Source organism: Sylvia atricapilla, chromosome 1, assembly GCF_009819655.1.
Source record: "Sylvia atricapilla isolate bSylAtr1 chromosome 1, bSylAtr1.pri, whole genome shotgun sequence".
In the NCBI taxonomy this organism is placed as follows: domain Eukaryota; kingdom Metazoa; phylum Chordata; class Aves; order Passeriformes; family Sylviidae; genus Sylvia; species Sylvia atricapilla.
In genome coordinates, this window is record NC_089140.1 from 74,304,531 (window position 1) to 74,448,709 (window position 144,179).

A 144,179-nucleotide genomic window follows, 5' to 3' on the forward strand; every position below is an offset into this window, starting at 1 on the left:
CCAGTGAGACACCAACCCTATCCCTCACTGAGTAAGAAGTATAGCTAAAGTCAGTCAAGCTCTACTTAAACATAAAGAAATCGTATAAAAGTGAATTAGGAATGGGGAAGAGTTGCAGAAGACTCCATCGTACCTTCTGGGGTCAGAACCTGTCTTCTCACTTGTAGAAACACCTGTTGGGTAAGAAACATAATCTGTGACCACTGAATGATCATCCCACACCATTTTTTAATGGGTATTAGAGCTTTTCGGAACAGTGCTTTGAATTACAGTATTACTTTAAATACGTTTTTGCAGTCAGGTGCTATCACCAGCAGTCTTTGAACCTAAACCTGTCACAATTTTATTAATTAAGAGGATTATTCTGTACACTACTAATCCAAGTCCTTCAAGAGCACTGACAGTCTCTGGCAGTGGGTAAAGATGTGGAGATGATCTCTCTGTTTGGAGTGTGATCCTGAACAAGTTGATCAAGCCAACCTTTGATGTGATAAATTGCTCAGTGAAGGGTCCCCATAGTGGGACATCGACAGAATGGCTGGGCACAAGGGTCTCAGATTTCCTGGGGCTCTGGTAGACTAATCAAACACTAAGGGTTTGACTAAATCTACTAAATTTTCATGTGACAGAGCAATCAAAGTAAACTTAACCAAAACAATTGTCTTTAGGCTCATAGGCAAAGCTTCACTGACTTGAAATAACTTTAAAGGAAATATTACTTCCTCTCTTTACTCAGTAATTCAGCATTCTGCCAAAATCTCTAGACTATCAAATATCAGTTTACAACATTAAGTCATATCTCAATAGTCTTGACTGAAATGTAGTAGCTTCTGCTCATATTTTTGTTACACATACTGTTCCAAAATTCAAGAGATTATTAATAACAGTCATACTGTCATAGGATGTCTTTAATCAATGAATATAATATAACCCAAAACATGTAAAGCTCTCATGTAATATATCTACTAAGCTCTCTGAGAAAATATACTCTTCCACATTTCATAAAAAAATCACTTGTCAAAGCCCTTTTCACATTCAGATGTAGATAACCTGTAAACCTACCGTAATTCAGATATAAGACCCTCAATAAAGTGATGAAAGTCCCATAGCTATTTCAAGAAGCTACCATCCTTTCTTGCTTTTCCCCTCTTTTCTGCTACAAATAAGCATTTCTATTAACAAATACTTCTATTGAAATGAAACCTTATTATTACAAAGATAGCAAAGTTTAGATGTATTTCTAAATAATTTTTATGAAGATTAGCAATGTAAGTATCAAGAGAACTGAAGTTTTTCTGGTAAATATTTGCACAAGAGTCAGTATCTACCACCACAAGTATTGAATTCTTCACGATTGAATTATATATATTTTATTAGAAAATTCACAACATAAAAGGAAGAGCTAGAATTCTAACCTTGAACACATACATAAAATACATTCATTGAACTCATTTGAACCCCAAATTGATTTTTACTAAACATCACTCAAGGCTAAGTGAATTTTTGTTAAAGAGTTAGTGTGGCATCATCTGTCCCTCTAACAAGGATGTCAAAAATAGCCTCTGGTCTGCTTCCAACTGAGCTCTTATCTTTTGCAGAAACCCATCTGCTGTAACATCAATGAAGATGATTTTTTTCCCCGAGTATTTTTTAAATGCATTCATGTTTATCTCAGGTACTGTAATAGGTATGTGTATTAAATTTAGCTACTACTATACATTTGTAAGTTAACTGTAGACCACAAAAATAATCTTTTTGTTTAAGGTCTATGTAATTAATTTAAAGAAGATTTGTAAACCAAAGCAATTTTAGGTTGTATTTTTTTCCCTTTGATGCCTGAATTCTTTAATAGAGTGACTAGTTTCTCTACTGAAAGTTGTAAGGGTGTAAAAGGATGCTCCTGGAGATGCTGGATCAAATTTAGACCAGCAGTAAAAAAAATACAACTTCATTGGGTATTATGGGCCATTTCATCAAATCTGAAATGATCTGTATCTGTGAAATTTACAGTTTGTTAAGGCAACAAGAAAATCATGCCCCTGTCAGAACCAGAAGCAATGGGCACTGAAACTGAAACACAGGAGAATCCATCCAAACATAGAAGAAAAATTTTAACTGTGAGAGTTTTGAACATGCATAGAGGTTATAAAGAGACGTTATGAGGGTGTTCAAAAGCCATCTGGACACAATCCTGGATAGTTGTCGCTAGATGGCCTTACCTGAACAGCGGTGGGGTTTGAATGAGATTATCTTGATGACTTTCCACTCTCAACCTATTCTGTAAATGAAGACATGATGACCTAAGATGTCCACATAAAGTAGAGAAAAAAAAACAGAAAAAAGTTACAGCATAATTTCAGCTACATTGTTGGGCTCAAAGATCAGCAATGTAGGGATAAAGTTTGCTTTTTTCTGTAGGCTTAATGAGTATTTTTTTTAATGAAATAAATTCAGAATTATCATCTGTAAAATAGCAAGACTTTTTTGTCTCTCTTACTGGCATGTTGATTAATTCATGCACCTGAAGGTATCTGCAGAAGTAGCTAAAAAACCCACTAAATTTATTAACAATAAAATGAACACAAAGTAGTTTTAGTTAAACTGGGAAAGAAGTTAAAATAAGGGAGCTGGAGTGGCAAAAGGGATTATTTTGAAGATTTGATTGCACAGCTGAAAACTTTCTGCATTGCTAATTTGAAACATAAGTACTCCTTATTTGCCATTGTACACACATAATGTATTAAAATAGGTCTGGTAAGAGAAGTGAATTCAGGATGAAGTACATCTAGCCTCAGTGTTGAAAAAATAATGAATCAGGCAGTAGTCCTAGGGAGGAAGCAGTAACCATTTCGCACTCAAGAAAGACCTGACTACCTATTGCCTTTATCTTTGGATAATACAATGTCTACAATACAATACAATTGGATGCCTGATCCATCCTTAGTATCCTTCCTTATACAAGTTAGAGAAGTTCAAAGATCCCACACTGAGTATATTTATCACCCATACTGCATAATGGAGACTGTTGATTTTTTGCCTTATTCTTTAGATTTGTAAAAAATTCAAGCTTAGGTCCAAGTAGTAGATATTTACTAGGAAAATTAAAGGAATAAAAACTCCCTCCTCTCATTATTAAATATATTTTTTCATATCCAAGGGGAAAAAAAGTCTACACAACTTCAACATAGTAATTCTTCAAGGTGTTTCAACATTATAAGTTCAATAGATAAAAGAAACATTTCAGATCAACATTTGTACCTAATCCATGGCAACTGATCATTTGTCATAGAAAATGTAATGCAATTCAATTTAGCTTAGCCTTTCTCTCAATGAGGGAAACTTAAACTAGCATCTGAGGGTATGGGCCTGTGCATTCAGTAAAACAGACCAGAGATGAAAAACAAAGGGGAAGAATGCCATTCTAAAGAAAAAGCAGCATTAAAAGAAAAAATGTTTCTATTGTCCTGGGTTGTAGTTTAGGATGTATTCTATCACCATCTTCAGTTAATGGCCCATCAATGCCTTTTGCATGACTCAGACTCCCTCTGGGAGTTATCTCTCTCTTTAATGGGCCATTAAGGCTCTCTTCCATGACTCATCATCCCATTGTGAGATGCTCCGCCCATGGGGAAGAGCCAAGCATTCTCACCTGGATATAAGCTGGGATTTGGGACAGTAGAAACAGCCTTCACCCACTGGATTCCCAGAGGACTGGAGCTACCAGACCTTTCTACAAGATTTGTGTTTCAGGAAGACCACCTCGTCTGGACTGTTTCCATCACCCTGATCAGGTTGTATTCTGATTCTGTCAGTGGTTTTTCTTTTTGTATTTATTTTATTCTATTTTATTTTCCTTTTCTTCTCATTAAATTTTATTTCTGACTTAGAGCCTCTTACTTGGTTTGTTTTCAAAACCACAACACTCATATTAAGACAAGAAGTACTTGGGGTGGGATACTTCGTTGAGGTGAGGAACAGGTGCATAGGTGAGGCTGAATGCTTGGAAGCAAAGGGAATTTGTGATGCAGCAGGTACCAAGTACTACTTAGGCCATTGCTATCAAGAAAAGAAATGGCAAGCCACTAAACCATAATGTTTGTAAAATGGGGGTGATTACTTTATAATTTGTTGCTATCAAAACAGAAAAAGTTCATCTAAGAATAATCCATTTGCATTTACCTCTGGAAAACTGATATCCTATTCCATCCCTCCCCCAATAACAATCCATTGATTGTTGGAGAGAGCTAGTTAAAAAGGTAAAAGGGAGGTGAATTTTCCTTCATAAATAGTAATAAAATTTTGATCAACTTTCTACATATTTTTCAAAAGTGCACTTACTATTTTGACTTTATGAATTATTACTAAAAAAGAAAATAACTAAAATCCTCTTCTATGTCTTAAATTAAACAACTCAGGAAGTATTCCTAACAAAAAAAGGGTAAGAAATAAGCTAAGTAGAAGAAGCTTGGTTCTCAATATGTTTTAATCCCTGTTGTATTCAATAAAGTAAACTTAATTTTATACTTAATGTAATACAGCAGGACCAGACTGCCAGGGAGAGATGCAGCATCTGAATAATTTGACTTTTTCTTTCTATTGCTCTGTAAATTTTCTAGATACTTACAGCCGCCTATTCTATCCAGTCAAACCTCACACTGAGGAAACACTTGTCTCTACTTCCAGTGCCCAGTCAACTGTTTTACAATGGAAAAAGACAATCTGGAATAATGGATTACTCCAGCTGCATAAGTATTAATGAGCCATTTGCTTTATGTTCATACACTTAGATTTCCTTTTATGACATCAGTAAGGAATGGGTTTTATATCATTGAAATTGCAACCATATACAGGAATGTAGTAAAACTCATGAACTAGGGATAAGGGAATCATAATGATGAATTCGAATACTTCCATGCATGTAAACTCAAAGCTTCCAAACTACACAAAATCCCTACAGAGCACTCCTATAATATTTATAATAACTCAAGAGATTGAAAAGTAAAAGGTTTTACCTCCCCAGTTTCTGGGAACTATGTAACACAGTTACATAGCAGAAAAAAAGCAGAAAATACATAAACCATATAAACAAACTTACAAGTGATGAGGTTTATACTGTTAGAAGGAATACATAACCTATTGGCAACTCTAGTAGCTGCTGGTTTTGGTTACTGACCATCTTTATTGCTACAGGAAGACAGCACAAAACTTCTGTAGTAACAATGAAAAAAGTGTCATAAAACATGGACTTACAGACTTACATCTAGTAAGATTATGGAGAGATATTTTGTGAAGAAGATCATGGTGCTTTTCTAGTAATATACTGTGGAGAATATCTGTATTGTGGTGGGTATGAATAGTAAATAAAAATCATAAAAACAATGAAATGTGAGAATTTTTCTCATACTTGAAGCTGTGCTTTATTTGCCCAGAGCAACAAAGCTTTCCAAACATGGTTATAGAAAGTAGAATTGTGATTTTATATCGTTTTTGCTCAAAATTTAACAGCATAGTTTCCATTTCTTTAATATAAATTCTATTAAGGATAACTCATTTACTGCATTGACCATACCACCCTTTTTCTCAGGAACCATCAAATATTCAGAATGCATAACTGTAAAGACCTACTATCATGCAATTGTATGCACACATTGGGGTAGTGTAATGTGTTCAGTATCTTTAATTATTTTTTTTAAGATTAAAAAGAATATTCTAAAATATATTGCAAATACTGAGATTCTTGTGCACATTTTTCAAAAAGGTAACAGTCTTTTGTCATCTTTCTTGTCTTGTAGAAAGTACTTAAACAAGTAATTATGAAAACAGCATTTTCTGACATTGACATTAGAGCTATTTAGTACTTTCAAATGGAACATCTGTAACAATTGGAATTATTAAATGACTACAAGAGAAAATTAATCATTGACACCACATAGTGCTTCTTCTGACTTATTTTTGTTAAAGGTATTTTATCCTTAAAAAAAAAAAGTCAACGATGTATTTTCACAAGGTAGTCCAAATATTAGCAGTTGCAATCACTATATTTCCCTAAATGTTGCAATAACCTATCTCATGAATTAGAACTACCTCAGCTTTCTTAAAATAAGCTAGCCAGTGTTTCTGCTCCTGCGTGTTTAGTTTCTGTCTTAATAAAATGTCTTTTTTTCAACTCTTTAAACAACTATCAACATATTCAATTGCTGATGTTGAAGTTGCCTAAATATTTTTCTCATCTAGATAATAGGATTATTCAAGTGATTTGTTGCTGTTATTGATCAAGGTTAAGTTTTTGTTTTCTTTTTTGTTTTAATACCAGGTTAGCCTATAAAAAAGAATTCCTAAATTCTTATTTTTTTCTATTCCTCACATCGCACTTGTCTTTATTTATAAAGCTGCCTGCAATATCTCCCACTTTAAAAACTTGCCATTCATTGGATAATGACAAACCATGAAACTTAACATAAGAATAATAGCATTCTTAATGGTTCTATTTATTGCCTCTGTGGTTTGGTTTTCACAGGAAATACACTCACTTCTCTATAAAAAAATATGAAAAACAGAACTGGACTCCTCATTGTGCCCTAATGACTTCTGAATCCAACTGGTTGTTGAAGCTAAAAGCAGGATATTGCAAAGCTTTAATTACAAATGGGGAATCTCAGCATTTTTTCTTACATTGCCAGAGGTATGAATTTGTCTGTTCCTGTAGAAGGAGTAAGGTACAAGTAAGGTACAACTCTTTCACTGTGCTGTAATTCCTTCCTTCATATTTTATCTCTCCTGAGTTGTGTTTTGTGTGGAATGTTTAGCACAGATCGACTACTGACTAGGCTATCAGAATTATTAATAAGAAACATACCACTACTACTACTACTACTACATTAAGAGTAATTAATAAGTAATTAAGTACTACATAGTAGTAATTAATAAGTCAATATAAATAGATGCAGTCAAGACTGCACCCTACCATGACAAATCATCTGAACATTGACTATTAATGTTAGAACAGTTAATAGATTTGCATGTAGGGTACTCAATTCTTTAACACATCTGGGGTTTTTTGTTTTGTTTTTAAGCAGTTTTCTTCTCAATCTTCGTGTTCAATAATTTCAAAGCAACTCTTTGAATCTAGCCTGTATAGGTGCTCAGAAGTTGGCATTCTAAGAATTTATCCTCTTAAGTAGATGTCAGCTATTTAATATATTCAGATCTCACATTTCTGATATCTCCATTGATTGAATATATTTTTTTCATAATATTGCATATTCTTTGCCATTTACAAAACAGATGGCAAATTAAGTAATGCTTTCTTCTTTCTTGATGTCTCCTCTTAAAAATCAAATTCAAAGTGGAACTACCTTCTTACTTTTAAATAGGAGTGTAGTCTTATCTTCAAAAAAGTTTTGAAGGGGAAATTAATTTGCAAATTGCAATCTGTTGCTTATAATATATTTTCTGTTTCCCCATGTCTTCGTTCTATCACTAGATTGCAGTGTAATTGAGTGACAAAATAAAGGCACTTCTAGGGAAAAAAAAATAGAGCCTTCTAGGTTAGAACAACTATTGAACTCTCAGCAAGGAGGACAGTAAATAGTCTAGTTATTTGCTATCTCATCCTGAAAATTATCTATCTTCATATTAGTTTTCTTGGAGGTTTTTCTGTTCTCTAAGCCTTAAACACAGAAACATCGATGGAGCCATCTGTCAAGTTGAAGTCTCTCATAAGTACAAAGATGATTGTGAGACTTCTGCCAGCCTACTGTAGACTTCATGATCTGCCTGTTGTTCTGAGTTAGGTGGTCTGGACAGGAAGGACACCCATCCTGCTGACATTTTCCTTGATCTTTACCCCCAGTCACTCAACTTTGTCATCACTATCTTTGATTCCAATACGATCAAAACCCTCCCTAACATACAGGATCATCCCACCACCTCTGCTGCTTCACCTATCTCTTCCAAGGAGCTTCTAATCATTCGTTGCAGCACTCCAGTTGTGAGAGCCATGCACCACATTTCTGTGTTTGCAACTTCTATGCCAGTTTCCTGATGAACCCTGGCTTTACCATGTTTGTTGCCCATGCTGTATGCATTGGTGTAAATGCACATCAGCTAGGCTGCCAATTTCAGCTGCAAACTGGCATGACATCTCTCAGGTCTTCTCCAGTGGACCCGACTGTATTCCCACCCCCCTTCAAACCTAATTTAAAGTCCTCTCAATCAGCCCTGCCCTCTGTTGGAGGCAGATGCATCTGTTTTCAGCTGGCGCTGGTGCTGTGTAAACTCCACCATGATAAAAAAAGCAAATTTGCACTTGTAGCACTATCATCTAAGCCATAAAATAATCAACCCAGTTAACCTGTTCCTTTTAATATTCAACCCTGGTACTGAAGGGATTGAGGAGAACACAAATTACGCATGGACTGCTTTGACCAAATGTCCCAGTGACCTGAAGTCTGATGAGCGTCAGTTCGTTTTACGAATGACTTGTTTTGTACATACATTTCATTTACATTCTAAACAGTGGAAGTTAGTTAAATGCACATTTAAATGCTATTTTATACTGAAATTTGCTTATATGGAAGTAGCACTGTGGCACATTAAGTGAAAACTTCCTAGAAATAGGGGCACAGGAAGATGGATATAAATGTTTGGAGGACTATTGTCAGCTGCTGGCTCAGAAAAGAGGATGCCTGGGATGAATTAACAGACCTTCCAATAGCCACTGATGTTTTTAACTGCAACTCCTTTAAAACATTCTTTCTTTAGCAGGAAGAGAACCAAAAATTGACAAGGCCTCCAGTGAGGTATAGCACTGTTAGATTACTAGTTAAATTACTGTTAAACACCTTTAGCTATACAAAATGGTACCAGAAAGCCCATTAATCAAAACATTCTGGCTGAGCTTTGTCTTTACAAACAAATCCTTTTACATAACAGTATTTGTGATTGTTGATAGTTGCATCTCTAGCTTTGAACACAAGCTGCTCAGTCATCAATAAATTAGACTTTAAAGCCCCTTTTCATGTAGTCTTTAGATGTAACTTCCTAAGTGTCCTTGTCAAAGGAGACAGAATATTTTTTGCAAGGACAAAAAAATATGTAAATTAAAGCATCTTGGATGATTCTCTGGATGTCACTGGGGCTGCATTTTTTTAATGCATTTTTCATTCCATTTCAAGCTAAGTGTTGAATAACATTTCTTTGTAAAAATGCTTAGTTTAATTTTGAATCCATTATTTTCTATTTGGTCAGCACTGTCTACCTTTCTGGGATTTAACATAAAGGCAGCTGAAAAAATAATAGAACCTTTTTCTGAGTCCCTGAAATTGTAACACTGCTGAGCAAAGTGGGACAGTGATTCAATTAGCATTCTTTTATCTAATACAAGTCAAGTAAAGGACAAACCAAAACTGTAAACATGAGTATTGCTAATTGGAAAAAGTTATTTGTTGACAACATAAAGATATTCATTAAAGCCTGTGCATAACGTAAGCCACAATTCAAAAATCTGTTAACATTCTTCGAACTACTCACCATGAGATTTAGTATGAAACTGTACGGAATGAAATACAAGTAAAAAAAAAAATCAAAATATCATAAACTCAGAAGCTGCAATGCTCTAAAGACAAATTTTGAAAGGGCAGTGCTATCCTACTATTTTATAAAAAAATGAAATACTAGTAGACTGCCAAACCCCATAATTGTCATCTCTGTAGAGGTTCAATAAAAACACTTTGTTCTGTTGCAAACACAACTTCCTGTCAAAATCATTTTTAGTGGAAAACTGTCACCCCTTTTTACTTCCAGCTTGTACATGCTTTCCCTGCTGAAGGCACAGACGTATAGACACTGCAATTCTAAACATTGAAAGGATGATGTAAAGGAGTTTTCACTTTCTAAAGGAAATAGAGGGTGGTATCTGGAAGATTAGCAACCATAGAATCTGAAATCATAGAACTGTATAATCATAGAATATCATGAGTTTAAAAGGACCCACAAGGATCATCAAAGTTCAGCCTGGCCTGGCACAGGAAAATTCAAAGAATCACACCATGTACCTGAGAAACATTGACAAAAGAGCTTCTTGAAGTCTGTCAGCCTGGTTCTGTGCCCACTTCCCTGAGGAGCCTATTCCAGTATCCAACCAGCCTCTGGGTGAAGAACATTTTCATGATAACCAACTTACATATTTCCTGACTCGGCTTCATGCTATTACCTTGGGTCCTGTGACCAGCCACCACAAAGAAAAGATCAGTGCTGGTGCCTCCACTTCCCCTCATGAGGAAACTCCAGACTGCAGTGAGGTCTCCCCTCAGTCTCCTCCCGGCTGAACAGACCAAGTGACCTCAGGCATCCTCCTTATGGATTCTCTTCAAGGCCCTTTGCATTCTTTTGCCCTTTGCACTCTTTCAGACACTCTCTAATAGTTTAATGTTTTTCTTTTATTGTGGCATCCAAACCTGGAGCATCTAAACCTCATCCCAGCACTGAAGGTGAAGCCTCCCCAGAGCAGAGCAGAACAATCCTCTCCCTTGCCCAGCTGGCCATGCTGGGCCTGATGCCCCCCAGAACAGGGTTGGCCCTCCTGGCTGCCAGGGCACTGCTGACTTGTGCTCAACTTGCCACTGACCAATACCCCTAGATCTCTTTCTGCAGGTTTGCTTGCCAGCATCTTGTTTCCCAGTCTGTACATAAATCCAAGGTTGGATGTAAATACAAATTGTACAGGAGGTACAAACATGAAGAATTGAATTGTTTGACTCTCTAGACCGTGACTATTTTCCTGTCTTTAAATTGTATTATTTCAAAAATACTGCTAGTATGTCTCAGTTTTGTGAGATACCATTGTCCTAAGCTTCTCCAGAGAACAACCTATGTTGCCCTATCTGAAAGGTAACCTCCTGCTTTATTATTAAATGTGACTTTACCATTCATATTTATTTAATAGTAAAAAGACATTAAGTTAGAGGAACAGCCTCTATTGTCTATCTTGGAATGCCTACTAAAACTTTTTTGTTTTATTAATGGATTTTAAGTGTCAATATTTCATTTAGAATTGTCAGTGTTTGCAAAAAAAAAAAAAGTCATTATGTGTATTATGGATAAATAATAACATGGAATATGAAAGATAGCTGTATTTTTAAGTGAGATGTATTTTATTAAAAAAAAATAACAGTATGTTGTACATTATGTTACCGGCATAATGTTTTGTCTTCAGTTCTCTGGTTGATTTGTGGCTTAACAATAAATGTAAATTATTGTCTAACAGGTTTCCTACACCAAAAATATTGAGACATTTAACAATAGAATTAGTGTGGGGAAAATATTTTTCAGTTCTGATTATTTATAATGTTATAAAGTTTAGTTGGGTATAATTACTACTAGTATTTATCCACATGTATTTAGTATTTAGCCATGAGATGGTATGGATGATAATAATGACTGCAAGTTTTCACCATGTAAAACTTCTTATATTTTAATTTTAACATTTTGATAAATTAGGTTGGAGTAGACCAATCAAAAATTTATTCCCATTTTGCTCATATTACTTTAGTTTTTTAATAGGACAATTGAGTATCAAATTAACAATAATTTTCTGCCTGAATTTTGGCTTAATACTGTTTCCCACTAAGTTTTAGGTCTCATGTTTTCATGTGTAACAATATTTTTACCAAATCCAGAGCACTGAGCAGTACACATCCCACTGAAAGCAAGCAGTCAATTGGTAACAAAATTGCACAAACCTTGAGATTGAAGAGCACTCACACGACCTAACTACCATCTGATCACCCTGACATCCTAAGAAATAGCTTCAAATTTGCAGATTTTCTGGTTCAGTATTCTATACAGGTTATAAAAAATCACAGATCATGATGTCAGTCATAATTCTAGCTAAGTAGTGTCTTAGACATGATTTTATTTTGGGGTTTTTTTTCTATACTTTTTTCATTGGTGAGTACTAGAGGACTGATTAGTTTAGTGATTCCTCTCTTCAGTCTATTAATAGATTTTATTTCCTTTTTCATGTATCACCATTTGGACTTTCTTCTTTTAAGCTCTATGTATTCCTTTATACATTGTTATATTCTGAATAAGTTGTTACCTACAATTTCAAAGCATCTTTCTAGAAATGAGTACCCAGAACTATATTAAATATTGTGGGATTTCATTAGGCTTTTTTTCATTGCCTCAATTGCTTCAATTTGAAATACTGATACTGTTGCGTTGCCTTTTCCACAGATTAATCAAATTTTTATGTTGCAATTTTGCAGTGATCAATTCACCCATCTAGGCTCTTTTCCAAGCATATAGTCAGTTTTTTTGTTTATTTGTGTGTTTTATTTAGTCTCCAAACACATGGTCATGATTATTTTTTTTTCTGTTTTTACACTGCTTCCCCTTTCTATTCCTCTCTGCAACCTCCCTCCAGAAATTTTTCTGCTTTCAGTAGTACTCATTACCATCTCCTTACTTAACATACAATTCATTGATAGTCATCCATTTTCCTCTGTAAAATTAGAAGTTATTCATAGAATCACAGAATGTGCTGAGTTGGAAAGGACCTGGAAAAATCATCGAAGTCCAAATCCTGGCCCTGCACAGCACCATTCCCAAGAGTCACACCATGTGCCTGAGAGGTCACTTCTTGAGCTCTGCCAGGTTTGGGGTTATGACCACTTCCCTGGGAAGCCTGTCCCAGTGCCCAAACACCCTCTGGAGAGAGAACCTTTTTCTAATATTCAACCTAAACCTCTCTTGACACAAATCCAGACCATTCCCTCAGGTCCTGTCACCAGTCCCAAAGAGATCAATGTCTTCTACTCCCTCATGATGAAACTGTGGACTGCAATGGGGTCTCCCCTCAGTTTCCTCCTCTTTGGGCTGAACAGACCAAGTGATCTCAGTTGTTTTTCATAGAGCATTCTTTCTGTGGCCTAGTGTTTGATTTGTTTGGTTTATGAATATTCTTAAGGGGCCTGCAGTTTTATGTGCCAGTTTCTTTGTGCACAGAGGTAATATAATCATCACAATTTGAGTTCATTAGGACATAGACAGGCACATCCTCAGAGTGAATTAAAGTCCTTGAGCACTTCCCCACCACATTCTTATCTTTCAGATGCTTGTCTTGTTAGGTTACAATATAAAGAGCCGTTTATTGCACTTAGCACTATTTAGGGAGCAGCAGATTAAATGTGAGGCAAAGTTGCACAGGGCTTGAAACTGCATCTGAAGATGGAGCTCCCTGAATGTTTCATTCACATCAAAAATGGAAATTTCCATGTCCATACTTTCATTTCCTTTCTACACTTGGCCTCTGCTCATGCAGAAGGTTTCAGAGTCCTTCACAAAGTCTTATGTATAACATTTGTTTGCTTTTAACACAAAAGTAAATTCTTATTTCCATTCCTACCATCAAAACTCCTCTTTCCGTTTCCTTATCTGGTTGTTTTCTGTCATTATTATTTTTGTCATAAGTGAGTTCTTAACAATTGACAATATGTTTTGCAAATTTTAATTTATTGTAACTTTGGTAATTCCTATTTCACATTTATCTGTTGACTCTAAAGATTAAAGTGTTGGTTTTCTTCATTCCTTAGGGTCTTTATTCAGCTCATGTGGCTTCAGATTAACACAGAAATATCATATAACTGCTCCATTTTTCCTTTGTAAAAGATTCCAACCTGAATGAATATTGCTGTATTTATGAACTCCACAAAATGATAGATGACTATAAAAAAAATTCACACATTACCAGCACTTCAAACATTTATTTGAGAAGTCTCATATATTAAGCGTGCCCCTCCCTGGGAAGTGTTGCTTTGGGAAGACAAGAAACATTATCTATGGATATGCCTCCTTTCTCCCCGTTTCCCTCAGGGTTCATTGCTGAGAAGGACATCATATGTTATGAAATATCATTTTGGTCAATTTGGGCATCTGTCTCAGCTATGTCTCCTCACAACCTCGTGCCCTTCCTCAGTCTTTTTGCTTTAAAAGCAGAGTGGGGAGAGGGCTTTGATGCTGTGCTAGAACTATTCAGTAACAGCCAAAATACGGTGTGTTATCAATGCTGTTTTAAACACACATGGATAACACAGCACCATATGGGCTGCTATGGAGGAAGTGAACTCCATCCAAGACAAACCCAGTACAAAAGTGGAGAATAGCAGTTTTTATTAGGATATAAACTCCTTTCAGGCAAGAAAAGTTTAGAGGAAATATTACCAGTGTATCCTATCAAATAATAAGAAAATAGCTATATGTAATAGCTATATGCATATATTTAGTCCACTACAATATCCCTTAAATTTGTTTATGTTATACAGAAATGATCAATAGTAGACTAGATTTTCAAGACCATCTAAAAACAGTGGCTAATTACAATGGTGTAATGACTTAAGGAATCTTTAGTTTCCTTTAGAAAATGCAACATATGCAATTCTGTAATGAAAAATACAGTGCAATAGCATGTACCACACAGACTCTGCCCAACTTAGTTATTCTTTCTGAGATCTCTTTTCAGCAGCTGCTACAGTACTACACTTTATGGTTTGCCACTGTGAAACTGTGAAGTGGCAAATCAGTGAGATTCTGTGAGATACCATTTCATTGACTAAGTAAACAATTTGGCACTACAAATTTAGCTGGATTATCTGAAAGGCCACATGTTAACCTCATGATGCTGAAACTCAATAAACTTACAGATTTATAGAATGTTGAGTTACACAATTGGAGAACAACTCAATCTTCAATTCTTTTTCCAGTTCCATGGCCTTTTCTGGCCATATTTATTCATCTGAGAGTTTCCATTGGATTGCAGTATTCAATTTCTGAAAATCTGTGTTTTGCCATTTTTTTTTCTATGCCAAAGAATGGTTCTGTAGAACATGACTGAAGAGTAGAAGTAAAGCTCAACAAAACCTCAAGATTTATTGTTAAGTAATGAAAATCAGTCACTTTAAAACCAATATTCAGAAAGATTTACAGCATCAACACAAATGCATGTGTACTCACAAAATGAGCTGCTATAAGAAAAAAAATTAAGAAGAATGCTGTTAATGAAAAGCAAGACCATTACAAAAATTAGGCTGTAAGTTTCTCTCTCCCCCTTTCCTCTCCTGAAACACTCAAGTGGACTTATAAGAGCAACCACAAAAGATCAACCAGAAGTTTTATTAGTCTCTATAGGTCTTTGATGAACATCAAATTTACCAGAAGGCTGCAAGACTTAGCTGAAAACATATGAGATTAATAGTAATTATATCCAATATGCAAAAATATTCTAAGACACACAAAAATTCTTTCTTTTTCCTCAAAGTTATTCTTTTTCCCCTTAAGGATTCTATTTTTTGCTGTTCACTCAAGAGACAAAACAATATGACAATATGATGAAAGATGGATAAATATTTATTCATGTGGTGTGAAAATGCCAATTACAAGCCTAATTTAAACAGTTATCTGAGAGAAAGTGCTACAAAGAAATAACTAAAGTTTGGATTATCCAAAATGGGAAGTGGGAGAAGATAGTCTGAAATAAAAATACCTACATGTGGTATTGCAGAGCCTTGATCTGCACAGAGCTGTTCAGTGTCTTAACTTTTGTACCCTGTAGATTTTGGAAGTATTAATTAGAATACTCAGCAGTTCACCTAATACAACATCTCATGACATTAACTGCTTTTCTTCACAGGAATGCTGTATTCCAGCATTTAGCTGTTCCTGCAAACTGGTTGCATAATTCTTTCTGTTTGATCTCATAGTCATGAATTTAATGTAATTAATCTAATATATTTTAAGATATGTCTTATCATTCTGAAGAATATTATTTCATATTTCTCACAAATTAGTGAGCAGTTGATATTTACTGGTTCTTGTGACAATATTATCTTTCTTCTCTTCTGCTTCTGCAGGGCCTATGCCCTCCATGTACTGATGATCTTAAGAGAGTTCAATAATTTTTCTATCCTTTTCACAAACTTAAAACACATTCACAATTGAAGCTAAAATCTCAGTTGAGGTAACAATAGTAAATGTAGGTATTGTAGATATGTGTTTGCAAGTTGGCAGAACAGCCAGTTAAGAGGAAGTATGCTGGGCTTTTAGAGCAAGGGAAGAAACAATAATGGATTGCTCTCATAATTCATGGCGTTTCACCTCACCTTCCAATGACTTTGATGAAATCCTTTGCCTGCTCTTTTTGTCATTACAGTCTGATGTGATGTGTCCCTGATTTCACCTCTTATTCCATTTAATTGGTTCAGCCCTTGAGAATGTTCCCGTCACTCCTCCTGTCCATCAAGTTAACCCTGCCCTTTATTCCAGATCCCTCTATGTCAATCCTCAGTTGTCCTAACCCCTTGCCCACCACTCAAGGCTTGCCCCCTCCCTTTGTTCCAGAGAATTCTATATTCCTCTGTTCCCAGTTGGTACCTTGACTTTGTACCCTCCCCTTTGTATCTCCCTATTGGCAGTGACCCTTTGTACCATCCCTTGTGTTCCCCACCCACTGTATCACCATTGGTTATTGCATTGTACCACCCCTTGTTCCAGCCCCTGTTTAAAAACCAGTGTACCTCTGTGCCCAGTGCTCTCTCTTTTCCCCTGATCGCTTCAGCTGGAATAAAGCTCTAGCTGGAACCTCATATTGAGAACCTCCCTCTACTCCTCCCAGATCCTTGTTGTTGCCTCCTTTGCCTGGCTTGGGGCTGCACACCCCAGAGTTCTGCAGCAGACGCTGTCTGTGACCCTGCAGTCCCCCACACTCGTCGTAGAGCTTCCACCCCACAGCTACCTGGCTCTGGAAGCCTGAAAGGGAGCCTATGACAACAATCCTTTCATTTTGTGTAAGCTGAAAGAAGATATATTAAGGATATGAATTGACACTCCAAAAGACTCTTTAATAGAAGCAATCTAAATCAAACTTTCTCTAACAATTAACTACATAGACAGGAAATTTCGATGATAGTGGTTCAGCATCATACTTTATCCTTGCTTTCATTGGGAAACATGATAACACTGGTATTTATGTACCAGCATCTTTTGAAAACACCTGCAGGCAAGAGAGCAGGAGGCAGGAAAGGGTTTAATTCTTGCTCATCTGTAGAGAAAAGCTGTTTACTTCACTTGCATTTATGTGAAGTAAAGTTAAAATTAGCATTAGCTCAGGTTAGTCATGGGTAATTATGTTGTACATCTGCCCCCATGAACATTTCTGAACTGTCATTCTCAAAGTTTGCTTGTTCTGGTGCTGGGGTTTTAAATCACAACTTTCCAGAAAATCAGGCAGCATAATTAAAGTAAGATAGTGGCAAGTCTGGCATTTACATTTTATAATTAACAAATGAATTCTTGATTTTCCTCTATAGTGAAAGGCAAAAGTTTGCTCAAATTAATATTTTATTTAAAGCCAATATACCACATCGTTATGAAAATATTGTTAAGATGTCATAGAATCGAGAGGAAATATTATAGTTAAAACTTTCCTTTAGCATAGTACAATTCTGTGCTGTCCTAAAAAAATACTGAATCTCTTTGAAAATTCCATTATTGGATAATTTAATTGTCCTTTATGAGTTCTTTCCAGTGTAATTTATATAGCTTTTTTTCTGATTGCAGCAGGTACATACCTCTGAATAATAATCTCTTAATTATTAAATGGCCTAAAACTTTCTAAACAAAAATAAACAATAAAGATATGACTGCATATAAATTTCTTATGTGCCAACCAAGATTTTTCAAATTTCTGAACATTTGATAACACAAGAGTAAGGAAGAAGAGGGTCAATTTTCTAACCAGGTGAAAAATGAAACTCACCCTCCTGAGTGAATAACAGAACTTGTGCTGCATACAATGAGAAAAGCCCTGAAAGCCTAAAATGAAACTAATGTACTTGGGTTAAATTGATAGTAAGGAAATTGTGTAAATAATTGTGGGAAAAAAATACATTATAAATGTTTAACATTGTAAGATTTTTTTCTCATACAAATTTCTACATGAAAATATTGGAAGTCCATATACACTCTTAATTATCTCTGTATGACAGTGTCTTTCCCTATCTTATACTGTTTTTTTTCTAAAAATTATTATGTAGGGTGAGGTTCCTGTAACATGATTTGAACCTTTGTAGAGAAGTAGAATAAACCCAAAGTTTTATACCAGTTACAATAAACAGCTTGTCTATTACTACACAGGATATATTCCCCTCTCCCCTTCATTTCCATAAACTAGGAGCAGATACAAAAGCCATGCAGAGCCATCAGGGTTACCCCATTCATCCTTTTGACAGTGCATTTGTAAGATGAAATCCTTTAATATTTCTGTTTTGAGGCTGCATTTTCAAATGGCCTGAAGAAGTGATTCACTGCATGAAAAGACAAGTCAAGTTCAATGAGAAAATAACATATTTTGAAAGGAAGAGACAGATAACCAAGTTACTAAAAAAAAAAAAGAGGGCAAGAGTGAGGGCAATTTCCATATATTTGTAATTGATAAACAAAAAAAAAGATACTTTTCTGTATCCTTGTCAAGCTGTGAATGAAGACATTCAGCTCCATAAAGATAAAGGAATTCCAGCAAACTGGTCTCAACTGGAAAAATGCTGTCCTAGTTCATTTAACAAGGAACAGTTGTTTCCAGTACATGTGTACCTAATTTTTTTACCAAAAAACCTTTAAAGGATATCTGGATTAAATAGCTACAGTAACTAAAATCTGAGCAGTAGACTTCTAGAAAAAAATGTATATTCTGATCCTCATAAAGTCCCGTAAATGGTAAGCTCCTTCAATTATAGTCCTCTGTAAGCAGGACTACCTTAAACCTAAAAATATAATGGTTAATATTTTATTAGTTTAAATAATTTCCTTTTATCACTTTTTTAAAATTAAATTATAGTGGGTTGCTATCAATTTCTCCACATACACGGGAATTTTTTTCTTAGTTTTCAGTATTATATAGTTCCTAGATATTTATTCAGAGATTTTATTGTTTAAATATCACTATGTGTTTACCTGAATGTTTGCTTCATTAAGACACAACTCAAGTAAAAAAATTAAGATGTTTTACAAGAAAAAGAAAAATTCCTTTATTTTCAACTATCTTTGCCTGCAAAAATTAATTTGTGAGAACACATTCAATCTTTTGTCATATACAAAAGATTGTAAATATCTATCAGGTCTTCAAATAACAAAAAAATTCACAAACATCAAATGAATATTAGTATTAAAAAAATGACTTTTCCATAAGTTTTTATTTTTTAGGCTAATGTTAGAGTAATTAATGTTTCATTACTACCTTAGGATAGAATAGAGAACAGTGTTTATTCAAAATTTGTTTTGTATTTCTTACAAATTTTTAATGTGATTCCCTATATATTGTTATCCTTTTCATCAAATTGTTTATTTTACACTCTTTCTTAGTTTCAGTTTTAGGTATATTAGCTCAAATAGCACAGTCAGTTTCACAGGTTAGGAGAAACAACATCTATGTATCTTTGAAACATCTATTTTGTCTAATTTTTTTTTCCTATTGTAATTACATTCACAGTATTTATTTTCTGCCCCTGTTGTTTACCAGCAAATAAGAGAAACTGGTTAAATGACTAAGTTTATAAGGAAAAGGATGCTGTTGCCATAGATAAAATTTTATTGACTATGAAAGAGGAATAAAGTAAGAGTAATTAAATTTAAATTTAAGACTCTTTCATTAACATTAATGTTAAATATTATTTGGAATAATAAAAAGTAAATTGAAATGTCACTTGCTCTGTCCTTTTAAATGTCTTATTTATCTTAGCTTTATTCTACCAAAATTTTTGTCAGAAGATGCAAGTTACACACATCTGCATAGCAGTTCACAATACTCTTCCACAAACCCAGGCAAAAAAAACCCTTCTTTTTATTCTCCAGGTATAGAAACAAGTGACTGAAGTTTGAGTTCCAGAAATCTGAAATAGATAATAAATTAACTCCCTCTTAAAAATGAGACAGTAAGGATGATCTCTGTGGCTAACCTACAGAAGAAACAGCTACACAATGTTCATAGTTTCCTTATGCAAATGAGCCCCAAACTAAATAATTGATTTTTTTTCTTTTCAAGACCGTTGAAGCAAACTGAAAATTGTCTGTTTCATAAAACAGCAGCAGCATATGGAGAAAAAAAAAAACACAAAGCAAACCCACAAAAAAAAAAAAATCCCAAACAAGCAAACAAAACCAACAACAATCAAACTGACAGTAAAGGACATGATTCACAGAGTTAACACTGTGCCATTCTGCATGATCATGAAGCTTCAGGAAAAGAAACACTTTTAAAAACAAAAACATTGCATCAGATTATTGTGGCTGCAATATTAACCTAATTGAAGACAGAGTATAACAGATATATGTATCCAATATAACATAAGTAAGAATTAAAACTCATATTTCTAGAAGGTCAAGAAAAATAATGTCCAGGGTTTTTTTCTTACTGAATTGAAAAGGGAAATCATAAAATCATCTGCTCTACTACCTATGCTTCAACACCCAGCACTTCAAGTTGGAAAGTTACAGCGTCTCAAAATTTGTAACATACCCCAACACATCACAGCAACACATCTCAACAACCAGAAGTAAAAATACATGTTTAAAGCATCTATGGAAATATTTCAGGCAAAAAGTTTTCTCCTTTTAGACACCAGATACAAACATTACAGTATTTGTGCACTATGTTAATAGCTATTTCCCTGAATACATACCTGTTGTCAGAAGGCATTGTTTGAACTGGCCTTGTGTGTTTGGTTATATGAAATGACATATGTCTGAAGCCAGAAGGCTGTTCAGTAAGCAATGCCCTGTCATATGATATGACATATGTGCGTGCCCGGGCTATGGAGCCGCCACAGTAATAAGGGCTTTTCTGACTTAACAGATGAGCTCTCTATTTATATGATACCTATAAAAGAACATTTTCTGCTTCCTTAAGTCTGCTTGTAATAGGGAAGCAACAAAAAGCTGAAAGAGTAGAAAGTAAGCTCTTGCTCCTGCCTTCTTCCAAGAAAATGTATGTGATACTTTAACATGTCTGAATTTAATTCAACAACTCTGTAATTATGGTTTCCTAAGAGATGCCATTTATATGGTACTCTGCCATTTTCTGAAGTGATGCAGTTAAGAAGTTAAGTGTCTTGCAGAAACTTCTGGTAATGCAGGAGCTGTGTGAGCTAATCTTATGCAATTCTATCACTCCCATGGAGATACGTATCAGTGCTGTTAAAGTACTGCAGAGAATATTTATTTAGTAAGCAATGACTGAAACAAAAGAGAAGGTTCTGGATTTAGATATGTGTACTTTCTCCCATCTTTTTGAAACAAACTTATCCAAACAAGAGTAATTCTTAACAGTTAACAAAGTAATTTAAAAGTAACAAAATGGTGGGGAAGCACTTACAGTGCCTATTAGGAGCTGCAAACTCCTATAAGCATGTGCAGCTTCCTGCTGTAAAGTACTTAATACACCCATAAACCAATCTTCCTACAAAACAATTTAGCCTTCCTTTTACTAATTAATTATTCTGAAGAGAGTAAAAAAGGCATCAGTTGATATGTTTACTGCTAGAAGGAAAGAGTTAAAAGTGGAAGAACGGTGAAGCAGATAGCAAATTTGCTTAAGTGACTTTGCAGCTGGGAATGCAAAGAATACCAGGGTGGGAAAATACCATATATCATTCCTAGTGTTGTTTATCCTCTGCCTGTTTTGAGAAGTAGAATTCCTGTGTACAGCTATTACACTCTCACAGACATGCTTGATCCTCCTGCTGGGAGAGAAAGAGATCTTGAAAGCACAGCCTTGTGCTAAACTGCATGTGCACAAAGCCCTTTCATTTATTGCAGACCTTCACAGGTATGGGATCTGTATCGGCACAGTTTTGGACACACAGTCTGGAAATACCGCCTTTAACTTCAGGAGGCATCATAGAGGTGACATCAAAGTTCATTATTGTTTGTTGTTTGCCTTTTTTTTTTTTTTAATTAAATATTTTTAAAAAGAATATTGAAATAGATTTTTCAAGACAGTTTTATATATATCAAATCAAATGCATGGGTTGAGTAGTATCAGAACATACTGGAGAAGAACTAAAGGACAATTCACCAGGGAATTGGAAAAGAAGAAATAAAGTGAGTACAAAATTAATGTTGATTGGTTTGGGATTCTTGTTTTCACTTTTCACTATGATTTTTACTATATATATTTTTATGCTCAAACTTAGAATGTACATGTGGCCAAATTTGGGGGAATGAAGTTTCAATAGCTGTGAAACATTTTACTTCAACAAGACATTCAATGTTGAACATGTTAAAATAAGATATTCATTGTCCCATGTATCTTAGAAGTAACCAAGATCTTTTCTAGGACAAATGCGTTGATTTAAAATAAATCAATTCAACAAATTCAACACTTTATATTGTTTCAGTTGATTAATTATCATCATAGTTATAAGTGTTTGTTTCAAGTGCATTTGAATCTATTCAGTTCAGGGTCCAGCTATTGCATGTTTTTTATATCTTTGTAGAGGGCACAGACAACTAGGACTATTCCGGATGGTAAAGCAAGGGCTTATGAGGACCCTACTGATGTCTATAAATACATGATGGAAAAAGAGATGGACTCTTTTCAGTGTACACTATGTACAGTGTACAGAATCATGGATGCAAGGAGTATGAATTGAAAACCATGAAATTCTGTCTGAACAGTAAATACTACTTCATTCCTGTGAGACTCAAACACTGAGAGGTTATGGTGTCTCCATTCTTGGAGACACCCAAAATCTGACTAAATACTGTCTCTGGCAATCTCTCTAACTGACTCTGCTCAGGCAGGAAAATGTTGGACTAGATGATCTCCACAGGTCTCTTTCAACCTAAATGATTCTGTGACTTTATGTAATAGTTTAGGGGAAACATTATTAAAATAATCACGATGACATGGTTTATATGCCCCATAGCAGGAATTTCCTAGTCTCTGATTGTCCAGTGAGATGGTAGAAGAAGAGAAAACGGAGGAAACAGAGAAAGAAAAGATTAAAAAATTGCGGAAAAGTATAAGTTAGGAAGGAACTAGGAATACAAGAGAGGAAAGAAAAAGTCAAGAAGAAATCATGTAGAAACCCCTAGCAAAGACTGGTTTAATTGTATGGTGTGATGCCTAAACAAGAGAAGCAAGATAAGGAATAATATAATAAGGAAATATAAGAATAATTATTGTTATGATTATTAATAAGGAAAAGCAGGTTGGAAACTGAATATTTTGGAAAAGAAAACAGAAACTTTTCAACACATATTCCTTAAGTCCCAGAATAGAATGTTATAGACCCTTACGCTTCTAGCTCCTGCAGAGAGATAAACCTCATTCTTCTTGCTAATGGTGATTTGGTCACAACATGAAGAAAACACAGATGGCACCACATCCTGTCTTTAAAATGAAAGGAGGAAAATAAAGCTGACAGCCATCTTCAGGGATGTCTTCACCTTCCCTCTCTCCACAGATATGCAGACAAGAGAAATAAATAGGGAGGAATAATAAGAGGAATAATAATGGAAACTTATATAATCACCGACATTATAAACATCCTTTTTGAGTACATTCTAATTTTTCAGCACCTCTAATTAACATAGTTTAAGATTGAAAATTTTAAAATAATATAAAAGAATACTAATTTCTGTGGTGTATCGCTGACTGAATTTAGATTAAACCTGAGAGTAAAGTTATACAGCTAACAGACAGTACAGGACCTAGGAGATAGAATCTGTGGGTCCTCATTAAAAGTGAGAGTCTGCCTGTTTTCTTCCGGATATGTTGTGGAAAGAATCATGTATTTTTACCACCACATTTCTAAAGTCTGCTTAGATGGTAGTAAACACCTTTCCTACCTACAGATTTTGAAATTCGTTTGGTTAATGAGGCATAAAGATAATTATTCATACCTGATTTTTCCCTTCCCCTCCTTATTTTATCAGTGAATTTATCATCAAATTTGAGGCAGAACAGATTTATTATGTATGTTATATTATGCTAAGTTCTTATTAAAGCCTTACTGCTGCTTTCATGCAAATGAATAGTTGTAATGTTGTTAATAGATATATTAATCTAACCATGAATTTCAAGGAGCCATAGTACAAGCCTCTTGCTCTCAAAGGTCTACATTACACAATGGCAAGGAAGCTAATATGAATGCCTGAGTCAGTAAATAACTTGTATCTTATTTTTTGAGTCAAATGTGTTTTCCAAGGACATTATATTTATACATAAGCTAAATTTTTAATAGTAGCAAATATCCAAGGTTAGCTACAGATACCTGAATGCCATGACCAAATAAGCCATGAGTATAAATCTGCTGAATACTTTATTTGTAGTATCCTGGTAACTACAAGTTAAATGAAAAATGTAAGGTGTTACATAATGATCAATTCACATTCATATATTCACAGTAGCATTCTTTCCTTTGTTTTTGTCGGGTTGGACTACATCATTAAACAGAGAAACACAGGATATCAGGTTGAAGGCTAAGGTACATACCACAAAGGACAAAGCTCCAGTGTATTGTAAACATCTCAGTAAACAAAACTCTTGATGAAAAATTCTGGAAGCCACAGGCTGCAATATGAAAAAAATCAGATCCAAATAGAGCATATATTTCAACACAGCTTGAATATGTTGTGAATATTTTCTTTAAAATATGCTCGTTTTACTGTTAATGACAATGTTACTAAACAAAAAACAATACAAAGAGAAAAAATAAACAAAAATCCCCAATCCCTTTCACATTAATTTTTAGGAAATATTTCAAAACTTGACTGTTCTAAAATGGCTTTGCCAATATTTCTTTCACATTTTTCTGATTTCTTAATGGCAAAATGAAGCCATATAATATATTAATTTGAAAAAAGTCAAAACCCATAATTTGTTGTTCATCAAACAATCCTACTCTGATATATTCACATATGTCATAGCTGAATGTCAGAAGATGACTTTATAGATATATTAATTGGAGGAAACTAATTTCAATAATCCAACAGATATAACACTGAAAGTTATTAGCTAGTGAGAACACAAGTAGAAATGTCTTAAATCATGCCATATTCTATGTTAGATTAGAGTCTTACTTTAAAGGTTACTTCCAAGCTAGAAAATATATAATTGCTCCATCTGCCAACCCTACAGCATTGCAGTACTGTCAAAAGTGCCATATGTGGAAAAGTCAGACTGTTGGTCTGTTTATCTAATAAATATATATTCTATAGAACCTGTGAAATCAAATGGTAACATCTCTCAACAGATTTCAAAATACATTGTGAATGTTTGTTTTTCCTTTTCCCTTTTAAATTAGCGTCGGTGATATAGAATTGTTAGAATGGTCTAATCAACTATATCATTGCATCCTGAAAGACAAGTTGATTTTGCTCCCCACTGTAGATCTGAGTTTTCTGAGGAGATGCACACACTGAGGAAATGTAATTGAAAATTTATATTTTTGAAGCACCATGAAGTTTAGACAGAATTATTTATGCAAATGCCATACCTTTTATTTCTATCTTGTAAATATTTGTCTGTAAAATTTGGAATTTATTAAATTAATATTGGAAACTGGTAATGAAGGCTGCTTGTATGAGAAAGCTGGATTGAAAGGAAATGTTAGCTTTACTTGTTCCTGGACTGAAAGGAAATATTAGCTTTATTTGTTCTTTAGCCACAATAATGAATAAAGGGTCTTTGTTCATCTTTTTATTGTCCCAAATTTATTACCTCATTACCAAATGAGCAACACCAGCTCACACCTTGCGGGGACAAATTTCTCTTTTTGATTCTAGTTTCCACTACTTAAGGAGCTGGGTGGTACCCCACAAAAGGCTGGTTCCCCTATCATCAAAACTTTACACTATTTACATATTTTAGCAAACTAAGGCCTCAACATTCACTGCTCATTTGAGTCTGGACTCCATTTTGAGGAGGTGGTCTGTGAGTCATTGTGAACTCCCACCACCAGAATTACTTTTCCCCCAGTTACTGCTCAGTTCTGCTGACTTCATTCCTGGTGGCTACCATCCAGACTGCCCATTAATCTTGGGACTCTTCTCTTTCCCATAAAACAAAAGGCTAGCCAAACATACAATGATCACAGTTCAGTTTCTTAATCATAACTATCCAGCTAAATCTACTGATTAACAGCTAAAAAAAAAAAAAAAAAAAAAAAAAAAAAAAAGTTTGCAGATTTCAATTCAAATCTTGAGAGTCTTAACATCATTTTTAGTGTAGAGGAGAATAGAAAGGACTAAGTGATTACCATCTGAAAGCATGATATGCTTCTTAGATTTTGCATCCAGCTTTACTGTAAATCAAGTTATTAGAAAAAAGTGGTATTTGCAAAAAAGATTTCTGTTTCCAGTCTTTACTCTGGGGGTGGAAGGAAAGGAAAAAAAAAAAAATTGATAAAGTTTCCAGAACTTCTACTCTAAGTAGGTGCTTTCCTGTGATTACAGTGTCTTTCCTCAAATACAACCATTACAGAAACACGATGTCATTTATTGACAGCATGTAATGCTGCATTATAAGTTATAATTCAATAAAGCTATTCAGTCTACACAAATATTACCTTCCTTTAAAAGAAGGCTTATAACCTAAGGCAGCAAGTTAATACATATTTGCCCTGCTAATATATTTACAAGCCATTTCAACTACTTTGTTCATGCATGAGAGAGTCATCTGAATAATAACTTCTTTTAGAATGACATTATGAAAAATGCTCAGTTAGAATCAAAGCACTTTTAAAAGACATTGAAAATAGAATCAACTCTAAAATTTCACAAGACTGTCTCCAAAGCAGGGAAAAAAGAGGAAAGGAAGGTGATTGTTTAAAGTTTTCTTTCTTTCTTCTGTTAATTCATTCCTTTCAGTCTTCTTTCTATCTTTATGAGGTGGTGTGGATAGCTGTGAATCAAAAGGTTTTACATCAGTATGAATAAAAGCCCACCACTGCCCTGTAGCTCCTAGGCTCCACCCAAAATGGACATCTTCAGTCCATGTTAGTGGCTAATCCACTGGGTCGTCTGAGAAATCAGAGTAAGGACAAGAAAATTTGTGCTTGGTGTTCATTCCAGTGTGTAGTTTTTCTGGTGAACACCTATTGCATTGGTATTGCACTTACTAAGAGACTTCAAATAAGAATGCACATCTGACTATTACGTGGTGCTAAATCAAAAGATGGATGAAATAACGGAGCGATACTTCCTTGATTTGTTTACCATTCTTTGACATCTGTTTTAATAACATTGTTGTGTACCAAGAGAACAAAATCTGCATTACAAACTGACTGAGGATGTATTTGTAAGAAAATATCATGGATTTACATTTCATAATTTTGCATAAATCTATGAAAATGCAGATATGCCTACAAATATAGAGAGGAACAATCTTAATTCTTTGACAGTATAGGGAAAATTTTTCCACTCTCTGGTAATCAGAGAGTATCTTCCTACTTCTGCTTTTTTTTAATGGTTCTGTCCATTTTCCCTGCAGCGCAGACCAACTTTTTCATAAGCATTAAAAATGAGAGTGATTTGTGCTGTATTCTTATGAAGAATAAGTAAGCATTTTCAGAACATTCATAGTGTTGATGACATATCATGGTCTATTTTCTGTTCCAGGCACTATTTACCAAAGTGTAGAAATACCAATTTTCTTATTTTTTCTTCCTCCAGGCCTATTGCTTTCTCTTCCCTGATGATAATCATGATTTGTTGTCAGTCTTGATCTAGAAATTAAAGCTCAATCACATGAAGGGAATCTCCTCCATCCTCTCATCAGTTTTGTTGTCAACTCCATAATTCCTTGCTAGCATAACCAACAGGAATGTGTTTTTCAATGTACTACTAATGTATGTCCCATAGAAAATGTGTTGTTTAGAGCAAAAATTTTATTCTGAAGTCAGAAAAGACAAACAGGAACCTCTGAGTGACGCAGTGTGACTGTAGAAATAGGAAAGAAAACATCAGAAATTCAAACGTTTTGTACAATTCAGATGCAAATACACAGTGAGGTAAACAGAGAGAGTTATAGCACTATGAAGACCGTGATTTCCCTGAAATAATACAGAGATCTTTCAGTTTAAGAAAGCAAAAAAATAAAAGAGAGGCTTAGATGACATAAAAAAGGCGCCTTTTATCACCTTCTCTTAATTTCTACTGGGTCATACATTACAAGCTTCTTTGATTTTTTTATATCTCTAAAATTAAAACATCTAGTGCCTTTTCCCTCTCTGTTGACAGCATTTCATTTCCTTTGGGATGTGACTTTTTCTATTCTCATCTCTCCTGACACCTCTTCCTTCCATCTAGATTTTGATAAATTATCAAAAGGAGAAAAAAATAGAAAATTGCATGGAGGAAAACTTGGGGAATACAATGATAAGACAGCTACTGCTGCTGACTGTAACAAGATGAACATAAGCAAAACATTAAATACTCATAAAATGCAGCAAAAAATTTAACATTTCTCCCTTATGCAAAGAGGAGGCTTACCAAATCAAGATCTGAAACATTTCAGTGGCGGGAACTGGTGCAAACATTTTCCTCCAGAAATACGTTCTGCCTATTTCCTCTTGCACAGCTGGGATGATCCAGACTGCTAGCCAGAATTTACAAATGGTTCATCTGCCTGGCTATGTTCATATCCTTCCTGAGTGCTTCTGTTTTGTTTCTTCAAAACAAAGCTTTTTTACTCTCTGGTCTCATCAGTGTCTCAGCAGCTAAATTTTCTGTGAGTATCAATTTCTTCCTCCTTCTGTTATGTGGACTTTCACAAGAACTTTTGTAAGTTCTTCTAGAGAAGAGAGAAGAAGTTAGAGAACTTTACCAGTTGTGTCCCTGCTACCTTTTTTTGTTAAGTGAATCCTTGAGGACAGAGCAGGGAGATTTTTCATTTGATTCCTTGGTTTACAAGGACAATGTGCAAGAGGAAATAGGCAGAACATATTTCTGTTTTCCCAACCTTCTCACATTTCCCATGAGGACAAAAGAAACAAGACAATCAGGCCCACAGACACTGGGCTGTTTCTGAATTATGAGAGTTGTTTCCCTGTCTATCTGAAAATGTGCAGATCCTCTGTTCCTTTGGTTTGCCGCTTACATAAACTTCCCATGTTATGCAGAAATAAGATCAATAATGGGGTCTTTTTCTTTTCAAAGAAAGAGAAGAAAGAAGCAGCCCTCAGCAGTAGAGCAGAAATCAGATTTAGATTTTTGTAAAAATTTTAGTGATCAAAATAGATCCCTATCATGGAACAAATTTACCACTTCATGCCTCTAAGTATGCCACAGATGTGGTCCTGCACCAGGCACCAGGACACCTTCTCTCCTTGAACCAAATCTCAGATACAACATGTTCTCCTCAGACAGTCCAAAAGAAGTCATGGCAGCGTTAGAAACCATTTATTCTTTGGAGTAGACTGAGGAAGGATAATTCTCATGCTTCCCTTGTCAGCCAAATTTATTTTATTACTGTAGACAGGACCATTAAAATGCCTTTTAACCCATTAAGATAAGACATCAGCATCCAGAAGAACACAAATATTTCCTTTATTGTCTAGTGACTGCAGACTGCATCACAAACTTGCAGGAAAAAGTTGCCATACTAAATGGAACTTTTCAGGTTTTGACTTTCCCTTTATTCTCTTACTAAACACAGAACAATATTTCTTTTATAAATAAAGTAAACCTAAATAACTGAAAGAAGACCTGTTTTCAGAACAAAGATATCCTCTATATTTAGTGTGGCATGAAGAACATTTCTCCTGTTTTCAAGTCAAAATATTTTCCCTAAAAAAATCTTTAAATAAAAATTTACTTTTCAAAAAGTGGTATTAGTTATAGACTAAAGTAAGGATAAAGCAATTTATTGCTAACCAATCAAAATAGAGAAAGTGAGATCAACAGCAGGTAAGCTTAAAATGGCTACTTCAACTTTGTACTTGTGTCCCCAAATTAAATTTGAACTACTTTCCCTCCTCTTCTCTGAAAAAACAATTGTGGCATTTGAGACCTTCTAATGAAGCCTTAATAACGGAAGAACTTGCTAATCTTTCTTCAGAAGTAAATACATAAAAAGAGTTAGTGTAAAATATGTGGTTTACCATATCATCTAGTATTCCCTCCCACCAAGATTTTATTACACAATGTCAAGTCATCTTGAAGCTGAAAACATTCCCAAGTATGGGAATGCTAGAATATGGATTGTCTGCAAAGCAATAATTTAATACCCCTGTGTGTGTCATTATGATAATTCTACAGATATATAATTACACTGTACTTTATTCCATATTATTTTATGTAATTCTTGAAGAGGAAGGACTGTACTTGGTTAATGATCAGATAGTCCCATTCAGCTCCACTCTTGTGTGAAGGAACAGTTACTGCACAGTATTCAACCCCTGTTCTCAACACAGAATTGCTAAGTTTTTATTATTTTTTCTACAAGGACCATCCATATAGCAGAAGTGCATTTAATAAATTAAAATTTTTAACAACCTTGAGTTTTGTGAGTTAGGAAGGTTATATAGACAAGGGACTATATTCATATAGCAAATCTAAGAGATGATGTTCTGGGTTGAGCTGCCTCCTATCCCATATATCCATCCTGTATCTTGGATATGTTGTTATGTCTCGCAGCTGAACCCCGCTCTCTTGGGCGGGAGCCTGCAGTTCCTTCTCTCTTTTTCCTTGCTTGGCTGTTTCAGCTCTTGCTTCAGCTAGCTCGGCTGCTTTTGCCTTCTTCGCTTCGCTTTGCTTCGCTCTGCTCTCCAGGTGCCCCTGCCGCCGTTTTTCTTCCCCCCTCTCCCGGCTGCTTCTGTTTTTTTTTTTTTTTTTTTTTTTTTTTTTGTTTGTTTGTTTGTTTTTGGTTTTTTTTTCCCCTCCTTCCTTTCTCCCCCCTCCCCCCACCCCACCCCCACCCCCACCCCCCCCCCCCCAAGGTTTGAACCGGCTCTGGACCTGACCTGACCTGAGAAGTTGGAGAAGTCCTGGGCCAGACAGAGACGAGTCAGCACCCTCCTCATCACAGTAACCCGTCTTTTCCCACTATTCGGTGTTGGGGAGTGTATTTTTGTCAATAAACCGGTTTTTCCACTTTCCTCCGAGGTATTTTCCTTCCCGAACCCAGGGCTGGGGGGAGGAAGGGGTGGTGGAGGTTTGGTTTAGGGGACTCCTTTTGGAGGTTCTTCCCTAATTTATTCCAAACCAGGACAAAACCTAAATTTCCAGATTGACTTGCATTTTCTAGATTCATCTACTTAAAATGCATTGAATTCTATTGTATTTATCAGTTCCTCCAAAATGAACAGTCAGAAAATTAGTAATAAACAGCTAAAATTTGCCTTTTTTATTACTGAATGTCACAGACTCTTTGAAAGTGGTATAGACAGACATGAAGGTCTTTGGATCAGTAATGAAATATTTAACTGGGAAGTCTTTCTATGCTTGCCACTGTAAGATGCTAAGTTTTCCACCTGAGTTCCTTCCAAATTCTGAAATAAGCAGGAGTTATGAGACTGTGCCACTCAGGATTGCTTTGCTCTCATTTGAACCTTGGAAAAAATTGCTTTCCTGGTATCCTTGGCTGGGAATAGAAGGTTGGGCTGATAGGCAGCTAGAATCTTCTTTACGCCCCAGGACATTTGTTGTTATGGATGGCAAAGTGGCTCCTGAAACATTAGAGTCTATGAATTTATTTAAAACAAAATTTTTGACTGCTTTTTCTGTTGTGTATCTACCATGCTCCAAATATTGCCTGTTAGTAGTCCATACTCAGTAAACTTGCACAGTGAGTTTTCAAATAAAGGAAATTGCAAAGCAAGCAATGTTAAAGTTTAAAAGAATGTTTGAATTTAGGTAAAAGGCCAGTATAAAATCAAGCAAGAGTGAAATGTCCTCTGGCTTGGAATTGACCTTTTATTGATTTTATAATATTTCTTTGAAGGTGGAATAAAAATGAATCTTGACACCAAATTCATATTAAAGTGATTCACATAGAGAAAATGGGACATCAGACTCTCTGAGTTGATGTGATTGGATTACAATACAATTTATTTAAAAGGTAAGCTAAAATTTCTGAATATTTCCTGTAAATTACATCCTACTAGAAAATGTCATTAAATTAAACGTTTGAAGAATTTTTACTTCCAGACTGAACTGAAATATTTTTTTCTCAATTTGGAACTGAACTGAAACAATCGTTATGATGTATATGTTGAAACTTGTCAGTAAACAAAAAAAAATTATTTTTAATTTTTCTAACATATTCAGAATACATATTTAAATAAAACATTATTTGTGCTATTAGGGATTTATTCAATACATGGATCATTTGAAGTTGTTAAGGACTTCAGGACATCAAGAAATAGCACACCTTTCCATGTCTTGTTTTGCTGTCTTTACTTTGCAACATGAATCAACACTTGCAGTCCACACATACTTCAGCATCATGGCTCTGTTGTTAACTGTTCTCTTGATTGGAGCACGGACCTCTTTAGAAAATTAAATTTTGTAGCCATCTGATACCAGCACTAGCTAAATAGTTACACAGCTCAACAATCCAAAAATGAGGGTGCTGTCAGTATTTTTCAGGTTTATATCTCCACAGTAATCTCTCTGTAGCTCCAGTGGTGATCTTCCCATGTGCATATTTATAGGTGCTGTTATATCTTTCTCTATGTTATGTGCAGAATTAGTAGAAGGAGAATAGAAAATATTTCTCATTAATCCCATAACGTCAGCAGCACTGAGGAAATTCTTACTGCCAGAGAAGCACAGCACTGCAGTCTCTTCCCACCTTCTTATCTGCATATGACAGTGCTAGGGTATTTGGATGGAAATTGAAATGACATGCTAGAAATGCAAATAATGTGTAAGCTCTTACATGGCCACAAAAATGTGAGATTAAATCCTTCCACCAGCTGTTCCATACTGTCAGATGACCCTTCCCATTATAAATGTGGTCTTTCTGAAATTTGTTGAAGTGGTGCTGGATGAACCAAATCAACTTCCTCTGTAACAGCTAAAAATATGTTGGTATGGTGCTCTGATTTATACAGACCATTATTCTGATCATTCCTTCTCCTGTAGGAAATACGAAGGCAAAATTGCAAAAAAATCATGCTGTATTTATAACTAAACAGGGTGCATTTTCTCCACTGAAAGTTAAAGGAAAGTTGAGCATTAAAAACAAGCAAAAAAGCAGTGTATTATTTACTTACGAGAGAATGTTTTAAGTAATTGTATTTCAATATATTTTTGCAAAATGTCCACTAGTAAGTTTATGAAGAGAGAGAAAGTCTCTTGAAAAATTACCATTTTTTCCATTCCTGTGATATTTCCCTTTTACTGCTTTAGTGATTGATATGGAAGACTCATAGTCTACAAATTTTTATGCATATGTTGATATGAGAGGAAAAGATAGACTACGACAGACAGATGACATCTTATTACAGGTCCTGAATTGTACAAAATGCAGTCTTAGATCCTAATGTGATCACATGAAATGACCTCCATCTAGTTTCTACTGCTCACCTTTTCCAATATATATTTGAAGAATGGTGCAAGCATATTTAATAATACTCAGACCTTTACCATGCAGCATACTCTTCTCATCTAGGTTGCTTGTATCACTTAATGTACTGGAGGCCCTCTGTAGAAATCATATCCATAAATACACAGGAGTCTGAAGAAAATAATTATTCTGAGAAAACTAATGCAAAAGTGAAAGTCATGAAAATTATTTATTTTTTGCACTGTGAAATGAGAAATACTGGTCTTTCAGAATCTTAGTCTGAAAGTAAAAAAAAAAATCCAATATCTCATCAGATAAAAAAATATATATTCAATATAATACACAAGTGTATAACTTAAGGCAGAAGAAACAGAATGTACAATATCTCTCGATTTGTGCTGAACTATTTAAAAAAAATACATGGCACTACATTGTTTGATTTTTTTGTTGGGTTTTTTTTTGTTTTTTTTTTTTTTTCTTCTGTGTTTCAGGTTTTGTTTGTTTGTTTGTTTGTTTTAATTAATTTAAGTAAGTTCTTGCTTAGGTCATTAGCTGACATTAGTTGTTGCTTGACATTATTTTGCATATTTGTAAAAATTATTTCATAGTTCACTTAACAGGAGAAATTTTAAAATCCATTAAACTGTACTGAGTGTCAGATGAAGACTTTAAAGTGCTTGAAAAGTCCCTTGATTTAGAGATGGGATTTTCAATATTGTAAGTGAATTACAAGCACAAGCTTTCATTAATGTATTTTTAAAATTCTGCATAAGTTTCTGCTCCTTATAAAATATGAAATATTACAATTTTCCAAATTTACAGAACTTACAAAACTTACTGATCCAGAGTAGCTTGCACAAAGTCAGCCACTATCTGTTTCTGAAATGTGGTACATCTTGTTAGAGGCAAAAGACAGATAAACACGTGAGTGAGCCTAAGAATGCATTGTTAATTAAAAAAAAAAAAAAAAAAAAAAAAAAAAAAAAGTAAATCTAATAGACCCAAACTGTTGATTGCTATAAACAAGATTTGCTAATATAACAGTAAAAATGGTATGGCAAGAAATTCTTCACTGTCGTCAACTGTTGCCTTCTTCCTTAGTATTAGTGCTCACCGCTTGGGCATTCCTCTGGGTGTTCAGGTGGACAGTTTCATTTTCCCTTGGGAGAAGATTACAAGTTCTCATCCACTGAGGACTCTGATGCTCGTGAAGAGGGTCCTTTCCTTGTCAGTTTTAGGCCCATTTAAGTTTATTTTTATAGATTTCCTCTGCACAGCCTATATCCTTGTCAGTATCTCACTTCCCTACTGTGCCCTGGGGAGGCAAGAGCCACTCACCTGCAGGCAGCCAAGACAACCAGCAACACCTGGACCTGAATTGGGACGAGTATACCCCCAGAGAATACAAACCTGATCTCCTAAAGTACCCTGGGACTGGAGGCCTTCTCTAAATAGTGTTAAAAATCACATTTACTTGGTTACACATCTAGGACAAAAATGAAATGTCAGATTAACTTGGTCAGTTTCAAAATAAAGAGTGACAAAAGGTTGTGCTTCAGAGGACACAACTTCTGGGAAATATTGTGGATACAAAGAAATTAATGAGGATTCTATAATTGTTTAGCTCTGTGATTCAAATTCTTGAGGATAAAAGCAAACCTCTTAGCCTGGAAATAAAAGGCATCATTTGGAATCAAAGATTCAATGAGCTATAAACCAATGAATACAGGAAAATATCTGTATATTTGTACTCTCTGCTGCTGTTCTTGTACTCTTCACTAATCATCTGCTGCAGACAACATCTGTCAAAAACAAGGCTGTTGCTTTGGAAGAACATGGATCTGATCCTTGTGTTAAATCTAACAATCAAAAATTTAGCATGTTTTGCTATAAAACTGCTATTGTTGTCATAAGTCTCATAAAATATTTGGAAATGCAAACAAAATATGATCCTTATGGGCACTTTTCATGGTCTGGCCATTGCATGTCTGGATATACCGAATTCTGTAAAAGTTAAATGAGTGTCTAGGCTAATATAGAGGTCAAACAACTAATGAGACAAAACCATTGGAATAATATGATGTTTAACAACATGGTCTATAATAAGTTTAATAGAATAGAAGAATTCCGAGAGAAAAGAATTACGCATCCTATTCACCCTAGCTTTCTACATTAAATTTCTATTGACTAATGGAGAAGAACAATCAGCTCCATATACTTTAGCTGATCATGAAAAAATGCAAAAACTTGTCTCAGTTTACACCACTGGAATCAATAATATCACATTGCTGAGAAATCAGTGCAAGTAAGACAAGAGTTGGGACAAATATCTCAATGTTACTCTCAGTTGCCAAAAAGAAGTTTATGTTAGATTAACTCTATTCCCATTACAGAATATGCAGCTTGTGTGCATATTAATTGGCCTATAATATTTCAGATTTATGGGGACTTTCACTTGTCCTGGACTTAAGAGGAAAAGACAAGATAAAAGGATTGTGGTTTAATTAGGTTTCAGTGTATTAATTAATCTGAGAGTTGTCTGGCAATAACTCACACAGTGCTGGTCACGGTTCATTTTCGTTTCTATCTGGTCAAGAGGTTCTCATGAATTGCCTTTGTTCATCTGCCCACCATTTAAGTAATCTCTTCATATGAGGGCCTGTCATCACGAGGCACTTCCAGAGTACTAGCCTTTTACGTGACAGTCCAATAAGATTTGATGCTACTAAATTCCCTAATAATAAAAGCAAAATATATATACTCAGTTCCATGTCCTTTAGTCCAAGGAATATTAAGGCAACAGTTGTGCTATTTTATCACAAAGAGATTTTGCCTTTATCCTGCAATTCATGCACCTTTTGGATTGTCCCCACCCCCCAAACTAATTCCTTCCCATCTTAAAATCTGCTGCAACATTTCAGAGCACCTAAATCTGAGAGAATTATTTCTATTGCCCTTAAATCCTTTTTTCCTACAGCGATTACAAGCATGTTAAGTGGTAAATCCAAAGCAGGGCATGCATGAAATGGATACATACTAAATGAGATACAATTAATATTTGCTATCTTGTATCCAGTGAGAAGTGCACAATTGGTGATGGTGTGCAATCATTTTTCAGCACTTTAACACCAAAAATAGCATTTTCTAACACAGCTGAGACATAACTGCAAGGAGTCCAACAGAAATTCATGGCACAGTTAGGGTTAATAGGGTTAAGAAAAGACATGCAAGACATGAAACTAGCAGGCAGGAAAGACAACTTCTTATGATCCTGGAAAACTAACACAGCTCTGCAGAACAAGCAGAAAGGGTCTATTAGAGTTAGAACAACCCCACAAAAGAAGCAGGAAAGACACCATTATCAGAAAAGTCTTGTTTGGAAGGGCCCTCTGGAGATGATCTGATCCAACTTCCTGCTGAAAGTAGAGCCTTAGATTAGTTTATCTGAGGACCCATCAATCCAAATCTTTCCAATGAGAACCATACCATTACATTTTCTGGGCAACCACTGCCTAACTTTTCCCATAGTGAAGGAGGTTTTTGTGGGGTTTTTTGGTGTTTTTTTGTTTGTTTGTTTGTTTGTTTTGTTTTTTTGTTTTATTTTTTTTTTGTGTGTGTGTGTGTTTTTGTTGTTGTTGTTGTTGTTGTTGGTTTTTTGGGTTTTTTTGTTGTTTTGGGTTTTTTTTCTTATATTCACAGATATGCTCCCTGAAACAACTTGTGAACATATCCTCTTGTCCTGTCACCTCATTTTGGGAAAGCAACACATCTGTCTTCTCTATTTCATTTAAGTACTGAAAGAATATGATAATCCATGCTGTATATACATTTCTTCTTTCTAGGCTGAACAAATCTAATTCCTTTGACCTTCTGGGAAGGATTGGGAAGATTCCCTCCAATTGGTTGGAAGGCATTTAAGATTCTCCAACCCTCCTGTCTTTTTCATGTGGCCCTAAGTGTTTCCTGAACCTCCTCCAATTTTTAATACTTTCTGAATTGGGGGGGACCACAACCATGATATCCCAGCTGTGGACAAAAATTTGCTTTCACTGTCGTAAGAGTGCTTTTATAATATATATTCAACTTGTCAACCAGGATTCCCAGGTCTTTTTCTGCAGCTGCACCACAGCCCTGCCTTTACTGCTGCCTGGGTTTCTTCCATCTTAAACTCCTTGCAGCTCTTGCTGACCTAATCTCTCAGCATGATTAGTCTCTTTGAATGGTGACTCCTCATTCTAATGGATCTATATTATCTCCCCCATTTGCTGACATAAGTGGGGTTTTTTCAACCCTGTCATCCAGATCCTTTTTAAAGACATTAAATGGTATCAAGATTCTATGGAACTTCCTTATATTCCCTCCTGAAAGTCCCTCAAAGATTCAATTGAACCAGAAGAATACTTAAGAATAAGCAACATGAACAAATATTGACTATAAAATTAGAATGTCAGAGGCAGATTAAATCACCCACTTTGTTCCCTAAGGCTTTATATTGGGCCCAGTTCTGCCAAATATTTTTAGCAATGATCAGATTGGGAGTATCAAGGGCACCCTCTGTCAGTTTGCAGATGACACCTACTTGGATGGAAGTGTTGATCTTCTAAAGAATAAGGAAGGTTCTGCAGAGGAATGTGGACAGTTTGGATCAATGGGATGAGATAATTTGTATGATGTTTAACAAAGCCAAGTGCTGAGTTTGCACTTGGATCACAACAACTCCATTCAATGTTACAGGCTTGTGGTAAAGTGTCTTGAAAGCTGCCCAATAGAAAAGGATCTGAAGAGTTGGTCAAAAGCCAGCTGAATATGACCCAGTATGTGCCCAGGCAGACAAGGAGGCCACAGTAATCAGAATTACTATGGCCAGAAGGGCAAGAGCAGTGATTATCCACTTGTCCACAGCACTGGTGAGGTCTCACTACAAATACTGGTGAAAGCTCTGTAACACAAGTCTTATGAGGAGCAGCTGAGGGAGCCAGGAATGTTTAGCCCAAAGAAAAGGAGACTCACGAGAGACATTAACACTTATATGCAACTGCCTGAAAAGGAGGCTGTAGCAAGGCAAGTGTCAGTAACAAGTGTTTGGAGGAAATTGCCTCAAGCTGCAGAAGAGCAGGTTTATATTAGATACTAGGAAAAAAGTCTTCACAGGCAAGGTTGTTAAGCATTGGAACAGGCTGTCCATGAAAGCAGTTTTGTCACCATCCTTGGAGACATTTTAAAGATGTGTAGACATGGGATTTAGGGACATGGTTCAGTGGTGGACTTGACCATGGTTAGACTCAATGATCTTAGACATCTCCTCCAGCTTAAATGTTTCTATGATTCTATGATTTTCTTTTTGGTATGGTGCTGGCACAGCAATGATGGAAAAGAAATAATAGAGATGCAAAAATAGAGGGAGGCATGTTGAGATTCTGACTTCTCTTACTAACAAAATCTCAGTTTTCATCACCTTGGCCTTGGGCGGTGAAGGGCCGCAGCCATCAGTTCTAACTATACTTCCAATGTTTCATGGTATTGTATGTCAGCAAGATTGGGTAAGTTTATAGACATCAATTGTTTTGTAGATGTAGTAATAATGATTGACAATCACTTGATAATGTACACAACCCAGTATGTATTGGTCTTTATTGGTCTTTAACACTTCTGTCACAGCAGTACCTAATTTTCTACCAGATATGCAGATCTATGTATTCAGTTGCACCTGTTATCCCACACAACTGTGCAATGTAGTTATTCTGGGCCTGAGAAACGCAGGCTTCTTTAGCAGAATAATTTCCAAGTAGATCAAGAAGCAGTGCCATTTTTCTGTTTAATGGCAATAGGTACAGAAATGTGATATTCTTTGTATACATTCCTATAGAATGGCAGTAGTATACTGTCCCCGAGGAAATTTTTATGTTACTCCCAGACAATTCACAACCATTCAACATCCTTTTTGTCACAGATTTTGGTCACCAATAAAACCCAAACTTAAATTCATCAAAGCTTGGTCTACCCATTCCCTACAGGAAAGTTCTCTTTAGATCTTCATCTGTTTGGCCTTGTAACACATTGTTTTAACTGTGTTTAGTCAGAAGTGTGTCACCATTTAAGTATGGGTAAAATGCAAACAAGCCTGTATATATGTTCATGTATTCCTTCAGTCCTATTCACGTTCATAACACTGAAGAAAAGACAACCAAAGATACATATTAATCCTAATATGTATAAAATACCTTTAAAAAATTTGAGCAGAAATTTCCCTATATTTTAGGGAAATTCCTTACATCCCCCTTACATTCCCACAAGAATGTGGATGTTAATGTCCCTAGATGCTGCTGTTTGTAATGCTGTTTTAGAGTTGTAAATAATCTGAGTGTGAACAAATAAGATCCTACTTCAACAAGATGTGAATTCAATATTAAATGCTTGCTTGGACTCTTATTTCAGTTTTAATTTCATTTCCCTTCCTTTCTCTGTTTAAAATTGTGAACTAGCAGTACCAGCAGTCTCTGCAGATCACTAAGCTAATTGGTACTTGCTTGATCAGGCAACTATTAACATCTTCCTCAATTTCTCAGACTGTCCTTCTTTCACGATTTTTTAATTTTTAAATATCAGTTCTCATTCAATTATCACAAATTCCTGCATTTCAAGACAAAGGTTCCTCAGCAAAGCTTAATTTACAGTGCATCAGATGTTCTGAGTTAAATATATTGCAACACTAGTCTCAAAGTAGTAAAGCAAACTGCAGCCTATCCATCAACTACTTTGAGAAAGCACAAAGAAGATGTGAAGCAGGTCATAATTATTCCTAAGTGCTATGAGGTGGGAGCATGCATACATGGATGCATGCAGGATTTGAGGAGAAGCTAAAATGCATAGAAAGATCATACTACAATTTATTATTCCAAAACATATACTTTTACCTACTAACTAATCACTGCAAAACTTGAGTTATAGGAGCTTTTCTCCCAGCAGATTGAAGAGAAATTAACATAGAATTTATATAAATTATCTTTCGCCATTCATTTATTCATCACAAGGAGTTAATTCTCTTGTGTCTCAATACACATGCACATGTCTTATGTGTGTGCATGAGTGTGGGCACGTCTGTGCCTTGGTTAACTCTCCAAGCATCACTATCCAAATTTATTCTGTCATAAAAGCAGATACATTGTGCAACCACAGGTTTGTGGCTGAGCCTATCTATGGTAGAGTAGATGGTTAAGCAGTATACATTCCCAAGTTTTGGTTAAGGGAAAGGGAAAAGGCACTCAACTCCTACTCCAAATAAAAGTATTATGACCTGGAAAGCTTAAGGCAAATCTCATTCTCTAAACTGCTTTTTCTTAGCTGTTCATGCTGGCCATCTGTCCCTATACTAGCAGACATGTTCAGTTTCAGCATCAGGGTAAGAAGCTAATGTCATTGCAAAAGGCTCTTGCTGTTTCCAAAAATCTGACTATGCCTTAGAGCTGTATATATATGAGAAAATATCTCATTTCTTTAGAATAACCTCCCCCAAAGGCAGATTCAACTCTCTCTCTTACATATTTTAGTCTAAATCAACCTGCAATATCTGGAACTACCTTGTTGAAAAGCACCATTATTCCACTTTGTTCACTTGCCTTCAGGTTCTTCCAGACATTAATAGATAAATCACTGTGTTCCTAATAAAACTCTTATCCTGTGATCACTCTTTTCTTTTTTGGGCTACAAATGCACTTCTGTTTAAAAGAAAGACTGTTTGTTTCATTTCTGTGGACATTTTGTTTCATTTTTCTTCTCCCAACTTGCGGAATTGTCTTTTTCATAATATTTTGCCACCATTCCATAACTTTCCTCTGTAAAGGCAAAGGTACATTTTGACTACACCTTAAGATAATCACAGGTAAGCTTCTCTACTCTGCTGAACATTTTTCAAGTCTGTGGTTACTTAGCGGATAATTTTTTCCTTCTTTAAAGAGATTTTTCTTTCAAGTGTACACAGAGTTGGTTAAAACTGTAGCAAAGTTTGCCAATTGAAGAAATCAAATTTTAAAAAAGGAAAAAAAAGAAATTAAAAAAGTGTAATGGCATTTCTTTTTTCTCCTGATAAGTCACAGATCCTCCGAGTTGCAAACCATCTTGCAGAGAGTAGTAATGTTTACTGAGGACTAACTTAATCAGTATGATATACATACAACTGACTTGAGAGTGAGAAACTTACCTAAAAAAACAATCCTAAATTGTTTTAACTTCACAACATTTCCAAATGTATGTAAGAATATTCTCCTTTTCTTTCTGTTGTGAGTAGTCCTTTTTTTTAGGTATTGGGTTTTTTTTTTCTTTTTTTGATAAAAGGTATTAAAGAACAAAACCATGAAAATATATTAATAATTTCTATATAACCAAGAAAAAAAAAAAAAAGTGAATATACTCTTTTAGAGTAATGTACACTCTTCTTTTTCTTTAAATCTTACTTTAAAATAACCCAGAAAAGGGGAGGAAAAAAAAAAGGCAAAAACCACTGCCACCACCACCAACAAAACACCTCCACAGTTTTCTGGCAGTAGCCATCATATAAATGCTCTTTTGAGCAAGCAGGAATGGGTCTGCTAAAACTGAGTGGCAAAGCCTATCACATGTCAAGAAAGAAAATAAATTAATTTAGTCCTGAAATCTAATCCTGTAATACAAAATAGTACTACAAGGAAATATTTTGTTTACAGTCACTCACACTCTCTCAGTTGAATTTTATGGTGAATAGAATTAAGAAAAAAAAGCAAAAGGGGCTTATTAATTAAGCAGCCCACTACCCTTTCCTGCTACTTACAAGTTTTATTTATAAGTACTTCAATGATTTTTTTCAATTTTATAATGTGTACAAGACATATTAATTGGATATATTAAAGGAATCAGTGTTTATAAACACCTTCAGAGAGAGCTTTCTCAGTTTTACTGCATGTTGAAATAAGTGATGGGAAAAAAAAGCATCACAGAGAAGATGGAGGAAAAAGCAGAAAAAAAGCAATAATACATATGCCAAAACAAGCAGCGTTCTAATGTAAGAGGAAGCAAAATTGAGTATAAATCTCATTGCATACCAAAAAAGAAAGGAGATGGGAAAACAACAAACCATTACCGGCCTTTTTCCTAATTCACATTTAAGTAGCTTTTCAATTATTTTTAATCCTGCTTTTAATTAGAAATCCCTGCATTCATTGAGATACTATAATTTGCAATTTTTTCATTCTTTGGATGTAAACACATAATCTATATCCAATATGGAACATAAGGATGCCTAGTATGAATTCACATATCTCCAGGCAAATGTAGCATGAAACACCAGATATGGGAGAGGGAGCATAAAAGCTATGACTCCCTTCCAAAACTGAAATTCTAAGTTATGTGATGAGATACACCAGACTGATTTAGATATATCAAAGTCTGCAATGCAGCAGCCCACCTAGAATTTCTGTGTGGGACTTAAATCAGAAAGAAAACTTGCAAGACATCCTTATTCAGGTTTTCCAAAGCCTTAAACCTACTGTGCAGTTTACATGCTTTTCCCCCTGCTAACCACCCAATGAGATATATGCTGCCATCTGCTTCTAATTCGCTTGACATTCCAAATCAGCAAGATGCTTGAACTGACAATATATGTGCTTAAGTCATTCCATTGATTTTAGCATTCATGCTCAAATATAGGCTTGTTTCTAAGTACCTTGTTGAAACAGGACCTGAAAGTGCATTTAAGGAACTCTTAAACACAGTTAGCAGTGAAAGTTATTATTAAATGCATTGGTAAATTGGAAAAGATCAGATTCTTCCTTAGTATCACACTGCAGAGCAAAATAATTCTGTAAGCTTACTTCACCTTCAAAAGGGATGGCTGAAAGAAAATTATGTTAAATAGTAAAAAATTATATACAATTGAATTCACTCAGAGAAGCTGCCCTGTCAGACATGTATTCCTTGAGCAGAATGGGTGTAGTTTTATTGACATTAACTGCTAAAATATTGCCCGCTAATGTAGTTTCATTGCTCATGAAGAATCCAATTTCTATTTATGCCTGATGGAGGTTACAAGAGGTGTGTATTTACTGAAGCCAGTTCAATAACTGAATGCAGAAATGTATATTTACATTTACTCACAGTAATCTATCATTTAGCTGCTTCTACTGCAGCAGAGCCCTCCTGTTGAAATATATTGCTTTTTCTCTATATAATTTTCCTCTGTCTCGCTTCATGTAGACTTTCTATTACATTTCTTTACCAGTCACTGCTACCCCTCTAACTGCTTTTCCTTCCAACAGACTCAGTGTTTAAAACTAAGTAGACTCATTTTGGCCAAGAGATTCTGCTTTTACTCCTCACCTTGTTAAATATGTATAGACAAAAATGGAGAGGAGGAGGGGCTGAGAAGAATCTAACACAATAAATAGCACTATATTTTATTTATAGCTAACACAATAAATAACACTACAGAAAGAACTTCCTGTGATGTTTAGAGCCAGGTTTTTATCAGTGGAACATTATTATATGAGCTCTTCGTTTTCATGGGTCAGGATCCAGCAAGTATCAAATCAGAGTCTCACCAAGCAGGCTTCAATCCTCCCTGGAGTTCTTGACTGCCCACAGAAAGCAGGAGAAAATCAGGGTTATCAGGCTACAGTCACAGAAGAAATCACTTTAATCATATCTTGGGACTTGAGGGGACAAGGGCAAAAAAGGCTTTCCAGAAGAAGAGTAGCCAAACTCTTGCTGCCTTAAGTGCTGACTTAAGTGAAGGATGTTACCAGCTATAAACGTACTATACTCCTTTAATTTCCTACTTTTTTTTTTTTTTTTTTTTTTTTTTTTTTTTTTTTTTAATGATAGTGCACAGCACTATCTTCAAGCCAATTTAAACTATCACAATCATGTATAAGAAGAATTTATATATTTAAGAAAAAAGTATTACATTAACTATTTCAACTAGTCTTCTGATAGTTCTAGAACTTTTTCATATAGAACCTTATATGTGTGTGTGTACATATATATATATAGTTTTCTGTGTGTTGTTCTTTTACTTAAAAAAAAAAAAAAAATTATAGTATTTTAAGCCCATAAAGGTAGGGTATTCTCACAAGCACTGTTATTTCTTATGGCTCAGTCACTTGATATTGTGAAATGAAAAGTCAAAGTGGTCTGAACAGGAAACAAACAGGATAAAGAAATTATATTTATTTCTGAAGCTATAATATAAATGTCTAGAATTCTGCAGCTGAGTACAAGCAGAAATTGCTTTTCACTTTCATTTTATATGTTTGGTCATTTCCTTTGCTGATTCTTATTGTTATGTTAAACTTTTGCCCTTTTTGTTGCCTCTAGCTTCAAGAACAATCAATGAAATTTAAAAAGAACGTACATAGAAGTTAGGTTTTGAGCACAACAAGTGATATTTAACTTGTACTTTTCTTGCACAATGGAACAAGTATTTCTACTTGTGGAGCTAGGCATGTTTACAAGGGGAAAATCCACCTTTGCCTGGGAAGGGAAAGTGTCCAATTACATAATCATATTTCATACAGACTAATTAATTAGGTTAATTAAATTATGATGTGGTCAAAGCAGGCCTGGATTTTTTACTATGTTGTCAGTGACAAAAGAAAGAACTCAGGGAAGTTGAACTCTGTCACATTTTTCTATGACTATTCATTGTTTATTTTCATCCAAAACAGAACTAACTTCCTCCTTTCTCAAACTGGTACAAATTAGGAAAAATTCTACTTAGTGGACATAATTCACATAGAATCACTGAATGTCATGGCTTTCTGGCTGAAATGCTGGGGTTTTTTTTAATATTTCTAATGTAATAGTCCTAAAAAAGGCAATGAAACAGAGTTAATAAATATAAAATGAAAATTAAGATTGTATTTTATTTAAAAGATTTCTGGTTGGTGATTGACATTTTGACCTTTTGAACAATTTTTTTTTTGTAAAATTATCACATAGGTTGCAAATAAATGTGTTTTTCTGACACAAAAGGCCAGCACAGTAATGAATTGTCAGGCTGCTCTTAACATATTCCCATTTGATTTTCCTTTAGCTCTTAAATTAACTAATAGTTTTCTTGTACTATGAGTTTCTAGCGTCGAGTATGTGTTGATTAAAGATCAGCATACGTAGCAGTCGATCACCTGCTTTGTAATTACATCTCTTGGGTTTCTGAGTTGAATGAACAGAGCCTGCTTCTAAATATTGCAAGGGCTTTTTATTCTTCCTCATTGGTATACAACTCTCAAGGACTGAACTGACATCCAGAGACAGATGTGGTTTGTTTCTAGCAACAAAGAGTGGAGGAGTGGTTTTGGCAAGAATCAAACTCTATGGACAGGCAAATAAGCAAATTGGGCTCAACAACATAGCAATTACAGAGATTTACATCTCTGAGAGCAGTGTTATAACATGTCTTACACTTCTAGCAGAGCTGTCTGATGAAAGCTACCAGTTTTGATGGTATTTTTTTTTGTACTAGCTGCATAATTTTGTGAATTCACAAGTCTCCCTCTACACTGAATCTGCTTTTTTCCCCAGTCATCAATGCATCAGCATGCTTTTTTTACTATATCTGCTGTCATGGTTAGTTAGCATAAACTTGTAAGATTTTTATCTTCCTAAAATTTTAATTCTTCTTTAAGTGATTCCCAACTGAATTCTGCATATATTAGAAACAGAGAAGACTGGAATATTTGTGAATAATCTGTGCACTGCATACCAGCTGGTGCTCACTAGCCAAAGTTTTAAAGGGAAGAATAGTCATAACTTGCAATATTAACATACTATTCTTCATTCTTCTTAACATAAACAGCACAGGATTTTCTTCCTCTCAGTGCAGGCTTTAACTTTGGATGTTTTTGTTGCTTAAAGAGAATTCCTGAGTTTATGTTCTTCATGATCTACTATTTGTATGAATGCAAATAATGCAACTAATATCTAAAGCTGTGAGGCTGCATATAGTTCATCCAAAAAATGAATAGATCTACCCAAGTAACTTCGAATTCCATTGTTATAGCCAAAGAAAATTAAAGCAAAATCCACTCTTATCACCACTGGAGGCAAAAAATCCATATAGAAGGCCTAAATCAGTCAGGACACTTTCCTTAACAAACTGTAACTCAGCAGTCAACTCCAGGATCACTTTAAAATAGGAATCAAGAGAAATGTCAGACTCAGAGCATTGAAGGCTTCAAAAATGTCCATCACAATTTGCCAGATTTTGCTCGTGTTCCATGAACTGCTAGCTGAAATCAGCATACCTAGCAGGCAGAGAGCATTGCTATGATTATTCAGGAAATCCTTTTTTTAAATTAGCAGAGACTGAAGTTAAAAAATACATACTCAAATTTTTAGGGAAAAACAAAAATAAAAAAGATATTTAGGTGCAAAATTTGTAACAAAGTTGAAGAGTTTCAATTCACTCAGAAGCATAGCACTGCTTTTGTCATGGTGGAGTGAGGGCCAGCTGCTCCATAAAGGAGGGCAAGCTTGTCTGAATGCTGCTGTGGCCAAGTCTGTTCTACAACTACAGGGACCTCATAAGTTATAATTTAAAAAATACCAGAATTTAACTTGATGCAATTTGCCCTAAACACGAAATCAACACATGAGCAACCAGCAAATATTAATATTTTTCAGAAGGTAGATATATTTTCTCTATTTTCTCTACTGTGACCCTAAAACATAAATGTACCTGAAAGTTACTCAGTATATCTACGTTATGATTAAAAAAATCTAAACAAGGCAAAGAAAAAAAAGACATGAAGCCCACATTGCCACATCTACAAGATATTCAGAGTGATTTTTTTAAATGTTAACTCTCAACTTTAGTATGACTTGCTTATGTTCAAAAACAAATATCTTTCCTTCTTCTGGCACTTACACATAAACTAAAAACATAAAGGTGAAATTCACACATACCTTGAGCCAATTCCTGAAAATGTCTCATAATGCTAAAAATTCCATAAAATGATAATTTCTGAATTTTTCAGTCTTCTTCTTATCAATTGCTATGTACCAAGTATATAACAATGAAAATACATCAAATACCATCAACTTCTGTTTAGCAACAACTAGTGAGGCACTGCATAGGCTTCAGGTGTATCTCCATTAACTTTGCAATTCAATTTTGCAATTTTACTATTCAAGGTTACTTGTGAAGAATCAGCAAAACAAATACAATCGAAAAGTTACTGAAAAGGTGATTTTTTTTTACCCCAACTGATCCTGTCTCCTGTGCAGTTGAGGCACCTCCTTGTCAACTAATGGGAAAGAATGAAATGGTGCTCTAAAGACAGTGGCTGCTTCTTGAAAGTTTTAAAAATGTACTGTTCAAGTATTTTCAGAGCTATTCAAACTGTAGTGTCTCATGTGGCTGTCAGATGAGAGATACAAGTATATGACAATGTGACAAAAACTTAACATCTCCATTAGGTGCAAAAATAAGATTGAAATTATTTGACTAGTAAAGTGCTGAATGAGTCTCTATCTATCAGCTCATGATAATCAGATAGCTGCCAAAGTTTAATATTTGAAAAAAAAGAAAAAAAAACCCTACATAATTTTATTCTTCATGTTGTAATTCCACTGATTTAAAAATGTGTTAGATTATATCCCACGATACTGTGATCTTGTTTGGGGAACTTAAAGTCTGAGAAACTCACTGATTTATATGGAATTCTATCAAACGTGCATGAGCCTGATATTGCCTCACTTACACAAAGGAATATTATTTTTTACAATACAAATAAAATCCTATGGGTAGTAGTAGTTTCTCTATTTACTGGCACATTTGACTGCATCACTAGATTTTATCAGATTAAAAGAGCTATGTTTAGTTCTGAAATTACATTCTTTAATATCTGACATATGTAAGATATCCTTTCAAATTCCAGAAGTGAAAAAACATATTAATTTTTTTCCTTTCAAGGAGTGGATCTTAGTCTAGTAAAGCCAGAAATATACATAAAGCCTAATTTCAAGAAAATAACAGGATTTACGGACAAAAATTAAAAGAAAATATCCTGAGGAGAAAAAATAGCTACTTTATCTAGAATTAAAATTACCTGGGGGAAAATAAAATATTAAATAATACTGTTTTGTAAATACTACATGAAAAAAAAGTCAATAATAAATATTTTTATAATATCAAGATGTCACACCACTTTGTAGTTTTATTCTGATAATTTAATAAACACTGAGAAAAGATTGCAAGAAACTTCCTGAGTTTTTTTAAGCACCATAAAAACTTTCTATATCTTGACTGAGTTACAGTATAAGTAATATAAGTTATCTGAAATAACTCTTATTTTGGATGCAGAACAAAAATTCTCAACATTATAAATTTCTGGACAAAATCAGTTTATCAGAATCCTTGATAAAATGCTTCATTGATCAACATGCTTTATTACCAAGAATCTGCATTTCATTAATAGTTAAAATTTTCCAAACTATGTGCTATAACATCCTTGAGTGTAGAGGGATTATTTTAAACGTAGATTTACTGACTTCAACTGTATTGCAAAGTGTTATTACAAGAAAGTAGGCTGTTTCTCTATATTTTAGAATATACTTTCTCACTCTTTAGGCTTAACTAATTGTGGTGTTTCTCTTCAGTTTACATTTCATCTGGATTTCATATGCAAATTTTGAGTAATTTCCACTATGGTTTATATTGCATATGGTATATATTACATATTTAATTCTATATATTCATTTATTGGATTGTACAATTTCATTTATACATCTGTATGTAATGTTAATTTAAAGCATACATTTAAGCATCAAGATTGATGAGGAAATCTCAACACGTTAAAAGTAACTTTGTGCATAAAAAGTCTTTGGTTTTGTGAACTTCCATGGCCACAGCACATCAGCCATTTCCTTGCCCTTTTGCTATGTCAACCTCAGCCTCAATACAGGTGATACCAGAGGAAGCTCTTATGTACTCCGTTTTCAGAACAGACAAGTAATGCACAGTCAGTGATTATTCTGATTAAAAAATGGAATATGATGAATATCAATAATGAGAATTCAGTTAAGATGATTTAGTGATTCAGGATATTGTCTCCAGAATATTCTCTCATATACTGCCATATTCTGCTATTGTTTGAGAAAAAATCTATTTGAGAGAGAGCTCACTTTTGTTATATCATGGGAATGGAACTAGAAAACTTTTAATTAAAATTTAAACCCCCATGGGTATTGCGGGAAAATCTCATCAAACAGCATGCCAACAGGCAGGACTGAGTGCAGTCTTCATATGATCATTGGTGCTGGAGACAACAAAAGCTTAGTTCCTTCTCTCTAATTGACTAAGCTTTTCATTTTTAATTGATTACCTGGAAACTATTAAAACAAACAAACAAACAAGCAAACAAACAGACAAACCCAAGAAGCAAATTAAAAAATAAAGTGTCTTATGTACCCTGCTATAGTTGACAGTTTCATTTATCAGTTTAAACTGGGGGGACACACCTTCATGTCCGGCTTTCCATCAGTGTTGAAAAGGATATTTTGAACAAGTCTTGATGCTTATTACATGTTTTCTCCGTGTGACTGGAAAGGGAGGAACTTGGCTGCTTCTAAATCTGTTCCATTTAGCTTATTTTACCTCTTCAAACACTTAAAGAATAACTCAGTCCTCAGATGTAATGATGCTTTGATAATATAAGTATCCATGCTGGGTAAACACTAAGAATGTTCACTGTACTAATGAAATCATCAAGCTTCAGTAGTTTCTGCTATATATAAGATGAAAATCTCCTCCTTGAGAAGTAACCTATGCAGAGTGTCCAATTATCTTTTGGCAAAGGTGTATTACCTTTCAAAATTTCATTTCACTGGCAATGCTACATAACCTGCTGCCTGACAGTTTTTGTGAGCTCTATTGTGGAAGCAATTCCCATCTAGATCAGGTCCTAAATTTTACTAAATAGAAAACCATCTTTTTTCCATTGTAGTAAATTGTCAGTGTAAACAGTATTTTGGCAGCAAGTTATCACAGAAATTCAAAATACTTTCTCTGCAATTCACGATTAAATTTAAGGTGACTTGCAAGTAATGTTTCTTAGCTACATAGAAAAAAAAAAGCTACAGATTTTCTCACTCTATGAAATACGGTACACTTGTGGGTTTGCAGATGGCCAATGAGCATTTCTAAATAAATTTAGTATGTCATACCAAGAAAGTTTGAAAACTGGCCACATAAAATTAGGGTTCTGTATTGATATTTTCATCTACAAGACTAAATACATTCTCTTGTATTTAAACTGCTGAGCATGAATTTGAATTTAAGAGAAATCAGTTGTAAGAGCCGAGTACTTTGAAAAAAACAGACTTAAAATACCTTTTCCATTAAGTAGGCACAACATGTAGTGCAGTACAATTAAATATGTATGAATCTAACTTTAAACAAATATACTCTTAAATTTTTGGCTGACATTTTCTAACAAAAATATAGTATTTGCATATTTAACATTATTTAGATTAAAGTAAAAATCAGGAGATAACATTTACATTAAACTCTTTCTCAAATATTATTATTTCTAATGCATCCATATCTTGTATTAGCTGGCAGTTGTATTTTAAAGCTTAGTACAAACATTGACAAACTAACGTCTTGCTATTGATGCACAGGGAAGCAAATCCATCGGGTCTTATATTCTTATGGAAATCATAAGATGAAACTGATGATTCATGGAAAAGAAAATATGTGAAAATCTCAAAAAGATGGGGTATGTATATTTGAGTTTGTGAAAACCATTCCTCTGATTTAGTATTGAATCCCTGACTGAAGATACTGACATACAACATTTGGATCAAGGGTAGATGCTGACTAATTAAATTGTATTTACTGAGGACGACAAGTAATTTCTAAAAATCTTTGCTTAAATGCATATTCATTATCTCCAGAGTATCCTCTTTGTACCTTCTCTACATAAGCTCATGCATATGATGTTTCCAAGATATCTATTGTTTTATGCCTATTTAAATTAAAGTTAGCTTTTCATAAAAAAACAGCTGTGAAATGTGGTCAGATGTATGAGGAGGCACCCTTTTCCAGGCCTGGCCAGTTAAGAGGTAAAGTTCAGCTAAGGACATGAGCTCAGTAGGATATGACACATCCTGAGAGGGTAGCAGAGGATACTGACAACTAACACAAGGGCTAAGGGCATAGCATGAAGAGCAATGCAGAAGTGACAGTGACAGGACAAAGCCCCAGCACTTCTTGGGGGCTGTGCAATTAAGCTGGAGAGGAAGTGCTGCCTAGGATTGCACTATTTGTGAAAAAGCAGAGACAGAGAAGTTAATTTACATTTTTTCTCACTCTGTAATTTGAATCCCACCTTGCAGATGTTTGCTTCCAGTGATCCAAGACAAGTTGCAACAATTTCTGATGCCCTGTGACACACAATAAAAAGCAAGATTTCTAGTTCTCTGGCAGTTTTCTATTGGGTTCCTCTTATCTTTCTTACTAGTGTCTTCCACCACTATGTCTTTCAGACCATGAGACATTGTATAGAAGTTCAAAATCGATGGGATTTCTGGACACCAGACATACTCAGCATTTGTCAGGAATTACACCTTCCTAGCACAACCTCTGTTCTGCAGCTGATTGAAACATTTTCCCTGGAGGAAAAAGGTTAGATTCCTTGAAATGTGGAGGTAATGAAAGTGGATTTTCAGGACATTTTTATCGGGATCCACAAAGAAGAAGCACACACAGGGAGCTCAGGAATAAAACAGTAAATTGGAAGCTGTGATGTGATCAGAAGAAACTGATTCTCTGCAGTGAGGTAAGTTGCACCCGCAGTGGACTGAGGGAAACTTTGCAGCAGGGTGACTGGGGAGTGACTTGGGAGTGTTACAAACTCTGAATTGGAAACTTATCTCATGTACCACAATTAAAGACCTCTCTACTTAGATGCAGGTTCAAATATGATAACTTTCAGTGCAAGAGTAGGATTGAGGGAGAAATTATTTTCCTGAACTCACTCTATACAATTTCATGGGGCCAAATGGGCTACATCAATCAGTACTGAGACGGCAGGTAGGTGTTTTTATCATGTGTGCTTTCCATATTCATTGTAAGGTTATGGAGATGTGGACATTGTCCCTAATGTTTGGAAAACACATATGCTGTAATGTCAAAAAGCCAGGATACTACATGCAATTCAGCCTCCCCTTTGACCCTGAGAAAATCACAGAACAAATCCTCTGGAAGTGTGTTTCTGAGCACAAGGAAGACAACAAGATATCTGGGAACAGTCAACATGGATTTACCAAGGATAAATGATGACCAAAAATACAGTTGCCTTCTGTGATGTTATCTGCGACTGATGATCCTAGTGGTGCTGAAATGGGTTGCATTGTGAAGCAGGGGCAGCAAGCGCCCTCAAGACGTATTCTTTCCTTCACTATGCACCAAGGTGAACTACATTTGTGTTCCTGTAATTTATTTTCCCTTTGATTTCGTTATTGTATTCCATTTCTACTCCACACTAATTTCATCTTTTATCTTGTTTCTAATGCATGTGCTTAAACTTATAAAGCCCTGTATGTGTCAGAATTCATAAATAATGAATCAAAATCAAAAGTCACTCGCCAATTAAATTTTAGTCCAAGAGGTAACAGAAGCTATGAAGTTCCATTTTGCTGCACTGCTACTAACGAAGAAAGAACATCTGTATCATCTGAATCTTTTCACTGAGAAGACTTGAAACTTTGAAGGACAGAGATCTTTATAAGTATTAATTCTCATTTATGTTCATACCACTGCTAATTAAATCCAATTGACCTTAAATGAAACATTTTTTTAATTTTGATTTGTATCATGTTTTAACTGCTCCTCTGTACATATTTATTTTAATTGTAAATAATCTGTTCTTCAGCAGAATATGATGTGATGCTGACAAAAAACACAGTACAGTACAGTAAGTGAAGAGAAAGAATGCCACACAGAACCTAAACATTGTTTAAAAAGTAAATGTGTCCTTTTGGTCAAAACAAAAAAAATCACTCTGGAACAGGGTGTGTATTGCGTGCATGAAAATACATTTTGCCAGCTGGAACATTGAAAATGTTTACAGTATGTTCACAATATGATTTATTGGAGTTTACAGCTCTGGGATGGGTACATTCTCTAAGGTACTAGATTGCCTGGAGCCTACACATTTCTCCATGTTCTTAAATCACTTTCAAACTACTTTTAAAGTGTATTAGCTATACTTGCTAAGCCTCCTTGTTCTATGACAGCTAGAACCACAAGTGCAATCTGTGGAATCTATGTGAACAGATGGATGTTTATTAAAAAAAAAAAAAAATCTTGCCTATGTTAATCCACCACAAAGTAATAACCAATGACTTGTAGATACGACTTCCTTAAACAACACTGATGGGGAGCAACTAAAAAGACCATTTTACAACATTTACATCATTTGCAGCACTTAAATTGTAAGGCATTTTAAAACAGTATTGAAGTAATGGCTACCCAGGAGGGGTGAAAAAGACAGGACTTTGAAACTGGAGTTATTATTCATGTGAAAAAGTGCACTAGTGCAAACAGACATTTATGAAAATAAGCTTTTGAAAAGTTTCTGATAAATGAAATATTATAGTACTCTAGGAGAGTTTCTTCATAGATACATTTGTATATTGCAACTAAATTTTCTTTAGAAATTAAAAACTGTTTTCTTCCATCCTTCAATGAAAATTTTCTTTACTTAGAGGCTCATTTTCATGGCACTTTTTATGCATCACTCTTTTTCAACACTCTCTTAAACTAAAGATACTAGAAAATTAGAAAAACAGAATGTCCCAAAATCCATTCCAAAGATGCATGTGTGGGGGTCATCAGTAGGTCAATAGAACCCTACTCATAAAGCTAACTTTTTTTTTTAATATCGCATTATCACACAAAGTGTTTACTATGTCATATTCATATTTGTTTGTTATGACCTCTACATGCTTTTCAGAATCACTGTCACTCCACACTCAAGCACTGTAATATTACTCTGTGTTTTATTCTCAGCATGCATTATAATAAGGTTCCTTACAGAATGGAACCCATCAGAAACGGACCATTTGCACAGAGTGTTTGCAGGGTAACTGTGCAAATTAGATGGAAACCTCCTTGTCGCAAGTGGCAAATGTCACACGAGATACGGTAAAGAAAGAAGTGCATGGCCCTTCAGATGATTCCAAAAAATATAAAAAAGAATCATATAAGTGTGATTTACTTGTTCTAGCATCCACCAAGCTTCTTCTAGTCCATCCTGGTTTACTATTACACTAATGCAAAATTTTACCTTTTTCCAAATCCTTCTAAGAAAGCAAATTCTCCATATAAGAAGCAGTCATTCATTGAGTTGGTATGACTTGCATTCCATCTTTCAAGATTTATAATTGTAATATTGCTGTACAGAGTAAATGCTATCTAAGTGCATCACTTATCAAATAATCCAGACAGGTTTTTTCTGAGCGTGTTTTCCACATTACGTCTCATTCCACTAACTTTTATGGCACATATAAATCTTCCCAGTGATGGTTTTCATGTTTATTTCCAGATCACGGATTAAAAATATTAAATCACACTAGTCCGGATCCTGTGGAAAATATTTGAAATACACTCATTTGATTATTGCACATTTCAGCTAACATTTGTAGAGATTTGAGAATTGCCCAGGTCTTAATTAATCTAGTAATGACCAATGAGTTATTAGCATTCACAAGAGATATCCTAGTTCCGCTGTAAGAATGTCACATTCTGCTTTTTGCCATAAGTGAAATGTGACCCATTCTTATGCAAATCTATATAAACCTTACTACTATATTCATAGAAACATAGAAAAAAGTGTTTTGGAAGAGACCTTAAAGATCACCTGGTTCCAACCCCCCTGCTGTGAACAGGGACACCTTTCACTAGACCAGGTTGTTCAAACCTTCTCCAATCTGGCCTTGAACACTTCCAGGGATGGGACATTTTCACCTTCTCTGGGCAACCTGTTCCACAGCCTCACCATCCTCCCAGTAAAGGATTTTTCATAACATTTAATCTAAATCTACCGTTTTCTAGTGTGAAGCAATTGCCCCTTGTCCTCTCACTGCATCTTCTTTTAAAATATCCACCTACAACTTTCTTGTAGGGTTCCTTCAGGAACTGGAAGGCTGCTAGAGCATCCTCCTAGACCCTTCTTTTCTTCTGGCGGAACAGTCCCAAATCTCTCAACCCATCTTCACAGGAGAAGTGTCTAGTCCCCTGATCATCCTTGTCACTCCCCTTTGGACTTGTTCCAGCAGGTCTATGCCCTTTTGTTGGGGCCCCCAGAGCAGAATACATCACCTCAGGTGGGGTTTTGTAAGTGCAGAGTAGAGAGGCCATCTCTACTAGATGGATCATCTCCCTAGATGTGTTGGCCCCATGTCTTTTGCTGCAACCCAAGATAGAGTTGGCTTTCTGGGCTGCAAGCCAAAATTGATAGCTCATGTTCAGCTTTTTGTTCACCACAAACCCTATGTCTGTCTCATCTGGGCTGCTCTAAATCTCTGCCCAACCCATATTTGTGTTTGGGATTGCCCTGACCCAGGTGCAGGACCTTAGTTATGGCAATCCCAACCACTTTATGTGTGTTCACAATTTGTAGTAGCGTACACTTAGTAATGCACAACAATGCTGAAACAATGAATAGCAAAAAAAAAAAAAAAATTAGTTTTACACACTATTCATATTTATGTTATTTTTACTCACTACTTTTAAGTTTTTGTACTCTACCTATTATTATTTATACACCACTTTTTATTCTACCACTTTGCCATAAAATCATAGTCTTTTGCTGTGCAAGTAATTTATGTCTATGTCATCCCCCTATCTGAGTTCTTAAAGATTACCAGTACTTTTGTTTCCTCCCCTCCTTCTCAGTTGTCTGAGGAGCTGAAGTACCTTGAAAAACAATTACAAATTGAGATTTAGAGAATTAAATCTTTCATTATTTCTCATTATTTATATTTTCTAGAATAACTGGCAACTCTGATCAAAATAACTGTGTTCTAGGGTATTACATTGAAATACTCTGAGCCAACATAACCAGGCAACTAAAGGATAAAGTGTATTTCTAACAATTTTTAAAAAATTATTCCACTTTTATTTCCTGTCTCCAGTTGTATTTCTTAGAACTGTGACATAATTATGACACACATCTATACATATATTTTTATTAAAAGATCATGTCAAAAATGTCGTGATAACCAATTCAGTATTTAGCATATATGTGGTGCTAAAAAATTTGAATATTTAATTCTTGTTTATAGAAAAAAAAAATCTTGATCTTACAAAAAACCCATGCATTTTATATGACTATAATATATTAGTTCTTATTTGTTTAGTTCTTAAGGCAAGTGATTGTAGCAAAATAGCATTTCAGATTCTAGTAATTCCTATACATATTTACATATTCATCTGTCAGCTACAGTAAGTCAAATAGACTGACATTTTTCTCAAGGAGAGATTTGATGTGAAGTTCAATTTATGACCCTGTACAATACCACGACATCTTCATATATTTCCCACATTCTGTTTTGCCTTCTCCAAAGGCAGTCACCTTTTCTCTGAAGGTAGTACAGCTGTGGGCTGGCATTATAGAGCAGAATGAGAAAGTTGCCTTCATAGACAGGGATAATAAGTGAGTAAGAGTAGTGGTTGTTTACATATTTGTTTTGGATTTTTATATTTCAGTGCCAGGTTTTCATACACCATTTCATTTAGGCATAAAAATCAGATGGAGAAGAAGGGATTTTTGATTACATGATATGCATTATCACTGAAATTCAAGGTACTTCTGTTGAAGAGCATGAACCTGGATTTATTTTTAGGAAATAAGCAAATAATTGATACAGTTGAAGCACACATAGCCAGCTTGCCAACATGATTTTTGAAGTATTTATAGAGTAATGGAATAATAAAATCACCAAGGCTGGAAAAGACTTTTAAGGCCATCAAGTCCAACAATCAACCTAGTACCACCACCATGTTCACCACTGAACTATGTCCTTAAGTCCCATATCCAACTCCAGGGATGGTGATTCAACCACTTCCCTGAGCAGCCTCTTCCAATGCTTGATAGTCCTTGCCACAAAGAAAATTTTTAGCATCCAATATAAATCTCCCCTTGCACAACATGAGACCATTTTCTCTTGTCACTTGTTCCCAGGAGAAGAAACTGACACTGATCTTATAACAGTCTTCTTTCAGGTAGTTCTAGAGAGTGCTAATGTTTGCCCTGAGCCTCCTTTTCTGCATCCAAATGGCCCCAGATCCCTCAGCTGCCTCATATCCGCCTTGCACTCCAGACTCTTCACCAGCTTTGTTACCCCTATCTAGACAGCCTCCAGCACTTTAATGTTTTTCTCGGAGTGAGAGAGCAGCAAGAGGACACAGGATTTGAGGTGTAACCTAACAATAGGTCCTTTAGTTACAGGACAAGGAATAAAAGTTTTAAACTAAAATAGGATTGATTCATACCAAACTAAAGGAAGACTATTTTTTATGAGTGTTGTGCAACATTTGAACAGGTTGTCCTGAGAGGTTGAAGATGCCTCATCCCTAGAAATGTTCAACGTCAGGTTGGAAGGAGCTTTAACAAACTTGATCAATTTGAAGACACTATTTCAGATCAGAGAGGTTGGAACAAGATCTTTAAAGGGTTCTTTCAACACAGATCATACTATGACACTATGATTCTATGATATATGTTTGTTTTGATAGTTAACACTTTTTTATTTAATTCTTTAGCTCTCTTTATAGTTATTTTATTTTATCTTTAAACTAAGAAAAGAAGAAAGTAATTTTATTTGAACAAAGAAATATGCTTATAAATACTATTCCAGGATGGTTTTATAAAATTCTTACATTTTAATCTTTTTGACAACCTCTTAAAATAATCTGGTTATTGGTAGGGTATAATTATATCAGTCTTCCATCAATTTTCACTTACACTGCTGCAGTTCACCAGAATTAAATGGATTATATGTGATCATTAAGAACTGCTAAATTTAATGTCATATTGGGAGGTAAATTACCTTAGTCATATTCTAAACCCTGAGATCTTTAGAAATTGTGCAACTATAAAACTATTCAAAGTATTCAAAGCATTGGTGATGGCTCAGTGTTTTCACCTGTAAATATTACTGGTTCATTTTAATTTGGTTTGCATCTCAAAACTGCCTGTGAACATTTCCAGACTCTTGCTCTTCTAAGTTATTTTAATGCTGTTTTACTAATCCCACTTACCTTCTCTTTTTTTTTTTTTCTTTCTTTTTCCCTTTCCTAGCTGCTTCTGGTGTATTTTGAACTTGATTCAATGAGAAAATTGAAAAGACATGTCATAGGGGAAGATGTTGCAGTCCTTTTCTTCAGTATTTTCAGATAAAATGCACTAATCTCTGTTAGCAAAAATGGTCTTCTCATTGTAGATTTATCATCAGATTTCAGCAAGGAATCGTATTTCTTTATGAAAGAGATGACATTTTCTATTTCTGCTTTACAACAAAAGTGGATCTTTGGCTGGGAAAAACATCTCAGCCTCTCTTGATTTTACACTTTTGTTGGATTAAAATTATCACAGCTATGGTCATGCTTCATGATTTTGCAAGCATAAATTATTATGAATATAAACTTTGTCTTTTTACAGACATTCTGTATACATAAGTACAATTAATTAAAACCTTTTTGTGAATTTTGGTGCAAGTTCCACTAGGTATGTAAAATCCTTTAACCTACATATGGAAATTCAATTAGTTGAAAGAGTGGAAAAAATGTAAAATCAGAAATCTAAAAACAGGCTTAAATTTAAATTCAAAAAAAGATATTGAGAGTAAATACATAATTTTTTTAGGAAGACCTGCCAGCATTTTTTGGGTTAGCTGTGATGGTATGGTGCTTGTCTTGAGGCTTTCACTCTCTTTCCCTGGCTGGCTCTGGCACCGGCATCACAAAAAGGTACAGTCCTGTATTCTGGAATGCAGTTCCAGTCCTATAGGTTCTTGCCTCAGCAGAAGTGTAAACAACGAGAGAAATGAAGGGATGGAACTCCGGTGGGGGGCTTCAAATGGATTTTATTAAATTGTCACAATTCCCTTTCACCCAGGAGTCAGACCGCTGAAGCCGACTGAGCTTGCAGGTTTTTACCTCAAATATGGGGGTGAGGGAGTGGGGAGGATACAACTTGGAATCAATCCAGAATGGGAAGGGAGTGATTCTGTCCATAAATGACAACTTATAGGACAAATCAAGGGACAAAGGGGGAAGGGGGGCTTGGACCCACCAACCATTTGACGTCCTCACCAGAACTTTCTGGAGATCACGGTGAGGCTTCGAAGTGACAGGCAGGACCCAGGTGTCATGTAAACAATGATTGATTAATAACAATGACTGAGGTAAACCATAAAACATGGAGTACATGGAACAAAGCATTATAAAACAAAAGTATGCAGAAACTTGGTAAAGTCCAAAATGCACCACAACAGTTAGCATACTAAAAGCTTCTCTATGTTAGCTGCATTTTATTCTTAGACTTGCACTCTTGTATCACTGAGATTCAGAATCACAGTTTAGCCCAATAGATTGGATGGTAATATTGTATCTCAGTTCTGTGCTGATAGGAAATATTATCCTTTTAGATTCAGCTTAATCATTCTTTTTAAATTACTAAAATAGAAGTATTCTTCCATTAAACTAAGTTGAAGAGAGTGGTATACTAACAGTATATAAAATATTTGAAAAACACTTGTTGGTATCCTGATATTAGAAACAATGAACAACATTGGATTAGTTCTTTACTAGTTGGGTCTTAATGTTAGCAGGGCTTTCAGGCTGTTTTCCAATAGTCTTTCATGAACATACTGAAAAAAATGCCTTTGATGGAGTGTAATGAATTTTCTACTGGATATTAAATAAGTTCAGTGACTTTAATTATTGATTTTAGAGCATATAATTCAATGTAATATGCTTAGAGTTAGTCAGCTAATTGATATTAGCTGGAAATGATGAAATAAATGATGAAATACTGTGTAGACTTACAAAAAAAGAAAAAAAGGTGTGGATTTTATGCTTTTGAAAAAAGAGGAGAAGAATTATTTGCTAATTACAAGCTAAACAGGATGTGAAAGAATGTTTCTAAAGTATTCCTTCATTGACCATATATTTCATTACTTTTAATATAAATGTAACCTGTATTTTAGTTAAAAACCAAATTGAGTGTGTCTTATCCCTTTATGTTTTTTAATAGTGATGGAAAAATTAAAAAGGGCATAGAGGTACTGAAAGAGGGCACAGTAATTGGACAAACTTAGAAAGACTGTTTGGTAGTGGAAGCTTGTATATGCTTCTCGCACAATTGTTTGGTCAGTAGTTTAAAGTTTTTTAGTGTAGCATCCTGCATGAGATCACAGTCAGTGCTATTTGTAAGATCTTATTCCAAAGCTGCAGAGAAAGAGAAGGCACAACATTTTGGGGTAAAAGGGGAGAAAAAAGTATTCAGAAATGGACGTACTTCTTCATTCATCATTCGTAAACCACACTTCGTTTTTATAACAAGTCATGTGCAGGCATAAGAAAGAATCTACAGACTCACAGTGAGGTCAGGTGACTTCAATTTGAATAATATCACCTTGTGAACCCTTGCAGTGATGTTTTTAATAATGCCACTGTCGATTGTAATCCATAAAAGACACTGTGGTCACTTACAGTGGCTATCTGTTTAATATATATTTTGGTTACAATTTATAGCCTTTATACTTCAGTCCCAGGGAGAATTTTTAGTTTGAACAGGTCTGTTTCCCATCAGTACTGTTAATCTTTAAAATTGGAAATGGGTGCCCTTAACAGCTCCCAAAAATCCTTAACAATCTCTTAACAGAGATCTGGAACAGGTCTTTCTTCATCAGGCTCAGCTGTAGTCTAAAATAAAGTTCTTTTAGAACACATTTCTCTCTGGACAAGCCCTCCTGCTGAAAATTTACCTTGCATTCTTTCATATTCACTCAGGATAAAAAGGATTTCTCAAACTTGCCAGTGCTTTTTTTCGATTTTCCAAGCTGTTAGATGGCTTCTCAGGTTGCAAACTTCCTGTAATAGTTAAAATAATATATACAAGGCAAGAGAAATTTAGGCAGATAGAAATTTTTAGCAATGCATACAACAGCAGTTCACCTGGGTAGTTTTAATAAACACATCTCCCCTGATTGCTAGGACACTTTTACAGGATGGAGTAGTAGTACTTTGAAAAAATTACCCAGGTACTATTTAAGAAATTTACAATGTACACAATGTAATTTGAAATATTTTTTTCTCCAACTTTTTGCCATCAGATTTGCTAGTAATCACCATTTCTTTCTGCACACTCTCTGAACTTCAGAAATCATCAACAATCTGTTAGCACAGCAATTAGTGTAAAACCAAAATCAGAGGGTGACAAACAGCTATGCTTGTAGGTGGAATCGTCCCATAGAATTTAGTCTAGCAAAATCTTCTGCAAAGTTTTAGTGTATCTCCACATGGGATTACACTGTCATTTCAGAAAGCTGACTTGGAACATTAGAAGCCAAGTCTGTGACTCATGTTAATATCCCTACATGAGCAGATCATCACTGAACTACTAATGGTATACCTGTCCACAACAATGTCAAAAAATAACATTAGAGATAGAATTTTAGCTTTGTGCTTGATTTTTTTTTTAAGGCTTGCTGAGGTTCAGAAATACTCATACTTTCAATTTTTCTGCATGATTTGGGCTTCTGTGTGTTCATAGACAAAAACTCTAAGGGTCTGACACTTCCTTATGCAGTTACTTCAAAATTGTTTAATGATGCTGAGTGTAACTACTGGCAATAAGGACAGCTTGTTTATTTATTCATAACGGAATTATTCTCATGCTTTGAAATTGGGTATATTGCACTTTTCTGTGATAGCTTACTGTTTACTCTAACAAATGTCTGGTTTGTTTCTGCTATTTTGAAAATGCACTAAAATGTTTTCTGAAATTAATATCTCATTAGAACCTTGGCAGGTAAAAAAGTGAAGTGTTGTTACAGTTCTGTGCTAATAGCATGATGCAAAGTATTGGAATAGGTAAAAAAAAAAAAAATAAAAAAAGGCCAGTTTAAATCACTGGTATTTGGCAGATTTTGAAATGTTCTAATTATCTTGCCCATATGTTTAAATGTTTCTTGGCTTTAGGCCAGAACAAAATACATTGCAGCCAAAATACTGCTAAGTAGAATGAGATTAATATTCTTCAAAGAAAACTTGAGCCGACGACAGTGAAAATTTAAATTCCATCTCAGCCAACTGATAGCCCATCAAAACTATTTAGTGATAGAGTCTGTCTACGTCTGTGTGGAACTGAAGTTGTACATAGAAACAAACATATAAGAGCACAAATCAAAAGGACTGAGTTTTCCTTACTACTTAAGAAATCAATATTGAGACTAGAAAGGTAGCTGTTCCTATGAGGAGTACCCTTATGTAACTAATTATGCAAAAATTTCTGCATAGCTATAGGTAAATCCAAATAGGAAAATACAAGCAATCACTAATTTTATTTTTGTTATATAAAACAAGGAAATCTGCTGTATTTGCAGTATGCATAAGCATAAAGACATATAAATTACCATATGAATATTAAGGAATATTTTAGAAGTAGAATGTTGTTTAACCAAATGTATGAAATTTACTAATTTATGAAATCTAATGTCCTGTATGTGTAAGAAACTTCGTTGCAGTTTTCATGTTCATATTTTCTTTCATATTTGTTCTTTTTTATCACAATGTAAACTGATTTTATTTAAATCCAAGAAGGTTTTTGTAGAAAACAACATAAAGTTTAAGTCAAAAGCAGTGTAGTTTCTATTTGTTTGAAATGGTCCTAACTAGACCTCATGAGGATTGGGATTTTTTTCCATTGTGTTACTTTTGCACTTTTTCCTCCAGCAATGCCCATTACTGCAAGAATGAGATTTTTAATTCAACAAACACTATGTAAAAAGTGAACAGCATAGTGCTACTTTGACCTTTTCAGTGTTCTTTCTTTAATGGCTGCTCATGTACCCTGCTACCACAGCTATTACAACCTCTGAGGATAAAAGAGAAGATGGCCAACAAATCAAAACACATTACATCTAAAAAGATAGAGTATACATGAAGGTTTTATGGTGTATTTATCTTGTAAATGTTCATTTTAAAGAAAATGGAAAATTGAACAAACTCACTAAAAAGGCTGTTCAGGTTTTTCTTGGTTTCTTGCAAATAATGTGAAAATTAAGACATACATTCTTGCTAGGAATGCATTCATTATAATGAAAATATTACCATGATGTATTTGAAGAAGAAATGTGTACAGAGGAGATGCAAAAAATTATACCATGGAGATAACAAAATATAAAAAAAGCCCCCATAAAATGATAAAGGGAATCTCAAAAGCTTGATGCCATGATTGAAATCTGACCTTTTAAGCATGGTCATTCTGTTGACTTGAAAAACAATTAAATTCTATGGTATTTCTGACATTAGTATGCTACTACAGTGTAAGGAGGAATATTTCATTACTATGTATGGCATTTTCACAGTCCTTGAGTTTTTTTGCTTTTTAAAAATTAATTGATTAGTAATAGAAAAAGCATGATCTTAGAGGATGAGTGTCATTTCCTCTTAAGGCAGACATTCAAAATAAATAAGATATTTAATAAGATATTCATAAGATATAACTGTATTTTGAAAGTGCCTGCTTATAGTCATCAACTGAAAAAAATACTTCATATTGTTAGTTTAGATTTAGATTTCAACATCTCTGGCATTAAACTTGGGCCTGAAACCCTAGGTAGGATGAATTTTTTTATTTTTTTTTAATGTCAAAGTTTAGAAAATTATAGCATGAAGGCTCTTAAGATCGTCTGCATTATTTACTTTGTACTAAGATCATGTTTCCTCATGGGAATTTAAACTTCTGTTTGTTAAAAGCATTGACCTGCCTTTAGAACTAGTTTAGAACTACCACCAAAATCCAGGATTTATCTTTTTTCAGGTGTTTCTGACAGCATTACCTGAGTCCTGGGATAATTTCGAAAGAAATATTTAAATTTATAATATAAGGAGCCATAAAAAGATCATACCTGTTCTCCTAAAAACTTCAGTTGGAATCAGGGGTAAAATTGGAGAAATATAATCTTCATGGAAAATATGTATTGTATGCATTAGATGCATATACATGTATTATTGTATCTATCAAAGAACTGAAACATGCTGCAGTTAACAAACAACATTTCCTGAGAAAGAGGCCATTTTTTTAACGGACGAAATAAGAGTTTATTATGAAAGAATGCCATGAAGTTTTTAAAATAAAATAAAAATTTTAAAATTAAAATAAAATACCATATCATCAAGTATGGTATAATACAACACAATGCAATAGGGCTCTCAGATACTGGCGTTTCAGGTTTCAGTTAAATATGAATGTTACTTCCAATTTTTACAATATGATGAAATTTTAAATAAAAAAATAGCATGCTTATTAGACTTCTGAAGAACAATAATTACTTAATAATTGCTGTAGCCTCAAAAAGACATAAGGCTGTCTGATCTAATTACAAAAGATGGAGAAGATAAAATGAAAAAAAAAATAGTAATAAAAAATCAACCAGAATATAAAACTTACATTTGACTTTCACTTTAAAATAAACATACAGGGGAAAAGTACAGCAGAATACAACATTAGAAAAGTACTCTAAAACTATGTTATGCATGAGCTGTTTAGTCTACAGACTAAAGACTGGACTTCTAGACTTTTAATGGAATATAAGGTCAGTTAATGTTTTTATTCATTAGGAAGTAGAAAATCAGCTTTCTTGTTTCTCTCCTTTATCTTAATCTGAATGTAACAAGATCAAAGCTCTCTTAAAAGCTCAGTGCAGATCTGAAAAGAAAGGGAAAAAGAGCCATCTGCCCAAGTCCCTGTTGTTCTTCTGAAATTCATTGCCAATTACTCATATCAGAGGTTCTTTGAGCCAGGCTTCAGACTAGGGTTTGATTTTTGAAACTTACCCCAGTAAAATACTTCATGTCAAAGTCACACACAGATGGTGCAGAAATGCTTTTATATTTCCTTAGTGTAAACCTAGAGGCACAATTGGCCTTAAAGAAAGCCATGGACTTACATTTGGAACTTTCTAGGGCTGAAATTCATTGCCAGCTCCATTTAGTTCTTTAAATCAGGTCCATAATTAAGGTCAAAGTCATGTCAACACAGATTTTCAGGGACCGCCAATTTTTTCCCCCTCTGTGAGCTAGTGGTTACAATACAGATTTCTGCTATTCAGAATTGCTCCATTAGAGGTGGTCATATATATACTGACTTTATGTTTAAGTGGAAGAACTGAAGGCCATTACACTTATTAAAGTGTAATGGAAGAAATAAAGGCTTTATTTCTCTATACTAGTCTCTCACAAAACTTACACCTGTGCTATTTCATTGCCATTTACCAAATATATCCTTGGAATGTGAAGTGACTCTGGGATGAATTATAGAAGTTATTGACAGCCTTCACAAATACATTCAAGAAGTAAATCAGAGGGGCATTATCGTCTTACATATTCTGTGTATTTGGCTTTGTTCTTTACATTTATCCTTTAGATATCTAGACTTGAAATCATGTTTTAGATTGCTCAGGACCACAGAACAGGGTCAGCCCATGTCCAGTGTTCTATGAAGCTAGAGAAATAAACTCCACCTATTACGTTTGATTAAACATTGAAGCTTTGGTATCTACTTTAAAATAATTTAGATAAATATTTTACCTAATAAGCAATTTAAAACATTTTTCAGACAAAATAGTTTTTTGAATACTGAGTGACACCCAAATTTTCAGCATCTGAAACTATGGCTAATATTGTGCCTACTAACTCTAAAAGCTCAGTGAATGTGTTCTAGGTAGTGTGGGAATTGAAAAGGCAGAGAATTTTTACAGCGTTGCTACAAGCTTACATAGTAGAGGTTTGAAACAGAGTTAAATTTTAGGCCTTGAAATATTTGGAGCATAGAAAGTTTTTGAGCTGCAAAATTATAAAATAAACAATTATTGTATGCTGTAAGATGTACATGTAGTGTTTAGTGATTGGCTTAAGTAATTGCTTATAAACTTTTAGCATTTCTTACCAAAACAAGAAATAGAAATCACTACAGGATTTGACTTATGACCTTGGAACAGACCAGATCTTTTGCAGTGTTAGAATTGCTGTAGTTCAAAATAAAAATGCTTAAAGCAAACAGAAAAATTGCCTTAAAAAAGTAATATGTATATTTTAATTAAGGTAGCGAAAGGTTTTAAAATTTGGCAACGTGTCTTTGTGTAGAAAACTTGTAGTGCTATTTTATTAGATGAGAAAAGATGTACTATGGTAAACTATGTAATGCAATGTAGTCAATAATTGACAAAATATATCACAATGGGTTTTTTGATTTTACTGAGAGGGTGAATTGGGGGAACTGAAAAAGCAGAGGACTTTCACAGCGGTGCAATAGGCTTACATAGATAGGAGCTTGAAACAGAGTTGAGTTTTAGGCCTTGAAATATTTGGAGCGGAGAAAGATTTTAGGCTGCAAAAATATAAAACAAGCAACTATTGTATGTAAGGTGTATGTGTAGTGTCTATTGGTTGGCTTAGACGCTTGTAAGCTTACAGCATTAGCCTATTGGCTAAAAAGCTTCTCTTCAAAAGGCCTTGTAACAAAGAGAACTTTGGCTTCTGTTGTTACGGCATGAGTTTATCATCCTTTATGTCTCTGCATTCACTGAGACTGATAATGAAATAAAAAAATCATAGAACACCTCTCAGTTGCCCCATCCCGTTATTGGTGATTAGATCCAACAAGGTTGCAGTGTAGTTAGCCAACATATATTAAAATGACAGCATGAGTTTGCCTGTGATCACTGTAATTGAAATTACTCAGAATGTTTTATTTCTTAGGCTGGATATTAGCCTGCTTTGTCTTTTGCAATTACAATTCAAGAATGAGAAGCTTCAGTAGGACAATAAAAATAAAGGATTTATTTTATTTTATTATATTTTTATGCAGATCTGAAAGGAAATAGTGGAAGCATGGTCTATTTCTTGATGTATGATATGTAAACATGCTAAATAATTTAGAATAGGAAAATAATTGAAATTTTTTTTATTCCTGGAATGGTATGGCAAAAAAAGAACTATACACAGCTTTTTATTTTCCAGCAGGTAAGTGATTATATTTCAGGGTTTTTTTCCGCACACTCAAGGGAAAAATACATAAGTAGAATTCCAGGATATGGTCATGGTTTCTTTAATATGGTTTCTTTGATTGTAACTTTCAATTAGCTTGCCATATATTTATGTATGTTTACAACAGTAAACATAATGTTTATGTTTTTCCACTATTAGATACACTTGGTAACTACTTAATTTTTAATTTGATTTTGGTCACACATAAGTGAGGTTATGAAATGACATCCTGAAAAGCCAGGAAAGGATGGCGTGTTTGATGGTATCTGTCTCCTTTTCTGCATAAAAGAAGGTACGCTATCAAGTAGATTGCAATTCTATTGTCAACACGTAATTTAGAAATTATGCTTTTTATTATTGCTACACCATAAACCTTGTGATGAATCCAGATGAAGTAACTTTCAGAATTCCTTTTAATATGTAGAAGGTAGAGTTTGAAAATTATAGATAAAAGCAAATTTAGACCTCAACATACTAAGAAACCTTTCTTTCTCTTCCTTCCCCATGCCACTTTGCAATGCTCTTTGTTAGCATACTTGATCATAAGGAACAGAAAATATTTTCTCAAAATTGACTGTTAAGCAAAGATGGAAGTATAATGAAGAGGGTATTAGTACACTTATTATTACACATTATTACAGACTGTCTTGGGTGAGTGACTCACTGTCATGTATGCTCTTTATCAACCTGGCAAAAAAAGTCAAGAGATTCTTGAATTCCATGTTTTTAAGTGTCTCTCTTACCCCAGAATGGAAGAAAGATTGACTTTGGAAGGAACCTCTGGAGGCTATCTGCTCCTTTAATATGTCAAAACACTTCTGGTTATAACATTTCAGCAATAATACACATATTAATCCAGGTTTAGGTTCAGCATCAAATGTTGTGTTTTTTCATATAAATTAAGATTATTTTATCTGTAAATCTATGCCTTCAAAGATCTTAGAATTACTTCTGTGTAACACTAGTTAAAATTCTTCAAACTTCTCACTCCTTTGGAAAAAAACCCTTATGCTTCTTATTCATTTCAACTACTAATTTATTAATCCATAATTAAAATGAATAAATTATCAGTAAGAAATAATGAAAAATTATACATTATCCTCAGGATTTTAAAAATAGCTCTGAGACTTTAAATATTCTATATCTCTATGTAATATTATGGAATGGTTTTAAAAGCCTGTCCAGTTCTGTTAAATTGTGTGTATAATTTTTAAAAGAAATTACTCACATTAGTAAATATATTTTTCATAAAGGCCTCTTCAAGTTAAAGCTCAAAGGAGAAAGTATCTGATTCTCCAGAATAATCATAATCTATGTATTTGCTGTTTTACTGGTTGATGGCCAACTCAGGTGTCTGAAAGTTTTTGAAAATTCACCTCCCATTTTTTCTTTTGTTGCAGAATGAAGATTAGCTGCTAACAAAGTTGGGCAGAGAATTTACTTATTATTATTGTTATACTTTATTTTTTATTTATGTCATTATTTCCACCATTAGGGTGTTTTATCCTCAAATATCATATAGTCAATAAAAGGAATATCTCCTTTCATGCAGTAGAAGGAGAAGACAGTTACTTTATTTGATATGATCTGTAGTCCAGCTGTCACTGAGTGAATCATAAATTTTGATCATGTGCATTGTAAGAATTAATATAGACTTGAGTAAAAATGTCTGAAGATCCCACTTCTTTTAAAAGATAAGGTTGAAAGGACTAAATAGCTTCCTGTTAACTTAAAACTGGAAAAGAAGAATAATGTTTATAAAGGTTGTATCATGTACTGGATTAGCAATTATTTGGATAAGGTTTCTAATTCAATACTCCTGGAAAAACAAGATTTTTTTTTCTTGATATATCCAGTTTTTATTTCCCTGAAATGATATATTTGACCTCATAATAAAGATATTTTTAAGAGCTTAATATCCTGCAAAATCCGAGAGTTAATTTAAGATGATATGACATCTTATTTGAAAGCTTATTTTAAAAAAAAAAGTATCTCCAAAATTTGCTTCATTGTAATAATAGGAATAATAATAATAATAATAATTGAGTACCCATCCAAAATAGTAATACATTGTAGGCCTCTTGGTTTAAATGGGATAAATATCAGTTTTGCAGACAATAAAAACCTCATTTATATGGAAAACAGTAAACTAGTTTTGTCCGTCTTTCATTGCTTTTGTCCTCTAGAATGTGACGTAAACAGATCACTGGTTTTCTGTTTTGTGCTAATTGGGTCTGCTGGTTCATCCATACTCTTGGCATGAACAACTGGATTATGGAAGAGGGCTAGCAGTTAGGCTGCTGAAGACTCTCAAATCTATGCCAAAAGTACCACTCCCACTTTTAAACTTCCCAGCATTGCCGTGGCAAGACTGCAAAAATGAAAACTGCTTCTCCACGCAAATGTGATGACACTATCTGCCTGGGAGAAAAAGACTAATATGGTAATAATTCCTGTGGTTTTATCATCGATTGCCTAAATCACCAAACCAGTTTTGGTTTTGAATATTAGTGTAGTTCATTTGCTCTTGAAACGAAGTTGTTTATCAGTACTTCCCATTGGTAGGCAAGAATACAATGCAAGTAAATGGGAAACTACCATCAGGAAAGAATAAAGCTTTTCATATTGAGTACCAACATTTCTTTACCCAAATGCGAGATAAAACAAATGGCTTTGATGGAAGTTACACATCTTAACGGCAGGTATAACTAACTGCTAGCTAAAGCATAACTATAATAAATGTGTAGACAAATTATGTTATTACACAAAGAAGTCTGACATGGGATTTTGAACTGCAAAATAATTTGAAATATTTTTAATTTGCATGCAAAGGTGTCCATTTGGTTTCCTTCAAATGTTTTTTTATAGGTGTAATAAATGGAAAAAAAATCTAATTAAATTCTTTTAGAAAAAGGTTCTATTGATTTGTTTAAAGCTGTTAATAAAAACATAGTAACTGCCACACCTATGTCAGATTCAGAAATGTTAGATTTAATGTATCCTATATTTCTTGTAGGGTTGCAAACGGAGGAACATTATATCTTGATTTCTGATGCCAGCCTGAATTAGTTTATTGATCTGTACTTCAGTTCATTTTAAAACTCTATTTCTGTTTGTTCCCTGGAGGCTCAAACATTTTCATCCAGAACTGAAAAAGTATTAATATTAAAGAATGTTGTGGTCTGTTTTACTACTCCAATATGTATTTGGTATGTCCAACCGAGATCCCATATAAGAGGTAGTGACCTCTATGTGACAAAATATTACTATGACTGTATAATAACAACATTGAATCACTTTCAGTTGGGAAATATGTTTCAGTGATTCAAATTCTGTTTTTAAATTCTTACAGAGTTACTTAGTGTAATTTAGCTTCAACGCTATATAGAATATGATCTGAAGTACATCCTTGATTAATGTTTCTTGAGGACATTATTTCTAAAGATGGTCAAAGTTTTAATGAATTAATTTGACCATCATTATGGGTAATGTGCTGGAAACACATTAATCTAAGTGATATCTTATAGCCTATGCAGAACTAATTCATCTGAATGGGAGTTTCTCAAATTAATACAGGTTCCAATAGGGAAAAGCAATTGATGCCCAGTTTTGAACCAAACAATGAATGCAGTCTCGCATATATTTTTCTGTTAAGGATTTCCGAATTTGGGGGTGGGTTATATACCTCACAGATAAATGTAGTTATGTCCCACAAGTGTGCAGTTGTAAGGAAAAGTATGAGGCTATGAATTTTAATGTATCATAAATTATTCTTTCAATAGGATTGAAAAAAAACCCCTACAGATTACAAAGATAATCATGTTTCTAATTATGTGACAATTTCCAAATCATAAATAATGCTGTATGTGTCATATTCAAACCAGAAAGCAATAACGGGATTTAGAAGTATCTCTTGAATTAATGGTCTAGCACAAAGTTCTGCTTCTGTCCTTTCCAGCAGATTGAGATGTTTCACCCATTAGCTCACTAACAGTATGTTAGATTTCCCAAGCTCACAATCATCAGAGGCTTTCACCTCAGAGGTTTCCAATGATGTAAATGTTGCGATGGACAGAAAAAGGACCTCTCATCAGAAATTTATACATTTTTCTGTATTTGCTTTTTCAATCTTCTGTGATATGTGTTACCAAGCAAATGATGTGCAACTCTCCAAATCACGGAGAACTATAGTTAAGGATACGTAGGAAAATTATTCAGAGCTTCACAAATCCCTCAGATTAGAGTGAAAACGCCTACAGAACACTACTAACTATATACAATGGCAGCTTTTGTCTAAAAAACTGCACAAAATTATGACAGGAACAAAACTCTAATAGGACTTTTTGACATATTTTTGCATGTTTGACAGCATGGGCAATCTGTGACAGCCATTGGAGTGATCATTTTCCAGCTTCTTGTTTTCTCTTGTGCTCCATATGTGGAGAATGAAATGGGAAGTAAAATTTCATTATGCCAAAGGGTGAAAACTTCCTACTTTCAATAATTTTTAACACCAGTAATTTTGCTGACTATATCAGAATCAATTGCCAACTGTTTTTTATTGGAATCATTCTCCTGTATGGAGAATTGGCAGAAGGTTTAAAACCCATTTCTGACAAGCTTGTTAGAGAACCATGGATAAGAAGCCAGACAGGATGATCAAAAAAGAAGAAATTAGAGGAACACCAGATTTGCCAGATACCATGAGCCTTCATGCTTCTGTTGCACTTTCCAATCCTGTGTTTACTACTGTAAAAGCAGTGAGAAGTGCTGCGGCTCTAAACCAGGGATTTAACAATTTTTATGCCCAGACTCTGAGGGCACCTCCAGCTTGACTGTGCTTGCAAAGTCCTCTCATCCTGCCAAAAGCCCAGGACCCACTTTTGGCCCCCTGGAGCTCCCACCTCATCCCACCCGTGGACCAGGACCCCAAGTCACCCTCCAGGGCCTTCAATCTCTGTCTTAGCGATTCAGCACCAGTGTGTATTTCCAGCTCCTCCATGATCTCTAGGTAATGCTTGGAAATTGTGATCCCTCTAAAAATCTGACATGTGAAACTATTGATTTCAGGATAGGTGTGCCCATCTGCCTAGTCCAAATACTTTTCAGCAGAACCTGCACTACCAGATAATTGACTAAATTTTTACCAGCTCAATAAGCAGCTTCTTTGGTGTGATTGCAGACCCTACATTGAATGATAGTGGTTAGAGTTCTTTTCTTTCAGGCTTCCAAAAGTTAAAATCTCTCTGTACAACAATATTGATTATTTTTACTAACTACTTGGCATATGTGTAAATCTCTTAAAAACTCTCTTTACTGCTCTATTGAGTTTGCTTTTAAATTAGCAAAAAGATTTTAATTTTCCATTAAAGTTCACATAATTTTCAAAAGAGTTTAACTTCCAAAATACTTCTTTGCACCGGAAGTTTTACAGCTGATACAAAAGGTTTTTCCTGTTCATATTCACAAAAATTCTTGATTGAAGATCACAGAAGTAAGAATGGTTACAAATTGAATGGATTATTATTATTATTAATAATAATATTGATATTATTTTTAATAATAAAGAAATGGTAATACATGTTTGTCGCAGTGCCTGTGTCACCCGGCTCATCCAGCCCTGGCACCACAATGACACTGGTGGTTCTTGGCTGACCAAAAGCAGGGACGTGGCGAAGGCAGGAGATAAAACGTGGGACTCTTCGGAGACAGGGCTACAGAGTTTATTGGATCACAGGGATCCTCACCCCAGGGCTCTGTGTCAGAAGAGACCCTGAGAATGTGAAGGGAGCAACTTATAAAGGGGGGTGGGTCTCAGGGATGGGGTACAGCGACAAACCAATAACAGAAAAGTAAGGAGTGACTCTTAACATGACATACAGGTGCAACATCAAATCATAACCAAATGGGAGGGGACCCCCTTGGTTCTGCCCAATCAGTCGACACCTCTCTTGGAATCTTCTGGATGCAGGGAGAGGCCGCAGAGTGACTGACAGGACCAGAGGGTTATGTAACTAATGACTGACACTTAATGACTATCTGACAAACAACTTGGGGATGAACCAAGGGAAAGGAACAGGAGGGGGTTACAAAGAACAAACCGTTTTACATTAAACTTTCTGGAAATAACTCATATAACAGAACAAGCAAAGTAAAATCCAAAAGATGCACCACCACACATGCTAACTAAAGGGCAAAATGTTGCTTAAAAATTAATTATCAAGAGTAACAGTGTACCTTTGTAGATAGTTGTGGATAGTGCCCTTGTAGTCTAATGTCAACATCACTGCTTTCATCTTTTTGAAACATACACCCAAATATCATTGACACTACATATAGAATTTACTTCTGCTTCTAAACTGCACATTATTCAGTTAATAACTATTCTCGTTTAGGGCAAACTTTGGGAGGAAAGGGTGTCCTCCAAAGGGTGTCCCTCTAGAAAAGCAAATTCAAGCAGTGCCTCCCCCAACTGGTTCCAGAAAATATTTCCTTGGAGAAAAGTGGAAAAAAACCTGTTTATTTAACAAGCAAAGTATTCACAAGCATAAAAATTGAATCATATTAAACAATAAAACCTCTTCCTGTTCTGAAGAGATCACAAACTGAGAAAGTCCTTGTTGTGGGATGTAGCTCAGCTTGCTCAGTCTCTTATCAATCCCTCCTGCACTGGAATGCAGCATCATGGCCTAGGTGGGCCACAGGTGTGAGCTCCTGGTGTTTTTTCTGGGTTTTTTGGTCCAGAGCAGGGTGATCAGTCCCCAGAAAATGAAAAGCCACAGTCCAGGGAACTTCTCTGCCTCAGCTAGCTAAAAAAAAAAAAAAAAAAAAAAAAAAAAAAAAAAAAAAAAAAAAAAAAAAAAAATCAACCCCAACTAAAAAGCAAAGGAGAGCTCTCTCCCACTGTCTGTCTGTGCTGCAGACAACACAGTCAGCGTGAAGGAATGCAGGGGAGCAAGTGCAGTTTCTGAAGACAAACTGTGCACTTCTTGTCTTCTCCTTCACTCTCAGAGCCAGTCTGAGAGGTTTTGAACTCAATATCCAGCATAAACAGAACAGACAATTGAGGATACAATTTGGGATAAAGTCACCCTAGGGCAATAACTTTGGCAACAACCTGGAGACAACCACAGAGGCTTTGCCTCAACAAAGAAATATTAATTTCAAAAGCAAAGGATGAGGAGGAAGAGAGACAGCTAATTCTGAAGGAATTACAGAATGAAGTACAATTATTGACAGTTTTAATTTTGATATTCTCAAGCACTCTTTCTGGTTCCTGTAATTTTAATAAGGTTCTTCTAAAGAAGAAACTGAGCCTAGAGAAACTTCCTAGAGGGAGACCGACAGGTTGATGGACTGTGTCTCAGGAACATGGAGACTGCAGCACAAACCAACTGCAGGCCACTCTTCAAGTACGACTAAGGGAAATAGTTTTCCCAAGAAATTTGGAGAGGCCACAGTGGAGTTCATCTTCACAATAACACCACTGGAATTTGCTGACATGGAAAACGAAACTTTGGGAACACAATGTGGAGGGATATTTTTTCACAAGCCCTATTATTTCGGATGATCTTATTTTGATCTTTAAATTTAAAAATATCGTTCCATATTCTGATCAAATTAGTACTCTTTTTTTAAGGTGCAGAAAAATTTTATGTGCTCTGGGTGTTTGCTTCCAAGAAGGTCCATGATAATATACTATAATCTCTGGCTGCCAGTATTACATTACAGAATGAAGAGTTACTGTCAAGGTATAAAAAATATGTATTTGTCATGAATAAATGAGACAGAGACAGTACTAAACTTTTAGCACTAAAACTTATGATTTTATTTTTTTTTAATTCTTGATTACAAACAATCTTTGCTCATGGACAGAACCTCACTTCAAAGTAGTTGTCCTCATACGATGAAATGAAACAAAATAAAATAAATTATTTGAAAACCAAAATGTACATAATCCCAGAGTCTTTTGTAAAACAGCTACTCCATAAAACATCTATAAAAATTAGCAGTTTTAAAAAATTTATTTAATAGTCATACAGACTTGTCAGAAAAATTATTAAGTTTCTTATAAAGTGAGACTATGCATTTTCTTTTTCATAAAAATTAAGGAGTATATTAGTTCAAGAAAAATCTGTGCAAGGAGAAGAGTATATAGGCAGTACTACAATATATGTATAATTCAATTATTGAGAACATATGAGAAAGTAAACAGATAAGTTACAAGTAATACTCTTTATATATTAAAATAACTAATTTTCTACTTGGATGACACTAAATTAATTGTTTTGGAATGCATCCTTATCAGTTGTTCATACTCTGGAGCACATACCAACACAAACCATCAGAGAAATATTTTGTGTAATAAAACCTTCAGCAGCTGGATACTACTGTGATTGGAAGAGCATATAAAAATCTGTGTAATAGGCAGTAGAGATGGAGAAAAGAACATGAGCAGGAATCCAATTAAGACAGTTTACAACAACCCAAAATTGCAAGGCTTTTTTTTTATAAAGTAGTTGCAGGAAGAATTCTAAAAAAGGCTACGGGTTATAAACTGATATAATGTGGATTTTGGAATTTAGAATGAGTAATTCTTTTAGCCCATGCATATTAAACTTCCAAAGGAAAAAAAAAAAAAAAAAAAAAAAAAAAAAGCATGTCATCATCATGAAACTCTTAAAAGATTGGGAAATCTCCCAGAGTGAATAGTGGGAATGTTGTCAAATATCATATATAATACTTGGTTTAGTGTCATTAGAAAGCAGAATATTGACTAATACCCAGCTTTTCCCCCTTCAAACCCTTGACCAATGAACCTTAATTAAAATGTTTAGAAATTAAAATTAAACAATAATTAAAATAATCTTTTTTGTGTTGTTTGTTTGTTTGTTTTGGGTTTTTTTGTTTTTGTTTTTGGTTTTTTTTTTAAGGAATGAAAGTACAGTTAAACCTAAGGCTATCTCTGAATTCCATCAATTAAGTCCTTTTGTTCAGTTCATAAAAGGTTTGAACTGCAATTGTCAAATTTGTCAAAAATTTCTGGATGATGCACTAAAACTTCTTAAGCAGAAGATTTTTAGAAAAAAGGATTTTCCTCTGTGTTTGAAATCTCATTAAATTTTATTCTGTCATTTCGTGATGTCAACTTTCCCTGATCACTGATTGCCTAGAAGTCTATATGATCATGCAGATTAAATGTAGGAATCAACATCCCCTGAAATTTTCACATCATAAACTACATCTTTTGATGTCTACAAAAGTTAATTCAGTATCTACCAGTTTATAAGTGATATTATGTTCTTAAAATCATGTGAGAGTCCAATTTTTTTCTCTTTTACAGTAGTATTTTTTTAACTGTACATATGTCAAGAGATACTTAAAATTTAGTCACATTTGATCAGTTTTACTATGTATATGTTTCTACATTTCTATGCAGACTATAATTTTAAATTATAGTTATGTCTTTCTCTTGTGTTTATCTGATACTAATTTCAAGGTTTCCTTTACACACTACTGCTAAATATATTTTCCTCCAAGAGGCTAAATAACCGATGCTCTACAACCTGGCTAAATGTAAACTTATTCTTTCAGTTCAGCATTCATTTTTTATAAAGACTTCCAAGTAATGGAAGTATTTGTTGTCATAAACACAATGAAAGTGAATTACTTGCATATAGACTGCTTCTTCCAGTCCTTCTATCACCAAAATGAAATTTACGTAGGTTCCAGATATTTACTGTTGAGGATAAAATGTCCATTTAGCAGCTTTCAAGCTCTTAGTCCTCAGAGGTGAGAAATACTCATGTGGTGTGCACTGCCCAGTAATCAAACGCTCACCCTGTGCTTGTAAACAGGTAGCAATTATAGCCTGATCTAATTGTCTATAGCCAGATAAAAGGGTTCCTTTTATCCTGAGAATATATATTTGTCAGCAAAGATGCAAAAATCTGAGACTGCAGATGATAGAGAGAGCAAAGGAGTGAGAGTGTGTTTGCACATTCAATAAAGCAGAGATACCCAAAGGTGGATTACTTGCTTGTGGTTTTTGGTTGGGTTTTGGTGGGGTTTTTTGGTTTTGTTTGTTGGTTTGTTTTTTGAGGTTTTGTTTGTTTGTTTGTTTTGGTTTTGGTTTTGGTTTGTTGGTTGTTTTTTTGTTTGTTGGTGCAAGTTTTTGTTCTTGGTTGCTTGGTTGGTTTGGTCTTCGTTTGACTGGTTGGTTTTGGTTGGTTTGGTCTTCGTTTGACTGGTTGGTTTTGGTTGGTTGGTTAGTTGTGGATTTTTTGGTTTTGTTTTTCATGGGTTTTGTTTGTTTGTTGTTCGAGGTTTTGTTTTTGGTGTCTTTTTGTTTGTTTCTGTTTTGTCCTGTTTTGGGGGATTTTGTGATTTACTATTATTATTATTATTATTATTATTATTATTATTATTATTATTATTATTATTAATATCATTATTATTTTATTATTACAGACCAAAGTCAGAGTGCAGTATCATAAGAGCTCCCTTAGATATTTTTATGAGGTTAATTTAGGTAGGGGAAACAATCTGATGCAGAAACTGCATAAAACTTCATTGGCACTAACATACATTGCTTTTCAGCAAGGTTGCACAGTCTGCAATGTAGGTTTTCTCCACAGGTCTTAAGGCAGAGGTGTGGGGTTACAAAATGGATTTAATCTCGTACTATAATATTTAGAACTAAAAAGGAATAATATTGGACCCATATTTTTCTTCTACAGAAAAGTTATGAAAATTTATCTTAAAATCTTTACCTTCTTGACCAGCCTCCATATTACTTGTTCATATGTAAAATGTGCTGGTCCCAGAAGTAAAGACCTGTACTAGCTCAGAAAAACTTCTCAGTTTATGATAATATATTTTAGTTTACTTTCACTCTTTCTAATTTTCAGTTAGAATCATGCATGTTTCTGTTTATTATGTCTTATTGTAATTATTTTCCTTAGCCTATACACTAATTTTAAAAAGGAAATAGGTTTAGACTGATACAATAGTTTGTTACCTTCCATGTTGCATTTAACACTTTTTTTTAATGCTGCTTTTTTACTCCCTATATTTAGAAATTTACTTTAATCGGATGGTCTCATGTGGAAAAATACACCCTAAATTTTTACGGTTCTAATAATAATTGTACAGGTTCACAGCTAATTTCTTGAGTCCTTAAAGAAATAGAGGGTAATTGGAGCAATGCTGGCATTTTAATATTCCCTTATCTGTTTAGGAACTAACTAACAGCTAAAACCTGAAAAAAAAAAAAGTATTTTATATATATATGTGTGTATGTGTGTGTATGTATATATATAATCTGTGAGGCAGCTTGTTCAGTATATTTAGAGTTGTTTAGAAATAATACTATAAAATATATCTTAAAATATAAAGAAAAAATATTCCAATTAAAATAGTTGCCATAAAGTTTAAAAATTGTAAATAGGTCTTATGCTCTTTTCAGTGGTGAATCATTAAAATTTATAATAAATATTCTACTATGCCTTTTTTAATATGTGTTTATAACTGTCACATTTATATTGTTTGACTATTTTAAGTGATAAAATAAATATTAGTATATTTCTAGAGAGGAAGAAATTTGTTTCTATATGTAAGTCTTTATTTACTGTACATAAAACATTGCAGTTCTGGAGACATTAGGAAAAAGGTTTGTGTTCAACAGAGAAAAGTTTATCATAGTTTACAAAATTTTAGAAAGTATAGGCATATTACCTACGGCTAGACAACCTTTTCAATTGTAAATGTTTAGCCTGATTGTATATAGCAAAATTCTGAATGTGATTTCATATGCCTTAGCATCATTTTCATCAAGCAAAAATATAAATACTGCACTCATTGCTATACACACAGAGAAATCTAAGACAATGGCAGCCATTTTTATCTACTCCTAATTCTTCCCACATGCAAAGGTTATTTATTACCTCTCCAGGAGTTTCTAACCACCCTCACTGTGCTGACAGCAGAGCTCAAGTCTTGTATCACTCTTAAAACATTACAGAAATGCATTTTAAAATTGCTTACATCAGCTATTGGATTGTATGAAATTAATTTAGTGCTGCTCATTAATGGCATTTCCCACACCTGTCTCCAGAGATTATCTTTTTAAATTGATTTTATGTGGCAATCTTGTATCATGAAGATTGTGCAGAATCAATCCCTGTTCCAAACAAAAAGGTGTGGTCCCATAGGTTTTACCTTTACCATCCATTTTGTCGAACACAGGATATAAGTAGACAAGAAAAATAAGAAGATTAAAAAAAAAAAAAAAAGGTTCAGAAATTTCTTTCACCAAGGTAAAAAGTTATAGGCTTAAAATTTTTTTTCTTCATTATGTCTATAACAAATTTCATCCTCATAAAGGGGAAAAACTGGTATTAAAATCTTAAACTAATTTGGTTTACAGCTGAGTAACATAATGAACTGCCATGAAGTTAATTCCAAATTACAGCAACACCAAGAATTTGGTGTCTATTTTACCTGTTATTTGTATAATAATTCTAACTTGTGTTTGAATGTGTGAGGCCTGAAGCCAAGAACTTTAGACTATTAGTGAGATTGTCACATTTTCATCTACAGTGGCTCTGTAGTTCAAATCATATTGAAAAGGAAAAAGGAATTCATGTAATACCACTCATATTGTTCAGTAAGACATTTCCATTAGCCAAAGTCATTCTTTGGATAACATTTGAGTCAAAGAAAAAATGATGAGCACTACACAGAACTTAAAAAATCCAACAAAGACATGGAAGGTGCCTTATCCATAATCTATCCACACACTATGAATTGCAGTTTCATGAAATACACTTGCCACAAGAAAGAAAATACTACTATATTTATTTAACACATGAAAATATTTTTGTGGCTTTTGGTCAGAAGAGGATATATTCCCAAGAACTGAACAGATGAGAGTTAGATAGATCAAGAATAACAAGTCAACAGTTGCTGTTTACTCTATTTCTCATTACAAGCTTGCAGTATTCTGGATACTTGGATTTCTTTGTGGTATAGGTATTCATTTCTCCTTTTCCAAATTTTTTTAGTTGCAAAAAGACACAACCTCTTAGTTTGGAAAAACAACATATGTTTGTGTAAAAAAAAGAATAAAAAAATTTGCAGAAAAAAATACAGAGGAATTTAAAAAACACTGCAGAAGAGACTTGGAGAAATATAGGGTGAAAATATGTCACACTTCACAGTACTAAAGTCATAGCTGAAGTCATGGTATTCTAATAGTTTTTCACAAGAAAGCTTTAGTTTAACAGGGTGGGTTTTTGTTTTTTTTTTGTTTTTTTTTTTTAACCCTCCGGGGGTGGACTGAATGGTTTCAGAATACTGTGATGCTTTAAGGGGCTCGTTTAGACACAATGTTAAGAGTGGAAGTGGAAATAGAAAAGAAAAAGAGAAGGAGAAGGAGAAAGTGAAAGAAAAAAGAAAAAGAAAAAGAAAAAGAAAAAGAAAAAGAAAAAGAAAAAGAAAAAGAAAAAGAAAAAGAAAAAGAAAAAGAAAAAGAAAAAGAAAAAGAAAAAGAAAAAGAAAAAGAAAAAGAAAAAGAAAAAGAAAAAGAAAAAATACCCTTTATTGTAGTGATGATGAAAACCTGCATATATCAGCTAGTGCAGAGAAAAGATAATGAATCTCTCTCTAATCCAGAAAGAAAAGAACAGCTTTTTCAATTCATTTCTTCAGAGTTTGAAAGAGACAAAAGCTCAAATACCCTCTTAACAGAGGAAAAAAAAAATCTGCCACTGCTAACCTTGTTTTCCAGCATAATTGAAACATATTAACTGAAATTTTTAACATAGTATAACATCACACTTGTTTATCTCAGACTAAAATGCCAGTAATCCTTTTGCCAACCCTAAAATTCAATATCCTCTAATATATCCTCTAACAAACTGAGAAGTAACTTTTTAACTTGTGTAAATCCTTAATAGATATCAATAAATTATCATATTTCCCTTTGTGTTCTGGAATGGATTAAACTTTTTGAGAAAAACAAACAATAACGTAAAATAGTTGTATATGCCAGCAATATTCACTGTTTAGACATATATATACTATTCATTGTTGAGGTACTGGATAAGACTAGGATGTGTGATTGTCAGGCTTCATGTTTCATGTCTTGCATAAGATTAACAAGACCTCGTTCAGTTTACAGGTGTTGTCCTCCAGGCACCAAGCAGTTTCACAGCAAACTAAGAAGTCTCTTTAGGTAGAGCATCATTATTTAATATGGCAAAGCAGTACACAATTATATTTAGATTTTCTGATAGGTAAATTGAGTTAAACTTAGGAACATGGGTTATACCATATTAGTCAAGATACTGCTAGCATTATTCTTGGAGAGGTTCTTTGTCCCAGTCAATTTTTTTTTATGCCACTGTAGTAGGAGAAAAGGAGTAAAACTAATCTGTAAGACTCCCCTCAGTATGGAAAATTACTAACAAAATAGACCACTGATTCTTATATTTCCACTGTACTCTGCACAGGGAGATCGTCAGGAACCAATTTTAGGTAAGTGTTTTAAAACTTGGGCTCAGGCTAATGTCAGCTGCAGTTCAGCTGGGGAGATGCCAATCAGGTGGGGAGGCATGAGTCAGCTGATACAAATTAATGCATGTCCCAGATTCTGAAGTGCTGCAGCATACAGCTAATGAGCTGTAAAAGGAGGAATGGAGATAAGGGAAGGTAGCCAGGAGCGTTAATTGCAAGCAATTTAAGTCTACCTTTGGAAAGCTGAATGATATCAGCTTTTTGTTTGATTGACTTCCACATGAACAGCTTATAATTGAAAAATGGTCATGTTTCAAATCAACTGTATTCTGACTTCATAATCATTCTCTGATTATTAATGTTGATCTTAAGGGCTGGAATTTAACCACTGGTCTAAAGTTCTAAGTAAAGTAGCTCTGGTTGACCCTACTGTTTGATGTGGGGATCACAGTTGCTTCAATATGACTACAGGAAGAACTAGATATCCACTTTTGTATAGATGTGGTTTTCTTTGATAACATCAATACGAAATTTCTAAGCAACTTTTTCAATATATAAATTTTTTACTAAAATATTTCCGGAGTGTTTTGAAGTTCTATGACACAGAAGCCTAAAAGCCTTGCAACATATATTCTTATACTACTAAAATGAAATAATTTATTATAATGTATGAATATAGGTATTATTCATACAGTTTTTATACCAGTAACTAAAATTTTAATATCACTAGAGTTAGGCATTGCTTATATGAGTACAAAATTAAAATTAGTCTTTGTACATGCAATGCATTATTAAGAAATTAATCCACATTGGCTTAGTAAACATCTAAGAATGGTAGGTATGTGATAAAAACCAGAATGATATAAAAAAACCAAGTAAATTTAACATCATTCTATGCTCCCTTGTGTCAAGTATATATGGAGCATGTGATCTCACAGGAATTCGAAACATCAATTACTAAATAAACACAACAGAAAATAGGTCACAATGTCTTTACTTTTTCCTAAAAGTCACACATTTTCTTCTATATGCAGTTATAAGTACCCTTCATGTTTATTACAATTCCTTGCCATGTGCTATACATTGTACATAATTCTGCTTTATTAAATTCCTGAAGCATGCAATATAATGAACTTAATAGATTTTATGCAAATCATTATATTAAAAAAATAAGAGCAGATGGTCCTCAACACATCAGAATCTTTCTATAGGAGTTTCATATTTTGTTTGAATTAAACAAAATATAAAGTTACCTTTGTGGCATCTAACTTGTTTTAATTTATTCTGATGTGCAGTGTTTTTTATAGGTTTTCTTTCTTTTTATAGCATTAAAGTAAAATATTCGTGCTCATGTTCCTTAGATATTTAGTTGTTTACCATTTCTGAGTTGTACCATCAACCTATACAGATATTTATTTATTCCTACTTTCCCACAAGAAGGAAATATATTGCTATCAATAGAGCACATAATTCATCTCAGAGAATTGCCTAAAGGAAAGAAGGCGAGCATTACACTGGGAATCTTAAACCAGTATCTTTTAAGCTCTGTTGCTCTACAACTCTGTGACATCTTTCCTTTTCCTTTACAACTCATTCATTTTGTGTTCTCACTGACATCAGCCATGTCAGAAAATGAATGTAAGAGCAAATAAATCTAAAAGAATTTATGGAAAAAAAAAAAAAAAAAGGCAAAACACACCACCACCACCAAAAAAGGACTATAAGAAATAAAGAACTAAGAAAAATAAGAACGATGTAATAACTTTGTTGTGTCCTGAGAGATTTAAACAGCATAGCTAATGATGGTCTCTCTCCTGTTGCCATGTAAAATATGGATCTTGTGATTTTCCCCAGTCACTCCAGCTGATGTTCTGAAATCATGTCTGATAGACATCCATGTCTTTGAACTTACACAGTAAATAATTAGCCTTATAAAAACAATGAACAGAATAGTCAAAAAGGCTATAAAAAGTTATTGTCATGAAAAAACCCAACTAAATTTCTCAGCAGTATTTTGAACAAAGATGTTTATTATAGATAAATATATATGTATTATAGATTTTGGAGTCTATGCACTTATACTATCATATACTGCAACATTTATCTTTTCACTTTCTCTAAAAAGCAACTATGCAATTTAGGGAAATAAAACACTGAACTGTATACTCTACTGGAAGTGGTTCAACAGGTGTAAGAGTTATTCCAAACATAGCTAAAATTCAGTAACTTTCACCTCTTTCCCTCTTTTCTTCTTTCTCTCCTTTATTTTTATTTTTTTTAAATTTAATTATTTAAAAGCCTTATCTAAGGATAGGAGCATTCCAAGATATATGATCATATAATAGGTGAGGAGAGGAGAAAGCCTCCAGAAGAAGACCCTGTTATTTGTCTTGCTAACTTATATTTCATTTTCTAGGACAACTGTGACACAACTACTTGAGTGAGTTTTCATGTTTTATTTGGATTTTTTTACTGAAATGATACTATGTATTCAGAAATAAAAGTTTTCTTTTTTCATCCATTGAAGCATAATTCCAGAAAGCTTTTCCAGAAGCTGTATCTCAGTGTTTTGGGTTTTCTGAATCCTGCTAGAAAGTGAGAAAACTCATTACCTAGAGTTAACTAGCACAAGCTACAGAATTTAATTTTACTTGTTTTCAGGAAAAGATAGCAATTAATATAAGGGAATATTTTGTAACAAGTTCTGGGAAATTAGTAACATCAAGAAGTAATCATGCTGAAAATTCTTATGAGGCTGCACCCTGTTTGATCTGCCCATGTCCCAGTAGAGACACTGCAGTCCTATTTCCAGGGTCACAGTTAATAGGAAAATAGATTGCCATCAACACAAAACTAACAATTTTGGTTGTAATAGAATATTAGTGTCCAAAATGGAGAAAAACACATTAAAAATGGTTTTGCTCTTCAGCAGCCAGTTAATTTTACTCTTCAAATTATTCTTCAAAAGAACCTTAAACAAACCATGGGACCTATCTGGATACTGAAAATCCTTATGACTTTTCTGCTCCTAAATTCCAGAAAGTTATCAAATTTCCTCCCAGCCTGGATGCCAGAAGCTGTCTCCTAAGGTGGTAGTAACAATATTTTTTCCATCTATCTGTCCTTCTCATTCATTACAAATGCCAAATTTTCCAGCTTTCCCTTAAAATTGTCTGAGTTCAATAGATGGCACCTTGCTGTAAAACAAATCAAAATGTCCAAAGTGATATAAAATACTTCAGAAAAATATCCTAAGCAATATTTTTATATAGAAGTTCAATGGATAAATGGATACTTTGATGATTTAGAATAAGTCATACTTATAATAAATTAGAATCCCACAAAATTTACACACTGTGAAGAATAAGTAATGACATACATAGAATGATACTGTCAAAACCACGTAATTTTTAATGTCATCAACATGCTTTGAGTTATAACTAAAAAAAATAGTACGGCTCTAAGGTGGGGAGAAGTTTTGCCAAAGCTCATTTAAATAAAATGTTACTTTCATAGAGACTAACAAGAGAAATAGTCTTATTCTGCTTAAATATAGCTGAACACACCTCCTCAAAATTAACCCATACAAAAGATCAGATATGTCAAACATGTTTATTGACTTAAGTGATAGTTAGACATAATCATAGCTGTGGACATTGACTTGATTCCCACATATTTTCTGTACTTATCAGAAAAGGACAAATGCTTTCTAAAAGTGCGCTAGCTAAAATGAGCAAGACCTCAAAAATGAGAAGAACACGATGAAGAGCAATGATGATACCTGAAAAAAAAGTATTGAAAGTGTAGACAAATAAAACACCACCTATCATTTACTTATTAATCTCTAAAGTAACAAAGGAACAAATATTTTCTAAAAGAAAATATTAATGCCATTAACAATATGATTAACAACTTCAGCAAGAGAAGAAATAGTAATATTGTTTGATTTTGAGGTGGTCTATTAAATACAAGTTTGAACAACAAAGCAGGAAACAAAGCAAGACCCTTTACTGAGTTTAAACATTTAACATGTAATATGACAAATATTTTAACTTTTAGGCATGTAACATGACAAAGTAAATATTTCTGCAACAGTTGTACCACATACACCTCAAGAAGGTTAATTTTCTGCAGTACAGAAGTATTCATATTCAGAAGCTAGCATTCTTCACTACTGAAGATGAAACAAAGTGTTTACCTTTCAGACATGTTGATAAACCCTTCTTGACTTCAGCACCGGTAGAGAGAGATAAACTGGGAGTAAGGTAACTGAAGATTCTACCTCAATTTTTTAAATCTACAAAAATTATTTTGTATTTTTTCTTGAGGATCTGGAACACTTTCCTCAAATTTTAGTATTTAGGCAGGAGACAAATTTATTACATTTCCTCATAGATTTGCTGATTTTTGTTATTTTCCTTTTGCTACTGATCAGCATCTATTCTTCTCATGTTTTAATTTTTAAATATATTTTCTTAAGAAAGAAAGGACTTCCTGACCATGGGAAGCAGTGAATGAATTCTTTGTTTTGCTTCATTTTTGTGTGCAGTTTTTCTTTACTGATTAAATGGCCTTTATTTCAACACATGAGTTTTCTCTCTTTTACTTTTCTGATTCTATTCCCTGTCCCAACCAGGGTGAGAGGGGGCAAGTGACTCTACCATGTTTAGTTGCCACCTGGGGTTAAACCTCGACACAACTTCATGCAATGTCTTTTGAAAATTTTCAGGAAAATGTCTATTTCTTAAAAGACAGTCTGAATTTCCCTTAAAATTTTTAAATCTCATCGATAACATTTCATGCAGTCTTTATGCCATCCAACTAATAACACTCCTGTTAAATACAGAGAATTCTTTTTAATTTTTTCCTTGCAGACAAGTGACCTTGAGAAAGAGTCTGGTAAATTCTGGGTATATAAATGAGTATTAAATTCTCCTTCTGTTTTCCAAATTTTAAATTTTTTGTACAAATCCATAGAAATTTGTGTTTTCTTCTCACTTATGACTACAATATGTGTATCCACTTAAGTATTCAAATAAGCAAAGAATACAATATTCTTAAAGTAATGATAGAGACAAAGAGAGGAAATAGACTTATCTTTCATTGGTCTGAAAAAGAAGAAACACAATTGTTCCAGTGCTTAGACTGTCCAAAGGTGTCACAAGAGCTCAGGAAAAAAAACTGAGTCTAATTAGTTCTGCATTCCATTCCTCCAATTTGGCCGAGCTACATTATATGATTTCTTTATCAGCCCGCTCTTGGAATTAGTCATGTATTCCTTGTAATTGTTTTGCATTCTTAGCATATATGTCCTCTGCCTCAATTTCATTTTAATGTATTTTTAAATTATATGCAGCAGTTTGCATGTGCATGTGTTTGTTTAAGAAAATACATACACGAGATGCACATAAAGATGCACAATCCAAATATTTTGTTTTGAACAATATGCATAGTGCTAATTCTGTTTTACAGTTGCAAAGCTTTGAAAGTAATCAAATGTGCCACGGAAATTGCCATGATAGAACAAATTCTTCATTGCTTGGCATGATGGTGACATTCAGTTGTATTCAGCTACCTCATGGCTCTTGTGTTGACCAGCTAAAATTTTTGTAACATTTTAGTTTATTAATTCTTTAAGAACACTAACTTAGAACATTTAAAAGTTACTGATCAAAAACGCCTCAAAAATCAAACAAGCAAAATAAACTAATACCTCTTATGAGTCACAGCCAAAGGTGATAAAGAAGAACAGGGTAGATTTTTATAAAATCTCTTCTCACATAATAATCTCTTATAATAATTTCTTTTACCAAAGCATGGCATTCTAATGATGTGATACGGATTACTGCAACTTATGGATTCTGCCAGAGTTGCAAACAACAAAATTTTGCAGCAGCTCTCCATTCTGTTTCATCCTTCTACAATGAATCTAAACTTGTTCTTTCATTCTGTACATACATGTACCTGCGGCTAGTCTCAACAAAGAGGATATTAGTGGCTCTACCCTGTCAGTCTCCCAGCTTTTGTTTTCTCATCCATTAAAGAAGAGTAAAAGTTACTGCTTAAGTCCTGCTCTACCCTTGAGTACTTTAAAAGTACAATACTCAGTCATTCTGCAGTAGTGGTATGTGCCACCTATCTGCATACTTAAGTTTTAGAGGCTTGCACAAAATAAATGAAGTTACTAAAAAGAAGATCGCTAAAGAGTCTTAACTTTAACTTAACTCTGTTAGGCATACGTGGACTGAAATAGTTCAAAGTTTTGTGATTTAGACAAATGCTTACTGTTTCAGTCGACCATTAAGAATTCAGCAAACAGCACATATAAGTCCTCATCTGCCAAAGTCTTGCTGCAGAAAGGTTTTCTCAAGAATTAATTAGCTGCACACCAATTATGTTACATTGCGAGTGATAATGTTAGACTACAAAGTGTATTTGCAGAAACACATCACACATGCTTCCTGTCCCCATACTTTCTAGTAACACTAACACACATTCATACTAGGGAAAAAAAAAAAAAAAAAAAAAAAAAAAAAAAAAAAAAAAAAAAAAAAAAAGGAAGAAAAATAGAGTAAAAATCCAGTCTATGAAATTTTATAAGGGTTATCTGTAACCAAAAAAATACCCCAAATGCCAGATCATTTATTTCTAAAAAAAAAACCAAAACCAAAAAAACCAGACCACCTTAAATAGTAATGACATTAATAAATTCATCTCTGGTGATGAAATCCTAGGTGTTTGTGAGACAAATGAAAAAGAAAGAGATAATTAACATTAAAAAGAAAAGAGTCAGAAAACAAAAGAGTTGACTTACAATGCAGTTTTTGAAGGCCAAAATAGGTTATCATAAGCAAAGAATAGATTGAAATAAAAATGAAACTAAAACCAGGGAGAAGGGAAAGTAAATAAAATACAATGGCAAAGGAAACCAAAATAACAATGGAATCACTGAAAGAATTCAGTATATGAACAAGATGACATGCAAAAATGGAACAACAGACAATAGCTAACAAAACCATCTAATTATCAGACATGTTATGAGGAAATGTAAAATATGAAAAGATTTCTTCTTGGCAGTTTTTAAACTAAAGCATCTCAATTGTTTGGTTGGTTGATTTTGTTTTGGATTTGGTTTTGTTTCGGCTTTGGTTTTGTTTCTGTTTTTTTGAATCAAGAGTCCAAGACAGTTAAAATCTTTGAAAAGAAACTGCTTTGACTTTAAATGAGCATACCAAAGACAGCAAAAGTTTCCAATTTTCTAAACTGTATTTAATTAAAAAACGAAGAGAAAAACTGCTACAAGTCAGTCTTTTAAACAGACTTCTTCTGGTAAAATATAAAAGAGTTTTGAAAGAGATTTCTGCTCTGCTCACTGGGTCATCACAGAAAAAGAACAGTTCCCATGATTCCCCCTTTCTGCACTCATTATTAGGTCTAAGAAAACAAAACCAACCTAATATATAACCTCATAGTTAGTTCTCCTATAACTTCTAAACTGCAGCTTTTTTGTTGTGATGTTTGTTGATTTCAGCTTCCCCATTCACATCGGGAATCTCAGTTGAGATACTACAGGATCAGGGTACACTGAAATAAATCCAGTAGCACTCAGAGAAGGAGCATGACCTTTATCCCTTCTTCCAGAAGATTGCCTCTGCTCTGTAATGCAGTTTCAAAGACAAGGTGACCAATCACATGTTTTTAAACAGATCAGTCACACAGAAAACACACAAACCGGTAAACCGCAAACAAGTCAGTAAGTCTCCTGTCATACATTTCTACAAACTATGGGAGTTACAGCACAACAAAAAATCATAATAACAGCTTTAGCTTGTCAGGGAGGGACCCACTGTGACTTAAGTAAACTCTACTGAAGGAGAATAAATGCATACAGATAAACACAAGCTCTTTGCTGCCTCGAATTGATAATAAACAGAACTATCTCACTACTTACTGAGACTGGTTCTGTATTTTGGGATTCATCATTCTGCTGCAATAATATGGTGGTAGGCCTATAAATGCCATAATATGCACTCTACTAATAAAACTATCCATAAATTTAGTCTCCATGCAATGACTTGTAAGGTCTGTGCTTTATAAGTAGAAGTCCTTTGACGCTTCTTTTTTTTTTTTTTTCTGGTCTACCAAAGGATTCATACTATCGTAATTATGCATCTAGCATTGTCGCTTTATGATTTACCCTGAAACATTTTCATCCTCACTTTCCTTTTACTTCATAGACTAAAGTGCAATGGTCACTATCAGGAGTAAAAACTCTGTAATTTTTTTTTAAGAAAGATGAGAAGCAATTAACAATCAAACAAAAAAATCAAAAATTATGACCCATAGAAACAGAAGAGTAGGCAAGACTCAACCTTTAAAGCTTATGGGAAGAAATTTTATTTCCTACAGTTGATGACACTTTTCAGAACTTTTGAAGTCTTATAAGATGCTTTACTCAGTGAAAACTGTTAAATTACTGCATAAATAGTACATGTTTTTTGTTGTTTGTTTTTTTTTTTCCAAAGAATAGTCAGAAGCAATTTTCTTTTTCTCTTCATCATAATGAGGTTTATGGATTATTAAGCCTGAATAGGTTTAATTCCTAATGCAAAGATTTTCCCTAGTCATTATAAACAAGTAGCCCTCTAGGACAAAGACAATTGGAATTGCTAGTATCTGTTATGTGCTTTGTATGGAATTTGCAAGACTTCAGGATGAAGGTGCCTTCATCATCTTCCTGTGGTTTTGCTTTACTTGGTTCAGCTGTGACTAATTTTTCTAATTCATCAGACATGTAACATTAATTCGCTTTGATTTTGTTTTTCTTTGTGTGATAGAGTCATTGTTTTATACAGATAGCTCCAACAAGCAGGTAGCCTATAAGAATTCCATGTTTGTGATTAGAAAATAATGATGAAGTGTGGGGAAATGCAGGCCTGTTACAAGAGCAAAGGTTTGGAGAACAGACACACAATGAGGTACAGAGGACAGTACACAAGGGAAGAGAGCAGGCATAGGATCAGCAAACATCTCTTTAACAGTCAATTAAAAAAATGCAGACCCGGATCTAGACAAAACTGGTATTAAGGATAACAAAAATAACTAAGACATTTTATACAATATACATGAAAGAGATTTGGATACAATATGGTCCTGCATACCAAGGAAGAAAGAGAAAGGTGTAAAAGCCTGTAAGAAAATCCAAAAAATGATCCCAAGTACAAAAAGGAAGCAGAAAGCATCAACATGAACATCACATTCCTCCTGGAGAAAGATTCACAAATGCTGACAATCCACCCAACAGCTCTCAGCCACCCACCATCACAACTGGAGTGAGACAACTCATCATTTAGAGCAGTAGGGGAATTAGAGAATAAGACCAGGAAAAAGAGACAGACTAAGGAGTATGCATGTTATAACTTTAACTGCACTACTTTTATTTCTTTTTCTCTGGCAATATTTACTTTAAGCTAAAATTTTTTTGTGTTTATTTATATGTAATGTCTGCTTCCTCTTTGCCTGTTAACAATATTTGCAATATTTTGAATGCAACATTTTCAGCTACGCATTGTGGTTAGGATTCCCCAAAGAAGAGTTCTGTGCATATACTATCCATAATGTTCCAGAAAGTCAGATATAAGTATAGAACCAATGTATTAGTCACCAACATTCATTGCTGCTTCAAAAATACTGCAAATTACAGTGGACATAGAGATTTGCAGATCTCTACTTGGCTGTCTATTGTAAGGGGTTGTCAAGGTATCATGAATATTAAAACTCATGACCTGAGATGCTTTTGAAGCAAAAATAGCTGTTCCAGGAAAGAGAAAACATAGAATTCTGAAAGAATTTAGAGACATTTTGGAAAAAAAAGTGAAGTTTAATTTTTTTTCTGCAAAAGAGATACCAACAAAAGTAAAAGAGATGGTTTAAAAATAAAGATGAGGCTGAAAATACATACTCTGAATTCACACAGACATAAGCCTCAGAGTTTTCTAGTCCTGTGGCACAGCAATATAGAAGGCAAATGAGAAAAGAGATGGAAGCCCAGAAATCTGAGGTTTAGGAGCCAAGACTGGCAGGAACTGCAACTGTCTCTGTCTTATGAGAAGTTCAGCATGAATAATGCATTTTCTCTCTTCTTTCACCTCTCCAAAATCATATCATTTTCTGAATGAAACCTCAAAAACTGGCACTCAAAAACTTTCAGCCAATCCTGTTATATTGAAAGCTGGAATGGTACTTAAGTAATGACGTCTGCCTTCCAGTATTGTGGTGGCTTGGCTGACTGGACAGCAGGTGCCCACCAAAGCCACTCTATCACTCTACAGTCTCAAGCAGACAGGGAACATGATACTATGTGGGTCAAGATAAGGTCAGGGAGAGATCACTCTCGAGTTAATTCATGGGAAAAACAGACTTAATTGGGGAAAATAGTTTAATCTATTACCAGTCAAATAAGAGTAGGATTATGAGAAGTAAAACCACACCTTAAAACACCTGGCCTCTACTCCTCCCTGCTTCACAGGCTTACTTTATTCTCAATTCTCTACCTCCTTCTCCTGCCATCAGCAAAGCATGACAGAGAATGAGCTTGTGGTCACTTCATGACATGCTGTCACTGCTCCTACTTTCTTCTCAGAGAGAGGACTCCTCACACTCTTCCCCTGCTTCTGTGTGTGTTCTCTTCCACAGGGGCAGCTCTCTGTGAACTTCTCCAACATGAGTCCTTCTCACAGGATGCAGATTTTCATGAACTGCTCAAGTCTTCCATGGGGTGAAGACCTTCAGGAACAGATTCACAAGTCCTGCCAGAAAACCTGCTCCAGCGTGGACTCCTCCAGAGACTGCAGGTGGATCTCTGCTCCACCATGGGTTTCAGGGACACAGCTGCTTTACCATGGTCTGCACCATCATGGGCTGCAGGGCTTCCAGCAAACTTTGTTCCAGCACCTGTAGCACATCCTCCCCTCCTTTACTGATCTTGGTGTCTTGCAGGGCTGTTTTCCTCAGTCTCTCATGTATTCTCAGTCCTCTCGTCTCCATTTTTTTTCTGCATAATAATTTTTTTCTCTTCTTTACTGTGTTGCCCCAGAGGTGCTACCACTGTTGCTGATCAGCTTGTCCTTGGCCAGCATGGGTCTGACTTGAAGCCAGCTGGCATCAGCTCCATCAGACATAGGGGAAGCCTCCAGCAGATTATCACAGAAGCCACCTCTGTAGCTCACTGCTACCAAAACCTTGCCATGTAAGCAAAGTACGAAAACTCACTTTCTTTTCACAAATGGAAGTGTTCCCCTGGCTATTAAGGAAGTTTTATTGCTGAAAAGTTGTCTATTATAAGTTTTATCAAATATTCTTTTGCTTCAATCGCCAGATATATTTGAAGGTACACAAAATCTTAGTACCAAAATTGTTTTAACACATCTGTTCTCTAGGAAAATCTCCTTACTTGTGATTGAGAGTATTTGTTAAAGCCTGGAAATATTGTGACTGGTTCTGAGGGATGATATGGGCTTTGACACACTGTGGGATCAAGGGGAATAATAGTGAGGATATAACCTGTTTTGTGAACCATGTGTTCTGCCAACAATAATCAGCAGTCTTCTGAGGTTTGCCCTCAATTAAATATTTCAGCTACTATATATCTACCCCCTTTTTCCCAGATTTTATAGTATACTTATGACCAGACTGTCCCAAAAGAATATGAACAGATTAGCTCTGGGAGAAGACAGGGTTATACCAGCTACAAATGTCATACTAGAGAGTCTAAACTAATTTAAACAAAGCCCAATGACATGGAATAATTGTGGCAGGACATTACACAAAACAAAACATTAACAACATCTTGTTTAGAATAAGATTTTTTTATGAGTCCAGATGAGGACAGCCTAGGAATTCCTCACATTTAATGCAGGAAAATAAGAGGATTTTGCAACTAGCAATATTTTTTATTCTTGATATGGAGGTTAACAATTTTAAATCAAAATAAGAAAAAGGTGAAAGAAAATAATTTACTACTATGGGACTTGAGATTACACCTTGAGCCTCACCTGAACAATTCTAAAGAGAAAGATAGACATTTTCATTGCATATCACATGGCTCTGAAATTTCCGAGGTTCATGCAGTGACTGTCACACCCAGAACACAGAGCTCTTACTTCAGCTGTGCAGTCTCCATGGCACATGCACCACATGCAAGCAGAAAATGTCTTGCACTGGGATGGCCATTGAGGTTTGGTAACCACTGCCACACCATTGCCTGTCGTACACGATATTTCCACGTAGTGAGATATAACTGCACTATAATGAGAGACTCTCATACAGCCAAAACACTATTTTGTTGCAGCATTTAAATGATTTTAAAGCATTATCTGAGTACTTTTATATTTTTAAGAGAGGAAAAGCTTTGGGGAATGCATGCAACCAACACCAGCAGAAGAGGGCAGTTTCTCTCTTCTAACAGATATGGAGTTTTCATCTTGGACTCTTGAGTGCAAGAGAAGGAAAAAGGTCTCCTTTAACCTTTCTTCACATCTCCACAATGGTGGACTCTGGTGGGTTGACCTTGTCTGGACACCAGATGCCCACCAAGCTCCTCTATCCATTCCCTTTCCCAGGTGACAAGGAAGAGAAAACAAGATGGGAAACAACTCCTAGGTTGAGATAGGGCAGTTTGCTAAAGTAGAAACAAAATTTTGAACATGCACAAGCAAAGAATAAAGAGTTATTTTATTTTCTACTTCCCATCAGCAAAAAATTTTCAGTCACTTCTTGGGAAGTAGGGCTTCAAAACATGTAGTGGTTGCTCCAGAAAGGAAACGTGATAAATACTGAATGCTCCCCTTGCCCCTCTTCCTCTTTTCCTTAATTTTATATCTGGGCTAAAATAATTTAGTATGGAATATCCCTTTGGTTATCTTGGATCAGCTGCCCTGGTTGTGTCCTCTCTCAGGGTCTTGCCCCTTGATTGGGGAATGCTGAGAGACAGCGCTGGTGCTGTGCCAGTCCTGCTCAGCAGTACCCAGAACTCTGGTGTGTTATCAGCATCTTTGCAGCATCTTTTCAACATCACAGCACTGTGAGGGAGGCTGTGGGAAAATGAACTCCAGCTCAGCCAATATAATGTCACCCTCTGACCTTCTGACTTTATCAACTTTTGTTAAAAATAGAAAATAAAGACAGAAGAAAGGCAAGGCATGTGACATGAGCATAGACCATACCTTAGACATCACTTGAGGAAAACTGACACAACAAAATGAGAAATGGGTATTTGAATGTTATGCGGAAATATAATAAGGACACTAAAAACATCCGTAGTAAATTCTGATGTGTTTGACTGAGAAAAATATAGGGCAGTAGAAATTGTCATAGATTAAATTGGATAAAAATGCAATACTTTTAAGACCCATGTAGAACTAAACTTTATTACAAATATACTATTCATCAAATGATTAGTCACTACTTTCTATCAGCTAATCAAGCACTTAATAATAAAATATTTGATTAGTTGGTGTCATTACTTTTTTTCCTCACACTATATTTTTTTCCAACATGAAACCAATAATACATGAGTAACAGAATCACAGAATCACAAAATCACAGAGTATTCTGCTCTTAGAAGGTGCTTCAAGTCCAGTTCTTTGTCCAGCAGAGGACAGCCCAAGAATCACACCTGTGTGCCTCACAGCACTGTACAAATGTTTCTTGAACTCTGTCATATTTAATTTTTATACTAGTTTCACATGACACAACTCTGCTAAGAATTAAATTTCTTTATGTGTAACCCAGACTCATCATGATGCCTGTTTGAAATTACCAAACGTCTTTCCTTTATCATCTTTATACTTTTGCCTACCAGTACAGATTCTGCCTTGGTGATGCAGGCAGATCAAGATTGTTATCTGCTTTTTCTCAAAAATCCTAACAGAAAAATAAAAAAATGTATTTATAACCTAGTAGTGAGGCTTCTATACTAAGGTACTTTCCTCAAATTGTATTGCAAAATCTCAACAATTGCATGATTCCTTACACCTATTTTTTGGTCCCCAGTTTTGCAATGTCATCCTCTAGCTACTTATATGTATTTCTTCAGGTGGTTGGTGTTAAACAAATATAATAATTTTTTAGTTGCTGCAGTTATCCCCCCCACCCTCCCAACCCAAATATCAGTTTGCAATTAGTGTGACAGCATCTGTCACAGAGTCATCTGTGAGCTCTCCCTGAGCTTTTTCTTCTGCTTGTTTTCCCTTTTCCTTTCTTTTTACCACCATCTCTGCAGCTCTAAGGGGAGCACTTTGGGAAATGAAAAAGCAGGGATATTGCCAGTGTTCTCTGTGCCATCAGTGGCTTCTCAGACCTGATACCCCTTAAGGAGGGGGTGCAGCCTGGAGTCATACTCCCACCTTGAGCTCCCACCTCTCACCTCTCTGGCAGGTGAGTAGGTCATGGAGCAAATCAGTAGGTGGTTTCTAAAATTGAGGTCATGGGCATATGGGCAATTGGTCTACATAGAGCCACATGAGAAGAGCTCAGCAATCTCCTGGTTAGTTAACAGCGTGTGAAATAATATGCTCTTTCTCCTGTCACCACAAGAAAAGGGGGTCAGGTGCCTTCCTTTGTTGTGCACTGGGAACCTGCACCTCTTTTCTTCCAGACCCTAGGGGTGTTAAGCAGAGCAGGGACCCTGTAGGAGACAAGCCAGCCCTGATGCCCTGACTGACCCCTGATCTGGAGGGTAATCCCACTTGCGACTTGTCTCATCTCTACTAGAGAGCCAGGGCCAGCATCAATCAAGTGTAATTCTGACATGGCAAGTGGAACAGAACCAGCAGATCTCAACAGGCAGATAAAAATGAGTAAATTACGTACTAACAGAGGTGGACGTCTATTTGTATCAAAGGTTGCCTATAGAGGGAGTGGTGAGGAAACACACATACACACCTAACAGTGCTTTACAGCTTGCCCAGCTGTTTTCTGGTTGTAACATTTCAAACCTGCTTTATTATTATACACACAATATGAAGAGATAAAAAAAATGACAGAAAAAAGTGGTTATTTGCATACACTACTAAACAAACAGTAGACGTCTCATGTACTAGACTTGCCTGATATCATGACAAATGCTAACAAATGGAAAAAATTAAAGATTAAAGGAAGGGCTAAGTGTTCCTTTGTAAATTTGCCGTATAAGTTGATAAACTTACACATCCTCCAGCTGAAACATTTAAAACATGGTTGTGTAATTTGACATTCAATCAACAGCTACCTCACAGTAGACTGTATTTCCAAAAGGATCTGAGCTCTGCCTTTTTAATTAAGTTGGCTGAAATAGACGACCAAATGTATTTTGAAAGGAGATTGACTCTCTTTCCCTCACACCAATATATTTGCAATGTGTAAATATATGTAAAAGTACCTATTACCTTAGGCATCTGCTCATCATGCTAAAAAGAGGTGAGGTGAAGTGAATAAATGGTACTGTGGATTATTTCCCTCTAAAATTCACTTAATTTCTATTTAATTTAATTCAAGAGGACAATGCGACAGGCATTCTAACACAAAAATCAAATTCTAAGTTGGTGTTTCTAGCTAAAATATAATATATTTTTAACTTATATATCTGTTTTATTTTGCACACATATAGAATGATTCCTCACAGAGATATTTCATAAATAAGCACTCAACATACAAAAACTTTGATCAAATTTCATATACTTCTGATGGTTTTTTCTATAGAAGAAGTTGCAATAATGACATACGTTGTCATACTGCAGAGGAAGAATAAATATCTCATTATTTTAATTCCAGCGTCATCTAACAAATACTCAGGTTGTATGTAATGACTTCAAATCTTTGCTAAAGAAACTCTGAAGAAAAATTTTCTATCTGACATGTTTTTTACTTGTGAAAACAGTGTTCCAATGACATAATAACAATTAAATATATAATATATATAGTCTACATTTAGAGGGAAAAAAAGAATATACTGTTTGGAGAAAAAATAAATGACCAGAGTAGTTAATTGCCAAAGATTCATGCTGAGTGCATTACGGGGCATTGGATGTTAAAGATTCAACCTGGGATGCCCTGGTCATTTCAACAAAACAAAACCTCCAATCTTTTCAGAGTTTATTATTGTGTTGTTGTTTGGGGTTTTTTTACAATAGACAGTGGGGATGTAATTTCTGATGTTCTGCTAACAGTTGTTTGTATCTCAGATTATTGTAAATAAACTGTCTTCATTTTATAGAATCTCTCACAGCTGCCTTTTTTCAAATTGAAATCTCAGTGGGGCTTTGATTAAAATGAAAAAGAACCAAAACAAAATTTTATTAGGTGATACTCCTCTTAAACCTCTTCATACTTTCTCTGATGATTGTTTGAGTAGTTCTTTCATACTTAGGGGTAAAGATAAATTTGTTAAACGGTGTTGTTGACAAGCAAAAAAAAAAATTTGTATATCTATGTTTAAACTGCAGCAATATATTTTTATCATATGTACTTTTTTGTTTATATTGTATTTTAATTGATTTTATTGTAGCCTTCTTCTTTAATGGTAGGGCAGGGGGGTTGGTTGTTTGAGTGGTTGTTGTTGTTTAGATTGATCTTTTGTTTGTTTGGTTGGTTTTTTTAATAGGACCAGCTATAGAGCAGATATACATCCTGAGTTAAAGCATGTTCCATGTTTCTCTCTAATAGTTATTATACTTGTTATGCACTTCTATACTAAAAGCTATTATACTTTTTATCTCACAGAGAAACATTAATTTAACTCTCTGTATTTTGTATTTGTACATGTAATGTACATTGGTTTGTACATGTGATTTGTATTATGAAATTTGTACATGTGATGATGACCACAGCAGAAAAATCCCATTAAAAATCAGTAAATGGTAATGGTAGTGCCTTCTTAGCAGATTTAATAATTCATATGGTAATGTTAAGAAGCCTCTGGTGTTGATTCAGAAGATTCTTGAGAATAATTATAAGAAGTATTATATACTAATATACAATTATTAGTATATAAATATTATTATATAATAATTTATAAGAATGAAAGTAGGATGTCTGGAATTTAGGTACTGGCCCAGTTTTTCTAAGTAAATTTTGTGTTCTGAGAATATGATTTAACCAGCTGCAGAAGTCTATTGATGATATATGAACTTTGCCCTCATCTTTTTGTCATTTCAGAATATTACAGAATCACAGAAACATAGGATCATAGAATAAAAGATCTGTAGAATCACAGAATAATTTGCACTGGAAGAGCTTTTGAAGATAATCTACCCCAATCCCCTTGCAGGGAGCACAGGTATCTTCCACTGGACCAGGTTGCTTTGAATCCTATCCATCCTGACCTTAGACACTCCCAGGGATATGATATCTACACTTTGGGCAACCTCTTCCAGTGTTTCATCATCCTCACTGTAAAAGATTTCTTCCTTAACTCTAGTCAGAATTTCCTCTCTTTTAGTTTAGAACCATTACTCTGTCTTATCTCAACCAGATCTACTAAAAATCTGTCCCCATCTTTCTTATAAGCTCCCTGTAAATGGGAAGGCTGCATTAAGATCTCCCCATACCCTTCTCTTCAGGCTGAACACTCCAGCTATCTCAGCCTGGCCTCATAGGAAGGTTATTCCATCTCTGATCATTTTTGTGGCTTCTGGACCTGCTCTCCTGTGCTGAGAACTCTGGAGCTGGATGTAACCCTCCAGATGGAGTCTCATGAAAACAGAGGAGCAGAATCCGCTCGCCCTGCTGGCCACAATGCTTTTGATGCAGTCCAGGATAAGAGTGGCTTTCTGGGCTGCAAGAACATATTGCAGGGTCAAGTCCAGCCTCTCATTCACCAGTGATCCCAAAATCTGCTCTCAATCCATTCATTTTGCAGCCTGTATTGATTTGATAATGAGCCTTGTCTCAATTCAGGTACAACATATTGCATTTCACTTTGTTAAACTTCATGAAGTTCCTGTAGGCCCACTCCACAAGCTTGTCCATGTCCTTCAGATTGCATCCTGTCCCTTAGCTTCATCAACTGCACCACTACAGCCTGATATCCAAAAATTTGCTGAGAGTGAACTCAATCCCACTGTCTATGTCATTAATAAAGATATTAAACAGTACTCATCCCACTGGTAACCCCTGAGGGACATCATTTGTCTCTGATCTCCATCTGGATATCCAGCCAGTTCCTCACCCCACACTCCACTTATCAAATCCATACGTCTCCAGCTCAGAGAGAAGGACGTTGTGGGGGATCATATCAAAGGCTTTACAAAACGTTATTCATGAGTTTTTCTTTGTAGTAACCTTGAATTGATTGTCCTTCACATGCTACAATCTATTTCAACCTTCATCCAGAAAGTAAACTAGTGAAATACTAGACAAATATATATGTGCTAAAAATTATGTAGACTCACATTCAAAAGAAAATAATAATGTGTTATTAAGTAGTTGTCTGTCTGGCTATGACAAAATGATCTGTGACTATGACAAAGTCAATCTGACTCTATAACAAACAAGCAGACTAATCCCTTCATATGCTTAGGTTCTATGACACATATATATTATGTATGGACAAAAATTCTTCCTGATAACTATGTACTTCAAATATTTTAATTTTTAGTTTTATTGTGACACACCTTACTTGTAATCACAAATACTCTGTTTAGCATTTTACCTAATTTTTGCTGTCACATTAATCTTAATACTTTCTTCATGTTGACATGCTTTGTAAGAATGATTTGAGTTATATGGTTGTTAGGTCTTTCAGCACCCGATGTTGTAGGAAAAAAACAAAAGTATTGAAATATGTTATTGGTACTTAATTTTAGCATCAATATTATCCCTCAGGTCAGTTGCTCTTCTACTGTGATTTAATCAAATTGTAAGGAAGAACTGCAGAGTCCAGGGATTATTTTTGTTGAATGAACATGTTCAGATACAGTTCTGAAATCAATGAACTGGAAAAGATGTCAGTTCATGCTGGGAACACAACTTAGCTGTATGGTAATAAACACACTGAGAAGGTGTCAGGCAAACAAAGCCATAGCCTGCAGCAGCAAATGACAGTTCTCTGAATTAGTATCCCTGTCCTTGAGCTTAAATTTGGATATGCTTCAAATCTTTCTGATAAAATTCTTGATATTGCACTGCAAAGTTATCAGATTAATGCCTCTCCGGTTTTGCTGGATTAAATGATAAGAAGTGCTATAAAATAAAAATAAGGGAGAAAAAAAGTTCACTCTATTTGGTTTTTTTTCCCTTTGGAAACAAAAATGTTGCAAAAGTTATGGTATTCCATAGAAATGTCAGCGCTGCAATCTGTCTGCAGAAGTCTGCATAATTGGGAGAACCTTCACTAAACACAATGTCGAAGCAGCACCAAGTAAAAGGTCATGTGTTATTATTCACTGTGTAGTGCGAGAGGGAAGAGCAATTAAGAAAGCCAGAGGGAAAGGCAAAAGCATCAGCACTGCTCCTCTAACTCTTCACTAAATTTTAGAAGTGGTAGAGTGGGAGGATACCATATGTATTGGTCCCTATGGCTAACGTCTTTAATTTCTGGATGAGATTATTCAAGGTAAAATCAAGAGTCACAATCTAAACTGTCAGCAAAAGAAACAATGAATTATTGGAAAGAAAAAGAGAATAAGAGAATAATAATAAGTTAGAAACAATCATTCCAATTCCCCCTTCCACACCCTTCCACCAACACCTCATACAAGCCCTAAATATATTATTATTAGGGATAGGAGAAGGCTTTCTTTTAAAACATGAGAGTGCATCTGATCAGATTCACCAGCACTGATGTTTTCTGAATTCCTCGATTAGAGTTATTTTCAGGATTTAAATGCAATTTAAGAAGCTGGGGCATACAGATTAATGGTTTTTGTTTATTCATATGCTCAATTTTACTGCTTTCAGAGCAGGTAATTTTTCATCTTGGGTTAGAGCAAACCATTGCTAAAAACTTTTGTGAATGGTGATGTGACTGGCTGTATAAACTCACTTTATTTTCTCCTTGTTAATGTTTTTTATCCTAGGGTACAAATATGAGAACACCTGAAAGGCAATTTTTTATGATTGTTAAGATGTGGGGCTACAAGATAAATGTAACTCAGAAAGCATACTCATTGGAAAGATTGGTTCAGTTTTCCGAAGTTCACTTAGTTTGGAGTTTCAATAATGTGCTGTAACTGTTTCAGAGGTGCAGGGATATTACATACAAAATCGTGTTTTGGGCAAAAAGGAAACATTATAGACAAAGCCAACGTTGATTCTGCTGGTATAACAGAAATCTTAATAATACAATAAATTAATTATTTTAGCCCAGATTTAATTATTATGGGAAAATAAATCCTACTGTTACAGTCTAATCCTTCTGGTTTTAGTGCTAATACTACAGTTAGACATACATGCAGGTTCTATTATATATCTCTTTCTCAGGTGCTGTGTTCAACATTCCTTTTGGGTTCTTTGTCCTTGGTCCTTGGGTTGACAGTTTCAGTTTTCTTGTGGCTGTTCAGCAACTTACAAGAATCTGAAATACCATACCAGGAGGATTATGATGTTGGTGATTTCTTCTTCCTCACCCGAGGATTCAATTTGGGTTACTGCTGTATATTTTCTAAGGTACTTTTGTAGGTTCCTGTTACATCTGAATTTACTGTACAGAATATGTGTTATATATCTTTCACACATTTTTTTTCCTACCCAAGACTGGTTAGTCTTAGCTTTAGATATCCTTTTATAAACTAATATTTGTTGGGGTTTGGAGCCCTGAGATCTCCAATGGCTTGTCATTAGAAAAAAACCCAAACAAACAAATAAAAACACCTTAGCTTAGAGCTAAGCAAAGTGAAAATAAGCTCCAAAAAGGTCAAGCTGAGACAAAAGAAGCATGACAAGCCTCACTTTTGCAAACTCAGTGCAAAGGCTGTTACTAACAATGTTAATATCATGTGTATCAGTTCACTTTCCACTTCAAATACTCTGAGTGGTCTGTGGGGAGGATATAACAATAACTTTGACATCTCATCATGTGTACTTTCTGGTTTAGAGAAAATTTTATAACAAAACAGTAGATTTTAAAGTAGACTTTGCATGGCTTTTAAACAGGCTGTGCAAAGGATGAAAAGTTCTTATACACTTCTAGTTGTCTGCCAGATTGGTCAGGGATCAGGCATATGTTATGTACAACCAGAAGCAGCACATGAAATCATCAGTTTTCAATTATAATGAAAGAAATTAAAAGAATGACAGCAGCTTTAGATTTTGAATGCATACATATATAATAGATAGGCTAATATATGCAAGAACTTTCTGAGCTCTAGTTAGCCTAAAAGTGTAATTTAAGCCTGTATACCTTTAATGAAAAAATTCCACAGGACACGGATTATTTTTCATAACCTTCAGTGTTAGTCTCTGTAGCTGCAGTTATAGCATATTTGCTTTAATTGTTCATTAATATATTTGTTATGCTGCCGCTAAATTATGCAAATAAAAATAATGAATTCTTACAAGATCATTAGAGATCCTTACCTATAATTGAAATGTGAAAAAAACTTTCCACTATATTTTCATTAATAATATGTGTTGGTGGCAAGACAGTTTAAGTTACAATGGTTTTAGTGTTATTTGCATGTTTTTATTTGTTTCTTTGGGGTTTTGTGGGGTGGTTTCTTTTGTTGTTGTTTTTTGGAGTTTTTTTTTAACTTCTAAATGGTAACATTTTTAAAGTCCTGTTAAAACATTTAATAATAAACTCCAAAATAAATAAAAATAAACTCCAAAATAAACTCCAAAACAACTTTTTGGGTAAGTATATTGCAATAACATTACATTTAGTTTTCTTTTTTTCATTTAACTTCTGAAAATCTTAATGAAATAATGCTAGGAAAAAGAAAATTAATTGCAATGAACAAGAAAGTTCATGTCCTTTTAGTGACTTATCAAGACATATGAAATGCAAGAGTGATAGTTTTTAAAGTTTTCAGTAAACTGGTCTGGTGGTTTAGCATGAATGTGAAAGGTTGGGTTGTTTTTTTTTCCCTAAGGAAGTTCTAGCATGGATTGACAGCTTGGCTGATGAATAAGAGTATTGTATACATCTCTGGAGACTCAGTCTTAAATCATAAATCCCAAGTGTTCCAGCCTTTTTCCTTTTCCGGCTGGCAAGGAGCTAACATCGCCTCGTAAGTCAGACCTTTGGGCTGGGCCCCCCGGGGCCACATCCGGCCAGGCCTCAGGGAGACCCCGACTGTGGGAGAGTGGCCGGGGCCGGCAGTGTCCCCTTTGTCTCCTGGCAGTGTCCCCTCTGTCCCCTGGCTCCTCTGATAGGGAGAGGAGGAAGATTTTGGATCAGCAGTGCCAGCCCAGAGCCAGGGGCCGCAGTGGCCGTGCTCTTGGCTTGGCTGCCAGAGCCTCTGGTGCAAAGGAGAAGAGACTTCTGAGAACTTTTCTCCGGAGCCCCAGGGAGCTGATCCAAGTTTGAGTAGTTTTAGATCTGACCAGGGGTGCAGGAGGGTTGTCTACCAGTGTTCCTGAGCAGCTTCCTCTCCCCCTTCCTCCCCCCGTCACTTGAGGCCTGGAAGCTCCAGAAGTCAGCTGGACAGGAGAAAAAATGACTCTGGGCAAAGACATTAACCCTTTTTTCTCCTCCATGGAAGACAGAGTGATTTGAAATGTAGAGAGACAGTAGTGAGACAAAATCAATAAAAAAACTCAAAAAGACTATTGGAAGATGAGATGGAGGAAGTGGACTTTTCTGACCGGACTTCTCTAGATGTGAAATATGGGGAGATGGACTGTTTTAGAAATATCCTAATGCGGCTTGGGGGAATGCAAGTTCTAGCCAAAGGGTTGTGTGTATTGATATACATAGATTTAATTGAAAATTTTGAATAAAATATGTCCCCAGCTACTGCAAAAGAATAAGGAGGTCTCTATTTCTTTTGAGATGGAGGCAATTTTAGAAATAAAAGAAAAGAATCCCTGTTTTGTACTAGAAAAGCATTCTTAAAATGAACCCCAAACATGTGGAGGCCCATAAACAGCTTGGGAAATTATTATACGAGTGGGACTGCACAGAATCTGCAAAATTCCTGGTGGTTGTAGATTTGTGACATTGAGAACCACCAGACCTTTTCTTGTGGTGTGTTCTCCATAACCCTAGAGAGGCTCCTCTCCCAAGGTGATGTAGAATCGTGTTTAAATGGTGGTAACTAACTGAAAATTATAGTTTTCTCTCTGTGTTGAGTGGGAAAGTGAACAGTTTGGGGGGGAAAGGTGTTTGAATGTCTCATTCCCCCCCCCCCACCCCGTCCCCCTCTTTCTTTAGTGTATGTTAGTAAAATCTATCTATTTTTACCTTTAAGTTGTGCCTGTTTCACCTTTTTCTCCCAAAGTCCTATCTCCCAGTTGGCAAACAAAATTTGGCAAATGTAAAACCACGACAACTGGATCACATTTATTAATATTCCTTACTACTCTTTATAGCAAGTTATTTGTGTGATGAGATAGACTACATACTTCAGTGATTCCTATGTGCTGCAGTACTTTATTATTCATATCCTTCAATGCAATTCATTGGGTTTTGTTTGGGTTTTGGTGTTGTTTTACCCTTCGGTAAGGTGGTATATACTCTTTGGTTATCTAATCTTTAATGTATAAAATACTTTCCAAAGAAATAAAATCCTATATTTAAGCTGTACACTAGCAGAAATGGTAAATATGAAGCTTAAATCAGGACCAATGCATGACAACATGTATCATGCATAGTGAACTACAGAATAATAACTAAATCAGTTATTATATTTGCATTTTAATTGACACTGAATTAATGATTATTTTTGAGTAAAACAGGAGAATAAATTCTCTCTACCACATAGAAATTCAATGCATACATGTCCTTCAATGACACTATATCAAGTGACAGTCACTAAAAGCTATTATTTGTTTAATTATCAGGTTTTAGTCATAAATACTTCTTTAGGAAAAGACAGGCTGGTGCAAAATCTGGTGAACAAACTTCTAAAACCCCAACAGAATTTAATTTAATTAAAAAAACCCAACCAACCAACCAACCAACCAAACAAACAAAACAAACAAAAAAACCTAAAACCACAAACTGCAATTCCCCACAGAAATACAAAACCACTATAATCTTGATAAAGGGCCTATCTGCATTTAACTTTCTGAAAGGCAAAACCTTTCAATAATCTGACATAATATTTTGGTACTAATATTAAATCATCTCCAGTGGGGAAATATTGTTTTCTAGAAAATAATATAATGATATAGTTTTAGTTTTTTTGTCTCTTACTTCAAAATATTGGTAATTCACATTCCAAGCATCTGTAACTTGTGAATAACATTTGAAATAAGTTAAAATTACAGGATCACAGTCAAGAAATGCAAAAGAAACAGAGTTACAATATTTACGTGGTTTAAAGTAAGGAATGAGTATGTCAGGAGTGGTATTATGATAGTGAGTAATGATAGGAGACAAGTGATCATATGGCTGGATTGCACAGATGACCAGATATCATACATACTGATTTAATTATATTTTCTTATTTTACTTGTATAAGAAGATATTTGGATGACTACCAGAAACAATTTGAATATCTACTTGTTGTGCCCTTCACTACTCACAATGAGACTGCAAAAATCTGCCAAAGTCTGTCTGCTTTTCAAGAAGTTCAATGTAAGTTCATGTGCAGCACCGATCATAAACAACAGACAACTTTATGTTCATGTAACTGCTAAATTAGGACCTTTGGGCTTTACTGTAATTTTCCTGTTCCCTTGAATCTTGACAGTGCTGATATTGGATTGGTCCTGGTTTGTAATGCTGTGGATTAATAGCGCATGGCTATGTGTGATTATGAAACCACTATGAATTCACAGCATACTTCATATGGTGTGTTACACTAGCACTACCAATGAACAGAGAGTTATAACTTCATCTCCCTGCTCTTGCTGAAATTGAACGTCCTGTGGGCCTGGTGCATTAAAACAATACAAAAAAATAACCAACTTAAAAGACATCAGATCTATAAGAAATAAATCATCATGTTTCTAATACATAATAAAACATTCTGATAGCTCAGGCAATTTATGTGAGGTTACATTTTGTGTTTCAAGCCGACATGAAGACCCTGAATTTGAAGTTTGGTAATTTTTCTTCCTTTTTCCTCCTTTTCTTCCTTCCAATTGGGATTTTGATGAAGTTCACTATCCAATTTAATTTTCATTAAAAATGTGCCTTTAACAATAAAAATAACTAACCAAATAGAAATGGACTTTCAACATTACTGGAAAAGTGTAGGAAAAGGAATTTTACAAACTCCTTCCATTTGCAATGATTGCTATTTTATCACAAATACACTTACTCTATACCAGTATGTAAATCAGATGGAGAAACTTAATTCTTGCTGTTCCCTTCAGAGAAAAGCAAGAGCTGCAGATTGTCAGGATCATTAAGTGTATAATGAACTCTTCAAACACAAAAGAAGTGAGTCAGATTATTTTAATACATTAGTTAATGATGACTTCATATTAGCAATTGGCAAAAACCTTTCTTTTTTACTATATATAAAAAAGAAACCTTTATATGTTGTATTACATTCATACACACTACTTCCCCTATATGGTGGTATCCTTAAGAAAAAAATACAGATATAAATAATAAATTGTATTTTATGTATAAAATGTCAATTATAAATACAAATCATGTAGTACATAAAGTGTTTGCCACCTGTGTACTCCGCTCAGTGATTTTACCTTTTGACATAAAAACTCCAAGATATCAGTCATTGTCAAAAATGCTGCCAATTTTTCCTGGTTTTATTAGAATTTATTCTTCTCCCCTCACCTCTCTTTTACTTGATCCTCATACTATGTCAGTATTCCAAAATTCATTGAAAGACAAAAGTGATCTTTAGAAAGAAATTGGGAATACTTGTGTTTCTCACATCTTTACAAAGCCAAAATCAGGAGCTTTCTATCACTAGAATACTTTGCTACAGGACATGAAGCATTTGCTGTTATAGATCTGATGTCATAATAAAATCCTCCTCTGAATCCTGTTCAGTTATAATCACAATATAAGAAGAAACTAAGACATCTGTTTCAGATATGATATTAGTGCTATATAAGCCTCCTCACAGCAGTAAGCAATCTGTCTCAGTTAGGTCATTTAGTGAAAAAAATTTTAAATGGCAACAGAACAGGAAAACATTGCTATAAAACATTTCTTTAACATAGGGAGTAGGGGTTTTCATTTACATGTGACTACATTTTATTTGAAATTCTTGTTTTGTTATGCAGGGACAATAATACTGAAGAACATTGTAAATTTTTCTTGTCTGTTTTCTTTCTCAGTTTGGCCTTTTGATTATTTGTTCATTTTTTTGCTTTTTTTTTTCCTTGTGTTTTGTTTTTTTTTCCCTAAAATGAACATTGTACAGCTAAGTAGTGAAGAATGAATCAAGGACCAAAGGAAGATTCTAGGAACTTTATGAGGCTTTTGTTTGTTTTGTTTTTTTTGAGATGCCATATTACATTGAATATTGGATCCATCTATATGAATACTAATGAAAAACTCACTGTCAGGAGGCCTTTTCATTTTGATATTCGAGTTTATACATTATTTACTGGAAACATTTTTTACTTTTTTTGAAGTCAGATATCATGAAAGAAAAAGGAATGAAAAAGGACAGAAAAAGGAAAGATAAATTCAGATTAAGACTACAATTTTATTTTAAAAAATACTTTTTTAAATTGAAAATAATATTATATAAAAGCATATTAACCTTCAAATTGCAAAAGTTCTGTCTCACAGAATGAGGATATCTCAGATGACTCAGTGTCATGTAATTTTTCTTTCTTTTTTTTTCTTTCCTGAGTCACATTAATAGTTCAGTATTTTTTGCACTTTCTCATATAATGAATATTATCAGTAATCTAATTAAATTATAGTAAGAATTTTAACTTGATGAAGAATGCATGTTGTCAAGTCTTTCCTATGGTCCTGTTTCTAAAACCTGTAATTTTACAAAGCTACTATAACTTATACCTGAACAACTGTGTATTTTCTGTGACAACTTTTGGAATTGGGTAACTTTTGGGTGGGGGTGGTAACTTCTTAAAAGTTGCTTACAATTAACAGTAGTAAAAGCTCTGCTGTTAATAATTACTTATGTTGACCTATAAGCATCTTCAATAGACAAAGCTTTGATTCTAAACCAAGAGAAGCAATGCTATTATCTCTAGGGGAAATCACACCCTGAAAGTTCACTGCACCATTTCCTCTTGTTTTTGTATCTACAAACCTGTACAGACAATATTCTCAATTCTAAAAAAGACTTCCAGTCACTATTTTGTAGCACAGATAATAAGTGACTATGTTTGTATGTAAAGCAGAAAAACATGGGATATTCAGAGCAGAACTAAGAATGAACCATAAACATTTAAAATTATGATACTAGAAGAATTGTCAGCAGCAAAGAAAGAAGTCTTGCTAGTGGTACATCATTACCTGGTTTCTGATTAATGACTATCAGTTCTTGTAAAAAGATTCAAAGACAAAATAATGAATCTAAGTAGCAAAAGAAAAAGAAAATACTCATGAATCCTTGAAGTACAGTGCTATAGAAAAGAATCAGAGGTTTTATTAATATAATGGGTATTGTATTATAATATAATCCTTTCACTGCTGTTGTTTTGGGAGTTATCTGCCAATTGTAATAATTTAAACATTAAGTCACTGTGTGCTGTAACCAAGAGGTTTAATGCCCATGAATTTCAGATGGTTTTGCCACCTACTTAGTAAATACAATTCAGGTCTTCCCAAGCAGTAGCCAGCAGAAAGTTAAGCTACAATTCATGGGCTATTTTATGTAAAACACATAAAATTAGAGTTATCTCTAGGGGGAAGCAAGTTTAATAAGTGACTTTTGATTCTTTTTTCAGCATTTTTTTTTGTACACTTCAGCAATACAAATCTTGGCAACTCCATGCCATTCCAAATATAAATTGTTTAAAAAGTAACAATTATTCTTAAAAATACAGTAAGATTAGTTTGACAGTATCATGGTACATGATCTTCTGAGAATTTATGTCCCTTATTATTAATTTTTTTCAAGGACATATATAGAATAAATATATGCAGATGAAAAAAAGCATTCAGAAATTAATAGAATAAGAAAAGCTTCAGAAAATTTCCATGATTTTGCCCGTGGTGGAAATCTTAGGTGTCTAAGTCACTCCTACACTTAAGAACACTCTTTGTACAGTAGGGTACAATAAAAGTTTTGTCTTAAAACAACAACAACAACAACCAAAACCACAAACAAATGAAAACCAAACAAAACCAAACAAAAATTAAACCAAAAATGAACAAAACCCAAACCAGAACAAAAACCAAAACCAAAACTGAACGTATTCAACAAAAAAAAAGGACAAAAGGGGATGTGTATATATTATTTTCCTCTTTAATATTAGATTTTAAATACCTAGTACTTCTGTTTGAGGAAATTAGATTGCCTTAACATTTATTGAGGAAAGAAATAAAAACAAGTGTATTTTCAATATTCTTAGAACAGAGGAGAACATCAGAACAAAGCCCATCTTGAAAAGCAAACAGTTTTAAAAATGAAATTGCCATTCAAGAAGTATCTGGCAGCACTGAGTTCAAATAGTCTTACTGGAAAACATGATTGCTGTGTAATGAAGACAGAAGATAAGGAAGAAAAACTGCACTTACGAACTCTTCATGTTTTTTTAAGTAGAATGAAAGTCTTAGGTAGAGCTGACACCAGTTCTTGTAAATGCAATTACAGAGCCCCTTTAAGAATTGTCTTTGGTCTCACTATGCAGTGTCATAATTCACTTTCTAACTCTCAGAAAAGAATTTTGTCTGATGAAGACAGACAGGACTGGACAGCACTTTTCCTGATATGTGACTAACCCAGATCCTAGCAAGTAGGCATTTTTAATGTAAATCTTCAGAGACTTTAGATCTAACAGACAAGAATAAGGCTTAGGTAAACCTAAGTTTGCCAGTGAGCCACAGATTTTTATTTTTATTTTTTCCAAGCAGAACTAAATGAGGAACTGGAATGGTGCTTGTTTTTTGTACTTTGGTTGGTTGGATTTGGGTTTGTTTGGTTTGGTTTGGCTTTTAATCTCATTATTAGTTTAATAACTGAAAAAGAAAATTTTAGATAGATTTTTGTCCGGAATAAAACATTTTGAGTGGATGTTAACCACTGAGAGGAAAGATGTTAAGTATACGTACATACACATGTACATATTAATTAATTTTTAATTACCCATCAAATTAGATGATTTTGAGGAATGGAGATTTGAATCACTTCATTTTCAGAGAGAAATTACAAGATGTCTGCTTGAGGATCCAAACTATCCAAGCACATAAATATCAGCTGCTTCTTTTTCTCACAATTTTGTTTTGCTAGGAAACAGCTTTCTGAGGTTCTCTGAAAGAGCAGTTACAGGAGATACTTCCAAATCCTTGACAGAGTTACTTGAGCCTCAGAGAAAATCTCCATCAGACAAGTTGATACAGCTTTACACATAGAGTTTTTCTTTTACCTACTTCGAGTGGCTCACTGTTAAACTTAAGGATTTCTAGAGCTGCCATTTAAAAGCACCCACTTCTCCCCAGAGACTGTGCACAACTTTAGGAACTTCACTCACAGGAAACTTACGCTATTAAATTAAAAAAAGAAGCTTATAAACATTTTCTGTTTCTACTTATCTTACATGTATGCATACAAGGGAAATGGATAACTTACTAAGATTTAAAATAGAAGATGCCTATCTTCCCCTCTACAACTCTCTTTTTATATAGCTGCTCTTATAATTTCTGTGATTATTCAATTATTGAAATCAGCTCTGATGCTGTAGTAGGTGTAGGTACAGAAAACTGTTGGGCTCATTTCTTGCTTCTTGTTCATATTCAGATTGAATATTTTTTCTTATCATTTGATAAAGACGGTGTCATGCTACTTGATTTGCAAACAGTATTTCTATTGGTATATTGAGCTTTTTCTTTTAATTGAAGTTAATCACATAAATACCAAGCCATTTGATTGACTTTTGGTTACTACTAAAATAAAGAAAGAATATATTATTTCTTCTGTGATTTCATGCGTACTTTTTTTTTTTTTTTTTTTTTTTTTTTTTTGTCCTCACATATCACTGCTTGATGTGTCAAGTGATTAGAATTAAAGTACCATCAGGGATTAGTGGTTTACTTATACTCACATTAACATTAACATAATCGTTTCCTGTGGGAGCTCAAACAAAAAGAATTATGTTATCTTAAGAAAGAAAAAAGGACCGTTGTGTCTATTTCCATCATTTTTGTAATCTAAATGCTTACTTAAAATTGTAAGAGGGAGTATTAATAAATCCTAGACTATATTGTCTCCTTAGGGCCATACTCAAGATGTTAGATAATAAACAAATGGGAAGTAGGTAGGCAAGTTCCTCTGTCACAATCCACAAAAGACTGATTCCTATGTACTCTTGGTTTTTTTCTAATTTTTCTGAGAACCTTATTTTACTGAAATAGTCCGTTGAAACTTTTTAAACATGAAAAGATGTCGAACAGGTGAAAAATGGAGGGCAGTTAAGATGTAATTTCCTGTTTCCTCCTCTCCTCCTTCTTCAATTACTTCTTATTTCTGGTGATTCATGTATCTGGGTTGTCCTCACTAAATATGTTATATTGAGCTATTTTTTCTGTAAGTTGTATATATTTGTGTGTGTGTGTTTGTGTGTGTGTATAGCACTTAATAAGGCTTTCACAGAGTGAGTGAGCTTGCTGTTATAATTTTTGGGGGAGATTGCAGTGAGATATAAGCCAACTGACACCTAATCTCTTACGGTAGGTCCTAACCTAATTGTTTGGTCATTCTTTTTGGGCACAATGTTTCTTTCTGGTGATATCTTTGTTCTTTCTGTCCATATGGGAAATACTAATTTTAACTGCCTGCAAAGGTTCCCAGTGGTTTAATTTCTTTTGAAGTAAATCACTTGGGGGAATACTTTGAGGAATTTGGAGCTATGCTTGTCTACCTTCTTCAAACAGAGGACTCAGGAAAAACATGATGAAGTAGAGTTAGTATCAGATTTTAAAGGGGACTGAAGAAAAACATGGATGTGGTGTCAGTTAAAGTTAGAAATGAGTGTGTGATTTCTTCTTAGATAATTTTTGGCGTTTATTTTTGAGCTATGAATTCTGTTAACTTGGCATGTTTCTTTCCTAAAGAAATAATTGAGTGCAGAGAAATGTGAGGAGGTTTAGGTACAATCCAAACTTCAGTTTAAGGCAAGTTGTAGAGATAGTCTTGCAGTATCAAATTTCTAATTCTCCATTCATCTAATCATCATTTTCTACTTATGAATAAGTATTAATCCAAGAGAAGAGATCCTATTTACTTGGGAAGTAAATGGAGATCTAAGATGGACCAGGTAAATTCATAGGTGTAAGATAGCGCTCTTCCTACAATAAAAAGTGGTTATAATTTCTGATTTTCAAAACTGCTGAAGAATGATTTTGAAAATTCAGTCTCCTAATGTGAATGAGCAGTATCAGCATGATTTAGAGCTTTTTTTAGATTTTTATTATTTAAATAAAAGAAAAAGAGTTACATAATCTAAATTTTAGAAATTACAACTCCAGGAACAAAATAATTTAAACAAAAGTTCGTGTGTTTGTTTGTTTTATACTGTTTATTTATAGTGAGCTGAAGGACTGTGTTTCATCTTCTAAATCATCTGCCTCTTGCCACTGTCAAAGGCTGAGGTTTATTGTCAATAATATGCAGCTAAGTCAACACTCAGTTCAAAAGTAGAAGGAAAAAGCAAATCTGTTTATATTTGCCTTTAAAGTTTTAAGCTCAAGTTCTAAACAAATTTTATTTGTCATGTTTTTCATTTCTGCAACCAATGGATTTAACTGGCATAAAAATCTCAGACTGGAGTTTGGCTAGGGTACTGAAACAAACATTTTATAACTTCTCATAATTAGCATTTCCACCACAATCTCTTTATATATTTGTGTGTTCAGTGTTATTTCCTTGCACATTTCATATCTTTAATATGTTTCTCCAGGGTTTTCATCAAAGAAAATGTTTTGATTAATTTTTTCTAGATGAATATATTGTGTCTTTAGTGGATGCTTGCATGAGAGCTTGTGATACTTCACCCTCATAATTGATCTGGTGTTAGCAAACCATAGAAAGTGCCTCAAAGGAAAATATTGTAGAGAAACAGTCTTGAACACTGTCTTAATTTGTCTGTTTATGACGAGGGTTTGAACATCTGTTTTCCTTTCAGCTGGTTTTTACAAATATTTTGAAGTTTCACAACAGCCCTGTTGATCAGAGTATGCTGGGGCCAACAAATGGGAAATGAGCACAAAGCAGGAGAGAGAAAGAATGGGAATTGGGAAACATGGTGATATGAAAGGTGATTGTAGAAGAAAAATGAGAGGAAAATAAGAGTGTAGATATAATTTTTTCCAATATCTCTGTTTTAATGGCCCTCAATAAACTTTTTACATAATCAGACTGTAAAATGATGGAAAAATACCAAGTGTTTATTATATATCTGGTACAGTTTGATCTGCCTCACAGACAGATCATCCAGATGTCATGAAAAATAAAAGCAGTCTAGCAGAAATGGAATATGTTATATTGCTTTGCTTTGTGATATCTTGAACTTTTCTGATACTTCTTTTCTTCCAATGATTTCTCATTTAAAGTATTTGTATATGTTCAAGTCCAGAAGTTCCTGTGTGTATTGCAACAGTCACTCCCACAAAATAATTTTGTTGTTTTACTCATTGTAAGTAGAGAAAAAAGATAATGCTAAGCAAAGCTTCATAATGTCCTTCCAATATAAAAGTGTATTTAATATGCATTTTTGAGAGAAAGAGTGATAATTGGAAGTACACACTCAATGCAATCAAATTAGTAATATATAAGCAAAATTGTAAAAAAAAGGAAAATATGTTTGAGTGCACAATTAAATACAAAATTTAAGCCTATACATTTAGATTTTGGTTGTGTTGTATGCTGGTTTTCAGGCAGTATTTTCATTTTTCATCTTTATAACTAAACAACCCATAGGTGCCTCTGCTAAGTGATGCTACAGGGGATCAGTAGCTAGGAAACAGGTACACGTGAAGATTTATGCAATAGTTTCCGTGGAAAGGTATATGTGGTTCAGCTGTGGTTCAACTCAGAAGGCCAAGCAGGAGATAATAGAAGTGAGTTATTGATAAATCTGAGCAATTGCTCGATAAAGTGGTATGGGGAATCTGGGAAAGACAACAATATCTGGTTTTGCCTGGATCATAGCTTATTTCAGGATGCTGCTTTTAAAGTTATATATTTTAAAGGTGTCTTTGTAAGTAGTAAATATAATTTCTTCCTGATTCAGAGAAAAGATAAATCAGGCATTGTTAGCAGGTCAAACATGATCTGAAATTCTTAGTAAAAAACCTGACAATTATATGAGATGAATGTATTTCCTAAAATACAAAATAACCATTTCTGCCCTTTAACTAAGATTGTATATTTAAATATTACTATATTTAAATATAGTACACCTGTACTGTGATTTTTTCCCTGTTTTGCCATTGTTCATGTGCTAAATCTGCTAATAGACTTCTGTAATAAAATCTCAATCAAAGCATGAATTCCTGAAAAAGAAAAAAGTGAGATTAAATTTTCCCTTTCAAATTTGCCAATGAAAAATGCTCATCTCATGGTAGTGTAGTGAGATCTATACAATTGTCTCATGAAAACAGCAAACTGTGTTAATCCAATTTCATTTTCATTGCCACACACAATTGCTACCTTTCCAAAAATTTCATTACTTTTTCTTTTTTTAATGAAAAGAAAAAAACTTGCAACAAAAATATTTACTTAAGGGATAGGATTAGCGTCCCTTTGGATAGATACTCTACTGTTTTAAACTATAACTGTGAAGAAATATTTGATAAGTAATGTGAAGTGGTACTATGTCTACAATTTTCTTTGCAGTCTTGGAAATGTAGTATCATCCCCTAACATATGAAAAGATTAAATGGGAAGAGCAATATAATCACGATTTGTAAATTATCAGTCAATTTATTTATAAATAGCAAAAAATTTCTTTAATAGACACTAGAATGGATTTTATACTAGTACAACTTACATAGTTCACTGAGAGCATATGTCATATACTTAATGTTCTAGAACAGTGATAGTATTTTCTCACTAGCTCGTAAATTATCCTTTTCACAAAAGCAAAACCCTGAATTCTTCCTTAAAAAGAACTTTTGAGACAATTCACAATGCTAATGAATACTTAAAGCACAAACACTTTACTGTATTACCATGTTTGATGATATTTTATTATCACATTTTATTAGGTAGTTTTATCCACAAGAATAGAGGCACTTGACGGAAGGTGCTCTGGTGGAAAACAGTGTAACATTGATGTCCTCTTGCAGGATAATTTTGAAATGTGGACTTAGAGATAGGGGGGGAAAGGAAAACTAAATCTCTTTCATAGTAAAAATTATGTATTAATAGTTACCTATTTCTGAAGAAAACAGACAATAAATTTCCTCAGAAAAACAGCAGGTTTGATAAAAACCAGAAAATGTAGGTGGCTACACTAGTCTGTACTCATGATCTGATACAATGGTATCCTACACTGTAAAAAAACCTCTTCAAGGTGACCAGGCTTCTTGTGGAAGAGTCTGGCTGACCCTGCAAGGAGGATTGGAGGATCAGCAGAAGCAAGGCATCTGTCTCTCACCCTCTGCTAACCAAATCCTTTTTACAAGACAGACTATAAAACTATGAGATAAGAAAGCACATAGCCTCCATCAAAAATAGAAATCTTCAACAGCAATCACAAACTCTTTCAATTAATAGTCCATTTGGACAATTTGGTGATAATGTTTTTAGAAAGACAAACAAAACTCCAACAGCTTCCATGTATAATGTAAACTGACTATATGCAGTCTCCCTAGACAAAAAAAAAGTATCTAAATTTCTCTGATACTTCCAGCAGCATCAAGTAGGCATGTGATAACATTTTCCAGATGCAGAGTTCTTGTGAGTACTTCATTATTAATTCCAGACAAAATCAACCAGATGAGTTTGAATAGTTCACACTTATATTTTGAGCACTTGGATGAACAGCCTTGTCATCAGGATAGCATGGATGCTTCTGTGTCATGCTGGTAGTGTACAATGAAGCAAGAGAACTAAAGAAAACCAAGATGATATCTTTACATATCACCAAACTGAAGGCCTAACATATATCAAATCTAGCAATATATGAAATAAATTTTCTGCAGCACTCTGACCCACAGCTACACTTTGTCATTTGTCTGATTCTATGAAAACTTCTTAGTTTAGAGTAAGAAATGAGTTGCTGACAATAACATACAAATCAGTCACAAAAACAAAACAGAAAATTTGAGTTATATTGGTTAGGATGTTCTACTTTATTACTATTTTAAGAATAATTCATTTAATGTCTCTGTCTCCATTTCCCACCAGGAAAATCAGGATTGTATCAACATTCTCTGAATTTCTGAAGTGTCTGTGTGAAAAAGGCCCTTAAATGATAGGATCATAGATTAATTTAGCTTGGAAAAGACCTTTAAGATCTTTGACTCTGACTGTTACCCCAGCTCTACCATGTTCCTAAGTATTATGTCTACATACATGTTAAATATCTCCAGGAATGGTGACTCCCTCATTTCTCTGGACAGCCAGGTCCAATACCTGGCAACCCTTCCAGTGGAGACATTTTTCCAAAATCTGACCTAAACCTCCTCTAGTGCAAAGTGATGTAATTTCCTCTTGTCCTATTGTTACTTGGGAGAAAAAAATCAACTTCCACATCATTACAGCCTCTTTTCAGGTAGTTATAGAGAGTGATAAGGTCTCACCTGACACTCCTTTTCTCCAGGCTAAACAATCCAAAATCCCTCAGCTGCTCTTCATGAGATTGATTCTCCAGACCCTTCACCAGCACCGTTGCCCTTCTCTGGAAATACTCCAGCAACTCAATGTCCTTCTTTCTGTGATTGGCATAGAGCTGGACACAGCACTTGAGGTGCAGTCTCACCAGTGTCGGGTACAGGAGGACAATCTCTTCCCTGGTCCTGCTGGCCACACTATTGCGGATACAGGAGAGGATGTCATTGGCCTTTTTGGCCACCTGGGCACACACTGACTCTTGTTCAGCTGGCTCTTAACAAGCACCTTCAGGTGCCTTTCCACCAGACAGCTTTCCAGCTGCTCTTTCTCAAGCCTTCAGTATTGCAAGTGCAGTATTTTTATGCTAGGCAAAGCAAGGTATGTGTTTCTCTTAGGATCAAAGGCAGAGTAGGACTCTGAAGCTAATTTTTTTTTTGGTCTTTGTTTTGTTTTCACAGTGTGTTATTGAACTTCTCTCACTGCCATGTACATGCCCCCCAGGGGACATGTAAGGAAATATGAAATGTTTGACAATGATCTGTATATCTTTGGAAAGACTGTACACCCATTACAATTCTGATGACTCCCTTGAAAACGTTATCTACATTGTTTCTCTTTGGAGGAGTGCATAAGCAACTGCCCATATTATCTGTCTGTGAGAAACTATACCTCTCTCCTCTGCCTTATGCAGGCGACATTCACAATGTAAAGGGTACAATGTGATAACAGGATGCGAGGTGATGGAAGGTACTCTGCTTCTGGGAAGGGCTTGCTGCCAGCATGCCTAAGGAATTATGTGATTCATCAGGCAATAATCTGAGTGTGGATTGTATCAGGAGTGATTTCTTAAGTGATAAATTGAGCTGAATAAATGGCTGTCTCCCATGAAAGCCCTTTCCTTTGTTCAGAATAGAGTAGAACATTGTGAAATGTTTCGATTTAATAAAAAAATTTGTTTTCCTAGATAGCAGCTCCTAAGAATGCACATTTTCATGGAAAGATCAGTGTTTTTTTTTTACTGTACTGTTCTGTACTTAAAATTTATTATTTAGATAATATTTTCAATCTTCTTTTTTCGATGATGTAATATGATGGATTGAGGCATTTGGACAAACTACTGAGATACAAAAGAAGAGAATTTAAAAACATGTTAATCTGTGAAGCACTCCCCCGCAGCCCCCCGGGGCTAGCTCTGTTTCTTGAGAGGCTTTGGGGGAAATGCTTCGAGGGGACCAGGGCAAAAGATTCCAAAAGAGGCTCTTACCCCCAGGGTTGATCCAAGACGTTTATTCCATGCGGGGAGGCGAAGGCAGGAGGGCCAAGAGGCAAGGGCCCAGAGGGTAGGAGGCAGGGCCCCAGGAGGCAAGAGGGGACCCAGGAGGTAAGAGAAGGCCCCAGGAGGTAAGAGAACGAGAAGAGGAAGAGCAGGACCTTATCAAGGCTCCTGCCAAGGGGGATGGCTGGAACTCAGCCAATTAGGTCCAGAAAGGAAGGAAGGGTCAAACTATAGGTTGCAAGCTCCAGGGGCCCTGGGGAAAAAACCATTCCCCAGAGAAATACAACAAATCTGGATTTTTTTGTATTTGTTTTTACAAGCAAAATGCTACTCTCTTTCACAACTTGTAAAATTCCTAGGAGTCTGGCAGGTTTCATGCAGAAACCTGAAGTTGCCGTACAGGCCACTAGTCAAGTTTAAAGTTTGATTTAGCCAAATTTTACTTGTCTAAACCTGCTTAGATAATTTCAACTCAGTACAAAGGAAACCAGGAATGTCAAAGTATTATTAAAATACACTGATTTCTACATGTGAGCATCTAATAATAAAAAGTATTAATGGTGTCTGTCCATTTAGTTTATTTTTGTTGGTCTAAATCCCTATTCAGTTCTTTGTTTTATGATTTTCCTTCTTAACAGAAGTGACTTATACATCAATATGATCATTAGCTCTCCTGATTAATTAGTCTGTAAAAGAACCTACTTTACAACAAATTAAAGGAAAGACAAAAGGCCATAGAAACAACAAACAAAACCACAAAACACCATTGAGGTTTATCAACATAATGATACTTTCACTGACCTTTCTTCAACCCTTTAAGTAGGAGTGGGCTTTGGAGAAAGAAACATTTTGTTACCACATTTTGCTACCACACTTTGCATTATTCGCTTTCATAAAGTAAATAAGTGAATGTTAGGGTCTTCTTCTCTGACACAGATGGTAGTGACATTCTTTCCTGTACTTTAGAACTACAATAGGGTATACTACTGTCCTGGGGTGACTGTATGGCCTGGTATCCCCAACCATCTGTTCTGCTGTTGTGCCAGATATTGAGTTTTGTGCCTGTAAGATTGGTTCCAAGAGTGAAGCGGGGTAGACGCAGAAGCTTCAATTTACTCTCCTGGAATTCATTTCTCACGGACTGTGCTGTCTGCAGCACAGACAGCAGGAGAGAGCTCTCCTTCACGTTTAGCTAGTTCTTTTCTAATTAGCTGAGGCCAGAAGATTTTTTTGGAACTGTTCAGCTGTTGTTCAGTCTGAGAACTCCAGGACTATTGCCCGGGGCCACCCACAAGGTGCACTGCAGCCTGGACCCTGCACCAGAGCCCTGGAGAGACTGAGAGCCAAGCCAAGACACACCTACGAAAGGGACTCTCTGAATTACAGGAGGACTTTCTGAATTTACCATCTTTTCAGAACAACAAGAGATTTAATTGTTTAATATTAATTTTTTTCCATGTCAGTGAGTACTTTGCTTGTTAAATAAACAGGTTTTTTCCACTTTTCTCTGAGGAGATTATCTCCCAAAAAGGTTGGAGGAGAGGCTGCTGAATGGAAGTTCCCCTCCAAATTTGTCCCAAACCAGGACAAAAAAATTTGGCACCCAATGTGGGGCCTGTGAAAGTGGAAAAAGCCTGTACTGATTGCATTTTGGTTTCACTTACTCTGGATTGGGATTAAGCACTCAGTACCCGCCATGTTGCTTGAGTTTATTAGGTCTCTCTGGGTGGAGGCCTTGATGTCTCTCTGGTCCCTAGGCCTGTCTGAGGTCTGAGGTGTTAATATTTTCTTGTCCCTGAGCTTATTTTTCTATCCACAGAGAGCTCCAATGTTGTCCCTAACATGTAGCTTTTACAATAGAGGGGCACGGATTCGGGTTGTTATTTTGCTGGGCTCACTAATAATAGTTTTTAGGGAATTTACAAAGGTACTGGGGAAAAGATGGAGATTATCACCAGCCCGGGGGGGCGGGGGGGGGCGGGGGGGGGAGGAAGGCTTTGTTTCAAATGTGCATGGTATGTTGTTTGTCTGTCCTAAACTCCCAATCCGGTTGGGGGATGGGCTGCTGAAATCTCCCCTTTAGGGAAACATCCCTTTGGGAAGTTTCCTTCCAAATTTGCCTCAAACCAGGGCAACCTCAAGCCTGATTTAGACAAATTTATAAATGTATTGTATTACTCACTATGAAGAGTACATATTTAAAAAAAAATATTTCTATTTTATATTTAGCATTATTTTCTCTCTTTCTTGTCTTGTATTACAGCACATATATTTAATACACAGTTCTATTGATAGTATATTACATAACTAATTGGGAGAGAGGAAAGCAAATGGTATTGCATAAGCAAAAAAAATGGACAAGCATAATAATAGCAATTGTTCCTCCCCTGAAAAACTAATATACACTGAGTATCTTAGATTTCTCTGCAGAATTATTTTCAGTCTTGCATAGAATAACATGATAACCTCTGGTTCTTTACACCTGTTACCCTTATAGCAGATCAATTGCTTCCACAGGCTTAGTTTATTCCAGTTCTGTCTTTTTGCTCAAAGTATCTTCCTTGGTAAATTAACATAACAGAAATCTTTATATCACATAAAACAGGTTTGGAAAGTAGCTAATTTTCTATTGTCAGAAATAAAAGGTAAGCATAGAAGAATGAATTCCATTGTATTTACCAAGGCCACTTACAACTGACTATATGTTATTTGTGTGAATCCATAGTAGCATCTGTGCACTCTCATTCAGAGTGACCTTTATTTTCTTTATACAGCACACTGATCTAGTTCTACAGCTCCCATATGGTAAGTAGGTAGGTAAGAAAATACATGGCACTCAACAATAGCATGGAAAAATAGCTACAACAGAATAAATTTCTATGTAATTTAGCAAGGAAAAGGATTTTAGCTTCTTAACGATAAGAAGCTTTAAAAGTAGGAATGCTTTAAATGGAAAAATATTTTGAATGCTTTTTACTGAAACTATCTCCAACTTTTGCGAAAATATATAAAACCTCCCAATTTTCTGAAAAACAGTATTTTATGTCAACCTAGTTGATATGTCAGAAGGATTTTTTTAGTAGTCTGATTATACATTCTGATTATGCTGTTCTCAAATTTACTTTTTTTCCCCCACAGTCCTCTAAAATGTGAGTAATTTCAATCGACACATAGTCTTTCTAAGACCATCAAGGTCTGCCTTATTCCTTTAGTATACAGTATACTTTTGTTGGGCTACATGGCGCTTAACCCTTGCATATATACCATCTAATTTAGTGTTACTGCTAACACTGTAATGTGGCAAAAAGACATTTTTCTCCTGAGAGTTCTCTAACTAGCATCTATTACATGAAAAGACTTTGGTATGTCTTGAGAAATGGTAACTAACAACTAAATATTTGAATCTCTTAAGAAGTAATTTCTTGGTCAGAGCTATGAGACTATGGTATCTCTTTCTCTCTATTTTAAGCATTGAGTGATTTTGATTTTAAGCATGATTTTGATTTTAAGCACGAGAGCATGATTTTAAGTGTTTGAGGCATCGTACACAGGAAATATGCCTGATTTTTCTATTAATTCCTTTGGACTAATAAGGACCACTGTGACAAAAAACTCAAAAGGTCTCTAGTGGTATCACTCTTCTCTGTCACAGTGACCAGTGACAGAACCCAAAGCCATGGCCTGAAGTTGTGTCAGGGGAGATTTAGGTTGAGTATCAGAGGAAGGTTTTTTCATCTGGAGGGTGTTTTGGCACTGGAACAGTTCTCCAGTGAAGGAGTCACAGCATCAAGCCTGATAGAGCTCAAGAAGAATTTGGACAATGATCCCAGGAAGGTGGGTGTGATTCTTGCGGTGTCCTGTGCAGGTCCAGGAGTTGGACTTCAATGATCCTTGTGGGTGCCTTCCAACACAGTACATTCTGTGATTCTAAGAGATTTTTTTAAATTTGTTATCAGTGTCTTAAAAATTTATTTTCACTAAAATATAATCAAGATCCAAGTTTATTCTTCTTTCTTTCTTTCTGGACAGATCAGAACACTTACATTAAAGAAATGTAAGTTTTAAATCCAAAAGTGAACTTTTTGTGTATTTGTGATATTATATTCTGATTTGAATTTCTTAAAGCCTAAAACACCACTTTACATTCAATAGCATGCAGCACTTCTGCAGACTCAGTTACAAAAAATAACTGCAGTGTGAATTGGTAATGGGACATTCAATCAGCCTAAACCAAATTCTTTCTACGCAGAATATATTATAAGGTAGAAAAGAATTTCGAAGTCTAATTTCAGCTACAGCTTTTTGCTTCAAAGCTGTTTTGAACTATCCTTATTGCAACAGTTTATGTACTGGATTGTGTAGTTGATAAAGATAACTGGAACTGCCTAACACTTTTAAAGAATTTATTAATACAGAGGGGAAAAAAACAAACCAAATTTGGCTTCTTGATTTAAGAGGTCACTTGAAGCTAATCATATCAATGCTTGAGGTCTATTTATTTAGTCCTAATGATACTCTGTAGATTAGCAATTATTGTAAGACATATTTTGCAGGTTACTGAGCAAGACAGTTTTTTTATATGAAAACAAGAACATATAAATGCATTATTCACCAGAAATTGTTCTATAAAATTCTGCAATATAACAGTCTTCTATCTGAGACAAGATACTATTTAATTACTCAGATGTCTCTTAAACATACAGGAAAAGTTTACCTATCCCAGATATTTAGTGTAACATTTATGCATTGATATTTCAGCTGAAACATCAGACATATCGTTCTTAGTTAATTTTTTTTTTAATCTAAAATGACTACCTGTATTCGGCTTTGAGACCTTGTAGAGAAAAGCATTCATCTATTGCATTGTGAAGTTATTTTCACAGTAAGCAACCAAGTAATGATAGTATGTAAGCAACATAATACAGATAGGAATTTTACTTAAAAAGGTTTTTTTTAAATATTTATTTATTGTATGTTGCAGTTTCCTTTATTTTCTCTTACGTCTAAAACTTTATGAATTTAGGACATGCTAATAGCTTCAAGCTGAAAATATATGGTAGGACAGTTTGGTGATTGCATTAATAACAACGAGATAAGTGGTTATTCTCTTTCTCTGAATATGAAAGGTCTGTTTCATTTTCTGGCTGGAGAGATGTGAAACTGTAACTATGTCTAAACTGAACAGACTCAAATGCATCAAGTTATCACCATTCTACCACATTTTCCTTTCCTTTTATTGCAAATATATGAACCTCTCACCTCCCTTAGTGGAGGATTGTATGGAATGTGTTGTGTGCCAGACCACACGACTTGCTTAGTCCAACAAATATTTTTCACACCCTTTTCATAAAGAAACTGAAAATAAAAACAAATTAATATTAATGGCTAGTCATTGATATTTAAAAACTTTTCTTGAGAGAAAATGTTCTTCTGTGGATTCTGAAAGCATAAATAAGGTAAAATGCTGAAAATATAAATGTGTGCTGAGGGATTAAATTAGTTTCTTTTCAAATTATATACAATTGGAGATGATAAAAGAAGCAGAGGGTCCTCCAGCATTATATTAATGAAAAATTACAGTATTTACACTGGAAAATGAGCTAGAAATAAAAGAATTACACATGAAAAAAAAAAAAAAAACCAAACAAAAACCAAAAAAACCAAAAAAAAACCTAAAGGTTTGATCAGAATGAATGACATGGTTCTTTATATTTTTCTTAGAATTTGCAGAGTTTTGCAAATCTACAAATCCACCAGTGGTGAGTGGAAGTTCTTAAGTCTACAAAATTATTGTATTTATTCAGTAATAAATTGTACTCTAAGTTGAAACGCAAACATTAGGCACCATTAAGGAAGTTTTTACTGTTGTGCTAATTTTTCTTTTTGTATGTGTCAGCTTATTTTCCACTGCTTTAAACAGGAGAGTGACCTCTCTTTCTTCAGACACATGAAAATTATTCTTGTTTGTGTGTTTCTGTTATTGTGTGCTAATCTCTCTCAGTTATATAAGACCTACACAGTCACACATTGGCACACTACAAAGCCGGAAAATTCAGGGGCTATATTTGTGCTCCCATTGCTTTTCCTTTAATTTTTCATCTACCCATCTGGCAGGAGCACTTAATATCTTCCTTCTCTTGGCATTAGGAGCAACCCACATGCCTCTCCTCTGTGCAATGGGGAAAGAGGTGCAAGCGAGGAATTGTCAGGGCACTGCAGAAATTCAGATGTACAGCCAGTCTCCAGGAGGATAATACTAGCCACTGATCTGTCCTCTCAGCAGTAACAACATATTGTCTTTTCCAAGCTGTGAGCAGCTAGTAAGTAAACAGGTATTCCTCTTCTTTCAGGGAAAAGACAGCAGGCCAGATGGTAATGCATCTCCAGGGTGTCGTTTGAGCAGTGCAGGACTAATCTGGGTCCTATTAATCAATTTGATTTTTCCTTGTTACCCGAATGCATTCAGCTACTGCAGAATGCTTTAACACCTAGATAGCCTGATTTGTGTGGTTTGTGGAATGTTAATACAAGAGACTCTTTAGGCTGCACTGTTAGGAACTCAGAATTCAAAGCAACTCCAATTGTACCCTTAATTCAGTTAAGCACAGGTACCTTTATTTATCAAAGTAGCTGTAGGATGCAGGGGAACTAAGACAAGAAGATAACATATGAGTAGTGTCTTTAAGAAATTACGCCTTTTGGTTTCTGCTGCAGAGGAAGTAGTGCAGACACTCAGTTAAAAAATACAATTACTGTTTATGAAAAGACTGAATGATCAGTGTTGAGAAAGGGCATCATTCAAATTTAATTTCTTGTTTCTGTTCAGTATATATTAGCTATCCACTGAAAGCAGATTTTTATGTAAAATATTTGGTTGTGTCACTTAAAAACTGTTCCACAGTTTCCCAGCTTCTAAGATATTTAACTGAATGTAGATAATGTTTACACAGACATTTCTAGCTTGTGAAGGCTTTGTTTTGCAGGCTGTAACAATGTCTTGGTATGGAAACCAAATGAAATATTTATCTATTACTATGAACTGATCTTTACACTTTGAACTTTTTGAATGATTGCCTTACAACATGAAAAGGTTTCATGAGGATAAGAACCATTTTCCTGTAAGCATTTTAAGTCCACAGAGTATGGAATGAAGAAAGTTGGGGCAAATTTTGCATTCTTATTTCAAATTATGATAAGTTTTTTCTCATCCATCAGACAGTGTCAAAATCGATCCTGTCATATGAAATACAGGTATTAATATGAGTATTAGATAAAGATTTCAATATATGTACAAGTATGTGTGTACTGGAAATGAAAATCAAGAATCTGGTAGAGAGACATTTCAAGATTTATTTGTGCATGTAATCAAGAACAGGTGTTGCCTCCTACTCAAGATTTAATAATTTTGTAAGGCTTGATATAGAAGATCTACTTGCTAGCTTTGTATTTCTTTTTTTCAGCAAGAACAGTAATAGCTAATTTCAATTCAGAAATAAATCTCTCTTCTTTTATTACAGTATTTATAATATAAAAATTGGTATTACTGGAAGGTATAGAACAGTCTCATAATTCACGCAGATCTATGTTGAGATCCGAGTAAGATGAAGAAAATATTTAATAGGATCTTTCTCATGCTTCTGTATTTATGCCCAAGTTATCAAGTTCTTATATGTTTGACAGCCAACAGAAAGCTAACCCTTCCAAAACTTTCTCTCAGGGTTTACAAGTTCTCTCAAGTTTACTAGGAAATTTTGGCTATTGTCGGTGATTTAGGAATACCCTGACAAGTCAAATGATAAAAATACTATGAAATGGCAAAATTAAATATAAACTAGACCAAACCTCAAATATTACTTCCATAATTTCTTAAACCAGAATTTGAGTCTTTATGAAGTTAATATGTATCTTGAGTGGATCAGTACTCTCATAAAAAAAATGTTGCATTATAATACATACCCTGTGTTATATTTCAATAAGATAGGTTCTCACTAAAGTGCCCCTCTCACAGCCTGGAAGGTAAGGATGATCTCACTTCATATTACTGATTTGAAAACTAGGACATCTGCTTCCTGCTGCTAGCCATTAAAAACAAAGTAGCTATTTGGTCGAATTCCTACTAGTATTAGTTTTATCCTGGTTAAATGTCTTCACTAAGACCTAACCAGCAAGCTTATATTAGCAATTTTCATTATCTTCCAAATATTGAAATGCTCACTTATTTCAGGAAAAGCCCCCCAGCCAAAAAGAATAAAAAAAAAAAAAAAAACCCACAAAACATACCAGCAAACCAACCAAAACCAGAACACAACCACTCCCCTTAAAAAATAATTTACCTGTAGAGAAAGTAAATTTTGCCAATGTGTATGAGAGATAGTAGTCAGCAGTCTAGCTGAAGAAACAAATTAGTGACTCTCTCTCTTTTTCCATCCTGTTCAATATGTAAGAGAAGAGTATAGAAGAGTGTATTAATGATGTTGCTATACAATTTCTCGAGCCTAACAACTATTATTTTAGACCTTTTTGTAAATATAGAAAAATATCACTGCATTAACTTCCGACTGTGCCCAACAGATGACATAGATGGAGGGGCCGAAATTATTGGTGTGGCAAAAGTCTCACATGAAAACTTAAATTCTTGTACATGAGAACTGCTATACCTCTAGAGGTAAAAAAAGTCTCAAACACAAAATGCTAATGCATGAACAATGGATTATTTTTTTTTTTTAATCTATGAGAAAAGATTTTCTCCCAAGTCTTTTATCTTAGATCACTCCTTTTATATACCCCAGGGTCATTTTTCACTGTAGCCAAGGACTCTGAAAACATATAATGTAATTTGAAACAGAATTACCATTGCAGTTAGATTTTTTATTGGGCTTTTCTAATTGTAGAATGACTTCAAAAACAATGGAGGAGGAAGTGTAAGAAAAATAAACAGACAAACAAAAATCCTATTTTTTTTACAAGCCAAATATGGGAGGTCCTCAAACAGTGTACAGTACTTCACAGAATAAAAAATCTCACAGCAGCAGGAATGTTTTCTCTAAGAAAACACTAAATGGAGACGGTTTTTACAAACTTCGGTTCATAAAGTGTATGATTATGAAACATTTTTGATCACTCCATTTATTTAAAATTTTATTTTCAAATTATATCAAGAGTAGTTAAATTCTTCCTGAACTTTTTGTTTTGCATCACTTTTTTATAAAAAATATCAGCATAAGAAAATTATGATGGGCTGAAGTTCATTGAAGTTAACTTAAAATCAAACTATATACCTTGAAAATGTCAAAGAGAGATCTGTGGGGTTTTATTTAATCTGCAAGAGCAAGAAATGGTAAAACACTTTTCAGAACACTTTTCATTTCTTAAGAGAAGACATTAGACATTTACTCATGGGTGTACTGACCTCTTGATCTTGCACAGAAATTCTTGACTAGTTATTTGCAGTCTTCAAAGATTGTGTTCCTGTGCTGTAATTCCCTATGGAAACAGTGTCAGGTAACTAGTGTACTTGAGCATGTTTCATCCCCATCTGGTTAGACACTACTGCTTCAATATGAAATTTCTACAGTATGTATTACACAGAAGAAATGTGCCCTATATGTTCTAAGTATTTAGAGATGATTTAGAGAAAATTCCAAGATTTTTATCCATTGCAATATTAAGAGCTCTCTATTTAAAAATCACAAGGGTAGTGTCCTTTACATGCATAAGAGTTTATATCTCATTTACATCTGAGTACAGCTAGAAAGGAAATTTGATAGGTACCTTTGTTGCATGCTTCCAACACAGACTGTGCACACTGATATGAAGATGCTTTACCCCAAGAAATTCACAGCTGAGAACTAGCTACACATGGAATAAAGGAAGAGTAGAACCACAAGTGAGTTCAGTGTCTACATGAATTGGAGAGGTCACAAGTGGATTAAAATATTTACAAACTTTTGCAGAAAAGTGGGTAAGCAAAAGGTAAACTAGGTAATGTTAGAAGAGCATGTGGTGTGGATCAGTGTGATGGATCAACAACCAAGAAAAAAATCCCACGATTTTGAAAAGCTTTCACAATTAAATGAAAAAGGAGATAAAAGTCTTTTACTCACAAGATTTAAATTGAAAAAAAAAAATTCAAAAAGCCTACAGCAAGATCACAAATAAATCAGAAAGTGCTGTGTTTCCTAAAAAGTTTTCTGAATTGCCTCCTGTTACAGTCCATTGCAGAAGATATTTTTATATATATTTTTTGTGGCTAATTTAAAAGAATTGTTACTTTTCTCATAAATGCAGAAGTGTGCATTTTATCTGAAAAACTTATTTAAAAATTTAGCTTTCCTTATGTTGATTATTTTTCAAGGTCTTTTCCTTTAAAAACACTCACATCTATTTCAAAGGGAAGTTTTTCTTGCTCAGCAGGATTTCACTCCCAACCTGGAAACTACAAAAATAATTTAATTTTTTTTTTTTAAATTATATGGAACAGAGAAATGCAGATCCTAAGGAAAAAAAATCAGTTTAGTGATCTGGCTAAATTATGACTCATTAGTCATTGAATTCTCCTACTCACATGCAGAACAGAATATTTATTGTACTGTCACACTGCTATTAGTAAATTCCCTTTCAGTGATTAATAGTAAATATTTCTATTGAAGAAACTTCTTTATAATCAGAATATAAAATTGCCCTGGAAAGGATTGCCTCCACGATGTGAAACTAGTATAATTTGATTGAAATTCAGAAACCTTATTTAGATGGAATTTTATTCTTGCTTTTTTTTTTCCTCTGTTACTCTTGCAAGAAATAGTAGCTGTTATGCTAGTGATCATGACAGGCAATTATAAAAATGAAAGCAGAATTAAGAGACAAATGCTTTAATGTTCTGTTTGAGTTAGTCTTTGTACAAAATGAGAGATGAGTGCTGAAGAGATGGGATAGATGAAGACTGGTTGACAATGTGGCCAAAAGTGAACATCATTGCTCAAGGGTGTTATGCCAGGGTCTTATTATCCTATTCATAAGAAATTATGGAGAAGAATGGAGAGGGATAGCAATCCCTGTTTCTGTTGTTGCTGGTAGGATAGACATACAAAGTACTAATGTTAGAAAGAATCACCTCTACTTGAGGTAGAGAGGCTTAAATTTAGTGCAAACAAGACTGGAAACCTTCTGAGTTTCCAGGGATACCACCCAGGCAAATTAAGCCCCTGGTAAAGTTATTTTGTTCCCTCAAATGACTGGATAGATTGCTTATGTTAAAGTCTATCTCAGGTCTCAACCATTCTTCAGAAACATCCATAATTAACTCATTCACTGAATCTGTGGATATGTCTTCACAAGAAAATATTTTAGCAGACAACTTCTGGCGTTTCAGCAAGTAGGTTTAAGAAATGTATATTATAATACTACATCAATTTCTCACAATGCAGAAATAACCCACTTGTACCATCACAGCAAAGCACCATAGTCATAACATACTTTCAAAGTGCCATGCACCAATTCCAAGTATTCTGCTTGAGCTCAGTTGTCATATACTTAGGATATATTTTGAAAAACATCCAGAAGCATATATAATAATATGGATTATGGAAATAATTAGTTCATTTATGGCACATTATGAAATAGTTATTGCTTTAGTTTTTTCCAAACTATTTTTTTTTAACTTATGATGGAAAGGAAAATAATTATACCTAGTATCTGACCGCAGTAAAGATGACCACTATAAAAACAAACCAAATAGTCTTTGTTTGCTTGCATGAAATAAATTATTTTTCCTTAGATCTGTAATTTCTATTTATTTTCCAACTTTCTGGTCTCTGCATTAGTCCATTGAAAAAAAACCACAAAGGTAATTTTATTTTTTCAAAGATGTGAGGAAAGTCTTTCTTTTAATTTCTTCCAAAATTACCTAAGTATCACTGCAAAACGTTTCCATAATAGTAGGTAAAAATGCCTAATTAATTAAGATTCATTAAGAGTTCTAAAATACATTGTCAGTAGAAGTTGTTAAAGTAGAATTGTTAGAAACCATTATGAACTCAGTGGGTTGTTGCCATACTAGGTCTTGTAAAAATATTTCATATTAACTTAATTACAAAGCACTTGATTATTTAATGCAATTGTGAACCACCTCCTCCAGAAGAGTTTACAGAGATTCACTCAGTAGTGGTCTTTTGCATTGAACAATTAGTAAAAGAGCCCGCTGTTTTAAATTTCCTGCTGCCTACCAGTTTTCTCTTTGTCATTTTAAATTAATTTAAAAATTCAACTGAAAAGTTTTCTGTTTCTTACCAGGACCTCTGAACACAAGGGGATTAAAAAGTAATTTATTTTTTTTTTAAGCTAAAATTTGTGGATGCATCTCATCTGTCTCAAAAAACGGAAAAAGGCATGAATGAGTATTTCAGATAAGGTAGTGTCTAAGTGGAGCTACAATGGGTCCATAGATAATTTAGCAGAAAAATATTTAGATAGGTGCATGGTATATTGGTATTTAACACTGGATAAATATGAAAAATTCTAAGCAAAATAGAAGTGTGGGAATTGTCTGAACATATATCACCTGCTACATAGAAAGCACCTAACAGCTTCAGAGATCCCATCATAAAAATGCAATTAATTTAATTAAAGGACCTTGAAATGAGGGGAAAATCTGCATTATTTTACCTGGAAAATCATTACCATAGAAGTAGAAAAAACACCAAAAACAAAAACTGTAGTTCACAAGTGTTTTTGACTTCAGCTCATGGGGAAAGGGGTCAGGCTACTGAGAATAGAATTTCCTGGGATTTTAAGGGGGAAACACAGCCTGAAATCAAGAGCAACCTAATCACATGCAACAGAAATGGAACAAGAGAGAGTTGGTAGTATCTATGAGATGAGCCAAGAGGAAGTGTGGGATGTTTTTTCCAGAACTGTGGAAACTTAGATTTAAGGTAGAAAAAGCATACAAAATGAGTGAGAAGATTTTGCTGTTTTCACTGATAGAGATGAGGAAGGGCTGTGATTTAAAAGAAATGGGAAGGAAAAAGCCAGAATAGGAAGGAAATCATGAGGTAAATATTGAGATGGATACAATGGAAGGTAATATCTTTATGCTGACATCAGAAAAACTAACTTGCCAATAAAGGCATTTAATACCTTTTTGGGAGGATGAGGACTTATAACACTTAGGAAGATAGAAATCAAAATTCGCAATTCTCTATAAGTAAAATGTCACTAGAACATTTAATTATTAGAACCTGACATGCATAGGTTCCCTCAATGTTCAGGTAATTTCCTGTCTTAACTGATTTGATCCTTTAACTTTTCTCCTTTACAACTAACATTCAATAAGGTAATTGGGCAATAAGATCAATATTACCAATGTCAATGTGACATTTGATTAAGTTTTGCCTGGCTTTTCATGAGAAAATTTGGTATTCTCATTGCCAGAACTTAATTAACTCCCATTTTTCTAATTTGATTACCTTTGCAACTTCAACTTGCATCTTAATTCTAAAAGTGTTCAGAAGTTAAATACAGCCTGCATTGTCAGAAGGATTGAGATTTGTAGAGTTTAGTCTTCTTATTTCAACAAGATGTTTATGGGCTATGTTTTTTTCTCTCTTTCCTTTTCCTTTTATGTGTGGAGCACATTGTGTGGTGCAATATCTGATTTCTATTAAGGCTTGAAGGTTAAATACCTTAGATTGTGACAGTGCACTATTAGTCTGTTATTATTCTGCTATAATTTTGAGAAACTTGACTTTATTTTAAGGCTTCCTTTCTGTGGCATAATCACAGTTGCCATATTATCTCACCTAGCTATGTTACCCTATCTAACGATCTAACCACTTAAAATGTGCTTTTTGGAATTTCAATTTAATTTTTGGTGTGAACGTGTTGTGAAGTGTTGTGGGTTGGGGTGTTGTTTTGTTTTTTTTTGGGGGGGGGGTGTTGTATTTTTAAAATTTTGTTTATTTGTTTTTTTTTTTTTTTTATTAAATTTCTTTTGTAAGTTAAAATATAAGACTTCTTCATTATAAAAGGTTTTCTTTTTCCCATGAAGAGAGAAAGATATTATATTTGGTCTCTGAATAGTTTTTTTTTTTTTCTGGAAATCAACACGGCAGCTCTTAGTTTAGAAAGAAATGCCTAAGTGAAACATTCATATGGAAAGATGTGTATCAGCAGGAAAGCTATGTTTGAAGCCATAGGAAAATTAATGGACATTACTCTCAAGCTGCTGGGAAAATGAAAAGTTGTGCTGGAGTTGAGTCAAAAAGTTCATAAGGAATCTCAAATATATCTAGACTAGGGAGAAGCTAAAGCTCCCTCCTACAGGGTTAGTAAGATATTGAGTTTCTTGAAATGCATTAAATCTGGTTTTGGTAATACCTTTCAGGGTGTTGCCTAAAGTAATCTAAGTCACTCATTCACAACAGAGGGTAGTAACATGAAGAATTGAGAGTAAACCTGAGAAAAAAGAGAGGGATACAAGTGGGCAAAGATGATATGTGAGATTTTGCTTTTGTTTCACACTCCAAATATTTTTTTTTTCATTTGGCAATCATTTACTTTGTTTTTCCCCTTTTGATGGTAATTGGTACGAGAGGTCCCTGTCTTTATCTCAATCCATGAGCCTTTTCATTCTTTTTTTTTTCTCCTGATATGCTGTAAAGGAGGCAGGGTGAGGCTGTGGATAAGTGGGCATCTGGCCATTACTTAAGGTAAACTCGCCATGTTGTCCTTTATGGTAGATCTAGATAGCAAATAATTCACCCCCACATTTCCTCTTCTTAAAGCCAAATTTTTCCTCACCCTTGTGGCCCTCTGCTGGAATCACTCCAGTGCATTATCTCCCTTATACAGGGCAGTCCAAAAATGGATAGTTTCCAGATGTGGCCATGTAAGTGCTTTTTACTGAACGGGTCATTTCCAGTCAATGCTACATCCCTAAGTTTAAAAGGGATGTATTTGAAAGTCCTCTGTCACAGAAAACAAAGGAAAAGAGTGTAAAGATATGGAATAAGAAGTTAATAATGAAGGTCACAAGTGACCACTTTAATCAGCTAATACAATATCATAGGAGAAATTCACTTCTGTTTTTAAACTTTAAAAAAACTCTTAAAATGCCTTTATAAAAGGACCCAAAGTAACTATGAAAATTAAACAGTTGTAAGGATTTTACAAATATCTTTGGCAGACCTTGCATTGCCAAATTAAATTGGCCAACAGAAAAACCCCAAACAAACATATAAACAGATAAACAAAAGAACTCCAGCCATTGGATTTTTCCATGCACTTATTCAGATAAGCAAGATAAACCTCAGGAATTGCTTTTACCTGTCGAGTTTTGTTTTTCTCTTTGTAGGCAAATTAAGCTTAGACCCTGCATAAAAATGTGTTAGCAGCAAGTCTGCAGCAAATTCTTACCGCAGTGTCAGCATAGCATTTCAGAATTTTGCAGTCTTTAACTTATGGATGGTGTTAGCTGACACAATAGTATTTTTGTTCATTTCAAGAAAATTTCTAAATGGTGACCAGAGAGATAACAACATTGGTATACTTTTACTTTGTTAAAGCATTTCCATCTCTTATCAGTATTACATCTGCTGGGAAAATAACAGCAAAGTGCAAATGTGCGTCTCTTAGCAGCAAAAAGTGCAAACTGAACAGCTCTCCAAAGAGCTTAGATAAAAGAGATTTTATTGTTAGCTGCTCGTAATATTTTTCATATTCACATTAGATTAGTTTCTCCCTCAACTATTTTCTTATATATTTATATATATATATGTATATAGGATATATATTTATTCTTATAACAAATCTTTAAACATAATAGAAGTCAGATAAGGAGGAACAGAAAAGGGAGATTTCCGTCTTGGACTGTGAATTATTAGGAACCTGTTCCAGTGGTATTATCATTTACTCTGTATAGGAGAAGGAAACTTCTTTCTTAAAGAGAGAAGCTCCCTGATTTTATGAGGAAATTAAATATGCCTATAGGTAATTTTTCCATTTTCCAAAACAAAAAAGGTTTCTGAAGGATGTATCGTCAATAACTGGATTTTTCTTTTTAGAAAGATAGTAAAAATTATTCCTGAGGATGAAAACTTAGAAATATTTTAACTTTTTCTCTTAATTTTCCTCTCCGTCATCTCCTCCCTGGTAATTTGCAGTATATTTTTGATTTTCAACTTATTACATCACAATAGAGAAAAAATATCATGTTAATTTTGTTGCTTAAATGTTTTTAATCCAATCCTTTGCCTCAGACACTTAGAAATATCTGAAATGCTTGCATTTTTACGTACTTTAGTTTAGATTTATTTGAAGCTAGATATACTGAACACTATAATCCATTTGATTAGCTAATAAAATATTCTAGTTTGAGTTAGAAACCATATCTTAAAATTATCTTTATTTATTTAACAGTTTGATATTAACTACCTTAGGTATTTAATTTTGGAGCTACAATATTGAAAAAAAAATTACAGTATTTCTCCTACTTATTCATGCTTCTTCATCTTCTTTCTAGTAATTACTCTTCAGTTTCAGCAGTTTATAGTTCTCCAAGGCCTGGGAGGCTGAAATGTTAATGGTTATTGACTCAAACAACCGGCCATTGCAAAAGCAATGGGTGTTTTGTTGAGGCCGTGTTTGTAGCCCCTGAGCAAAAGCATGGAGGAGAGTTTTGGATTTGTGGTGTCAAAGCCTCTGATCCACATAAGACAAAGGTTGTGGGCATCCACCGCTGGAGGATGACCACAAGAAGCTGACCTTTGTTTAGATAAACCAGATTAGCCCTGTGACTTATTGTGTCCCTGATAGCCTCTGAGTGATGTCTTAAACAAGCTGTTTTCTGCCCAGTTAAGGGAAAGGGCCAATAAAAATCAGATCCTGCAGGGATGTGATGGCTTCTATTATGTGTGCCTTCTGATAAGGCACAATATGAGAAGAATGGCAAAATAGTTGTCATCTCATTAGAAGGGGCCATAAACCATCAAACATGCCCCAAGCACCCTCTGATTCATTTCTGGGGCCTTCCACCAGAGGACTGTGCATGATCTACAGTGTTACATCAGGCAGTGTAAAACTCCCACCCAGGGGAGGTACCTGGGCATCCCCATCTGAACATTTATCAGCTTATTGAACTTTGTGTTTCTCAGGCTTCCCCCACACCAGACAGATCATGACTGTGATCATTACTTTGACCAATGAATACCAAATTTGTGACAAGCAGGCGACATTTTTGGATCCATGGGTGGTGCTTTCTTTCCTCTCTACTCTTTCTTTCTTTCTTTCCTTTTCTTATATGTTTTCTTTATTCTTTGATATTGTCACATTTCTATTGACAATAATGGCTACTTCCCTCCTTTCCATCGAAACCAAATTGTTCTAAAATAAATCTGCCACAAATACATATACTGTCATTTCAGTCTAATCCACTTCAAGGGATCTATTACAAAAACATCAGTTACCCCGTCTTCAGGGGTGGGTCATAACACAAAGCTATTTTTTTCCTCCTCTTTAGTGGTATTCAACTTGCATATTCCTATGAAGGAGGGCGTTTACTTGTTCATAAGTTGCTGTGGACATGCAGCTACATGGCATTGTGCTGAAATGAGAGCCAGAGTCTCAAGGTCTGTTTTCTGAACCTTCTATTTGCCTCAGCAAAGTTGAATCTTCACTTAAACAAGATCCATTATTCCAGGTTATATTTCAATAAAATAATTTCAAGGATCAAAGGTTATTGAATATCTCTGAGTATTTTCATTTAGCAAAGAGATACTGGAATAAGTCTGCCTCACGATTCATGCACAACCTGGGATGTCTTTGAGGGTCCCTTAATCTGAGCCTATGCACCACCAATACTATTGTGCTGTATTTCAATAATCCTTGGGACCATGAATTCTAAAAGAACTTTTAGTTTTCTTTTTGAATTTACAATGAAGTATATTCATATTTAGAAAAAAGAATCCCTGATTGAATGGACTTGAATATTTGCTTGATGCAGTTCAAGTGGTCAAATTATTTTCTTCCAGTGTTCATAATATATATCTTCTAAGTATGTATCTTGCAAGTTTAATCCAAGGCAGATTTCTTTCCTTTTTCTGCCACAATTTATTTTATTTATCTATCTATTTAATTTCACTTTCATGCACTGTTATCCATTTTGGTAACTCTTCTAATTTTGGTTTTTAATTTCTGATTAGCTATTTTTTGACTTTACCTTTTACATGAAGTAAAAAACTATCTACAGGACAATTTACATTTGTCCTTGTTGCTTTGGATTTTTTTTTCCTAAGATTAGAATGAATCTTTGTTACTGGAGTTACAGTGACAAAGATTTTGAAAAAAAACTCAACAAAAAAGTTCAAAAACTAATAATCAAGGTTTTATTTTCGGAAATCCAGGAAAGTATAATCAAACAACTTGGAAGAATGAAAAATTGATGTTATTGGCATGGCATTTTCTCTCCCTAGGCCTTTGGAAATGACTCCATACTTTTGCAAAACTTAACTATTACTGTGAACTTGCATTTTCCTTCTTAGCTGACTGTGTAGTGTTTATACAACTATTTTATACATTTATGTGTAAGAGAAATCTCTTCAAGTTTTTAAAAAATTTACATATTTGATAGGTGATTATATTCTTTGGCATTTCAAATAAGAATTTTGGCTAAGCTGTGTATATCATTGCAGATATAGAATGCAAGGTATCAGTCTTGAAAACAGTTGTTTTGGAAAAGAAGAGAATAATATAATTGCAATGTTTCTTGAAATAATTCCCTCCAAAGTAATGTATACAATTTTTACGTAGTGCACTGCAAGAAAGTGTACTTGTTAAACAGTATTATTTAATGTGCCTTCCAAATACACAAGGTAGAAAAGAATTAAACACTTTTACAACACCTTTCCAAGATAAGTTAGGCAAATTATTAACTTCTCTCTATAGCCCCATAACTTTTGGCAGAAGCATGTTAATTAATTAATTTTTTTATACCTAATACTGAAATCCATTGTAATTTTTAGTTAATGAAGAAATCAAGAATTTCTAGGAAGAGTAGTTTCACTAAGTGGAGAAAGTCTGGAACCAAAAGATGAATGAAAATTTGTGCTGAGGTAACAATGGTTGATAACACAGAGATATTTTTGATGAGATCCTGAGCAGGGCTTATATAGAGCCAAAGCTCTTACTGCCTTTTGTACCACCACACTGGCAAGTTCTTGAATATATCCCATGAGGGAGGGTCCACAGCCTCACTGGATGAATCTGTGAAGAGCCCTGCAGAGTACCTGAACAGTAAAGAGGCTCTTCCTCTTTGAGGTTCAGGGGGACAGGTTCAACAGGACAAAATGAAAAAAATTCTTGCTGTCTTAGTGAAACATTACTGTTTCACAGATGGGGACTTGATGACCCTTGAAAAATTATGTCCCACTCAAAACTTTTGCATTCGACTAAGTTAAAACAAGTTTTGCCTGGAGGAGAGGTGAAATATCCTTTCGATCTTTTTTTAAGATGTAACCAAGGTTCAAATATCATCTTGCTTTCATTGCACATGGCCATTAGTGCCACTTTAAAATCAACCTGTCTAGCTTGGATGGTAGCCTAACACTATGCAGTACAAATCCAGGTTAGTGACAAGTAATGGCTGGTGATACTTACCAGTGTCCTAACCTCTTTATATTGCTATTGTATATTTAACAAAAATTCAACTTGAAAAGTAAATTGGCATGCTAACATCATCAATTTGAAGATGTCTCCTGGGCAGTAGAATTTTTTCAGTCAATACTGAATGGGTACCCTAATACTGGCTCCTGCCAATTGTGTTTTGTAAATTCTGTTCGTTCTTTTTCCCCCAGACAAAATGCTGTAATTATTTCTGGAATAAATTTTCTTTGAAATTATGGAACCAAAATTACAAACAATATATGTGCCACCTCCCTATTTCATCTCAGTTGTTTTAACAGCATTAAAGCTCTTCATAACTAATGGCTCAATCTACTAAAGTAGACTGAGATAAATAATCGAGACCTCTTAACTTGTTAATGCTCTGTAAGTAAAGCATCTGGCAAAGGATAGAATATAGTTCTTTCTTTGTGCCATTAATTCTCTTTGGAAATTAACCTCAGAACTTAAATAAAATAAGGTGTCCATGGGCCAAAAATGATATATTAGTGGGACAACTTGGTTACAGAGAGCCAGGAGATCTTCTAGATGCTTCACTGACATAAACAATAGAAATAAAAAAATATATTTATGAGGCTCAAATAAATAAATTAATAAAATTTAATAGTTCTCTGAGTTATCACAAGACTTATGAGTTTGTAGGAGGCTAATTTCCAGTGCATTTATTTCTTCTTGTTGGCTGACTTTTTAAGCTAAATTGTGCTAAAGATTTAATGTGCACTCACCCTTCATTAGACACCAGAAATTGCTCATTCAGAAGAAATGTTACAAATGTCATATGGCCAAGAAAAATCTTGGTCAGCATATCTCGTGACACAATCCCAAGAACACACTGCCACAGTCTGTGGCTGCTGGATCCTCACTCTCCCTTTATTTTATTGATGCAATTGAGGCTAATATTTTATCATAGTATAAAAATGTTTAGTATTAATCACATTTTTCCTAATCCGTGTATTGCTAACTCCTGTAGGCATTTATTTGTTTATTTTTATCTGACATGCAAATCATTCAGGTTCCTACTCCTCTATCCAAAATCTGCTGACATTCATGGGGGGGGGTTTATTATATGTGCAGTAGTATTTTTCTACATGAAATACAATAGCTTGTATGTTTATGTATGTCATGTATATAACAATCTAACTTAATACATATAATATTTTTTAGTAGATCAAGTGGAATCCGTGTAAAGAGCTTGTGCATTATAGTGATTTATTCTGTAAACTGACAAAATTATATATAGCACAAAATATGGTGAGTTCATGCATATCTAAATTACTCAAAAGCTGTAGAGAAATACCAGTGTCAAATAACATCTGAACAACACAAGGCAATTGCATATACAGCAGCCATGTGTTCTTTTACTAAAAAGTACAGTTTATTTAGAAACTATTTTACCCTCTGCCTACTGTTTTACTATTTGATCCCTTATTCACCCACAAGCTTTACTTTAACGAAAAGTATACTTTTTGGTTTTGAAAAACTGTGAGTCTTTACATCTCCAGATGACAGTGCATTTCTATATGCAGTGCAGTGTGTACTTATCTTCAGTTTCTTAAAACATCCTGGCTTGGTTCAGTTTTTTATTCTAAAAATTAGTTATTGCTGCATATATAATCATGCTGAACCGTGTTTTTTTTTTTTTTTTTTTTTTTTTTTTTTTTTTTTTTTTTTTTAATTCTGCACCTTTTTGGTTCACTGGTAAAAGAGAGCTAAAAAAAAAAAACTTAGTAAAAGTTAAAGAAGTTTTATGATCACTCACATACAATTTCTTCCTTTTCCAACACTGACAGAAAAACCCCCACACTAGGTTACAGAAAAATATCACAACTATAATAGTTTAACCAAAATAATTTTATGTGCTGTTTTGCCATTTAGAAGCTCTGTTGATTTTGACTCACATGAAAATAAAATTAGAAACTCCATGATGTTGTTCTGAATGTTTTCTTTACTCACACATAAGAATTGCATTTGTACTCTCTGGTTACTAATTGATTTTCTTATACTTTGCTCAAGAGAAACCAAATGATTTCTGAGAAGCTGGTTAAACTAGAAAGGCTCAATTTATTTATTTATTTATTTAATAATGCATTATATGACTCACATGAAGGCTTTCCGAAATTTGTTTAAGCTAAAGTTTAACCCTCTCATCTTTTAACAAATACTTCTATTTTACTGTAGTTTCATTCTTCGTCTTTCTTTTCTATTCTTTTCCAGAGTAAAATAAAAATCTAACAGCAATTATGGATGACGATTCTTCAGAAATTAACTAATTCAATGGAATAGAGCTGCTCATAGTCAAGGTAAGTAGATAATGAAATAGCCTTTTATAAAGAGTAGCTTGAAGTTGGTTTTATGAAACTCTATTCAAAACCAAAGAATATTGAAGGCTGATTTATAGCTTGAAAATAAAGCCAAATGCAAATTTCAGAGTTTAAAAAAAAGGCACTTTGAAATTAAATCATGGTGCAAAAATTACTGTTTAAATGAAGCACTGTTAAATTTTGTTTTCCATCACAATATGCTCAAGGTTATTTTCTGAATGCTTCCATTTAAAGTAAAGGGGCTTATTTTTAAAAATATTCCACATTAGAGGTGCCCAGAAAATTCAACAAATGAAGCAAAGCAGATCTTGATAAGACTATTTGCTTAAGTGCATGTCCACAGCATATCTGAACGAAATTCAGTAGGTACATGACAGAGATTACTACTAGGCTAACTCTGTAGCAGTATCTGTCATCTTTCAAAAAAGCACAATGTTCTTGCTTCTCTCAGTTGTTATTTTTTAAAAATTCTAAATTATATCTTGAAAGTAAAAAAAAAACCCAGAATCTAAAAAGACTGACATTTCAGCATATGACTGTAATCTAAGGGTGTTGCTTCTGATATTCTGAGTATTTTGATAAGATTAATTTCTGTCTTTTATTTCTGTAACATTTTAAAGTGAGGAAAAAATATTTCAATCCAAAATGTATTTGAAATATCCTGTATGATGTTAAGGCATATTTTGTTCACCAGACAACCTGACTCTCTGTTAGCTTGATCCAGAAAGATTGTCATTTTGAGAAAAACAGCATGTCTTTAATGAACACAACAGCTGTCTTTGCTTCTGCCTTTCTGGTGATCCATAGAAGGTTTGTCTAATCCTAACTTTGCAGTGATCTCAACTCTGCAGGCTAGAATGTTTTAGCTCAATATTTTTTTTATTTTCTTCAGTATTTTCTACCCAAATGTTTCTTGTCATAGTGAAAATTAACTGCTTCTCTCCACACTCACTATTTCCATTTCTCTCATTTAGCTTCTCACTGTGGAGTAAAAGAATATTCCAGAAACATCCCTGGGTTCTGGGGAAAATCTTTTGATGTTTCAGTGGGAATTGTGACCTTCAAAATTTGTCAAATTTACTGCAAAGCTGAGAATTGTTTTTCTGGGTCAAAATAAAACAAGTATCCTCAAATCTTCTTAAAATATGTAATTTGTTTTAATACTCTTTGTAGAAAGCATGTAAATAATTATCGTTTATTGCCATTATTGTTAATATCCAATTGCTTTCTGACATCATTGTATGAACATTAGTATGATACTTCTTACAGTTCTGGGGAAAGCCAATGAATAAAAATTTAATAAACACAATTATTATTTGGTAGTTCCTACTGAAGTTATTTCATGTTTTTCAGTAACAATTGAGACACTATTTCCTAATATATATCACCAGTATTTTGTAGCTGGTAACTGAATTTTAATTGGTTAAAGTCTAGATTTACAGGGTTAGGAAAAAACACAGTATCATATATGTTTCAAGAAAAATTAGCCAGCACAACATAAGTTTCAGTGGAAAAAATCAAACAAACATCGGCATCTGAGAATTAAATGATTAATTATGCAGAAGAAATGCAAGGAAACTGTAAGCTTTGTCTGAGCAATTTGCAAATTCAAGGTGAAATATATTCATTCATTAATTAATATCTCCACTGTAGTGATGAACAATAAGTGATTGGCCAAATTTCATGAACAGTATTTATGACAGCGATGGAATAGAGATTATTATCTCTAAAACTTGACATGTGTCATTACAGTTCGACTAGACAGCATTTATAGTTTATAAGCTATTTTATAATACTTACAGAAGGGATTTTCTCCAGTTATAATCTTCTTCCTAGTACCCATTAATAGTGAGCTATGTTCCACACATCACCTTACAGTTTTCACAGTTTAGCATTAAATTTTACATTTTTTGATTCATGTAAGTTATGTCAGTTTTTAAAAAATTCAGGAATGTTCTTTTCTTCATGATGAAACCTAGGAGGCTGTCATGGTGTTCTCTCTGAGTGCACTGTGCATTGTATTTTCTATATAATTTAACTGAACTGAGACCTAAGAGACCAGTCACCTTTTAAAGAGGTTTTTGGAGTTTGTTTTGTTTTGTTTTTAATTTACTGTTTTTTTTACTTAAAATCAAAAATTAAACAGGGACAATATTCAGTGAAAAATGTTAAACAATAATTGTCTGGTTTTCAGGGTTCTGTTCTTTCGCCTGCATCTCTTAATTACTAATTCTGCAGATGGCATTTATGACAAAATAAATATTAAAAATTATTTGCTAGGCCCAAAAAACCCTGTGCTAATATTCTCCTGTAGGCCTTCATTATAACTTATAACTTCATCTTATACTGCACAGAAGCATAATTAAAAAATGCCAGAAGTCGGAACTCTTGAATACTTGCCTTTTTGGGATCAGAATGTAGCACAATAAATGACCAAACAAGAGAGCATACACAGGCTTCTTGTCTGATGTTCAGTTTGAAG